This window comes from Leptonotus elevatus, chromosome 7 (assembly GCF_054856555.1).
Source record: "Leptonotus elevatus isolate MCC_2025b chromosome 7, RoL_Lele_1.0, whole genome shotgun sequence".
NCBI lineage: Eukaryota > Metazoa > Chordata > Actinopteri > Syngnathiformes > Syngnathidae > Leptonotus > Leptonotus elevatus.
The window spans coordinates 14,570,347-14,714,525 of record NC_141245.1 but is presented as its reverse complement, the minus strand read 5'-3'; the positions used below and the strand labels follow the sequence as shown (position 1 = coordinate 14,714,525).

The 144,179-nt window shown below is 38.4% G+C and overlaps 1 protein-coding gene across 2 annotated transcripts; it reads left to right on the top strand.

The window, feature by feature from the left end:
* The first annotated feature begins 56,582 nt into the window (after positions 1 to 56,582).
* LOC147171049 (galactosylgalactosylxylosylprotein 3-beta-glucuronosyltransferase 1) lies at positions 56,583 to 133,447 on the top strand. 2 transcript variants are annotated; one of them, XM_086081132.1, is made up of 9 exons: positions 56,583 to 57,082; positions 99,112 to 99,348; positions 116,080 to 116,229; positions 117,814 to 117,956; positions 121,092 to 121,160; positions 121,244 to 121,755; positions 127,080 to 127,376; positions 130,705 to 130,812; positions 131,624 to 133,447. In XM_086081132.1, the coding sequence occupies exons 4-8, from the start codon at positions 117,845 to 117,847 to the stop codon at positions 130,789 to 130,791; spliced, it is 1,077 nt and encodes a 358-aa protein (XP_085937258.1). In that variant the 5' UTR covers positions 56,583 to 57,082; positions 99,112 to 99,348; positions 116,080 to 116,229; positions 117,814 to 117,844; the 3' UTR covers positions 130,792 to 130,812; positions 131,624 to 133,447. The 2 variants fall into 2 exon arrangements, with proteins under 2 accessions (XP_085937258.1, XP_085937259.1); XM_086081133.1 differs by lacking the exon at positions 121,092 to 121,160 and having other exon boundaries at positions 56,584 to 57,082.
* The last annotated feature ends 10,732 nt before the right edge of the window (positions 133,448 to 144,179 follow it).

The window sequence follows — 144,179 nt, the reverse complement described above, 5'->3', positions numbered from 1 at the left end:
GCCGTGACTTCCCACTACAGCAGTAAGTCATGTCAGAGGTTGCTGACCAGGAGCTAGAGGGGGATGTGATGCAGCACATTCTATTTTCAGCCCCAGAACGCAAGCTGATGGTTGGCGTGGTGGGGACGAAATAATGTGGACTGAAGGAGGAACAGCCCAGAAAAACACTTGGGCACAATTCAGTGACAAGGTGTCGCATTATATCACCCCCGGAGTGTCACACTGTGACATCTGTCACACACTCTTTATGTCACAGACAGATTTACTGTACTTTGAGGTTCATGTCGACTCATTTGTGTCTCTGTGGAAACTCACTGGGCACACTCCATATCATGGGATCTTGTATGAGAGCTTTATCCAAAATGCAGACATTACAGTCTAAAAACAGTTGGGTTAAGAATAACCCAAATTTGGTCAAAAAAAAGACTGACCCAAAGTTTTGTAGAACATTACAAAGATATATAAAGTGTTGGCGTCATGTTCCTAATTATCTCAAGGTTTTAAGCTAATTAACTCTATAACGCCAAGCGCACCATATTAAATGCAAGACATTTGGAAACATCTATTTAATGAACATAATATGTCCCCCGCCCACCCCCCCATTTAAACCCTGACGTATAAGATCTGACACATGCATTGCACGGATAATCCATAAGAGGTCAGTATCACCCAGCTGTTGGCTTTTTCAGCAGAGAAAGGAGAGACACCTATACTTATTAACTCATTCACTGCCATTGACGGCTATAGACGTGAAAAAATCATTTGAACTATTTCTGTTAGTTTAAAAATTTTCCCCATTTTTGTTAACAAAAAAAACCTATAATTTTTTTATTGTACATTTAGAACAGATATAAAATTTGTTAACTAGTGAAGTAATGCGATTAATTATGATTACAAATTGTAATCCCCTGACGCCCCTAAGTTTTAATATTTTTTTCTTAAAAAAAAAAAAGATTATTACAAATAAAATAAAAATAATTACAACTACTTAAACAAAAAATACTTCAAAATTAGGGGAGTCAGGCGATACATATTTTTTTCGTAATTAATCGCATGACTTTACTAGTTAACTCACGATTAATCACAAATTTTGTATCTGTTCTAAATGTACAATATTTTTTCTAGGTTCTATACTCTTGTTAACAAAAGTGGAAAAAAATGTTAAACTAATAGAAATAGTTCAAATGAATTGTTGACGTCTATAGCCGTCAATGGCAGTGAATGAGTTAATAGTGGGAAATGTTCCTTCTAATTTTTGGAAATACTCATATGTTTGATTTGTTTGTTTATTATTATATTTCTATAAATGTACAAATTTAAAGCAATGTGACCGGATGTATCAAATATGACACATCAAAAATCATATGTGAAAGTTGATAATAAAAAAAGGATCAATAAATACTCTATTTATAAAGAATCTGAATTTTCTCTCATATATTTCATGGTTTAGGCTTCATAGGGTTAAAATTGAAGTGGTCAACGGTGTGTTTTACAGAACTAAAGAATGTGAAAGGGAGAGAAGAGAGAATTGGTTGAGAGAAGACGACCCGAAGTGACCGTGGACATGTCATGTGGAAGGAGACACACGGTGTGAAAAGCAAAGAAGGCGTGAGGGACACATCAGGAAGGATTGGACGGGATGTGTGGGACAGAAGAGGATGGACTGAGTCATCGTTATGGTAATGCGGAGGCGGCAGACTGCTGACTCACTCTAATGTACTTTCACAGAAACATGGAATGTCACGGCACACCACATGGCCGCCATGATCAGTGCAAGGTTAGAGGAAGCACGCAGTATCTTGCACTGGCTCACCTTCCTGCTGGTGGGGAGTTGGGAGTTGGTGCAAAGGGGACAGCCCCTTTTTCTTTTTTTTAACCAATGTGTAGTTCATATTTTATTTGGAGAAGTGATTTAATTGCATTAATGGTATTTATATTCGTTTTAATGGGGGAAAGTGGCTCTGAGATACTGTATGACTGTAAATAATAACAGGTATACCACTTTATATTCAGGGTTGGGTTTCTGTATCTGGGGGAAAAAAAGGAAGTTGCCATAAATGATATTATATTTTCACGTCAAACTGATTTCAGAAAGTGTCATAGTATGAAATATCCTCGGCTTTCTGGATAGACGGCAATAGCTGTGCTGCACTTTGTGGATCTGTCCAAGGCTTTAGCTACAGTTGATTGTCTTATCAAGATAAAGAAGTCTCCTGTGTTGTTGTTTTTTCTGAACACGCTGTGGGTTGTTGTGTGAACTACAATGTGTATCAGTTTGACAGTCTATTTGTAATGGAGTTCTTCACGGCTCCATCTTAGGCCCAGTACTATTTTATCTAATAATGTTTGTTAGATTTCGGGTTGAGCCAATTTTTCTTTTTTTTTATGCAGATGATACCCTAATTTATTATGCTGGTTCCTCCATCTCAGAAGCTCCCGCCAACTGGAAGGGTGCTTTTGACATTTTCCGGGACCAGCTTTCACAGCTGAAGTTGAATATAAATACAAAAAAAAAAAAAAAGAGATGCTTTTCTCTCACATTCAGAAGAAGCCTGTTTATCCCCCAGAGATTCTTACTGAACATGGTAGTAAATTAGAAAATTGGCATGCTGCAAACATCTCTGTGTCTAGCTTAATGATGCTGTTGTTGTCTGTCTATTACAGTTTAGGGAGTGAACTTGGAAAAAATATGCCCCTCACATTCATGTAAGTAAAACAAAAGATGATCTTCAGCATCAGTCAATTCTATTAATGACTACAGTAAAGAGTGTTTACTGGAGTAAGTGTTGCAAGATATAGAGCAGTCCTACTGGACAAAATAGTCGAGAGCACAGGAATTAGTGCCAGCTTGCACTCATGATGATCTTTTCATGATGTTGAACCATTACGACGCTCCTAACGACTTCTGAATGAGATGCCAGATGTTAAGACTTTTTAACTGAACAACTCTGAGTTCTTACGATATATTTATGCATCACATAAACCAATGTAAATTATCAAAACAATGCCTTAAGGCCTTTTCTGGTTCATTTAATTAATGTGCACGTCTTTGTTTAACAGCTGGATTCTCTTTGATGCATTCAATCCATTATTAGCTTTATTAACCAGAGACAGACAATTTCTGTGTGTCCTTTTACTCAGATCATATTTTTTATATGGGTTATAAATGAAAAAAAGCAAAGCTGGCCTTCTTGGAAACTGAAGATAATTGGTTAAATTACAGTAAATCCCCTCACCCCTGCTTCACTTTCAGTGAGTTGAACCATTTACTTTGACTTTTTACAATTTGAACCACGCTGGCCATATTCTTGTGTGACGTCTGACCGGAGTGTATGGCATTTAAAACTTTGTGCGCGAGTCATCTGGAGACATTCGGAAAGATTAACGGAAGTGCTGCTCTCATTTGCAAACGGAGCCGCGTTCGGTGGAAGCTTTAAGCTGTGAAAGATGTGCCATTGACACCAACATTTGGCTTGCAAGCGGACGTACGTGCAAATTCTGGGTTGCTATGGCGATGCTAACAGCAGCACGATGGCTGTGCTTTTTTTGTATGTTTCATTTACAGAAAGGAAGAAAGGCCTAACTAGACATTTGAACAGATCGCACATCCGCACGAGCGCTTGTGCGAAGTCCTGATAAGCTTTAAACAACCTTTATGCATGCGTGAGCACGAATGAAGGTTTTCTTTTGTTTGTCTGTTTTGTTTATTTGCCTATTCACTTTCATTGCATGCCGGTGACACAGAGGCGAGACGAGTGACACGAGGTTGGGACAACGTTCCAACGACCAACACGTGACTTTCTGATCTCTTATTAGTCTTAAAAGATTAACCCTGGATAATATTCAGGGAATTATTTCACACATCCAACAAGAAGAGTGGTTGCAGCAGTGCAGTGCTATTATAAAAAGGTCAAATGGATGTTTATAGGGTTATTGTGATGCCATTTGCCATGGCTGTGATTCAGATAATAATGGCTGTTTTGATGGTGAAGCAGCATGTGGTTCATCGTCAAAGGCATTTGTGGACTTTTAGGTTATCATACACTATGTGTAACTGCAATTCCAGCATTATATCCAATACAGAGTTGTGATTCATTTATGAAATCAGCACATGATCTTTATGTTGTCTGTTGGTTCCATTTGGAATACCTAGTGGAACGGCCTCTTTCACTGTTTTCATTGGCCCGTGGGGTGGTTTCGACTGAGTTCTAGAAATTCTGCCTGGTAACAAGCGGCCAAAAAATATGACTTGAAACCGGAAAGAAAAGCCAAGAAATTCCGTTGAACTACATCCCTACATCTGCTTGATTGCTTTTATTTCAGCTTGTAATGAATCATGACTAACTCATATAAGAGATATTTAAATTGTTTTCATATATATATCTATATATATATATAGATATATATATATTAAGGGTATCAGGTGAATTTTAAATCTGTTCTAATTGTACAATAAAATGTACAATATTTTTTTCCCTGAGTTTTCATACTCTTGTTAACATAAAAGTGGATTTTTTTAAACTAATATAAATATGGCTGCCTCTTTTAGTCATTGATACAGTAATTTCACAATAATTCATAAAATTGAGTTAAAATTAAAAGATGTACTGTACTGTTAAGTACAGTACATCAAGTAATGTGATATTGATTTCTCTGCCAGTAGATGGCATAATTGCATCTGTAAGACATTGGGGACAGCTCAGTGCCCTTTTCTTTTCATATTAGGAGCTAACTAATCTTTAATATTTTGTAACTTGTGAAATTCTGCAAATTTTTAAAATTGTAAAATACAACTTGACCCCAGTCTCCACAAATATAAGCATTATTATCAAATGTATTACTGCGAAATTTTTGACGTGGACGTGTCTGTCCCCAGTACAGGCTTTCCAAGTAATGGGCGGGCATTAGACGTGCATTAAAAAAAATGGTGGCATTAAAGGAACTTTAAGTTTTGACACCCCTAAATAATATAAGGATGGAATAAACCATTATATTTTGCATAACGTCTGAAAAGCGACCTTTGAGAGTAACGTCTCAATCAACATTGCGATTGCAGGCAATTAATTATGCACTAATCAAACCAATCCAGAGAAGACAAGCCTCCGCTCTTCAGAGTGGACGGCAGCATAGAGAGAAAGACGCAATCACCTTCAAGAAAGGTGGCCTTGACAGAAGACAATCAATACAAGACGAACGGTGTCGGGGCAGGGCCCGGGGATGCCTCTCACTATCTCGTTCGCTGTTGTTTTGGACAAATGAGCCCCGCTTTGTGAAACAAGACAATGAAAACAAATACTCCTCAGCCGGCGGTGAAGCAAGTTTGGAGGTAAGTGACAGCGTCCTGAATGAGCTGAGACAAAAAGTGATGAAGCAAAGATAAATGTGTTTGCGCCAAGTAAGGAGTGTGCACACAGCTATGGAAAATGTAGCCAAGGAAACGGTGAGCTGTTCTCAGATAACATCAGAAAAAGCAACATCAATGGATATTTAAAGCCCTTAATGTTCCATTCTTTCAAAATCCCCCCCCCCCCCCCCATCATTCTCTATGCCTTATTATTTATCCATCCATGGAGGCTTCTATAGAGTTTATATCAGCTAAACACAGAAATATTAAGATTTGTTGTACAGTCAACAGTGTTATCTACATAGCTTCAATAACATTCAGGGCTTGAAGTAAAAAAAAATAATCCTGAGCCTGAACTTTTTCGGGGTAGCGGTGGTGCAGTGTCCAACGTGCCAAATCGTTGTTCGACCAACATCAAGCCATTAATTACCATTCGATTCGTCGCCGTGGATGGACCGGGCATTTGGGAAACTCATGAAATTCCTGATGGCCAGTCCTCCCCAAGTGTAAGGTTATCTCTTTCATTATCCATTTATATTATCAATAGTACAGTATAGCACTGCGGGTTGCAGTCTTGTGCTGCAGCTATTGAATATTTTGGTATTCAAATATCCTATAGAAAATTCTATTGAATAATCAGTAGGGGTGGGAATCTTTGAATGGCTCACGATTCGATTCGATTCCGATTCAGAATCGATTTTCGATGCAGAGCGATTTTTTATTTAAAATAATTTGATTGACAATGGTTTTTGCTTCAATCTATAGATGTGCAAGGAATTGTAATGATCTACTCCAGTCTGACTCGCTAATGCTAATTAGCGTGCTACTCGCGGTACTTTTATCACTCAAAAGAACGTCTCCACACTGAAAAAAACCTACCTTTATAGGAATAACTTGATCGTGACTTTTTTCCTTCTACTCTCTAATGTGGCTACACAACAGTGTATTAGACCGCGTGGAACCACACTGTGGCCAAACCGGGTACAACATGAACAGCGCTCCAAATAAAGGCACACACAGACAAAGGCAAGACAGTATAAATAATTTTTATTTTTTTTATTTTGGGACATTTAAAATAGATTCTGAATCGTACTAAATGAGAATCGATTTTTTGGCACAAAATAATATTTTCGCAAGGTGAAAGAACAATTATGAATACAGAAGGCGTTAAAAATATATTTCCACTTACTAATGATCGGCCAACTTTCATTTCTGGGTAATCAATTTTTTTTTTTTTTTTTTTACTTAAATTGTGCTTAACAGCACATTAGTTTCCTCTCTAGAAATTTTAGACAAATCTCTGGATTTGTCATTGCTCTTACGCCGGAAATCCGGCACCGTGCCGGAGTACTTTAAGCCCTGAACATTATGTCAAACAGGAATTAAGAATACTGTAGTTTTCCTGGTGTGCAGTCCACCTATTGTAAATGTCACATCATTTTCTCCTACGAAAAAAGCAGGGAGATGCAGGAGAAGGCAGATACTGTCTTCCCTGGTTGTCAGCGGAATGACAGTGTCCTGTGCTTACTAATTTCCTCTGCTCCAATCACTTCTAAAACAGCTTATGTCACCCACCCACCATCTTGTCTTTATGTCTTTTTTCCTTGTCTATTGCGGCTCTTTGCACATTCCACATTCACGTTTCGACATGCATCTATAATTAAAGAACCCATAACACATCCAAACTAACAGAGTCAGACTATTAGATGGATCAATCACTTGCTAATTTGATTTACAGCAATAAAACAAGCGAACATGTAAAAGTGAGCCAATTGTTTGTCTCTTAAGCATCTGTGACTGATTCCCAGAGGACCAGTAAACATCTCCTACCGTCCAACAACATCATCTCATAATGGACTTTTAATGGGAGCATAATAGCCTTTATGGAGTCATGAATTCACTCTATTTGTTGCCTCGGGTGGCAAGAAAATGCAACACAAACCCATATTTGGACATTTGAACGGACACCACTGCATGCCTATACATTATGAATTGGACTGTTATTAATTTATGGCAACACAATACAGTCTTCTGAATTTCATTTCCGCTCGGCTATAGGCTACTTTGAGTTGTAGGCAATGACAGCTTTGTTCATACCTACCACATAATGTATTTTAGTGGCATGTGTTTTGCATTGCCTACTATATATCTCTCTTTTTTTTTTTTAATATATTCTCTTATATTCTATAAAAAAAAACAATAAAATAAACATGAGAGTATTTTACTATTTTGACACTTGCAAGACAAGGATGGACAGGACAGAAGAGACATGCAAGCAGTCCATTCATTAGTTATATTAATCAATTTGAATGAAATGCAATAAAAAATAAAAATATAATAATAATAAAATAATAAATACATTTTGGAATAAAATATGTTTTCTCAATATATGTGTGCAGGTTTTTTTTTCTCTTTTTCTTTTTCTTTTTAGTAAAGGACATTCCCATCAAAAATGTGTATTGCAGGTTTATCCGCCTTTTTGGTTGAAATTTTGGGCTTTACAAAGAATTTTAAAGAAAATTTCTCCCCAATGCTGTTGATTGGGCGTCAATTATATGCAGATTTTTGCTAGAATAGCGTTTCAGCTAGTTACAGTCGTTTGAAGTAATATCACCATTCACCACTAGATGGCAGAAATGGCTTGTTTGCGCTTGCACTCAATCTTATTCTGCCTTATAACACGAGTAGCCCTGTTTTTTTTTTTTTAATCAGTAAAGTATTTCAGTACATCAATTAAAAAACTAAATGATTGAGTAGATTTTTGTGGAGAAAAAATGGACAAAATGAAACTTATTGTTGGTTTCTTTGTGTTTTCTTCTTCTTCTTCCTCTTTTTTTTTTTTTTACATACTTGGCCAATTAAGATGATTCTGATTAATAGTTCCTGTCATTGAAACAGAAACTTCCACAAACTTCACTAGAAAGATGTAAATGAAAATATATATTTTTAAAATAGAGTAAGCAGAACTCACTAAAAATAACTTTTTAGCTTTAAAGTTTTGTCCAACAGTTTTCTCTCTGTATGACTTCCCTGATAGTTGATTCACACTTTTCTTGGCAGTACTTTTTCACACTTCCCTCAGTATTTCTCAACTTTTTTTTCCTCTCTTTTTGTGCGAAGGAGTACGTGCGTGTGAACCAGAAACTCTTTGTAATGACTAATTCATTATTTATTCATTATGTCAAACTATGATAAGTCCCATTTGTTTGTCTTGTTAGCTCATTCTCGTGAAAACATAGAAAGTAACAGACTGTAGTTTGTAGAAAAAAAACAATTTTTTTCAGTTTTGTGGTTTTACAGCCATTTTTTTCTTTCTATGTTTTTTTTTCAGCAACCCCGATTTAAAAAAATACAATAAAAAATTAGGCCACCCAGGAATTAGAGCTTGAAAGAAATGTCATCATCATTTACCACTGTTAATGTTGCCATTGTATGGTTCAAAACCAAACCCTAAGCCAAAATTGCCACTGCCCTATTTTAATGAGTATAAATAAATTTACTTTTAGCATGTCGGTTCCTTACCCATAATCAGCTGTAATAGGCTCCAGCTCACTTGTGACCCTAATGAGGATAAATGGGAAAGACAATGAATGGATACATTTTATAAACAGTAATATATATTTGTTAGAGTACTGGTGTGTTGTGTTAATTTATTTCATTAAAATAAATTGCCACATCCACACATGGTAGAAAATAGATTTTTTCCCCCCAAGGGATGAAAAGGTTTATTTGAGGTAAGATGTTTGGAGAGAAAAAGTGGAGACAAAACAATGCTCGCTCCGAGACCTGCTCGCTGGATCCCTAATGCATAGTCACCATTGATTAAAGAAAACCTTGAAAATTGTGCTTGTGTTGAAATCGGAGCTGATTTGCATTGCACAGACGAGCACGTTGCCTCCTATTGGCATCTCCGAGCAGGTTGGCCGGTCCTGATTAGAGTGCTGCTGATCTGTTAATCCACATGACGAGACTGATGCTGTGAGAGCTGATTAAGTATCTCCCCAGCGGCAACGTACTATGGTCTGTTTAGATTAAAAGGTGCTGAAGTGGTGGCCCGCTTTGCCTTTTTTTTCATTTCAAACCTTCGAGATGAGCTGTTTTTTTTTCTTTCTTTCTTTTTCGTCTGTGGAACACCATTTCAGTGGAGCGTCTAAAGTAGCCAATCAAGATGCTCTAATGCAGTGGTGTCCAAACTCGGTCCTCGAGGGCCCGAGTCCTGCTCCGACACACCTGTTCTGATGAACAGGATCATTATCATATCATATATATATATATATTATATAAAAATAAATAAATAAATAAATCACCTGAATAGCCACAATGGTAAAAAAAAAAATTGGGATTTGGGAATTGAAACTTTATCAGTGTGTAAGAAAGTTCTTGCTTTGCTGTGATGAAAACAGAATGCAGCACATAGATTGAACAGTGTAATTCACGGCTGTTTGAAAAAATAAATATATATACCGTCTATAAAAGATCAATGGCATAAAGGTGAGAAGTGTGTGTTAATTAAACACACAAGTGGAAGTGTAGCATTTATTCAAAGCTGTGAATGACCATCTGTGCAGCCATCTGGTTAATGGAGGAAAGGATTCTCTTTCTTAGCTGGCTGTTTTGTTTTCAAATAAATGTATAAATGCATGTTTGAACGTTTCCATCCTGAATAATACTCTTGTTACATACTGAACACAGTGTACTGTCTGCTCTGAAAGAGTGTTCACTATATTGTATATAACGTGCCAGAATACTTATGCAAAGTAAATGTCAAATAAATGTCATTCTTTATTTAGGGTATCCGGCAATAAATGTTAGTTATGCAGACGTTGGTTTTTATGCACTTTCATTCATATTATATTATACTGCTTTTCCCACGAAGGATTTCAAATCATACTTTCTTGTTAACTATCGATGGTTTGCAATGTCACACAGTACATTGTTTTAAAACACAGATTTAAAACACAGATTTGTGCATCACCAGTTTAATCTAATCGCATAATATTCTTTTCTATCTACCTTTTTTGTTTCACTTAGTATTCCAAAATTTTGAAAAAGAAAAATAATCACACTTTGCCTTGTTAAAATGGAAGGCAAGGCAAGGCAGCAAATTTCATACACAAGGTAATTTAATGTACGTCACATAGGTCAAAATAGAATACACATTCAAATTCAGTTTTGTTGGCAGACTATTCTATTTACCGGTAAATGCAGCATAACAGCCTAATGCCGATTCACCATGTTTGCTTTTCATTCTGGGTTCCACTAATTGTTGTCCTCAGAACCCTACTAGGTTGTAGTTTTGTTGTTGGCTTATAATGATTTGGTTACTGTACTATACTTACAGTACTTTTGAAAAAATACAAAACAATAAGTGACGTAATACACAACTGGCAAATATTCAAATGCATTCAATAACTGCCCTATAAACGTCGATGGGATTGGTGTACATAATAAACTTTGTAACTGGTGAATCCCTTCACTCGACATGCTGCACAGCGCATGGGAAATCGATATTGTCTTGCAGTTTGTATGCTAAACTCTAAGACTCCCGAGGAATACAGTATACATAACTTTGTAAACACCTTCCACTTAATCACTAGCGATGCGCAAATGTAAATGAGTGTGGCTGGAGTGTATGGATACGCATCCATGTGCATGATGCACAGCAGCACGCCTCCTCCCACAGGGAAACGTCGGAGGCCGGCGAGGTGGAACATCTGCCTTTTGCCTCACTCTTGTTTCCGAGGGCGTTCATGCATTCACCTCAGCTAGTTTAACTTCTCCAAATGCCATCTGCTCTTACATTATGCACTGCATCAGAAGGGCACTGTCAGCCTTTTTGTCGGAAAGGTCCTCTCCTCTAGAAACATTAGTCACACGGGTATTCAATACAGGGAAAAAAGAAATGCAGAATTCACAACTTTTTCTATCTTTACCGCAACAAAATTTCAAACACTGATATCATAATAATAATAATAATAATAATAAAAATAATAAAAAATAATAATAAAAAAAAATAAAATAATAATAATAATAATAATGATAATAATAATAATACTGCGATTGGCTGGCAACCAGTTCAGGGTGTACCCCGCCTACTGCCCGAAGCCAGCTGGGATAGGCTCCAGCGACCCCTGCGACCCTTGTGAGGACAAGCGGTTAAAAAAATGGATGGATGGTCTCCCTAATTTGTTGGAATTTAGATGTTTCTGGGGTTGGTGAAAGACTCTGGTTGGTAACCCGGCGGATAGTAGGTGATGTCTGGTCGGTGCTGGATTTCACTTTCCTTTCTTTTCTTTGATCCTTCCTCGGGTCTCCTGACAACCTCACGACTCGAGCTGGATTCTGAAGTATTCGGTTTAGGTGAACGGTATGGGATTTTTAATAGGTTTTAAGTGAATTCATGAGTACACACTCACACGCATGCACACATGCACACATGCACGCACGCATACAAAAAAAAAGAAGAGAGAGAGCAATGATGATGACATGCTGAATTGGTAAAATTACCGAATGAACAATACTGAGCTCTCTTAAAAGAAAAAAAAGAAAGAAAAAAAAGAAAATGGATGGATGGATAATAATAATAATAATATATATATTTTTTTGAAATAATGCACTTTACATCTAAAAGAGATCTCAAAGTGCTACAATAATAAAAACGTAAAAAAAAAGAAGAAAGATCAGGGAAAACTATTGTGAAAAATGTCAGATCAGGTGTAAACCTACAGTCAATGACGTATAATGAGATTTATCAACGTATAATAACACAGCACCCAAAAAGTGCAATTTAATATATCAAATTGGCGATAAGCACATCACCCTATCTCCAGATCAGAGCCTTATTTGTTTTCCTGCCAACACAAGCGTGACCAAAAATCTAATTGGTGTCATGTAAACATTTTAATTGGAGGCGCACTTTCAATGTGAAGCACATCTAATCGAAACCAATCTATTTGTTTCACTTGCGTGACTCCGAGCAGAAGCTTCCTACGCAAAGGTGACTTTAATGGAAAACTCATCTTATCCACTGAAGGCTTTGTCAACAAAATCTAACATTTAAGGACTCTGTAGCTACCTACTCCGCCCCACAGTCTCTCAAATATTATTCATAAAGATCGGCTTCAAGAAAAAGATGCTTTCTAAGAAATTGCTGCTTTCGGATAGAGCTTTTGTGATACTGATTAGATTGGATATCGAGCGGCTCACCAATTTCCTCTGGTGCTTCATATCAAAACTTAATTACTACACAGCCAATCGTCATCGGCCGCGATTGGATCACCTTCTGCCCCTGCGCCTCAGTTTTCAATCAGGCCAATTGATTTCTTTGTCGCTTTACATCCACGAAACCCCCCGTGCGCTTTGGGTCGGAAAGCAATGTATTAAGTGCTTGTTTGGATCAATCTAATGTGCAATGATAGCACATTCGCAAACTGCTGACTGGCCAGCAAAACTCATTAATTTAGCTTGTGCCCTTTTAGCTAAGAGTGCAACATCCACTAACTGGACAACTATTTCACAGCAGGAAGAACATTTTACTGTGGAACCCATTAAATCAGATGACTATAATCGAATGGCCAAATGGTGTAAAAGCCAACGCTAATAGCCTGAATTGCATGATTACCTCCGCCAAGCATGGAAGCATGTTTCGATTGTCACGTTTGAGCTTTTTTGCTAGCGGGATTACACAGTAACGTAAATAACCAATTTCTATTCAACTTTGTGGAGCAGTGATAGATGAGACAAACAAAAAAAATCACATTTGAGTGATAAACATGCATTTGAATCACAAAGGAACAAGCCCAGAATGCGCACAATTGCGTCCCACCTGTCGCCACGATCCGCAGTGTTGTACACTCTAAAAACAGTTGGGTCAAAAATAGACCGATCCTTTACTTGGGTCGATTTGACCCAACTTTAAGTCAAGAAATGGGTCTTTCAGCATAAAACAACTCGTAAATATTAGTCAGTTCCTTTACTTGGGTCAAAAAATTGGGTCATTTTGTATAAAACAACTCAGAAAGTTGGGTCAAATTGGCCTATAAAGTGGATCGGTCCATTTTTTAATCCACAATTGGGTTACTTTTTGACTCAACTGTTTTTAGAGTGTACATGTGCATGTCCATACTGCCATCGCAACACGCATCATCCTGCGCAATGCGTACCGCCGCCCTTTATTCGAGGTCTTAAACAACGCAAGCTTCCATTTGTGCCAAATAGTCAATGAGCTAAAAAGTCACGCAAATAACAAAGTGAGGTCGGCTCTGATCGGACTTTAAAAGCACGCATGCCCTCTTGGCTTGCGTTTTCCTTGACATTGGCACAACTACTTTGACTCTTTCCAAATCAATACCCATCCATCAAGGGGAATAAATTGGATTCCCAAAAAGTCGAGTTGGACAGACATGGGTGCAACTGTGGATCCATTGTTTGCTTTTCACAGATGACTGCGTGATGCAGGGAGCATCCAAAGGTGAGTTTGCTTGACAAGGTTAAAACGGGGAAAATGCACCCACTTCATCAACACTGACCAATCAATGCTGAGTCTTTTCCAACAGAACTACTATATATATATAAATATATATATACATATTAGGAGTGTCAGGTGATTACAATTTTGAATCGTAATTAATCGCATGACTTTAATAACTAACTCACAATTAATCGCAAATTTTATATCTGTTCTAAATGTACAATAAAAAGCTTTTTTCTAACTTTTCATACTCTTGTTAACATAAAAGTGGATTTTTTAAAAAATCGAATAGAAATGTGACTGCATCTGCATTCATAAAATTGAGTTAAAATGAAAAAGATGTACTGTACAGTATAAACAAGTGTAATATTGATTTGTGTTGGTCATTGTTCCGCCACTAGATGGCATAATTGCATTTGTAAGACGTTGGTGACAGCTCAATGCATTTTTCTTTTCATTTTAAGAGCTATCTAATCTTCAACATTTTGTAACTTGTGAAATTCTGCACATTTTTTAAATTGTAAAATACAACTTGACCCCAGTCTCCACAAATATATGCATTATTATTCATGTTTTTACTGCTAAATTTGGACATGGACATGTCTGCTGCATTGCGACTGGTAAGGGTTGGTCATTAAAATCATGTGTTAAAAAAAATTGTGGCATTAAAATAACTTAAATCAACTAACTAATAACACACTAATGTTGACACCCCTATTATATCGTTTAGCTCATACTGCTGGAGAAAAAAATCCTTGTTTTTACATACTTGGCTAATAAAGATGATTCTGATTCTGACATTGTTAACTGTGCAATATTATCCCTGCAAAGGCACAACATGCGATATAGCTCTTATAGATGCGATTAGCGTACCTAATGTAGTGTCTGGTAAGTGTTTGCGTCAAACAATTCAACAGATGGCTTCATCATAATTCCTCTCAGGTTATCACCAGCTGCGCAAACATCTGGCGTGAAAATATGACCACTGTTGCACAACGGAACGCCAATGGCTTTATTCTTCTTGAATCCTTAAATGAGACGTTAATTTGAACGCTTAAGCGGGCTTCTCGTGTCCTTTATTAAATGGCGCCACTGTCACTTCACATGGGCTGTTACTGATGTTTAAAGCCAGGGGAGCATTTGAAGAGACTGAAGATTGTGCATGTGGCACGGTAACAGCGCCAGTAACCTTTGCGCTCCTGTTTGAGCTGAAAGCCAGCACTTTTATGATAATTCATACACAAGCAATGTTGCTGCCCTTTGAGCCTCTGCCAGGTATTTAATAAAATGGTTCTGATGGACCCTTTATTACTTTTTAATGTTCTATTAAATACTTTGCCATGCTCCCGGTTTGGCATTTCCACCTCACACTTGTAGACGTGTAGGGTTCGAATCGAGGCTCCATACTTCCTGTGTGGGGTTTGCATGTTCTCTTTGATTGTTGTTGCTGTTGATTATTGTTGTTGCGGGAATTAATACATTTCATTGGGATTGGCAGCTATTTATAACAACAAAAATAATAATAATTTTTGAACAGTTTATTTCCCACCTGAAGATCTTGAATCAATTTTCAGTAGTTCATTTGTCAGTTTTCTGTTTTAACTCTTTGAAATCACGTTTTTTTGTGCGTGGATATTTGAATCAAGCTATCATTCTCAATTAGACTTTGGAAATTAAAGTATGCTCATTTCACTGAAAAGTGTTGTCAATGGGTAAGTATTGCAAAAGGTAGTATAATGAACATAACACAGTTCCTTCCTACGGAAGAGGATTAGGGCCAGTGAAGAAAGAATAAAAAAGTTTGGCAGGATTCTGACTTTATTCTCAGAATTCTGACTTTAATCTCAGAATTCTGACTTTAATCTCAGAATTCTGACTTTATAGTGAGAATTCTGAGAATAAAGTCAGAATTCTGACTTTTTTAGCGCTACTATTATTCTCACTTTAAAGTAAGAATTCTGAGAATAAAATGAGAATTCTCACTTTAAAGTCCGAATTCTCACTTTTTTTCCTGACTTTTTTCTCAGAATTCTCACTTTTTTTCTGACTTTTTTCTCAGAATTCTCACTTTATAGTGAAAATTCTGAGAATAAAATGAGAATTCTCACTTTAAAGTCAGAATTCTCACTTAAAAGTTTTTCTCAGAATTCTGACTTTGCTCAGAATTCTGACTTTATAGTGAGAATTCTGAGAATAAAGTCAGAATTATGACTTTTTTAGTGCTACTATTATTCTGACTTTAAAGTGAGAATTCTGAGAATAAAATTAGAATTGTCACTTTAAAGTCAGAATTCTCACTTTAAAGTCAGAATCCTGCCAAACTTATTTTTTTCTCTTCACTGGCCCTAATCCTCTTCCGTACCTTGCCATTTTGCCGTCTTTTGTAGGACACACTCAACGGGTGTTTTCCCTTTGTGATGAGAAGGTTCAAGATTTGTACTGATGACTAGGTGAGTCAAGCATGGGGCGTGCGGTGAAGAAACTTGGAATACAAAGGACAAGGTCGACTGGCGATTGTAAGTGTCTCATGAGTTAAGGTTGAACAATAGAATCGACATATTGACCTTGAGAAACTCTCACTCCAGAAGACAAACACAATGACTCATCTTGCACGTTTGTCACTGGGTCAATGGTAAATGTATTGAGCTCGGCAGACCAAACAGAACATCAGGCAAGTTCTTTTATTGCTGTTACATGCGCCTGCAGCGAAGCACAAAAAAAAAAAAACTATTTACTTTTTTTGATACTGACATTCTTTTAACTGCTCAATTTCACTGGAAGAGTTTGGAATATATTCCTTATGTTTTGGTTCACACATTGCGAAAGTCATCCATACCATCAAAGCTGTTTAATATTTCCCTCCCTAATTAGAACACAGGCACCAAGCTGATTTTGTAGAACTGCACTGACAGCAAGATCAGTCTTGGTCCGCTAAACAGCTTTCAACCTGATTTGTTCAAAAAAAAGAAAAGAAAAGAAAGAATAAAATCAAGAAGTCAACAGAGAAGCTCGTTTTTTTGTTTTTGTTCTCACTGATGAGCAAACACTTTGATGGGTAGGCTGAAATAATTAAGATGGACGTATTCAATCAAAACACAACTCTCTTCCATTTCCAATCTCCTGTTCACAAACTCATGTAATTTGGTTGGATTGTCACAAGGCGACTATTTTGCTCTCAGTGGAAAGTGTCTGAGGTCAGTCATTGTTATCTTGATTGAGATTAAGGGCATTATTTAAGTGATCCGGGAAAGCCATTACCTGGTTGCCTGTGAGATGTTACCAGCTGCACTTGATGAGGATGGTTGGAAGTCGGATATATCCGAGTTGTTTTTTTCCCAATTCCAACCTGAAAGCGTTTGAGGCGAAAGTAAACAACTAAAATGGCGGCTAGTGATAAATTGTTTTTTATTTTGGTCCTCAAAACTCATTTTGACCTCCAGCAAACTAGCCTTCTCGCAATTTTGCTTCATTTATTATTTATTTATTTCATGCAGGGAGCAGCATACTGTCACGTACGTTGTGTTACGTGAAGCTATAGTTGCATCACCTGCAACATTAAAAAGTACCCCTCTGGGGTTACGTGAAGGCACTCCAGGGAGTACGTGAGATTTTAAAAGAAATTTCAAAAGTAGTATCCATGGAAACATCTTTATAAATAATATTAAATAAATAATTATTAAATGATGTAAATATTTCAGAAAAATATAAGTTCATGAAATGAATGTTTTATTCAGAAGGCCATTCAATTTCATCGTCCTAAAAGACCTGATTTTCCCGATAGCAGAATGGTTCGACCCAACCTGTTATATACCACCTAGTATCACCTGTCAATCTTTTTTTTTATTTTTTATTAAAAATTAAGTTAGTGATTTCTTTTTGAGAACAGATCTTTTCTATGACTCCAAAGGAGGTCAGTTTGTGGTGATAATATTTATGTGCACAAATATTTATAAATCATTTATTCTTTTCTTTTTTTTTTTAGCTATATCTATTTATTTCCCCCAAAAGTTCAAGCGAGCCCACTATACAATTGAAGATCCAAAGTTTGATAAATCAGGCAATGATGGCAAAACACTCTATTTGAAGTCATTTATATTTTTCAACGAAAAATCATTTGCGCTGGTTAGGGGGTATTTGGCTGAAAAAATATTTCACAAGTCTACATCAATGGAAAAAAGATTGAGAGCACTATAGAAAATAGATGAGTGGATGATGTCTGGTCAGTTTATTTTCGATAAAGTGGTTCTCTGATTTGTGTGAAGGTAGCGTGGGTTAAATTCCCGCTGGCTGACGGTGTGAATGTGAATGTTTGTTATCTCTATATGTGCCTGGGGATTGACTAGCAACTCGTCTAATGTGTAGTCCACCCTTTTGCCCAAAATCGACTGGGATAGGCTCCAGTTCCCCGCTACCCTGAACTGAACAAGGGGTCCAAAAAAAACAACAAAAAAAACCGAATAATGGATGGATGAAAAAACATCAGGCATTTTCTGTTCATGTATTTTCTTCAGCGGCTGATTTTAGGTTGCATTGGGCTAATTTGAATCATCTTCAATAATTAACTTGCAGGATGAGCTATTAGCTTTTGATTACAGTCGTTTATGCCTCACCAAGGTGCTTTAAATGCACCAAACTCATTCTCCTAAATTAACCAAAGGCTGTTTTTGCCGTCTGTTGCTACACAGAGCCTGTTGAGCATTTCCATATTCACGTGAGTCCGTGCCCAGTTGTTCTGCAACATCCCTGTGCGGAACATTTGGTTTCAATGGTCCCTACTTTCCCTGCCATGTTGTCGAGCAAACAGCTTGTGTGGCCGTTTGGAAGATATCTATTTATTTATTTATTTATTTTTGTAAAGTATTAAGAAATTGGTGACCAACCCACTATGACTAACTCAATGTTTTATTATTATTATTATTATTATTTTTTTAATGTATTTATTATTTATTTATTTATTTTTGTAAAGTATTAAGAAATTGGTGACCAACCCACTATGACTAACTCAATGTTTTATTATTATTATTATTATTATTATTATTTTTAATGTATTTATTCTTTATTGATACACTGTGCTGGCTGGTTGGTGTGCAACAGGGCAGGGAATTGTCACTTTGCAGGTCAGGTTTATGCGAAGACCTCTGCTTAGTACTGTCCTCCCACCAGCATCAGTATGGATGTTAGTGTCCTGTGGACAGATTCAATCAGCTGTGGGTTTGTTTGATTTACATGACTTTGCGGTGGGAAAGGGGGTGAGGGAGGGTTCACGTTGTGGCAGTTTCATGACACCAAGTTAATGGAGTGAGTAAGCCAACTTGGTTTCCCATTGATTCTAATAAGACAAAGCAGTCAAGTGGGACGAGGAGCGCAGCAGGACTTCAACATGCTGAGGAAGGAGTTTCACTCGGCTGACCTGAGGGATGTTCACTGTTTACACAACACAGGGGGGGGGGGGGGGGGTTAAACACATCACATTGGAATAAGTTGGGGAACCGTCCTCGGTTATTATTCTAAAAACATTGCGGCTGTTGTATTTTCTTTCAGTTTCTTTGCAAAAGATACCACGTCCCAAAGAAGCCGATTCAGGTAAGTTATTATTACCAGGAGTACAAAACCATTGGAAAAAATGAAATTCACCCTTAATGAGTTTGATCAGGCAAATAATTAAAAGCCTCCATGTGTTCCCTGCAGGCACCTGCTGGGGTTTGGGGAATGAAAAAGTTGGTAATGAGGAGAATGTTTCGTCAAAGAGTTGCCGCCATCCGATTCTATTCTCAGCCCAGACGATGTTAGAACTTGTGAGGTTGAGCAGAGTTCATATGAAGATTTTTTTTGAAACCATTCAAATACATCGACTCTGCCCCTAAGAATGCCCTGCTGGTTATCCTGCTGACTCAGCTAGATTTCAAGTCAGCCTTTTATACAAGCGGGGAAGGAACCCATTGACGAAATATTGAACTAACACATTGTGAATTCAACAATGTGCATTGTTGCTTTTGAATTCTTATTTTTAATGAGCGTTTTAGGTCCTGCGCTAAGAGGAGCTTTTTTAATCACCTTTTTATTGATTGCTGCAGGGCCTTCATTTGTTAAAAGAAACACTATCCAAGGGCGTATATGTGTGTGTGTGTGTGTGTGTGTGTGTGTGTGTGTGTGTGTGTGAGAGAGAGAGAGTTGTTTGTTTCCATTTACAAGCTTCCGGGCACAATTACAATAACTCACCATTCACTCGAGATGCGTAGTATATTAAACATTACGATCACAAGAGAATAAGAATAAGAAAACATTGTTTTCTTTTTTCACGGTTACCTGAGAAAAGTTAGAATATTATGAAACTATGACGAATAAATGGGCTGTTTTAAAAAAAATATATAGTTTAATAGTTTATTATCCACTGAAAAGTGGCTACCTCGAATAGACTCCTTTATACCATATAAAAAAATAGTGTAACGATAGACGCGATAAGATGCTGTTTTTCACGCACAGACATTATAGAGATAACGGTGTACTAGCCCGTATGAACACTGTTGCTAACCAAAACAGCAGCAAATACTAATGCACATAATTGTATTTGAAAAGCTATTTGCGGCAATCTGTCCACTCAGGTTGAACAAAATTCCATTTGGAACATAATAATGTGCTGAACTTATTTATGTCGGGATCCAACAAGGTTTATAATAGTTTTGGATTTTTAATTATAATTACATTTTATGTCGTTTTGAGTTTTTATTTTTATTTTGAGAGTTTTTAAGTTTTTAGAGTAGGTTTGTTAGCTTTAGTTTTTTTTCCCGAACATGGGTTTAGTTTTTATTAGTTTTAGATTTATTTATTTATAAAAAAATTGTATTCAAAGTAAATTACAGTTCTTAAGCGACTGTTTGACCTTATTTCTTACTCTTTTTTTTAATGAACGTATAAATATTTCTGAAATGAACTTCAAAAGCTCATTTATGCTGTTAATTGTCTAAGACAATGAAGGACATTTTTGCTATAATCCTAGTTAGTTTTGTCTAGTTTTATATAACATAAAGATGTAGTTTCAGCTACTTTTTGTTTTTTCAAAAGCATTTTCGTTTATTTTTATTTTTATTTCGTTAACAGAAATCTTTCTTTTTTTTAACTGTAGTTTTCTTTGTTAATTTATGTTACTGTAACTATGGATTCAACAACCCATTAGGCTACATGCTACGAGCTGAACTCAGGCAGAAGAAGGAAACAGAAGACGCTGGTATTATGTAATCCTCCTTCTTACCTGACTAAATTGGGCTCATTTGAATTTAAACTTTTTTTTCAAACCAGGTTTTATTTACCGGTAGTTGGCAGCCAATGAAGATGGTGATGTGCTTTGCAATGCTTTGTTCTGAGCACTGCACCATTTCCTGAACAGGTTTTGTACTAACTTCTCATAGGAAAATGGATCAATGAATTGTAACATACAAAATATTCTGTTGCCATTCTACTCTCTATTCAACTCCCCTCACAATAATGCTAATAGAACAGCATACGATTTATTTCCACTATCGGGTTTGCAACGTCCTCTTGTCTGGATGATGCACTTTTCAACAACAGCACTCTGACTGTTTTATTAGAAGCATAAACAAGAGTGTATCGGGTCTGTTTTCACCTTATGCACAGTTGGGCTCAACATAAACCAAGTTGCTCCCTCTACCGCCAATCTTGTCATTCATGTATTCACATTGTTGATGTCTTCGGAAGAGTGAATTCATTTTTAATGCAGCTATTGGATTGTGGCATATGAAGCTTGACCCACGCATTCCTGTCTGGATTCAAATGAACATTTTCCTTTTAGCGCTGTTCATTGGTGCATAACGAAATACATTGTTACCACATGGAGCAAAGTTCAGTGGGCTGAATATACATTCTTGTCATGTGTAGTGTATGAAATATGAAGAGGACATATCTTACAACATTAAACCCTCACTGGTCCATTTGAGTGCTCATAAATATCTCAGGAGCTTGTATAGGCTCTTGCTTCCTGGACTTTGCCCACTTTTGTGTCTTAATAAATGAAAGGAGAAAGCTTGAGACATTCCAGCACATGGATTAAATTTTCATGTTGGTATGTAGCAGTAAATGAGGTAAGACTTCTCCTAAAATATACTTCAATTCCTGCATGTCCACTGAATAATAAAGAAGCGTCGTCCATCTTGATAAGCAAGTAGGTAAAGATAAAAGGCGAAATCGCAAACAGCATTAACACTTGTTTCAGAGAGGGAAGAGAAAAGATGGTTGACATTCGAAACTTAGCTGTGTTATTGTGTAATATTATTCCAAAAGCTGGTATGAGAATATATATTTTGATAGGCAAATACAATGCTCATAGTCTTAATAGCTACACTTAGTCATGGCTAGACAATTAACTCATTCACTGCCATTGACGGCTTTCAACGTCGAAAATCCGTTTGAACTATTTCTACTAGTTTAACATTTTTTCCACTTTTGTTAACAAGAGTATAAAAACCTAGAAAAAAGTTTTTATTGTACATTTAGAACAGATATTACATTTGTGATTAATCATGAGTTAACTCACTAAGTCATGTGATTAATTACAATTAAAACTTTCAATCGCCCGATGACCTAATTTTTAATAATCTTTTCTTTTTTTGAAAAAATATTATTTAATAAACGAAAATATTATTAAAAATTAGGGTGTCAGGCGCTAATTTTTTAAAATTGTAATTAATCACATGACTTCAATAGTTTAATATCTGGTCTAAATGTAACCTCCCCCCCCAGGTTTTGATACTATTGTTATCAAAAGTGGAAAAAAATGTTAAACTAATAGAAATAGTTAAAATTAATTTTTGACGTCCATAGCCGTCAATGGCAGTGAACGAGTTAAAAAAGAATGATACATTAAAGCCTATAAATACTTGTGACCGATCTTGCTTTGTGTGAGCCGGGAGAGCCTTGAAGACAGACGATCAGGTGAAGGGTCTTCCATTTGTCAACTTTACAGTCCATTCACAAAGTGACGGGCCCATAATTGTCCTCAGATTTGGGCTTGTCTCGGTTGCCTGTTTTGTGCCGAGGCGTTTGAACTTAACACTTTCGCTCCACGGTGACTCTCTACTCTCACTCTCTGCCTTGGTAGGTGCCGTCTGCACACTCCCAAAACGTCCGTCAAGTCTTTCGTGATTCCCCAGTGGTCACATGACATTCAGCGGCGTACTGACGGGACGGGCCACCCCTCGCCTGCCAGCACCGCGCTGCCATTATGTGTCACAAAGATTAAGATCATCCAAGATGATGTTGGCACAAAACCGTTTTCAGGCGGACTTAGCATATAAATGGAAAAGAGATTAAATCGCAAACAACTTAAGAGTTCATTGCGAGTGTGCGCACAGCAGGGAAAATTGCTTTTCTTCCAAGCGTTTACAGTAATTTCTTCTTGTGGTGGCGCTTTCAGTCAAAACAACAACAAATCAATTTGTTTGGTGACATTTCAAGGTAGTTTAGTCAAGAGGCGATCTACCATTGCTAATTTATCTGTCATGACTCATGTTCACACAAATAGCAATTTTATTGAATTCTAACAAAATAGCCTCAAGCAATTCATTTAGACTTGCTAATTGCACTCAGGTGTCTTGGCGACCAGTCAAACATGTACACAGCCTCTAATTCCAACTAAAGTTAGTTAGAATGTGCTCCAGCTCACTCGTGACCCTAACGAAGATAGAAAACCAGAGTGACCAAAACAAATATATGTTAATAATTCTTATCAGGGTCAATCTGTTACCACCATCATGCACAAACTCCAAGGTAGGCTATATATAATGCTGTATCACTGTAAAATGTAAAATATGCACAACAATGACCTGTCAACAGCTGCTAGTTTTTTTTGTGTGTGCTCCCCTTCCTGTAGTATGTTTTTTTTTCTTTTTTCTTTTTTTCTAAAAGAGCTCAGTATTGTTCATTTGGTAATGTCATCATCATTGCTCATTTTTTTTTTTGTATGTGTATGTGCGTGTGTGCGTGAGTGCGAGTGTGTGTGGATTCGTTAGTTCACCAAAAACCTATTAGAAAAAATCCCATACCGTTCACCTAAACCGAACACCGCCGTCAGGAGACCCGAGGGGACCAAAGAAAACAAAGGAAAGTGAAATCCAGCACCGGCCAGACACCACCCACCGGGCCACCAACCAGAATTCTTCACCAACCCCAGAAACATCTAAATTCCAACAAATCAAAAAAAACCAGGGAGACCTCAAGAGACCAAAGGAGAGACTGAGGAAAGGAAGGAAGGACAAACGAAGCAGAGTGAGATCCACAGACATCAGCCTCCACCGATTCAATGACCTGAGGAGAAAGCAGATTGTGTCTGAGTTTCGGTAGATGCTGGTGTGGTGGATCTGGCATGCATGGAAATCTCCACCAAAGAGGGGAGCCGTCGACCCCTGCCAGGACAGAGCAAGCACAACACCTCAGGGCCCCCCAGGCCGCGGCAGCGCCAAAGGACCACCCCCGGGCCCCGCCAGGGCCACCGGCCGGAGAGCAAACCCAGGAGCAGGAGCGCCCCCCACCCCAACACAGTCCGCGCCCCCAACCCAACGCAGCAGGACGGGGCACTGCAGGCCCGCCAGGCACCCCACCGGTCCACAGCCCCCGCCCCCCTCCCTAACTGCCTTTAAAATAAAGGACAGAACCACCACTCTGTCGTTAATCAACAGGGGAGGCAAATAAAAAGTTAGAGTTGAGAGACGAGTCTTCCAATGTTATTTTGCCTTGTTAATTGTCACCAGGCATTTTATCCTTGTTCATAAAACGTGTTATACCATATGTTGTTTTGATAACGGGAGTGAGTGGGAGTGAATTGTAAACTGGTGATTAAAACACACTATGGAGAAAATATCAGGAAGATTTAGAATGAAAATTTGAATTTAGTATTGGTAGATTCATTGCCACTGCCGTGCCATTAAGGCATTTGGTGGCGGGGCAGTTGCCACCCCATGCAAAACCACCTATGACAAAGGTGCTCATGGTTAGAAATGAATAATTGCGCATTTTCCTCAAATTTTAATCCAACTACATTGAAAAACACAATTTCCTTATTCAGGTAGAGGCGTGTCGTTTCAGGTTCCTTCTCTCAAGTATTGCCTCATTTTATTCCACATTTCTTTTTAGGGAGTTAATTTCACGGTGGCAAGGTTACAAGAGTGTGAGTTCACGCAACTGGAAGATTGCGTTGTCGCAAGTGATCTCGCGCTGATGTAAATCATGACATCGTGCTTTAAATGCCAAGTGAGACATCCGAGGAAGCTGTCACCTTTACATGGCATTTGGCGCCACCTTTTAAGAAGTCTCCACGCTCCTCCCCTAGCTGGACACAACGGGATTAAAGCAAACTGGTCTGTGGGGTGTGCATGTGTGAATGAGAGGCTGTCACCAAAGGTTGTGCCAGAGATGCAGTTGCCATGGCAACGTGTTCTCCAGTTTGATGACAGCCATGTTAAGAGATCTTATGTTTCTGTAAGGGCACACATTCACACATAAGCCAGTTTCACTACAGGCAGACATTCTGCGTGTGTGCTTGAAGATGTTGCTCACAACAATATAAATGTATGCATGTTTGTGCCGACAATACTTATTTTTTTTAAGTGGTCCTGTGTTTTGTTGGCTTTGTTTTGTTCAAATTTAGATTTGTTGTTTTTCGTGTTTTTCATCATCCCGCTCCCAATCAGCTCCTTTCAGGCACACTTGTCCAGGTTTGCTTGTATTGAACTTTGCTAATTTCTTTCTTTCTTTGGTTGGCGGATATGATATGATTTAATTGTTTTTTGTTTTTTTTTGTTAAAAAAAAATATATATATATATATATATATATATATATATATATATATACAGTATGATTTCATTGTTGTTTTCTTTTTTTCTTAAAAAAAAAAAATCTTTGTTTTTGTCACTGTCAATTGTCATGTACCCGAATCATGTCATGCTGAGTCTATTCCTAGTGCTTGTTTGTTACTTTGATTATTGTTAGTTTTTGTTTTTGTTAAATTGAGTGTTTTACATTTTTCGAAAGTAACCTAACCACACATGGTGACAGATTCTTACATACTTTGTGTAATATGTGGCAACAGGCTCGCAAATGATGCACTGAAACTTGCAAAATGGCCCCCAAAATATGATAAGTTCAAGTATGTTGCATACAAAGAAAGCCCATGCACACAAAGGGAGAATAATCATACAAATTGAGATTCCAAACATGGCACCGAATTGACATTTGAACCCATGATCCGACCTGTGCCAAATATTTAATGCAAGTTTCTCGCTGTGGCGACCTTTCACTGATTACAAAACAACTTCTATAGGTAATAATGGCACTTATTTTTCGACTTTCATGGTGAGCATCAGACAGGGCCCCCCCCTGAAGTCAGATCAATGCATCTTGAGCAATCATTGACTTTGATTAAGGCCGAGTCAATGCCCATTTGCATTTCACTTTGCCGTTGTGTAACTCATCACACAGCACTGATTACGTGCCCTGACTGTGACAGCTGAAAAGAGGAGAAAGGAGTTTGCACCTTCAACTGAATCAGTTGACATTTTAATACATTTTGTGGGAGAAAGTCACATTGGACCAAAAAAACAAAAAACGTAATAAAATGAGAAGTCAGCAATGACAGAATACACATATTGGCGGCAGCAACCTGAACAGAAGAACAGAAGAGCTCATTGTCTCCTCCGGTGTGACACCTGCCTGCTACGGCAATGGAGAATGAATATGCAAGTGCATGTTTCAATTTGGGATGGTAATTGGTTAGTCTTGAAGGCGTTGTTTGTATTTCTGAGGTTTAAAGCTCCGCTAAGGTCACAGCCACTTTCTTTTCCCATTCGTCACACTAATTAATAAACATTGGCACTCACTTGGACGTGCGTCACACCACTTGGCAACTGTCACAAACATGTGTAAAGGGTGAATTAGCATTCAGTATTCACAGTTTTGAAAAGCAGCCAAATGTACACATAAAAACCACGACGGAACGAAAAGTGACTTTTACCATTCTGAGGAAGACATCTGCTTGTGTCTCATGTTCACAAAGGTACTAGTGTCGTTTTATTTGAATGGAAAAGCCCAAGGTGGCTCATTTTATCGGGCTAATTGAACTTTAGGGGAACCAACAAACTATAGTCTATAAGGGGCAATTTACTGTTATAATTCACACAAAAATGATCATGTCAAAATGTCATCAGTTTATTTTTTGTAATTTTTTTCTTCTTTTCCCCCTATTATTTATTTATTTACATGTTCAGGAAAGCTTCATTAGAGAATACAGTAGAGTTTCATGCTATATGACATTTTAAGTCCAAAACGTACTTCGGTACTTTCATTGACAGTTTAAGTTCAAGCTGTACAGACATTTTCCAATATAAGCTTCCGTGAGCAAAACACAAAGCAGTTGTTCGCAAATCCTTCAGGGCTATGATGAAGAGCCGTGCATAGTCAAAGAAATGTGCCCCATAATTAGTTCCTAGTTGAGCCTGTTTATTGATCTTCTCCAGGGCTGAGCCAAGGCTCTTTGTTCATGACGCCTCATCAAATAGGTCACTGGCAAATGAGAATATCTGAAGAATGAGTGAGCACAACGGTTATCAGTCATTTGATGGTAAAATAAATAGTTGAGAAGGACAAAAAAACTGTGGATTTCATGTCAATTTTTCAGACTGTGGGTTAGATAAAAGCGGTCGTTTCCAGACATCCTCTCAAGCTTTGGCACAAGTCCCTCATCCCAACTTTGATCCTGCACATCACTATAATCATAATCCAGCACTATGAGGGCTATGCTATTTATATTTCACTGGCAAGATCATGCTATTAATCATGTTCTTCATGGACGTCACTGCTGGGAAGTGTTCTTATGCTTACCTCTGTAGGTATTCACAGCCAATAAAAGTGACTGTTTGCTGCTTTATTGGAGCATATTTACATTACAGGAGCCTTGCATGGTGTCTACTTGCAATACCATTAAATGTACATCAAAATAGGACGGTAAAAGTCGGGCAGATCATTGATAGATGACGCATTAGCTCTCTAAGTCACCATCAAGCCTTCATTTCCTAAAGACATTTCTGCGTATATACAGTGCTCATAAAGCTGTATAAATGAGGACACCCAAAGAGATTTGTTGGAAAACCTTGTCGTTCCTTTCAGAATCAATATTTTCTGCGGTGTGCTATCCATTCATCTTATAGGCCTATAGCCCTTGTCCATATTTGGGCCGCCGGTAAAGGGAGCCTATCCCAGCTGAACTGGGCTAGTTGCTAGTCAATTAAAGTGAATATAAAGAAAAACAACCCTTTACATACACGTTCACATGACCAAAGTGGGCCAAATAAGGGCCACTCCTTTCTTTCAATCTGCCACATACACGGAGCATTTACATCAGTGGTGCCTATACTGTTAAACTCACTATGAAATTGATCACAAGCCAAATGTTAAGTAAAATAATTTTCACGTCCTGCGCAAGTCGAGAGTGAGCCGTAATCTAAATCTATGCAGAGGCGGGTTAGATCTTGCTTTGGTATTTTCACAACACAGCGGTCTTCATTCGCCGCCAAATGAAGCAGGTCGTCTCATTTCCTTTAAATAAACTGATTTGCTCGAATCTTGCAGCAAGTCAAGGCAAGGCAAGTTTGTATGTATAGCACATTTCATACACAAGGCAACTAAATGTGCTTTACACAAGGAAAAACAACACCTATAAGCATCAACAAACACAGCAGTTAAATTTATTTATTTTTATTTACTAAAAGAACATACTGCAAACTTTAAAAACATTTATCGTAAAGAAAGAAAAAGCACTTCCCTTCTGTTGGCAGCTTATTTCATTTGTGTGCAGCATAACAGCCAAATGCAGCTGCACCATGTTCACTTCAAACTCTGGGTTCCACGAGTTTGCAGCATGTCAAGGCACACAAATTACATTTATAAGGAACCACAAGCACAACTCCATGGGCGGTGATGAGGGTCTTTTGCCCAGATTTAGTAATAACTGTTTTAATTTCCTTATTTCCTCAGTAGAGCTTTGTGAGTGCCGTCATGACTGGGACCTCCTCTATTTCCACAACAATGGGCCATTGTCTGTGGTTGAAGTCAATGTGTAATGAATGATGTCTTTAAAAGTCTTATCTTATGTCTGGTGAACTCTGAGTGGACTGTTTGCTGGTGGCTTGGTGGCTTTGTGGTACCGCCCTTCAAGATAGTATAAGAATGTTGTAAGTGTCTGAAATCTTCGCACTTGTGAGCGGCTACAGCCATTGTCTGGAACTCATTTGTGCCCGGAATATTCTGTAGAAATAAAAGCTTCGAAGCAACTGTTCATCGATCTCCAGCCTGTATTCGGATAACCAACATTCTCACTACCCGAAAGAAAATGAACACATGGAGGTAAAGATCTGCCTCCTAACAGCGGGTAATGTAAAGTTGGCTAGGAAGCCCACAGATCTGTTAAGTGAGTACTTCAAGACCGTGTGAGAACACCCAAAACCGCCCGTGACTCCATTGCTGGGACACGGACAGTCTCCTGTATTTACTGCTAGGCCTGAGGCAGAGACATTTTGTTCAAAGTATGGACTGTGGTGTACGATAATGCAGCATCTATAGCTAAAGCACCGCAACAGCGTACGCTTTGTGACCAATGTGCGAAATGTCTTTCCCCCTCACACCAAGCAGGATAAGTGGCATAGAAAATTGCATACCACATTGCTGCCTCCTGTCTGCAATTAAGGTCATGGCTGTTAGCTCATTGATTTGACAAAATACTTTCATCGTTTCATCTTAGGTAGAGCTCTGTTTTGTCTGAGTGTTTGACAGATTTACACCTTTTTGTTGAGTAGGTGAATGTAGTGATGATTGCAGTTCAACCAAAGAACCGTTGACATTTACAGAAATTTGTTTTGTCAAATTACCATAGTGGTTGTTGGGGAATGAAACAAAAAATCATTGCTGCAATTAGTGTAAATATCAACAGTTAATGAAATCTGACCGCAGGAGATGCTTCTTTTTTTTTTTTTTTTTGCATTTAATTGGATTCTTTTTTTTTACTTTAGCATTGCACGCATGACCTAATGTAGTTCTCTAGCCAGTGTGGCATCTAATTAAGTGTCAGGACTTTGCCAGAGAGAAATGATGGATAATGTGGAAAGGCTCCGTTAATAAAAACCAGCCAAGCACAGTCAAATGTAGATTTGGGAATAGGCTACGTCCGGCCTCGAGAGTATTACCGCATGCGGCGGGGGCTTCGCAGATGGAGGTGAGGGTGCTTGAAGTTTAACATGCACCCAATCCCATCGTGATGAGCAGTGATCGGGAGCAGTGTGCAGTCACTGTCATGCTGCACAGTCATCTGTGATTTACAGTGTAATTGCTGAATAATTTGCCAGCTGGTTCGTGTTTAATTTGATAAATTATGTTTTTCAACACAGGAAATGAGATTTGAACGCAATCGTCAAGACGCTTTCGTTTCCACTTTTATGAGAGTTTCTGGTCATATTTCTCAATAAAAAAGAGTCCGACGGATCCTGGTAGCAAACATTAACAATATAGTCTTTCTAGTGCATCTTTAGTGCAACGGGAGCAGGTCCGGCAGCCACTGATAAGAACAAAGTAATAAATTAGTTACATGGCAGAAAACAACGCTATAAGACCTGCATGAATGTGCACTGCGACTGTATCTTCACCTGCAGAGTCCTTTGCAAACTGGGATGTAAACACTGAAGGACAAATCCAATTGATGATACAGTGATAAAGCATTGCACAGCTTGAGTTGGATACAAAGTTCGCAGCCACGAATAGGAAAGCAGTCAACAAAATGTGACAGGTTTTTGGAGTGAAGCAGGCAGGAGGGACACGAGATGTGTGTGTGTGTGTGTGTGTGTGTGTGTGTGTGTGTGTGTGTGTGGGGGTGTGTGTGTGTGTGTGTGTTAGTTGCCTCTGAGCAGGAATGGTTCCAGCCGAGACGATGAGAGGGCAATCCAAAACCCAAAAGCTGCCATTTAGCATGCCCTTTGCAACATGAATCAGTGTGTCTCATGTCACCGCACTTCACACCCCACATCTTTTTCTTTTTTTTCCTCACACATTTCCTCCCCTCATGTCGGCCTTGACGTCTCCTCTGTGGCCCCTCTTCATCCCCCCTCGCCACTGCCACCATGTCTGATTCCCTGTCAGGTCCATCTGTTGCTTTCATGCCAACAGATGGGGATATTTTGCCCACAGCAACAGCACTGATACCATGAAACCAATGATACATCAGACTCAGCAATATTTTTCTATCTGGCTAACTTAATTTAAAGTTTGGGGGGGGGGGGGGGGGGGGTCAAATATAAATGCTCTACATCCAAGAAAGCTAGCTACTACAGTTGGCTAGATTCGAGATTCAAAGGTGACCAGACGTCCTGTTTTGAGCTTTGGGCTGTTCCACCAACATTGTTTTGTCCCAATATTACGCAGGTCCCGTCCCGGCGTCCCATTTTTTTTATTTTTTTTTATTTTTTTACATGTGTATGTCATTACACAGTTTTATAGCGATTAATCGATTAAATGAGAATCCAACTGTTAAATTCCTTCCTATTAACTTCCAAATTCACGTTTGCGTTCTCATTCTCACCTGCACCTAATTGGTCACCCCAGAACTAAAACTACTTCCTACTTTCATGTGTAAGAATCTTGGGAAATGTAGTCCTACTGTCTTAGTACTGCGTTCACTGGTACAGTGCAAGCTGATCTTTTGTAGTGGCATATTTCCAATGTTACAAATGTAAATGGAACAGCCAGCTTCCAATAGCAGCTAGGACGAGCCAAAAGGTTGAATAATGAGTGCATAGCATGTTTTGCACTGTTGAACTGTCACCCAAAATAGCATTTAGCATTAGCTATAGCACCACCAACAATCGATCCACACCACCCGCATCCATGTCGCCACCTCCCGAACTATATAGACTTCCAATTGAATTTGGTGTAAATTTGTTGTATATTAGATTTTTTGTGACATTTGTAACCTCTATATATATATAATATTTAGACATGGTTCCAACAGGCATGAAGTTACTTCTGACTTTCAGCCACCAAATTGTCAGGTGGCGCGCATGTCGAACGAAACATCCTCGGTACGCCAGAACACCCACCATGGCTTGAAATTCCCAAGAAGGCAAAACGAACATGACAGTACATATTTTTCTTCGTGGTCTTCCATTTTCCAAGCAGTTTCTATCAACTTATATATTATACTTAGCCAAGTGACCTTACACGATGTGTAGCATTCGCATGGAGGGACAACGATGCCGCAGTGGCCGACATCTTATTGCCCCTCAGTATTGAAAGGCAAGATGGATAGGACAAGTCATGCTGCAATGATTCAGCATTAAAAGTCATGTCGTTGCTCCTCGGGGTAATGAATAGTGAAATCCATTTCCAAGATAGAGCAATAAATGTATTTTGCCTTTGCAGCTTCGAAACCTCCTTGCAATATTTCATTGTTCATCAGTTGGTATGAAACACGCTCCCTTTACTGACATTTTGTCCACCAAGCTCACGCGTGCACTTTGTTGCGGGGCCAGTTTGGATTCATATGGACTTGGCCACCATCTTTAAAGGCTTGGGATGGTGATCCCCATCCTCACACAGTGACCTTCACTGGCTATCATTTCTTTTATTTCCAATGCAGAAGCTACATCAAGAAAAAGAGCAGACATTATTTCCTCATATTGCAGCACCGTAAACAAGTTTAGCTGTGAGAATGGTATATTTTCTGGCTATTTGAGTTCCAGTAGCCCCTGACGTCATTGCACCACAAAGCTAAAAAAAATATGGGTCATAGTGTTTAATACAATTTCATAAATGCAATGGAATTCACTCATTTGCTAAATACATAACGGCCCACAGTGGCTTTTTGTGCTGTTATGTACACAAACGTCCCTATTTTTTACATTGCAAATTGTCTTAAAAGGCAGCCTAAAATAACAGAACACAACCCAACAGCCATAATGTTTCAATGACGCCATGCACAAATAAAGGTTAGCCATTAATACGGTAACATTTTATCCACATGAGGCTTTTTATGTGAAAAAAAGCCTTTTGGCTTTTAGCAACACTAATACATACAGCTTTATGCTTGAGTATAAAACCAAGGACATACTGTAGTGCACAGCAACATGGTGCATTTTAATGTCAACAGGAAATGTATACCCATAACACTCGTTGCTTCTCCTGGTGAACTTGAGAGAGAGACAGTAGAGAGACAGAAAGTAACCCCATACGCACTGGCACTGACGACGTCGTTCATCTGTTTATGATGCTTCGCAAGTTATTCTTAATGGCACCAGACAAGGCCTTTGATTTAATATAATGGCATTTGATAATGGACACGTTTGCCACTTAAGAACTCCTTTGCTCCCTCTAATGAAAACCCATTAGAGTTATTGACAGGTTTTAAGTTGCTATGCTGTTATTAATTCCTTGCAAGTGTCCCCCCCCCCCCACACTTTTAGTTGGTGTGTTTGAGAGATAGGAGGTTTACGCTAAATCTACACAACCAATGTCCAGAAAGATTTGTGGGGGTTTGGCACATATGAAAAACAACCCACTGCAGCAAATCAAAAAGGACTGTACTGTATATCTGCATACTGTACAGTATACATAGGTAATAAATGTGGCTTGGTTTCAACTCTTTCTCACTTGTAGACAGACATCTACTGTATGGGAGACCAGCGCTAGTTTGATCACTTTTTATACGTTTGTATATCATACATAAACAAATATATGTATACCAGATGAAAGACCAAAGTCTAAGGTATGTTTTTTTTATTCATGTCATTTTCATATCTCGTGTCAGTGCAGAGTTATAAGCCATCAAATAGAGAGAGTGAACATGTGACATGTTGCCTCCATTGGGTAAGTTGTCACACCATATGGGGTAAGATGTCACACTGGATTTTGCAACTAATAAAACAAGGACAAAATTATCTTTATTCTGCTGTTTTGTTTTGTTTTACAGCCAAATGAATTGTTTATCATTTTTTGAATTTGTACCATAGTCATTGAGCAAACTTTAACATAAATAAAATATTATGAAATAGATTAAAGTCCTTAGGAACTGCTGGCATGTAGGTTATAGCTCTCAGCCCCAAATGCCTGTTGCCCTGTTTGCTTCCCTTAAACTAGAAATTTGAGATTAAATTTAATAATAAAAAAATTAAAAAGCATTTCGGTTAATGGATGGATGGTTCATCATGAAACTTAAACCAGTCCTGACGTGGGCATACTGTAGTTCCAACAACTGGAAAAGCATTTTTTAAACTATGCAACAAAACCTGGCAGACCAATTTCCTCACTCTTCAGACTCAACATTCTGAAGAACAATTCTGGCATACGTAAACCGAGTTGCCAGATGTGCATTTTTCATTGGCCCATTCTTTGCATATGTGACAACAAACCTCAAAATGACCATGTTGGCTACTACTTGTGACTGAGGCATGACAAGATGTCTGAATCTCTCCTCTAACGAGTGCACATGATTTGCTGCTAGAATTTGTCTATGTATGATGCCTGTTTCAAAATGTATGAGGTTGAACATTTTTACTTTGGGTTGTGCAAAACAGATAACTGCCCCTCATGTCAGCTCACAATGCGCTATTCTCTTCTCAGACAGTACACAACCCCTGACCATTTATGCAAAGAAAACTAGTATTCCACTTTTTTGTTGCGCCCTCTGGTGGAGAAGAAAAGTGCAATGTGACAACTTACCCGGCATACAACTAGCCCCGGTCTACCCTATCTATAAGGGAATAAAAGTGTCAAAATTATATAAATCAATTCATAATTCAGTCGTTACTTAACTGTATATCTCATTTTACACTGTAAGAGTAACCAGAAGTATAACAAGAAATTAATAAAAACATAATTAAATAAATGATATGTCAAGCTCACACAACACAATTAGTGGGCGGGATTTGTATTTATTTATTTATATTAGGAATGTTTGATAATACTTTTTTTTTTACGATTATTCACTCGGATTTTTCACGGAAACCGAGTAGCTACCGATACAGCGAGTACTTTTTGATATTTAACTTTTCATGTACATTTTTTTTTAAACAAACACATTTTTTTCTGACGCAGATGATGATTGGCCAATGTGTTAAGTGGCTGCGCTATAGTACCACATACTGACGATTAGGACTTACCCATGTCAGATTTATTTATTTATGTTTTTGCCTTAAGTATCGGTGGCTGGTATTGGCAGCCGCCAGGAGTAACCGATAACTTAAAATAAGGCTGGTATTGGCCTGATACCTATACCTGGTGTCGTTATTTGCCCATCCCTAATATTTTTTTTGTTCCAATTTTAATAAATTTATAACGCACATATTTATTTATTTATTTATTTATTCAATGTTGTTACTTTTAATTCTTTACGCAAGGTAAAATGAAATACACATTTGAGTAATTATTTCATTAGATATCTATTTAATTCTGGCACATTTTGGTTCTGAATAAACAACCACTTTGGCAGGCAAGTGTCTGCATTCAACTGTTTTGCTTGTCTGCTGTTATGATGGAAGTATGACTGCCAAACTTGTGTGACAAGTGGAAAAAGAATCTGCTTCTAAAATAGACCCGGTGGTGAGGATTTTCTCAAAATAGGAGCTAAATATTATAGTATTTTTTTTCTCGTCCTCATTAATACAAATTGCTGCAGTGGGAATGTTGAATTGTCACGTGGCGTCTGGCTAGCCGCTGTTCAGATGCCTGAACCATATGTGCAGTATGACCAGAGCATGGATAAAACCCCAGGATTTTGTAGTATTAAACTCTTTTTTTTATCTCAGCTTGGCTGGGAGATTATGCCTCACAGAAGAAAGCGACCATCTGTCCGCTGGGCCAGAAAATAGAAGACACTTCTCTACCTTTTTATGGAGCCAGGAATCTATGTTGCAGAACAACTGCAGATCAAACAGCAAAACACTCTGCATGGGTCAGTAAGTGCAGCATGGTTGGAAATAGCTACCCGGGGCTTTTATGTGCCGCGGCAATTCGCACTTACTCCGGGGACGCAAACTGCTCTAAGAAACTGAATTTTTGACTCTTAGTCCAACAGTCACCAAGCAGCCTGATAACAAAACGTAAATTATTGGGTGTACAAGTGTACAATTGACAACAAATATGACTGAAATAATGAAATTAGGTCATTTTTTTCATCTCTGCATCAGAAGTTATCAATATGTAGATTCAAACACCTTTCTACCTACAGATCAATATTAGCTTTGTATTCAAAATGTAAAGGTCATTTACCAGAACAGGCTGCAATTTGTAATCAGCTATTAATTTGTTTGCATTGTTAACTTGAAGATGTAGCATCCCTGCGTGATTTCTTCTTTGCAAGGATAAACCAAAAACACAACCAATGTTTATGATAGTAGTATAGAAAACATTGTCACAACCCAAATGTTATGACTGTGTTCGGGTTGAGTCATTGGGTCATTGTGTTATGATGTTGTCAGTTGCTATGCAGTCGCTATGTCCCTAATGATGATGATGTATTTGTCACTCTTCTTTTGTAGTTGCTATGTAGCTGCTATGCCACTTGAGATGATGAAGTTGTCAGCTGCTACGCAGTAGCCCTGTTCCTGTAATTGTCATTCTTTAGTGTTGTATTTTAGGTTCTGTATTTGTGACTCTTATTTTGTCATATAAGCCTTTATTTCGTCATATATAATTTTGCATTCCCCTAGTGAGAGTTACCGAATCGAGGTCATCTGAATCCAGCCCTGGTCGCTGTTACTTTGTATTTTTTGTACATAAAGGCTCTGTTTCCCAACTCCCATGTCCCAGATCCTAACTCTCTAACCTTTTTTCTGTAGGCTACTTTAATATTGCTTGTTTTTTTAATTAATTTGTTAATTTCAAAGTGCTTAAGAAAGAATTGTTCAAAAATTTTATTTCTTAGTATAAACTTTCCACCCTCCATTTTCTGTAGCTGCTAATGCTGCTCAGGGTCATGGGGAGCTGGAGGCTATCCCAGCTGACTTTGGGCGAAAGGCAGCTTATGCCCTGACCTGCATGCAATAGACACACACCATCACTGAATGGGAAGAGACCAACCAAAGTTAAGTTTGTATATGCTCCAGCTCACCTGCAACCCTAGAGAGGTACAGAACATGTATGGATGGAACACTCTTAGGAAGTCAACGTTAAACTAATATCCTTTCCTCTTTCAATGGAAGCTCCGGGAGTTGTGATGCTTGGCCCTCAGAAACATGCAAATGAGACTGCACTGCCTCGTGCGATTTGATAAGCATCCTCCCCTGAATACCACGGGCCTCAATGCAATTTCTGCAGGAAATGATTGCGCTGATGAGCAGGAGATACGATACGTCACCGGTGGAGGCATGAATGCCCCTCGAATATCCGCTGTCACGTTCTAATTCTTTTTGAAAAAGATCCACATTGTGTCTCTGTTGTGGAATGGCGGCGGACAATTTTTCGCATCTAATTAGCCAAATGTTGCGTCCCAGATACGATCAACTGGATCTGAGCATAGGAGACGATGTTCTTGCAGGCGGCATGTCTCCGAAGGGGGGGCTGTGTTATCTGTGAAAGCAGCGAGTCCCAGTAGAGGCGACCTACAATCAGCTCCCTCGCTCCCCTTATGGATCATAAAACCAAAGTGTGCTCAAATCCAAGCATCAACATCCTCGGAAGCACACGTGCAGGAATTAAAAATCTAAAATTAGATTTGAGCTAATCACTTGATGTAGGGGAAGTGGATGGAGGAAGTTGCATTGAATCTTAATCTGTGAGCTGCATCTTGACATGACGGGTGACAGATGACTTTTATCTACGGGTTTTGCCTGGAAACTGACGTGGTTGAAATGTTCTGGTTGTTTTAGAGGGATGCAAGTGTGACTTTTGGTTGTTCTGATGAAAGCGGGTCCTGCTTTGGACAGCCCGGCCATGGTGAAGATTTGGACAAAGTGGAAAAATATGAGGAGGACGGCAGGCTGGCTGTGTCAGCGCTATAACTGAGCCTGCAGCGAGAAATAATTCAGCTGTCTGAACACTTTCAAATGCTTTTGTCATTAATCATTCGTTGTCGTCTCTAAGATTTCACCTTATAGGAACTTTGTGATGATTTTGTTCGTATTGGATGAGAATAAAACAAGAGCATTGGGGAGTAGAGGAATTTATTAAATTGTTGGTAATTTTCAGTTATTCATTCATTAGAGTATAGTGATGACCAAATTACATTCCAAACATCCATTCATCCATTTTTTTCAACCGTTCAGTCCTCACAATTACTTAAATATGCTATGAACTTGTGCCTCCCGCAATTCACGCAACCCTGTTACCAAAACCTTTTTAGCCATAGATGATAAATTGAAAAAAATGGGAGCTACGTGACTCGGTAGAAAATTAAATCACCATGCCGATTGCGCTGACCTGTTGCTTACATTATATGTCTTATATAAAAAAAATGACATACCACCGAGAAAAAAAAGTCACAAAAATGATCTATATTGAGATAACGACGACCTCGTCTCAATTTACACCGCACTTATCTCGTCCGCATTCATCGCTGATAGATGGCCGAACAAGGATACATTATTTGTAGCAAATAGCTAATAATTCAGACAATTTATTAGTAAGTATATCATTCCCTTTCTGATGATCCCTCAAGACTCACTAATGTGCTGGAGCCCAGCGAGAGGGAATAACTGACCTAAATGACACTCAGAGCGACCAGCCACAACATTATAACCACTTGCATGATGTGATGATCTCCGAGCACTATTTCAAATATTCAGCCTTTATGAAGGTAATAATGTTCATGAGCGAGACCAAATATCATTAGATTGTGCAAGTGGTCATAATGTTGTGACTGGATGGAGTTTAGGCTGTGACACGCAAGTATGTGTATTGTATTCGATTGGTTGTTTTAGCAATGTTGTAATGATTACAAAAAATATGGAATTAAAATGTCAACCAACTACCGTCTATCTCAAAATGACTGCTGTAAAAATAGGAATAAAAACAACAGAACATGCAAACTCTACAAAAGGGGAACAGAACCAAGATTCTAACCCACAACTTCTCAATTGTGAGATTTGCTGGCCGCTCGATAACTGATTTTCTTTCAAAGTGTTTCCTTTTGTTTGTTGTAATGGGAAATTCACTTTTCACTTTGTATGTTTTATAATGCAATAATGACACCACGAAGATGTTTGAGTGGTTACGTTTGTTTCACGCTAATAGGCATTGTGACAGCTCTCACAAGGAATGCAAATTACATATGCACTTTTATTTTAAAATTATGGTTAGAGAAAATGCCTTCTTCCTTCATCTGTCACAAATTAATTCTGTTTACTGTGATAACTGTGCAATTAAAGTCAGAAAAGATTGTGTATCTTAAAATGCATTTTAACGTGAAGCAAGAGCAGTGGATGACAACAATAAGCCTTTGTGGATGGTCTGAAACACGATCACGCCCCAAACAAATAATGGAGAGACACTTAAAGTGCAATATTTGCAAATGTAATTGGACAAATGAACTGTATGTCAGTAATCAGGTAAACAATTCGAAGATCACAGCACTGGCATGCCAGGCAGACAGTGTCTCCTTCTTAAGCCAGTCGCAAAAAAGCTAAACATCCTTTCCATCAAAAAGCCTTTACTTTTGTGGCGGACGTGGCTCAGGGTGAAGAGACGTTCGGCCGGTAACCAGAAGGTCGGCTGTTTGATCCCCGCTCTCCCCAAGTCATGTGTGGTTATGTCCTTGGGCAAGACACATTGCCTCCAGTGCTACTCACACTGGTGTATGAATGGAGTGAATGTGTGGTGGCGGTGGTGGTCGGAGGTGCACACTGGCAGAGTGTGAGTGCATCTATGTATCTATGTATCTATGTATGTATCTGTCCATCTATCTATCTATCTATCTATCTATCTATCTATCTATCTATCTATCTATCTATCTATCTATCTATCTATCTATCTATCTATCTATCTATCTATCTATCTATCTATCTATCTATCTATCTATCTATCTATCATCCATCCAATAATTTTTTCCTGTTCTCATACAATTGCTGCTTGCAAGGTCCTCTCTCAGCTCAAACGCATCAACCTCATAAATGTTCTTTTGAACAAACGGTCAAAAATCCTGCTTGACAGTGTGAAGGGAAAAATAACCATGGTTTGATACGTCCTCATGTAACCTCTTATATAAGGATATGTTGTTGTCCTGAACTGTTGTACGAATCCAGGAGCCTAACAATTTGTAAATAAAGGGCGGGATCAGCCTGGGAACTCTTCCTTGTTTATACGACAGCCTTCCCTGCTTTGCAAATATGTTTTCGAGAGTGTCTGGGAGAAGGCTTGGACATCCCGGTTTCTCACGCTCACAACTTTTTGCTAACGAATAAAAGACGGAGCGGCACACGGTCCGGACGGAGTCCGCTGTGGAACACGTACGATTGCCCAGCCGTTGTTGCAGCTCGCTTCACCCGGACCGTAGGCTCCCCGGTCTAGTGTCAAGGTAAGCGCTGATGATGATCATATTATACTGCTTAACGTTGTAGTGTATTGATTGCTGTTTGCGGGGAATAAAAGGTACAATAATTCTAGCAAATCGAGTTGTGATTGTTGCTGTTTGCGGGAAATGAAAGGTATAATCATTCTAGCACAGCGCAGGTGTTGATTACTGTTTGCGGGGAATAAAAGGTACAATAATTCTAGCAAAGGAAGTTGTGATTATTGCTGTTTGCGGGGAATAAAAGGTACAATAATTCTAGCAAATCGAGTTGTGATTGTTGCTGTTAGCGGGGAATGAAAGGTATAATTATTCTAGCACAGCGCAGGTGTTGATTACTGTTTACGGGGAATAAAAGGTACAATAATTCTAGCAAAGCAAATTGTGATTATTGCTGTTTGCGGGGAATGAAAGGTATAATCATTCTAGCTATCCATAGATGGTACGGTTAAAGCAGTGTGACGCTTTCAAGAAAGGTTTGAGAAATAATTTTTGTCAGCTATAACACCCTCCTTACAGAGACCCAGTATGGTAATGACTTTGCATTTGGAGAAAATTACAGTGTTGGTGCAGACATTTCTGCTGATCAAAAAGCAACAGAAATCAAAGAAGTTAACATAGCATGGGTGAATACAGTGCATGTATTTAATTTAGCTTAGCTAGAAAATGACTAGTGTACAAATAATATCATTACAAATGAAGAGGGTGGGGGGTGTTGGGTGGAGAACTTCCATATTTAGGAAATCCATCCAGATTATCCAAATGTTGTGCACCTAACATTTGTGTTCAACACAATGTCAAACTCTGAACTTTTCAAATATCCAAATATTATTCTAAATGTAATGACAGACAATTCCTGGCAATCACAAGCAACATTATGCTTATTTAATAGACTGATGGCATCTATAAAGATCTAGCCGTCCAATTTTACAAACCATTCAAGTGTATTACATCACTTAGGCTAATTGGGCTAGCATTATCTTAATGCGGGGTTCCTCCACTACTTCCATTAAAAGTATTTGTTTCTGTTTTCGTGGGTGTGTCATTTGTACGAAATGATAATGGGTGCAGTTAAAAGCAATTAAATAGTTAAATAGTTTTAATGAAAGAAAGATAAACAAAAAACAGCCATATAAATAATAGATTCACAGCACACTAAAGACCATACCAGCCAAAACATTAGAGAGGCCTACACCTGCAATATCTGATGACCTAAAATAGTAATAATAATAATAATAATAATAATAATAATAATAATAATAATAATAATACTAATAATACTAATAATACTACTACTACTACTAATAATAATAATAATTTATATTAATTGAATATCTTGATTAATCACTGTAACAAATGCTGAGCCCATTTGAACTCTGTTGCTAATCAAAACAGCAGCAAAAAAATAATAAAAATACTGCCAATCATCCATCTTTCACAGAAATGAGATTCATAGTGTATCGCACAATCTTAAGTAAGAATTCCAGAGGGTGGAAAAAATATCCATGTAGTCCTTAGCACAAAAATTGTCAAAAGTCACACTTGATGCCATTTAAAAACAGTTCCAACATCTAACAAGGAGCAGATCCAGAACCACTTCAGGCATTTTACATCCCATCTGGTGGTAAGAGTATTGCAAGATCCCCCCCCTAGGAGGAGTTAAAGGGGGCGGAAGGACACCCGGGTTGCTTGCTTAGCCCGCTGCTATCACAGCCTGAAGGAATCTTATGCACGCAAGTATGAAGGATGAGGCCTTCCTAGTTGTCTGCGCTCGTTTTACGATCACAGGCATTCAATTTGTAGGAACACACATTAGTGGAAGCTATTCAACACCTGCTGCATGTCTGACAAAAAAGCTCGGGAGACATTGAAGATGTGACGAGATGGCTAATTTCTGTTTCCAATTTCCAGTGCAAAAGAACAGTTGCAAACAAGGGACAGGTCAGTATCTTGAAGACTCTCACAGTTTTTCAAAATCAACATGTCTGTCCCAAAAGTAGAAAATATGCAGTCTGAGGGCGTGGATAATGCTTGTACACAGAGATATGAGGTTGCCAAGTTTGATAGCAGGGGCAGACTGACCTTCGCAGTGATCCTGACAATTCTTAATGCAACACATCAGCTACAGCAGTGGTCTGCAACCTTTACTGTCAAAAGAGCCAATTTAGGCCAAATAAATACAAACAAATCTGCCTGGAGCCGCAAAACATTTGAACATTGTGATGAACGAAACTGTTAGTGTTAGTCTAATGTACTAAGGACCCAAGAGCTAATTAGAGCTGCACTATAACAGAAAAAAATAGAATCCGATACTTCAGAGATTCCTTTTCTTCAACCTTTTTTCAACCTTTTGAGATTTCTTTTATTTTATTTTCTCATACTTGGCTTTTGATACATTTTTTTACTTTTCTGCCCTTTTGTCAAATATCTGACAATTTTGATAATTTTATGGACATATGGTACCTTTCTGCCTCTCTTCTTCCTTTTTTTTGGGATATTTTATAACAATTTATTATTATTATTATTATTTGTAACTTTTTTCCACCTTTTCTTGCTATGAATTTTCTGAAATTTTTGGCAATTTTATAGACATTTTATAGTAATTTTGGGGATTTCTTCTTTTGTTTTGGACAATTTATGGCTCCTTTTTAAATGTTTTATTTTCTGAAAATTTTTTAACAAAAAATTTTGACTTAAAAAACAACATTTTTGTGTACGTTTAATGGTAATTTTCTGGATTTCTTCTTTTGTTTTTGGACATTTGATAGTTACTTTTTTAAAGTTTTCATTTCTACCTTTATTTAAGTAAATTTTCTGACTTATGTTTGGGCAATTCCAAAGACCTACCAAAGACTCACCTACCTTTCGTCTCTCTTTTACTGACAACTTAAAATTTTGAATTCTGAAATTTAAAAAAATATTTTATTATTAATCTATTGCCGAAACCTTTAATTCATTTGAATAATATTTTATCTAAAAAATTAAAATATATATATATTAAAGGTACCATAGTATGAAAATGCACTTTAGTGGGGTTTCCTATCAATAATATGCATCCCCGGCTTTCTCCTCTTTTCTAAAATGCGTGCTTCAAACGGGGGGATTAATAAATAACCATTGTCTAAACAATCAGAAACTAACGCTACAACATAGTCTCTGTCGTAACGTTTTGCTACTTTTTCTTATGGTAAAATGTTATGCCACTTTTCCACACATTAAAATAGTTCTCAAATGTGTAAAAGACATGTCTGTATTTTTCTTTTCTTCTGCTCCCATGGCCAGTCGTTTCCATTCACAACGACCGAAATCGCTGCCCCTTCGAGAGAGAAGGGTAAGGCCTAGGCGTGGCCTGGTGCAGCTATTTACATAAAAGTGACACACCCCTAAAACTGGCTGTTTTGAACAGGGCGTTTTTTGGCTGATTTTGGGACAGCAAAAATATTAGATCCAAAGTCAATTTTAAAGAATGCATGTCAGAGACATGTCTTTTACACATTTGAGAGCAATTTGAGTATGTTGAATAGTATATAAAATACGAGACCTTTATTTTTTTAAATATTTTTTTAAATATTTTTTTAGAGATCCACAGGTGAGGTACTAAAGAGCCACATGTGGCCCCAGAGCGAGTCAGCCAGGTCAGCGCTCATGTTGTCCTAACAAACATTGATACAACATGAATTATTCTATAACGAGAAGAGGGGAGAGAAAAACCTCCAAACATTAGGTCAGTGATCAAATCAATGTTAAGATAGCTTTTTCTTGACACAATTTATAAATGAGGCATCTCACCTTGTTTTCAAGTGAGAAAGAATGTCTTGCCCTTCAGCTGGATTCTTCAAATTGTGCGCAATGTTGTGCCCTCCACCTCAATAGTGTGATGAGTGTCAACCCTTCTAGCAGTCGGCACTCACGGAGGAGCAATATTTATTCATTTTAACGATCTTGCTGCCAGTGTGACAGTTTGAGCATGTCATCTATATTTTTTCCAAGCAGTGGAATAATGACTGCAATACACAGTTTGTGTTGTTTGTTGCATACTGTTTGTTCTCGCCTGCTCAATTCTCTTTCCCGTGTCCCCGACCTCTGGTGTATTATGGTGTAGACACAAAGCGATGTTACATACATCTGCGCTTTATGAATAAATAAAGGGTTGCGCTTGGCCGCATGCTGATTTGCTTTCCTGGACTGCATGCGGTGTTGACTTGGCACCGCTGAGGTTTGAATTCATGCAATCACAAACACCCGTTCGCATCCATAGCATCCTTCACTACTGTGTTAAGATTAACACTGACTTCAGTTTAGCATGTGATAATGTACGGGATTACGTGTTTTTTGTTTTGTTTTTAGCAATGCTCTATTACCATATACAGTAAACTGTAACTACATTGTTACTCAGCAGAGTGTAGACCCCCCTTTCAAAAAAGGAATGTGATTGTGGAATGCCATATTAGTATTTTTATGTCCATCTGCTTGTCAGTTAGCAGGCAACTTTCTGGTTTATTGAGGATGACAAACAGATGGACGCAGTCATTGTAATTCCAGGGGGTCTTTGTGCCTAAAACTGTCCAAATAAATTCCTGTAAATCATTATAGATCAGATGGGATTTTATTATAGATTATAGATCCTCAGCAAAATGGGTTTTACATGACATTCATATTGTGTTGCCATTATGAGGGTCGATTCCATATTTTCCCATATTTGTTTCGAAATTGCATTGTGGTCTGATGAAACCAAAATTTAACTTTTTGGTCATCATTTGATCATGATCACTTTTCATCACCAAAAGAAAACCAAGTGGTGGCAGCACAATGCTTTGGGGCTGTTTTTCTTGAGCTCAAACTGAATTCTTAGTTAGGGTGGAGGGAATTATGAACAGTTCAAAGTACAGTCAATCTTCAGTTTTTATTTTTATTTTTTTTTAGAAAGGGGGAACTCAGGAAAAGTATTGCGACTGAACCCTATTTAAAGACATCCCCCCCAATATAAGACAACATTTAGATTTTTTTTTTTTAGACATTATCGTGGAATTTTTTCTTTCACCAAACTCCTCACAATATCATGATAATTATCCTATCATGAGGTCCATATCGTGATAATTATCGTTTTGTGATCTAAGCTATCTAAGTCAATAAAATGAATAAGATCGATCTTGGAATCAATATCACATCACTAAAGTCTTTCTGATCGAGAAACACTTTGTATGGCATGAAACCATATTTGGTTACTGAAACTTGGTCAGCATATCACAATCTTCACTATGTGATTCCTCCCAGCTAGTCAGCAAAGAAGGCAATAATCTTAAAGAAAAATAATATATTCCGCTGTACATTATTTGAAATAAAATAAAAAATTTAGTTTCATTTATTTTGTACTATAATACTTTTCAGTTTGATATCCATGCATTCAGGCAAAGACATACGTCAACTAAGACAACATCAATCTAAAAACTCTCCAAATTACATTGAATATGTTGTTGGCTTCTGAGTGTGAACTTGATTTGCTCTATTTGATTTAGAGTCTGAATCATCATTTATTTGAGTGCTGAAACCAGAGCAGTGCAAAACTATTGATCTTTCCATCCATAATGTGGATAGGATTACCTATTTGACCTTGCCATCACAGTCATCAGTTACCCTTCAAAAGATGCTGAAGCACATAAACCCACTTTTCCACTGACACATTCACTTCTTTTGAACGTTATATTTATTCCTCCAGCTATGTTGCACCACCCACATGCCCACAAAATCTCGCTGCTGGATGACTGCATTGCGAGTTAGGCCGTGTTTCAGCTAAACTAGGCCTGACTCCGGAGATCGTTTATGCAATATTACTGAGCAAACCATTCGGGCTCATGGGGGGGATTTGTGGTGAGATTGTGACTATATTGAATCAACTTGTCATTATATATGCGTAATTCTTCATCTGTCTTCATCTCTGCTGCAAGTATTAGAACGCTCATCTGAGCTCTTTGTCTGCAAAGGGCAGAGGAGAAGGTTTTTACATTATTTTAGATTGCATTGAGTTTGAGTGTCTGTTTTAGAGTATTCCAGGAGTATGCAGCAGAAAAACTGAACGTGGTTTTGCTTGTTCAGTCTTAGTTGGGGAAACTTTGAGCATTAAAACAATCACTTGAACATCCTTTAATTAAGTGCTAATGCACAAGTGCATATCTCGTCATACAGGTAATGCGGCACATCCCACCTTCTCTTATCAAGTGCAGTTAATGTGAGAGTAGCCATCACCAGTAATACATGACGTGCAGAGTCCGGTGGTCTAAATGTGGAGTGAGAGGCAAGCGGATGGATAATTAGAAATACTTTGGATACAACATCTGTATTGGAATTTTTTTTTTATCATACACTAAATATACCCCCCCCCCCCAAAAAAATCTATTATTTAAATAATAATAATAATAATAATAATAATAATAATAATAATAATAATAATAATAATAATAATAATAATAATATTTCACAACATAATTTACAATCTTACAGTCTTTTGCCACATTTGTGTGTCATCTCTGGCTAAACGCCATCCACCGAATAAAACTTCACTTCAACTTAAAATTGGGCCATTTTGGCTTCAACCTTACAGTATACAAAACAACATTTTTACAATGCTATTAAAGAAGAGGGAACAAATAAAATGTCATTAACTTTTCAGCTACAATAGTTGCTTCCAAAGTGTTTGGAAGCATCTGTTTGATTGTAATTGTACATTCAGTATTTATTTCCTATATTCTCTTACTCTATATTTGTATGTGCAGATTCCTAAAAAAGAAAGAAAGTCTGTAACACATCAGAACACAGTTTGATTACAAAAGAGACCCTAATACATTCCAATTGAGTCCAAAAATAATAAATATATTAATATAATGAGTGCAGCAACATTCGAAGATTTAATTGGGTTAGTGTCAAAATCCTGGTATATAATTTCCCTAAAATCCTAATCACTTGAGTGCTAAATTATGCACTACAACTTGTAACTGTCACTATTTGTTATGGCGGATGAAGTAAATGATTCCAGCCCATCTGCTGTGCACATGTATAAACCTCAAAGCTCTCAAACGAGGACATATTTGTGACTAAACCTGAGCTTTGCTTTGCGGACACACAAAGTATTTAATTAAATTTGATTGATTTTATGAAAGAAACTAGTGGTAAAGCAGTTGCTGTTATTGACACTTAAAGAATAGATCCTGATCAAATGTAATGCCAAGAAAGATTCCTTACAATTATAAACTGTAATTTCACTTTGATCTGAATTTAGAAACAAGAGTCTTCCAGTTATTGATGTATTTGAGGCACGCACAGTATGCACCATACAGTAAATACAATTACAGTGCTACCTCGGAGTTTGAACATAATTCGTTCCTGCGAAGTGTTCAAAGTCCAAATTGTTCAACCTCCAAAACATTTTTTCCCATCGGAAATAATGAAAATGCAATTAATCCGTTCCCAAACTCCAAAAACAGAAAAATCCTATTTTAATTTCTATTTATGTTTTTTTACATTTACACCCTGTACAGTATTTAAACAATAAAAACATACCTTACCTTTTTTTTGTGGTGTGATGGCATCAGTGGATGATAAATGCTATGGTAATGATTGCTTTAGTTCAGTGCTGAGTTTGTGTATTTACATTGGGCATATTGTTAGACTACTAAGAAGTCCTTGCGTCCGTTGTTGAACAGCTAACGGGGGTCCTGCCAGTATTTACGGAAGTAGTCGTGGTAGTTAAAACGGTGCGATAATCTCCTGGCGAAGAAAATTGCTGTGGAAAAATCAAAATGCACTCGCAAATGTATGGAGCACCTCCGGGAGTATTCACGATCTGACTGGAAATGAGCAGCGCATCGTCTCAACTCTCGCAACGTGAGCATTCGGCTTCACTCGGCTACCCGTTTTCAAGGTACGTTCGCCTTAGCTTGTTTCGCTTTGGTGTTCGAACTCCGAGAATGAGTTCAAACTCCGAGGCATTTTTTACACATATTTTTTGGTTGTAGTCCGATTGGTGAGAGTTCCGAGACGTTCAAACTCCGAGGTTCCGCTGTACTCTTTAATGCCAGTGTTTTCATAGAAAAACACAAACAGTCCTCCATCCCCAGCAGACTATTATTTGCAAAGCGACGCATAATCCCACATAGTGTCATGTGCAGCTCCGAAATGAGATGTGCATGTTTCTGTCCTCATTAATAATGCAGTGTAAGAAAACAGCATTAGCGTCACGCCGTGTGATTAACCGCATTGTCTAGGGACAAAGGGGTAGATTATGCAAATTCACATAATTGTTGAAGAAACATTCTTGTCTTGATTGAGGGTTGATACCCATATCCAATACATTTCATACATACATGATTATTACTATTATTACAACATGTAAATCAAGGCAAGTCATGCACAGCTGCATTTGTTGGATGATTTTGCATGTATGATGATTTATTGTTTGCGACAACAACACTGCTTTTGCAAATAACTGTCCCTAATCCTAAATAGAGCACCATATGGGATTGGTTATGACAAATCCAGCAGAAGGACTCGGAGATGAAGTGAATAAGACAGTAATGTTTTTGTTTGGATGTGGATTTGAGATCAAATATAAAACAGTAATATATTTGTGAAATGAAATGTTTTAAATCGTGCTTCTGGAGTAACTGCTTTGTTTGTGTGTCTAAAGGACTAGATTGTGGCTTTTATGTGGAATGGAATCATTTCAACATATTCTGCCTCGCAACAAGTGAAAACTGAAAGCAGTGATATTAATTTGTGATTTTTTTTTCAAGTGTATATAAGAAACCATGCACTGGAGCCAGTGATTCGAATACTACTTAAACTTAGTAACGTATTTGACCCTTCAAGTGTCGCCATATTGACCAACATTAACTCATTCACTGCCATTGACGGTTATAGATTTGTTAACAAAAATGGAAAAAATGTTAAACTAATAAAAATTGTTCAAATGAATTTTTGACGTCTACAGCCGTCAATGGCAGTGAATGAGTTAAAAGACAGAAGTGTAGTAAATTCAAGGGCTCTAGTCTTATAGATTCTTATAGACAGGCGCCCGTGTGGTCGGCGTTAAAACGGGCACATCTTCATTTTCATTCAAGTCTAATTTAGTGCGTATGTGAATTTGGTACACACCGCTGGGCTGCCCCGCCCCCGGCGCATCCAGAAATTTGGTGACAAAAAGTACACTTGGTAACACCAGGTCTAACTTGTGGCGCAAATTTTTATATAATTTTACCAATTAAAGTTACCAATTTTTAATGTTTGAAAATAGTCATTTCTAAAAGATTAAATTGAAATGTCAAGAACTCAATGGTAAATATAACAGAACTATGCTTAAATATACTACACTGCGATAAAAAAGTAGAAGCCAGTTTATCAGTTTGACAGGTAATTCAGTGACCCCCCCCCCCCCCCCCCTCCACACTTACCATTAGAGGGAGCCAGTGTACCACTCTGGTAGTCGTACCACACACCGAGAAGTGTCGACAATTGTTGCTTGTAAGGTAAAATGTTCATACATTGCATCATCGTATTAAAAAAACAGCCATGAATGGCCTGACAACTCTTGACAAGAAAAAAAAAGAAAACTCAAGAGCAACAATAGAAAAATTATAGTCTGCTTGGTGATATAGGGTTTGGAGCAAAATGGGGAAAAGTTCAATAAAGTTGAATTGAATTGAATTTAATGTGTGGTTAAGTGAGAGTGTTTGTGTTTCCAGCATTTTACACTCTATACGTAGAACCATATGCTTGATAACATTTACTTGTTTGTTACATACCATCTTGTGTCCACCAATTGGCTGGGATTAGCTTCACTAGCTCACTCGTGAATTAGGACAAGCGGTATCGAAAAAGTGATGGATGGAAGAATGCCAAACCAACAAACTTGGCATTTTTAGTAATCATGAGCAGTTGTTGAATCACAGACAGTTGAGTGCGGCCTCAAGTGCGGCATTTCCATGTAGGAGGAGTGAGTCTGGGATGCTTATTAGTCTGTCTGAGACGCTCGCACGCCAGCGAGCTCGTCATCTGATGCAGTCATTCAACGTAAACACGGAGCCTCCTCAGCCAGCCTGCCTGCTGTTTAAAAATAATAATAATTATCGTCATTATGGTAACAAACTTTAGTTAATGACGATATGGTGTTTGTGGTGTTTGAGTTAAGCAGCAAAATCCACCAGGTTTTCTCCATCTCAGGGGCGGCCATTTTGTCATTTGCCGTCGACCAACCAATCACAGTTCATACTTCTTTTGTGAAGCTGAGCCAGGATTGGTTGTTACCTGAGCCCTGAGCAATTGTTATCTAATTTTCAGTTGGCAGCAAGTGACAAAATGGCCGCCCCCCTGAGATGGAAAAAACAGGTGGATTTTGCTACTTAGCCCATACTTTACAAACACAACGTTAATCAGAATGCAGAATTTTGACCCTAACACTGCTTCTCTTTCCTTTACTGCTGCAGCAGTTTTGCTCCATTTTACCAAATATACGCAGACATGACCAAACGAGTTCCGATCAGCTGTTGTTGATAGGAATGCCCGCAATGGAGAATTCAGCTTTAGATGACCTTCCTGGTCATCAGTTATTCTTACAGTTTAAGTGTCAGACGAGCCACGTTCGGACTTTGGGCTACTAATAAAAAAAAAAATCTAATTTCCTCAGATGCCGACCAATTGTGACCGGAGATCAACCATTCTTCTGTCACGGGGGAAATGGGGGCCAGTGAATCCACACTATCCATCAGTCCCAGCGACTGTCTATATAGGAGGTCACCAGGCAACAGACTCACCTCCAAGTAATGATATAGCCCAAGGCCGTGGACACAGTAGCGGGTCGTTAATGGAACGGCCATCTGCCCATGTATCAGTTTAATGTTCTTTATAGCCACCTCGAACAAGCTTGTGTTATCCATCCATGGCAGGCGGTGTTTTAGTGGAGGCGTCTGCTTCATGAGTCAGAAAAGTGAGGAGGCAAATGTGCGACAATGTCACAGCATTGAAGGCAAAACAGAATACTTTGTTTGCTATAAGCACAAAGTGAGATGGAAATGACGTTAAAATATGTTATTGCATTGTGTGAACGCGTGTGAATGGTTATTACACTGTGTACACAGTGTAAATACATTGTGTTATTACACTGTTATAACATTGTGTAATTACACTGTTATTACACAGTGTTGTTATACTGTTATTGTGAATATGAGCGTGAATGGTTATGGTCGGTTGTGTATATCCTGCAAATGACTGATGACCAGTCCAGGATGTGCACCGCCTCAATGTCAGCTGGAATAAAATGAGATGATGTCTCTTTTTCCGCTGCAGCCCGCTGATCTCGACTTCCTTCTTTTCCCTGTCTTGTAGATCCCTCGGGACGTCGGCTGCAACACCGTTTTTTGAGCTTTCCTTTTGCACATCTGTCTTGCACCTCCTCCTTCTCATTAGTTATCAGGCGACAGGTGAGAAAGTCGACTGCAGCGATACAAAGCCGAATGGGTCTTCACACACATACATACACAAACACGCTCATGCATTGTCTCTTGGGCATTGTACAGCCTCAAAATAATACCACACCACAATAATACTAGATACGTACTGTTAAATGAGTTAAGAAAGAGCGAAAACTATTTTTACAAATGCAGAATATTCATTTTTATTCATTATTTCATGTCATTTATTTATTATTTTTTCTAAGAGTAACTGAAGCTCTATTGTATGTTCAGGCTTTTTTTTTTTTTTACCCAACTTTGAGTCAAGAAACGTAACTCATAAATATTGGTCAGATCCTTTACTTGGGTCACAAAATTGGGTCATTTTGTATAAAACAACCCAGAAAGTTGGGTCAAATTGACCCATAAAGTGGATCGGTCCATTTTTTATCCGTAATTGGGTTACTTTTGACCCAACTGTTTTTAGAATGTAACAATTGTTACTGATATAAAATTGATAGTATGACTTACCCTTAATTTTATCATTCCTTTACGGCCTAAAGTAATGAGGTGCATTTTTTTATTATTTACATTTATTGTATTTACCGCGTTACAGAGTCCAAGGAACACTTGGCTGTTCTACCAATATTTTTAAGATGATTGAAGTAAGGTTCTAATCGTGTCAACAAACACAATCCTCTACGTTACAAAACTATTTTTAAAAAATTGAAGTTGTTTTAAGATATAATTCTGACATCATGGTGCTGATTTAAATGTGATCTATTTGTGTATTTGCTTCCACTTAATGTGCTACAATTATTTATAAATAGTAAAAGCTATTCATTTTTTGCCTCAAATATTGAAAAGAAAAACCTCCTGTTAAAAGCTTAAAAATGTAGCGTCAGCTTGAAGATATCAAATTGTGAATCATCCCCACCCAACACCATCTCACACGTCTTTTTTTCCCCCGCTATAGTGATGAAGCATCTGTGAAACAGACGCACATTTTTGTAGATCGTTCCATCAAACATTCGTGTCACACACTCACACTTTTTTGATTCAGCAGCTCGAGTAATGAGAGTCCAAGACGGCTGACTGACCAAAGCTCAAAATACTGCACGGCACTTTGCAGCGAAATATTGCGGGTAGGCGTTAAATCATCTGAGAGCTTTTCTTGTTGTCTAGCCTCGCATCATCGTATCGGTTAGCGGCTATCGTGGTATCCAGTGGTGATACATGATGGAACAAAACAGTCGTGATAGTCAAAGAAAAATGTCACCTTGTGGGAGGAATGAATAAAATACAAGATGAAAAGAAATATTAGCAATATATTTGTGTAAATAACTGCATTAAGATGAGGACTGAAATTGTCTCATCACTGAATACATTTTTGTAAACAATTTTTTTGTCACTACAATACTATTATTATATTCTCTATAGCGGGCTACTTTGTACACAATAGAAAGAATAAAAAGTTACTTTACTTGTTCTTACTTACTACTTGTACTGATTATCCGAGGCTTCAAATATTTGATTTGGAAAAGTGACCGGATTCGGAATCTTGACGCATGTCAAGATGCTAATTATCACCTAGCATTGATGCTAAACTGAAAAGTTAGCAAAATGAGTACAAAACAGATTTGGAAAGTTACTAATATAGTTACATAAAAATGTGGCTTCACGTTTATTATTATATCCGCAAAGTAGCCCAGTTTTTGGGTTGCGTGAATCATTCATGGTAAACGTTACAATATTAAAGCGTTGTTGTTACCCTTTTTGTGGTGTTTGTGCTGCTAGTACAGGTAAGGCACATCATATTGTACAAACATATTATTTATATTTATTCATAGCATTTTATTAATCAGCACACCCCCATAAAAAAAAAGCAGCCAAGGTAGTTTACCATTCAAAAGAGCCGAGTAATTTGAAACGAGTCAAATTATTCACTGATAAAATGCCATTTTTGCTGACAGGCAAAATAAAGAGATACATTTGAGAGAGAAAAAGAAAAAAAGTTGCCCTATTTATAGACAAAATACGTGCTCAAAATGTACCAATCTGCCTGCCAAAAACCAAGGTACAAACCGCACCTTGAAACTCAAGAGGTCTGTGTGTGAGTCTTTTTTTTCTTTTTATGCATGTGCTGCACATTTTGACCGCTTCAGTCTTATTTTCCCCTGTGTGGCGTCCAGGGCTGGTAATGTCCCGCCACCTTTATGTTCCGATCCCCGAGCGGCGAGCAGAGCCAAGTCTGCTCTGTTAGCTCACAGGAGGTGCGCCGGCCAAGAGGATGCCTCTGACCCTCCGACCAGACGCTGTCTCACCTCCGCCACGGACAGGCTCTTTATTCAGTGACGCCTGAAATGAGATGCTTTATGGGATGGAAGTGTGCTGGAATTGGCATTTGGGCCACTCTCTGTCAATCACTGAAGCCACAGAAGTATATAAGGCGTTCACTGGTTTGGCACAGGGACTTGCATCTTTTAAAATTATTTACGGTTGTTTATAAAGTTGAAAAGGGCGGTATCTTTTTTGGATTATAGGTAAATGAACCATTTAACTTAAGAGGGTGCTCACAATGGACCCACAGATCTTAAAACGAGGCAGTAAAACCACATGATTTCTCAACAAAGAATTATTCGATCATTATCCTTAAACACATTGAGATCTTGGACGATTTGAAATGAAAGTAAATGGGCTATTAATTAACTCTATATTCAGTCATCTTCTTGCTAAAGTATTTTAATACAAAGTTGTGCCTTGCATTGTGCTCTCTAGCTTTAAATATCCACTTTTTACGTGTGCATATAGGGATGTTCGATACCCCTTTTTTGCAGACCAATACCAGTACGAGTACTCTTGAGTAGTCAACAATACCGATACCAAGTACAGATACCACTAGTGCTTTTGATACATCCCTCCAAAAAAACAAGATGGATCATTTTAAAGTACGACCTCTAGATCACAATATAGCATTTCTCCTTCAAATTGCATGAAATTAATGTCAATTTTCTATTCATGTAATTTCTCATTTCTAGTTCCTTTTTGTAAAATGGCCACAAGAGGGCTGCTGATTGATATATTGAAATAGGCTGGGTATCAACACGATACCAATATATCATATAGGCACTCGCCCGTTGCAAGCTAAAATATGTATAAGATGGACAAACAGGGACTATAGATAATTTTATTTACCGTTTTAGTTGCTTGACGCCAAATTCTAATACTATATTACTCATAGCACTTTGGTGTATCATCTCAGAGTAAAATTCCCTATTGAAATTAACACCAAAGAACTTCACAAATCAAGCTGCTGGAGCGTGGCGCCCGCGGACAGAACTAAATTTGAGCATTGTCTCTATGAGAAGAGTATAAGAAAGATGCATGTACAGCTTAGTCAGTTTTAATTGTTTTGTTCAACAGTTGTATTTCACAGGAGAATAGAAATGAAAGTAGAAAAAAATTATTAATTGCGATTCATTATGGAAAATTTAGATTAATTACTTAAAACATGTTAATCACACATATATATATACACAGACAGACACACACATACATGACTTCAATAGTTAACGATTAATCAAAATTTTTATCTGTTCTACATATACAATACAATGTACAATGAAATATTTTTTATTATATTTTATGTATTTTATATTTATTTCATACTCTTGTTAACATCAAAGTGGAAAAAAAGGTAATTTAATAGAAATATGACTGCAACTTTTAGTCATTGATACAGTAATTTCTTAATAATTCATCAAATTGAGTTAAAATAAAAAATATGTACTGTACTGTAAAAAAAACGAGTGCGATATTGATTTGTGATTAGGTCATTTTTCTGACACTAGATGGCATAATTGCATTTGCAAGAAGTTGGTGACATCTCAGTGCATTTTTCTTTTCATATTAAGAGCTATCTAATCTTTTACATAGTAAAGTAACTTTTTAACATTTTTAAAATGGTAAAATACACCTTGACCCCAATCTCCACAAATATATGCGTTATTATTACATTTATTAATGCTAAATTTTGACATGGACATGTCTGCTGTGTTGTGACTGGAATTTCCCCAGTAGCCTATAGGCTTTCCAAGTAAGGGTCAGACATTAAACATGCGTTAAAAAAAATGTGTGCCCATAAAGGAACTTTAAATCAACTCACCCTAATATATATATATAGTATAAATATATATGTATGTGTGTGTGTACAAAACTAACCCATTTGAAGGCTTTTTGTTTTATTTTAATTTTTACAACTTTTAATGTTCCACATTAAATTGTGCAGGTGCAGCAACTATTTTGGCACCAAACGCGAACTGTCACTCATCCCACCCTATCCCTGATGCGCGCAAGTGTGCAGATGTGCAGCCGTTGGAGCACGAGAGAATGCTTTATGTATGACACAACCGTCCCCCGTCCAGCATTAACACACCCCGCTGCCAAGACAACATATTCCCTGCTATTATGCAATTATTGTGAACATGCCACTCTTAACACAACTTCAATTAGGGATTGGAGGATGTGGGACGCTCCTACAGAATGTCATGCTGTCATCATAACACCAGTGACAGACATTTTAATCCAGAGGAAGTAGGAGGGATGATTTCCAACACATTCTAAACAGACTGTCTTTATGCGTTCCCGTCTTCTCTCTCTCTCTCTCTCTCTCTCTCTCTCTCTCTCTCTCTCTCTCTCTCTCTCTCTCTCTCTCTCTCTCTCTCTCTCTCTCTCCCCCTCAAAGCGGCAAGCCACCCTATTCTGAGGTTTTAATGGTACATGCCATTAGAAAGCCCATCTCTAGAAGGGAGGAGGAGGAAGAGGGGTGGTCTCAGTCTCAGCTAAGAGGCTACTTTAGTCTCCCCCCGCCACCCTCCCCTTTAGCATAAGCACATTCACATATGCCTTCGCACGCGTAGAGAGCCACCTCATCCGCTTCACAGTGGACCAGCCAGCAGAGCGGCAGAGAGGGACAAAAGCAGAAGGGAGGACGGAATAGAAAGCCACTGAATAAAACACACCACAGAAGAGGAAAAAAGAAAAGAAAAAGGAAGCTAACACATCCTGGGAGTAAAAAGGACAAAAACATCTCCATCACGTGGATGAGAGAATAAAAAGAAAAGGATGCTTTGAATGCCGGAAGAAGAAGGAGGAGAGGGACACAAAACACAGCGGGGACAAAACCAGGAATTCTGGAATGAATGGGAGTCCTGCTTGCCTGCCGCACGCACGCACGCACGCACGCACGTACTCGGAATAGCAGTCACACGTTGAAGTCGCTCAAAAGGTAAAGAAAAAAACGCTCCATTTATCTTCCTGTTTCCTCTGTCTGATCCGGTCCCACTTGAAAGGATGCAAAGCAGCTTTGACAGACATGAGGCAATTTCCATGCTGATCAGGGAACGAGGAGGAGATTGCCATCTTTGTCCCGCGGTTGCGGTTGTGCACGACACCGAGCGAGGGAGAGGGAGGCTGCGTTTGCATGCAAGCCCGCTGCAGGGAGGGCTTTGGGAAGTGCTTCCGAGAAGAAGAAGACGAAGAGTCTTGATGAAAAAAAAGGATGCGGCGATAATCCTCGGGATGAGCATGCTGAGATAGCAATTGTGGCCATTTGCTCTTAACCGAGCAGCTGAGAGGCGATTGTGTCAGTTGGCGTGATGAATTCAATGTCTGATATCTAAACAGTTTAATCCGGTGAGAGGGCTGCACACGTTTCCGGGAGTTTTCTCAAGCTCCAAACCTGACAGACCCACTTTCGCTTGTGACCCGAGGGAGCGCCGCGCTGCCTTTTCCTCGCTTAACAACTTGTCTGGCGAAGCAAACAAAAAAGAGGCGCAGGAAAAGGGAAGCTTGTGTGGGCTGTACGATTGCTTTTTTTCTGATAGGCTACCTGACAAGGAACAACCTTGACTCTCGGTGATAAGATGCACTTTTAGTCTCGGGAGACGTCAATGTCTTATTGTCAAACCTTTTAGATCACCCGGCTGCATTCACGCTGTCAGGAAAAAGTACAGCAGGATGGTAAAAGTCAAATATAGTATATTGCGTGAGCTTAGTCTTTCCATTCCATTTGGATGGTCAAACTGTCAACAACTTCAACACTAAGGAAGGAAGGGTGTCCCCTTGCTATAACTGTAGTTCACCTTGCGTGGCATTGCTATTTTTTTGGGTACGATTTGGCATACTTTTTTAAACAGTCGTGTACACAGTAAATTCTGTAGAGCAAATTTGACTCTAGTTACAGTAAAATTTGACTCTATTTAGAGTGGCACCAAATTAACTCCGTTTTAGAGTAGGCTAATATATACACCTGGAAGAGAGTAAAATAAGGAATTGAAAAAATAAATAAAATGAAATAGAAGTCACTCAAGGGTTGAGGAATGGACTTACAACCTTGAGCTTGGGAGACTGCCGCACTACCACCTGAGCTATGCCCCTCCTACTGTTTGCTTATCTGCAAGCGGTGCAAAGTCACCAGCCAACGAATACGAATAACTGACATCATTTGAAATACATGCAAGAAAAAACATCTCAGAAAAATGCTGATAAACATTAAGTATATCATGTAATGCTTTTTTGCAGAGCAAATCAATGACGTAATTGATCGATCGGGCAAATGAAGACATTACAGCCGATCACCGATTTATAAAATGCTAAATATCGTCCGATTCCGAGCCAGCAAATCAAATTGGTGTAAAGTCTAATAATCAAGAGAAAAAAATTAAGTTGACTACTTTGCAGATTTCGCTGTGGCTATTTTTGGGAACGTAACCCAGCAATAAATGAGGGAATACTGCACTCAATGATTTTAAATGTGATTTTAAGTAGCTTTATTTTGGTGTTAACGGGAATACGGACATTTTGAAAGTGTGTCACACAAAAGTGATGTCATCTAGCAGCAGCCAATAGAAAAGCACCTTCAGATGACGTTGCTCCCATGGTGTTGCGCACAAGTAATACACACTTTAAAAAAAAACTGAAACTAATATTGAAACTAACTAGTAAAAACTAACAGAACCACATTGAAAACGAATTAAAACTAAACAATTTTAAAAACCGAAACTCAAAACGAATCAAAAACTATAATAACCCTGCTGCACAGTCAGCCCAGATGGGCTCCAACGGTATAGAAATTGGATGCATGGATGGATAAATTCTTATCTGTGTAAATCTAGTAGAAAACGATCTTTTTTTCCTTAATGAATTTCTTGCCATAGGAAAAGCTTGCGCAGTGCGACTACGATCCCAAAGGTCTGAACTCCACTTTTAAATCCTTAGTCATGTGTCAGTACGCATCAGTCCAACCGGCCGGAACTTTTGACTGGTCCAGTTGCAGGCAGCTGACACCCAGCATGACATCAGGCACGCTGGGCAAAATATGCTGTGATTTTTTTTCTCCCCGTCTTCCCATTAAATGTGCCACAGAGACCAGTACTCACTTGATTCCTTATTAATGCAACTCAATACATTCACTCAACATAATCATGTTCGGTTAATCTCATTTTAGAAATAATTATACATGTCCGCGTGCAATGCGGGAGCTATTTCAATCCAATGCTGTCACTTAAACGCTGTGTGGTGGAATTCATCCTATGAAATACACATCTATGAATTCCGTGCATGAACAACTATATTTACATATCCAACTAATCCAACTGTCACCGTTTTAATCTGTTTCTCATTTGTCTGCCACAGCGAGTGCATACAAATGTCTCGGCCGTTCTTCGGCTTCTATCGCTTCCATGCTTTGAAGGGAGTGTGTGTGTGTGTACTGTATACTGTATGCTGTACAGTATGTGTGTGTGTGTGCGTGTGTTGCCCCCAGCTGTTTGCAACACTGGTGTCAGCGTGCTCTTGTAGCACTGCACTTTTTCACCGCGCGTATATTTAGTTTGTGCTCAGTGTGCCAACGTCAGCAAATAGCATGCACATCTCACTTATGGAAGCGGACACCTTGTCATGTCATCTGCGCTCGTGGCCGAAGGGTTCGCAAATACATAACATGAGGCTGCAGTTATTTTACATGCGAGAGAAGAGAATTCACTTGAAGCACAAAGACACATTTTTGTAAAATTGTAGGGCTGTCACTATCAAATATTTTTGGTCGAATTTGAATATTTCTGGAACGGATTATTTTATTCTATTTCTATAGATTATTTAATCAATTTATCAAATAATTGGATAGGATAACATTTTTATTTTGCATTTAATTATATTGCAAATTTACGGAAGAGGATTAGGGCCAGTGAAGAGAGAGAGAAAAAAAGTTTGGCAGGATTCTCACTTAATTCTCACTTTAAAGTCATAATTCTGAGAATAAAGTCAGAATTCTGACATTAAAGTGCAATCTCAGAATGTTGACTGTGAGAATTTTCACTTTATTCTCAGAATTCTGACTTTAAAGTGAGAATTGTCACGATTCTCACTACTTAAGTGAGAATTCTGACTTTATTCTCAGAATTCTCACTTTAAAAGTGAGAATAATAGTAGCACCAATAAAGTCATAATTTTAACTTTATTCTCAGAATTATGACTTTAAAGTGACAATTCTGAGATCAAAGTCACAATTCTGAGATTAAAGTGAGAGTTCTGATAATTAAGTGTAAATCCTGCCATCCTATTTTTTCTCTTCACAGGCCCTAATCCTCTTCCGTGCAAATTAACCAATCAATTAATGAACCAAAACTAAACAACAAACAAGCAATACGAAAGGGATATTGATGTTGTACTCACCAACCTTTTTGAAACTCACTCAGTTTGGACATTGTTTTCCAAAATAAAATATGTTTTAAAATGTCATATTTTGATTAAACGCAAAAGATAATCAATCTTCTTTCATGAATGACTACAGAAATTTGAGAATAGTTCATGATGAGAGGCTGAAATCATAGGATTTGGACCATTTTAAATTAAACATTGCCCCTAAATACTTAATTGATTATTAAAATATGTGCCAATTAATTTGATAATCGATTTGTAGTAGGGATAGACCAATTATCGGCCTGGCCGATTATCGACACCAATATTCAGCATTTTGACGAATATCGACATCATACGGCCGATAATAGATCAATTAAAAACTGTGTTTACTTCGAGGAACTATTTATTTACATTTTTAGTTAACTTTATAAGATGTTCTGCTGAACCTGGGAACTCTCAGCACCTTCTGTTATTATCTTTTTAATTAAAGCTAAAACGAGTAAAAAGAAAAAACACACACAAAAAATGTCAGATATTTTGAAATTCTGGGAAACTTTATTTCTTGTAGAAAACAGTAGAGAGCTATTTTAAGCTTTCTTCTAACTTTTTAAGACATGCTAATAATTCTGCGAGGTCCCTGAACTTTTTGTTAGAATTAAAAAAAAAACAGTTTATTGACTAATGGTTGTAATCGATAATGAGTTAAATTGCTGCATGCAGCATCTGATAGAATAATTGCAGCATTTGACAGCATCCTGCGCACTGTGTTTGTAAAACAACATCACTATATTTAGCTGAAGTCTATTTGTACAACAAAATGACATCAATTATACACGGCATCGCATGGCGCAGTGCAGGTGCTACGCAGTAAGTTGTCATGCGTGTAGAACACACACACACACAAGTAAATGCACACTCATACACACACAGCTCATCAGTGATAACTCGGCGGCATTTCACACGTCATTGCACATTGTAATAACATGTATGAATCCTGACAAGAAGGTGAGATTAGAGATTGTACAAATGTTTGGGAAGCTAATGACAAGACTGCGGAAGTTTGAAACAGAGGCCAACCTAATTTGATCTCACCTGTACAGAGGGAAAAAGACGGCAGCAGTGGGTGCTGCGGAAGCTAAAAATGCAAGCGGTGGACGCTCAAAAACTCTAAACATAAAACAGATCCTCCTCTGCAAAGGAGGTGTTAGTTGCTTTTGTTTCACTGGAAAGAAGAACAATTGCTTGTAACAATGAAGACACTGTTTTCTAGTGACATGCCAAGTTAACTCATTTACTTCCAGCCATTTTCACTGAAGCAATCCCCTTCACTCCCGGCTGTTTTACTAGATTTTGACTGATTTTGCAAGGCCCACAGAATATTGTGTTCTATTACGACAAAAACATGGAACCTACCAAAAGTATATTTCTATCAATTAGCATTAGCATATAGCTAAGTTTCAACATTGTTCACAAATCTGTTTAGAACTGTGGGTAAATGAGCTTTTTTTCAACATGGCCCTGGTTGATCTCTTTTGCTCTGCTGCCACCTGCTGGCCGTTTTTTTGTAATAACTACCATTTCCTCAACCGTTCTCTGCAGTTGAGAGGCTGCATCAAAGCCTTCCGTATGCTCTAGCATAAAAAACACGCAAAACGTATAAACACGTCTTTGGGACAAACCAAATGTATAAGTTTTTGGGAGCAAATGAGTTCATAACCCAGGTTAAGAACCACTGCATTAAGCTTTGATTGAACAAAGAGTAGATTGTTGTCTTGATAAAAGAGAATGTGGCTCATTGTTCAAGGTTGCTTTTATACTCCCTGTTCCAAGTAACTGGCAACAATTTCATGTTATGGTCAGGATGTAGCTCATGTTTTGTATTACAGTGACAACAGCTGCCATTTTAGTCCGAAAACAGACACACAACAGTCGCACAAAAACTCAATAAGAATGGCAGATTCCAGCAGCACAAATTCCTAGAAAAGCAGTTCCTTTACTGTATCTGAAAAAGGTCCAGGACTGGTGTCACCCTTTTCAAACCCGAACTATGGGTTTGCCTTGGACTACACAACGATAAAAGTTTCCCACATGCTTTTCTTAAAGATGTCTTGTCATCAAGTAATGAACAGAGTGAGTAATAAAGAGACCAATGAGGCCAGTCATCACCGCGATGATTTGTGGATCTTCCACTGTGACCACGAAGACCAAAAGCCAGAGCCTTCAGTGAAAGAGTCTGACATGGCCGAGATGGAACAAAGAAAGACAGTCAAAAGTCCAAAATCAAAGTCATGTTGCTCAAATTGTTCAATGTGAGGGACTTTCCCTGCAGAGGATTCTTGCCACAGCGCCAGAAAATTAACATGCAAGTCTACAAAGAGATCCTACAGTCATTAAAGGGACACTTGACTCATTGAGCCATTTTCAGCAGTAAAGATTTAATATTTTGTCCAGAATGAATTTAAAAACTTGATTATTATTCTTGTACAATTAATACCTTCATAAACAAACTTTTTCACTCGCTGTTGACTGAAGATGACATCACCTGTGCTGAGGAAGTAGGTAACGACCAATCATGGCTCACCTGTTTTCCGGGTTTTGGTCAGCAAACTCAGGCCTCGTTCCTCAAACAAATCTCTTACACATCTCTTACAATCATTTTAAGAATAATAAAATAAAAATAAATCATTTTAAGACTTGCGTGTGTCCAAAAGAAGACGCTGAAGACGTTTAACGGCTGTAATGTATATGCCAAGTCTGGAGTGGCGCTGTAGCGCAGCCACAGGGAGTTAACGGGAAGCGTAGAAAAATAATTTGCGAAGAAGACGAACACTTTTTTTTTTCCTAACTTTATTGCAATCTACAGAACCAACATGGCTTTGCATGTATCAAGACAAGATGAAAAAGACGAACACAGGAGAAGTGACAATGGCGGGTGATTCAAGTACAACACCGCTTGTTGAACGTGGGAAAAAAGAAGCAAAATATTTTGCTGCAAAAGCATAAGCAAGCTAAGAAGGGTGCGCAAAACAACGCAGTCATGCGAGAATTGGAGCATACGTCATCAATCTACGCGTTTTGAAATCTTTCCACTCTGGAACCCGGTTTCAAAAGTGATCGGTTTCAAGCTCCGAAATCGCGCCGTCATGCGAACGAACGGCTTAAACGGTAAGCAACTTGTGAGGATACATTGAAACTGGTTTTCGTGTGGACGGGGCCTGAGCCATGATTGGTCGTTACCTACTTCCTCAGCACAGGTGATTTCATTTTTAGTTGACAGCAAGTGGAAAAAAAATAGTATTTAAAGGTATTATACATGAAAAATACTGAAGTTACCAAATTAATTTCTTCTAATTCAAGTATCCCTTTAATAGAAGTGGCAAGTAGCAATGTAGTCAAATGTTAAAAAGGTGACATCATTTCCTTCCTTCCTTTCCTCAGTCTTTCCCTTTGTCTCTTTAGGCCTCCCTACTTGTTGGTGTTTCTGGGGTTGGTGAAAGATTCTGGTTGGTAACCCGGTGGGTAGTAGGTGATGTCTGGTCGGTGCTGGATTTCACTTTCCTTTCCTTTCTTTTCTTTGATCCTTCCTCGGGTCTCCTGACAACCTGAGGACTCTAGCTGGATTCGGAAATATTCGGTTTAGGTGAACGGTATGGGATTTTTTAATAGGTTTTAGGTGAATTAATGAGTACACACTCACACGCACGCATACATGCACACACACACACACACACACCCGCACATGCACATACTCACGCACATACAAAAAAAGAAAAAGAGAAAAAAAAAGGTTTTCATTGATTGAAAAAAATTTGCTTATCATCACATTCACAAGTTCCAACTAGTCATCCATAAGTTGGATGTCATGTAGTAAGTAAGTGCATTGATATCCAATGTTGGCGAATTGATACTCTACAGTGAGAAAATTATACAATAATGGAATATCAATTTATTATCCTGCTCTTGCACTGCGATTAGAATAACGTGTCCGAGTGCTTGGCAGAGGTTACCTTCCTTCTGGCAGCAACCCCCCCCCCCCCCCACCCCCCCTTGTGGGAAGTGCAGCTGGTTGTTTGCCTGAGGTGCATACTTGACCAGCAACACTGAATAAGAAGACGCAGGTTTTTCCAAACTCTTGCGACAGATGAATTCATCAGCATTTCTTTCGGCCAGCTGACACAGGCTGCCATCAAAATTTGGAGGACATGACAGGGAGGGTGAAGACGAGGAAGAGGAGTCGCACTCGACAACATCACAATCACAAGAGTGAGGTGACGCGAGTCAGATGCAAGTTAGATTTGCGTCCTCGCTCGACTGTTTCCAGCGGGCTGATAAATAATGCAAGGCAAAATGTGAATACATTTTCACCTCGACCAAGTGTGAAAAGCATGTGGCTGAAAGTTGGGCTTTGATTTATTGTCAGTTGTACAAGCAATTCAGATGATGGATGTTTTTTTGTTTTTTGTTTTTTTAATGCAAGAGCATACAGAAGTCTTTGATGCAGCTTCTGACATGAAAAGGTGGCTTAAAGCAATGGACGTTATTGCAAAATATGGCCAGCAGGTGGCAGCAGAGTATAAGATATCAGCCAGGGCAACAAGCACTTTTTGACAGTGTTTAATATTGATGAAACTTAGCTATATTCTAATGCCAATTGCTGTAAAACGGAAACAGATACATCTCCCCCATGTTTTTATAGCAAAATATAGTAAAACAGCCAGGAGCAAAGAGGGTTCCTTCAATGTAAAAGGCTGGGGGTGAATAAGTTTGGATGACCGATTACTGTGACATTTTGTGAAATGGTGGTATTGGGCCATTGGTATTAATCATCACATTGCAGCTCGACTATGTAAGCCCGCTTGCATTTGGGACAAATAGGACAGTGACCCAGCAGACCCAATAGAGTGAGATCCGGTGAAGAAAAGCTTACTGTGCGTGGCAGTTGGCAGCTTGTGTACTGTATGTGTAAAGCGCATTATAACTATGGTAACAGTACTGCCAAGCATGTTAGGATTTTTCTCAGACTTGCATAGCAAATTTCAAGAACGTATTGTTATTAAGAAGTTGCAGCTGTGATAAAAAAAAAAAAGCCTACTTATCTTATCAAGCAAAAACATCATTTTATACTGTATACCAGCGGTGTCAAACATGCGGCCCGCAAAGGGGTTTAATACGAGACGATTTTGTAAAGTAAAAAAAAAAAAGAGTAATGTCAGACCAATTAATCAGCAGGCCACTCAAAGCATATAAATTCTTAGTTTCACAAGCTATCCTCAGACGAGCAATGTTAGCAATGTGAATTGCTCTGGATGCCATTATTTTACACACAACTTTTACAGTTTGTTTAAAAAAATAAATAAAAACATAGACCAACACAAATCAAACATAAACGTGCTGAATGCGACACACATTCAACTACACATATGACAAGGATTAACGTCCTTATAACTTCATTAACGGCACCACAATGCATTCTGTGAACAATATGCAAGTATATGCAAATTAGGTAGACATAACATACATGAAAATCTGCGTATAATTGCCAGTAATTGTTTTTTAAATTATATACCATGATTTTACCGATCTGGCCCACTTGATAATATATTTTCCTCCATGTGGCCCCCTAAGCTAATATGAGTTTGGCACCCCTGCTATATACTATATATATCTCAAATATTTGCCACTGTATAACTGTTTACAAATCCAACTACCAATGCCAAACAATTCATATAAGCCCCCTCTCTCTGTATTCTTAATGATTTGTTTTCCCAGCATAATCTTATTATGTGTATTTGTGCTTGGCCACGCAGCCTCGGGCAAGTGCTGCTGTCTGGGAAATAGGAGGTAGTATTAGGGACAGCTGGCGGTGCAGTGTCACTTGTGTTCACATTCATCAGGCCTGCGAGAGATTAGGAGACAGTGGTTGGATGCTACTGGAGGCGCAGTCACATGGTGTATTAATAAAAAGACGTCCGCCCCCACAAACACCCCCACAAAGACACACATTCTACTATATCTTCGGGCAAAAAAAAGAAAACAATAAGCAAAGCTCCTCCAGCTCTCTCTCTCTCTCTCTCTCTCTCTCTCTCTCTCTCTCTCTCTCTCTCTCTCTCTCTCTCTCTCTCTCTCTCTCTCTCTCTCTCTCACACACACACATAGTAAAAGAAAGCAGAAGAGATGACAACAACACCCCCCACCCCACCCCATCACCTCTCCCCAGATTGATTCAATTACATCAAATAAGAAGGCAAAGGAGCTTAGCCTGCAGTCATTGTGGTCTGGTGGAAGTGTCACATGCACACCGTACAGTAGCCACGACATATTCGAGCTAACAGCGGGCAGCTGAGGTCACCCGGCGGTGAGATAATCATTTGACATAATGACAGGTCAACTCGAGTCAACATTCTGTCCTCATCTTTCAAATGCCACCTAATATACACTGTTAAACACTGTTTAAACAAGGCACACGGGCAATTCCTCAAGGTTTTATGGCACACAATTTATTTAATAAAATGACTGCGCATTAGCATAATATACTTTATAGAACTAGGACTGTAAAATGCCTGAAAAATGTGGTTTTTCATGTTAATACAGAAACAAGATGTAGCTACTATCTGTCCAATAATATCCTATCAGTGAAGTTTGTGGTGGGAGTTTTTTTTTCTTTTTTCTTATTGTAATAACTTGTTTTCGCTGTTCCAAGTTTTTACTTCTGTATCAGCAATAATTTTACCTTGAAATCAGTGGAACAGAAACGTTAATTAATTACATGTAGGACGTTTATTACTTTACTGTATGAAGGAAAATGACACAAAAATGTGTACAAATAAAGAAATGTCATGTGCATTCAGATTTAATCAATGAAAACAATGAATGAAAACTAAATTAACATTAGAAATGATTCCTCTTTAAAGGGTCAAATCAAAAATGTTCTTTTTCAACAAGATGGTCAATGCGGGCCCACTAGTCTAAACACGGCATTCTGATTAATATTGTGTTTTTGTGGAGCCTATTTTTATCCATCTGGGGGGGGGGGGGGGGCATTTTGCCACTTGCTGTCAACTGAAAATGACATCACAGTTCACGTAACAACCAATCACGGCACAACGTGCCAATGTCACACAAATTCAGAAAATAACCTATAGTCACCTGAGCATCTGTGATGTCATTTTCTGTCAACTAGTGGCAAAATGGGTAAATGGGTGGATTTTCTTTACTTCATTTATATTCCGCAAAGGCAATGTTTTTTTTTTAATTATTATATTTATTATTTTACTTAATTTATATTCCGCAAAGGCAATGTTGATCAGAGTGCCGTGTTTTGACCAGTGGGGCCGCATAGAACATATTATTGTCACTTGAGTAAAAAAAAAAAAAAAGCACGTAAAAATATACCTTTAAATAATTATTTCAAATGTTTTTTAATGGCACACACGCTGGTAATCATCATTAAGTGTACCAAGAAAACTGCACCACCGTGACTAAAAAAATCCAAATAAATGTTTTGGCAGTTCATACTGTTTATTCACTGGCCACCTAACCATAGGAAAAAAAAACTCATTAAAAGCAGTTAAGCATAATCATAATAAAATAATGATTATTATGTGTTTTATAGAGTCATTTCATTCCTTGCTTTGTTTTCTTGGTAAATCTTCGTTTTCAATGTTGCCGTCACACACAGCATGATTGCTTTTAGTTGTCTGCGTGATAAGCATCTGTCCTTCCAGGGACGGCTTCAGTAATGACTTGGAGATTAGGTAAACGCAAGGGCAGACACCACATCACAACAAAAACAATCCTGGTTTTGCAACACAGGCAGCCTCTTATAATTATCCTCTTAAATGGGTTTGAGCTTTGTTGTAAATCCCCCGTTTCAAATGAAAAGTAAGTGTCTATCAATCCCGATGAGATGAAGGAGTCATCTAACGAGGATGCTTAAACCACATTAGACCACATTCACTTGTTATGAAGTTAAATTCTTTAAGTAATTGGGTGTAATATCAAAAGTGTTTTCGGTAGGACAACACCACATAAGCGAGTATGTACCTAGCAGCCTGGATAATACGACCACGGAAGCATATTGTGATTTAACCGTACGAGCCTGACTGATCTCGTCGCCTGCCGGGATAATTAAGGGTGATAAATAATTAATGTGGTTAAGCTGCTGTGTTGCATGCATTTAATTGTGCTTGGAGTCTCTCAACTAACTTTGAGTCTCTTGTATTGTTTCAGCTTAGCAAGATGATTGTAGAGGATTCTTCTCAGAGTTCAATTCTCAACGGATATTTTGCAAACTAACAGACAATTGATAAATATTTACCTTTCAAGGCTAGAGGCATGTTGATTTTAAGTCATATGTGACAAGATGGCCGACGGTTAATGATCCAATGGGTACATACAGTGCTGCGTCCTTTGATACTATGTCGAGCAAAAAAATAAAGCGGTCGGATGAATATGTGCAAATAAATTAACGGAACATGTGGTGTTCCACACGGTTCAATTCTGGGGCCTCTGCTGTTTTCATTGTATCTGCTGCCCCTGGGTTTCATCTTAAAGATGCATGTTAAAATATTGACACAAATTGGAGTGTTAAAATAACCATATTTTTCACCCACACATGTTGTAAGAATTGTATAATGGACAGGAGGCGCTACTGTGGCGCAATAGCTGTTGCCCCTATTTTCCTGTAGAGTGAAATAATCATCGGCGGTTCAGGACCGAAACTTTAAGCTTTCTCCCTGTCAGGCGCGTCACGTGCGCGCTCTCACTCTCGCTCCGTGGTAGCGCTGGGAAGGCAGAAGTGTTTGGGAGTGTTTCTATGAGTCCGTTGGAAAAGACAACAGCGCATATAAAAGCGTGTCAAAAATAATAATAAACCAATGCTGCAGTGCGACCCTCCGTCTCCCAGTGGCTCCTTTTGTTTGACCATCGGGCCGAAAATTTGGCCACATGCAACGGGAGTTGTCCATGGAGGTGACTCTGACCAAGGAAAAAATCCACCCTGCGTCCCCCGACCACGGTCAGAATACCGAGCAGGAAAGGATAATGCTGTCTAGTGTGACAAAAAGGGCAAAACTGAAGTCGCATAAGCGTCGCAGGATCAATTGTCCAATTTTTGATTTATTAGAAATAATTTAACATTTGAGACAGCTAAGCTATACTTTGATTCAATGATTGTATCACATATGCTATACTGTATATCAAGCTGGACAACATCCTGTGTAAACATTTTTAAATCTGTAGAAACTGTCTATAAACAAGCCCTAAAAGTACTCGACAGAACTCGGTAACTTGTGTTCGGCACCTTTAAGAAAACAGCTGTGGTTGTTTTAAATTGTTCTATAAATATAGAGTTGAATTGAATTCAAGGTGAAGAGAGCCATGCAGATTTGATGAAAAGGCTACTCCCTCTGTTCATTTTGTTCTCCAACCTATGTCTTGAATTTGAGAAAAATAAAAAAATTCAATAAAGAAGGCTTCGGTGAATGCGCATAGGAAACTGACGGTGCCACTTTACAATGAAAACTTGCTATAATGTCCAAATATGATCTGAACCCACCACCAACCACACTCATTTTCTTTGGATTTCAAACATAAAATAGGAACACACGCTTTGGACACAGACCACATGCACCCCCTCCCACAATGGGATAATCACACATCACTATAGAGTTTTAATGTAGCATAATCTTTTTTTTCGGATTTACAAGATGTTAGATCAGTCGGCGTTCCTAATCTACGCTGTGAAAACACTATTAAAACCATGACAGGTTTTTATTCATCGAAGCAGAATGAGCCGCACTCATATTTTGCCATGGTGCAATCATCACTGCTAAACAGTGTGAAATAGGATTGGGCATAAAAGGTTTGTCTGATGCTGCTCTAAGAGTCAAATTAATAAAGGTAGTGTCGGCTTGCAGAATTATCTGACTGAATGAGCTGGACATGCATTCAATCACAGTATGGTTAAGTACACAGTACATTTTATAGAGTACATTTGACTCTAAACAGTGTCTATTTGGTACCACTCTAAACGGAGTACACTTGGAAGAGAGTAAAATATTCAATTTTACTGTGTATGAGAGAATTGGTCTAACCCATGACAAAAACCTAGTATCGTTTTTTTTAACTCTGATTTTTTTAGTACATTTTACTAATTTATTTATAAAAAATTACACAAGGGTTGAGGACCTTTAGCTTGACTGCCACTCTAACACTTGAGTTATGCCGCTCCTACTGTTTGCTAATATCCAAAAGGAGGTACAAAGATTCCATCTGACACGAGCAATACACTACCATACAGTAGGAGCGGCATCTCCAGTTGTGTGACTTTTTTAAAAATAAACTAATAAAATTGAGTCCAAAAATCTCCTTGCAAAATTAACTTTCTAAGCGAAAACATTTTTGTTCATGGGATAGGCAAATTCTATCGTAAATAGTCAAAATACTTTGAGTAAAATTGAAACTGAATAATTTATCCTTTTCCAAGTGTAAAATTTACTCTGTTTAGACTGGGACCAAGTAGACTCTGCTTAGAGTAAAATATACTCTACAAAATGGTATTAAGAAGGAGAGTAAACCTCTGGCAATGCCAAACTGGTAACATTAGTGAAAAAAATGGCACACCTCATTTGGATGATTTAATTTAACAGACTATTTACTGATTCATGGCAGTACTCAACAGGCAATATACGTGGCTCATTCAGTGCCAGTGACGGCTATAGACGTCAAAAATCCAAATTTAACTGGGCTGGCATTGAATGAGTTAAACTGGTGCTCAGACAAATTCAGTGTGTCATGGATGCTGGAAGAAGTGAATGTGAGGTTGGGACTGCACCATTTTGATTCCTGGGTGAGGGCAAAATCATAAAAATAGTAGTAACATAGCAACCTCTCTGCTGACTATGGCCGTGACAGTGAAAAAAAAGGTTGAATTGAATGTAGAAAAAATTATGTCTGCATCGCTGGAACTGCCAGTGTCAGTGTCAGCGTGATTGCTTTTGATATTGCTTGCATTTCATGTGTGCTAGGCGACAATTACCTCACACGCTCAAGTGTCACATCTGTGAGTCACACAAATACATACGTGTCACCTGTTCCCTCGGTGAACGCCAACAAGCTCTGCGAATACATCATTAAAATGTGGACAGAAACCTGCCTTGTCTGTTTTTTCCTCCCTGGATTTTGTGTTCATGTGGAAAATTGTATTCGACAAACTCCCACTGCAATCCAGAGGGGAGAGTTTTTGTTGTTGTTGTTGGATCAGGTCATGTGCGTCTTTTTTTTTTAAAATAAAATCCAACACGGACAAGGTGACACGGTTGACGCAGGCTGCACAACACATTTGTCTCAGTTTGTTTCAAGCGTCAACTTGGTTGCTCCCCCCAAAAAACAAAGCGAAACTAACCCATCCGTCTGTGTCCATTTGCTTCACTGTGAAAAATAACATGAAAAGGAAAAATCCAATTAAAAAGGGCTGCAACTTCCTCAGATTCATTTCGTATGAAGGAGTAATATGCTAGGGAGCTTTGACTGTGTCCTCCTTTTAATTATATTGTCACATGAAGCTAGACTATGCAATAATTTGACAATATAATATAAAAAAAAGATGAATTAATGCTTGTAATGGCATCTTTGACATTTGCATAGTGACCAAAGATCACCTGTCATTAGGGATGGGAGAGTATTGAAACCAGGTATCGTTGCACGGCCTGATTTCAAGGTATTGGTACTCGCAATGGAGGTAAAAGTTGACTACTGGCATGTCGTGGCTGTCCTATGATTAGAAACTAAAGGTGCACGCGTCTGACAATATACAACCACATATTTTGATTGGGATTTTTTGTGGCCATTAGTTTCATTTTATTTATTTGTTTGTTTGTTTATTTATTTTAATGTATTTTTCCCCGTGTTCTATACAATATATCTATTTTGTGATGATAGTAAATTGTCATTTATTTCAACTTTAAGGAAAATGCTATATTGGGATATCTAGGTATTTCTTTAAAATGATCTGTGCTTCTTTTTTTATTTTATTTTATGTATCAAAAGTATTAGCGATATCGGTGATTGGTAAGAATTGAGTACTCGTACTGGCATCGTTCTGAAAAAAGAACATTTGTATTGAAAATCCTGTTGTAGTGGTCCATAACACTGATGGACCAGCCAGGACACCTCTCATGTTATGCTAGCATTAGCATCCAGGGTTAGCATGAATACATTTAGTCATATACCATGCACGCTTTTATGATTGGACAAAGTTTCAAGACGGATAATCTAAGGCGAGCCCATTAGCAAAATCAAAAAGTAAAATAAAGTTGGAAAACTGTTCCTTATAGCCACGACAATTTGAATAAGTAAGACCGTCTTATTGATGCCCTTTAGCGTATAACTATTAAACATATTTTTCTGACTGTAGATATGAAGGCTGACATTATGATCATTTGGTGACTCTGAGACAATTATTAGACGAGAAGCTTAGTAGCCTAAGGAAATGCAGGCTGAAAAAAATGTATCACTGGACTTCAGTGTCTCCAACTCACAATGGGGTAAGAATACAATTCAGTGCACAACATTAGCTCTTTCTTGGTCACCGGTTACAATATTTGATACACCTGCAGAATATAATTAAATATGGTGGTATTGAGTGACACCACGATAAGTATAAATTCAATATTAGTGTAATGTTTTCATTTGTGTATTCATTATGGCATTGGTTACAACTGTTCTGATGTTATGGGTTGAAATCTCGGCTCTATACAGTTCTCTATACAGTATCTGTGTTTTTTCTTAGAGCCTGACAGATTCTTGTAAAGCACATGTTTTCGAGAAATACTTCTTTAAAAAGAAAAAATATGTAAATGTTGTTAGCAGCTAAAATTCCAATCCATGCAATGCACCGTGGGTATTTATTTATTTTTTTAGCACTGGTGATCATCATTTGTGCTGTCTGGTGACGTCTCTCTGTGATGTGGTGGTGCGTGTGAAGCGCTGCACATGGATCAAAGTGGCTCTGTGAATTTGGCAACTGCAATATTTGCTGCTTGGCCTGAGGCACGCTCATGTGTGTGCGTGTGTGTCTCTTTGTGTGTTTGGGCCTTAACATTTGCGATCCGTGGTCCTGATGTGACTCGCTGGAGCGCTTATCTAGTAGCAATCAAGTGCGATTGTGATCAAATGTATTGTTTATTCCATTGCATAGGCTTGGGGAATGGATAACAGTTTGGGAAGACATTAGGAAGTGGCACTTACAAACATTGAACATCCGATTATTTACTCCTGCTCGAGCTGGAGTTCATTGATTTTAGAAGTTATTTGCTACTATGAAGTGTGCCTGGCTGCATTGCGTACTCACGAGTGTTGCACTTGCGCACGGCAAACGTCTCACGGACGTTGCGACGGGACCGTCTGAACCGACGCCAAGAGGCTCGGTTCATTGACATTCAGCCGAGCGTACGGCCTCACTGCCGAAGATAACTGTAGACCGCGCGATGTTCCAACTGCAAGTTGCACGCTAATGCGCGCCGCGTTGCAGGCACGGAACAAATGCCCTTGTGTCATTGATTACACACTACAAACTAATGAGATAAACAGAGGCTGAATCGATTCACGAGGGGAGGAATCATGCCAGAGGGGCACATGTAGACGTGCGTCTGCGTGGACACGCTTGCGTTTCGAGAGAAGAGTCAACAAGCTGGACTTTTGCCCAAGAATAGCCGCGTCTCCTTTTCACCCACTCCAATTCTCGCTATGGAATATGAACTGCTTTCGCAATTACTATGTAAGCCACATCGTCAATCAAGTCAAGCTTCGTTGAAGGCAGCCTCTTGGAATAATGTGCTCAGAGAAGTGATCTTGATGAAAGCACTTGCATTAATGACACTGGTCAATTATGGAGTCCTTGGATCATTGCCTCAAGTCTTATTGTCTGTATTGTTAGAAAAAATAAGACGTTTTATTACTTTTACTGTTCCAGCAGCGCTATCGATCAAATAACCTAAAATTATGCAGAACCGCTGGAGCTTCCATTCGATATCCATCTGGAGGCCTTTGTACTAGTATACTCTTTGTCCTTAACTAGGGTGCACTAGTAAGACGACTGTCGTACGGTCACATTTTTTTTCCATGACTGCGTCCAACTACTGTAATGTATGACATTTCTTTGCAATAGTACAACAAATTTGGCATCCCAGACATATTTACTGTATGTTACTGGTCAGGCAAAAAGTCAACATTTGCATGTTACAGTAGAGTTGCCACAGTCATCATGAAAAAGTAATGGAATTACCTCACTGATTACTTAATTACTTATTGGTTTTAAAAGTAACTAAGTTAGATGACAAGTTGCTTTATTAGTCTCGGCGACAATTCCGCTTAACATAAACATGACAACTGGTTTTGTCAATATTTTATTAGAAGTGCATTTTAACAGTAAATACAATTTTTATTATAAATAAAATAAAGACAGCCTTTTTGACTTACCATAAATAGTTGCCTTTATATAAAAGAGCCTTTCTGGATTTAACTGAACATAAATGACTTGCTTGTTTTGTTTTTTTAATGGTCTTTCCAGACTTCACTTACCATAAATACATTTTATACAATACAAAATAAAACCACTTTGACATATTTCACTGTTAGCGCTCTAATGGCAAAACTTAACATTTAAAATGTATATCGTTTTGAAATATGACTACAAAATTCAGGCAGCTCCTGCATTGGTTGCAACTCTGCCTCACCAACTTTGTAAGCTAAATGCTTTGTTGAATTTGTTGTAGTTTTGTTGGTGTTGTTGTTTTCTACAGCAAAAAATACTTTGTCTACAGTAAAGCGTGAACAATTTATAGGGACTGTATTTCCAATTTTTTCTTTCTTTGGTGTGTACACATGAGATGTCAAAGTGCTGAAGACATGACTTGGGTGCATGAGTGACGTCACTCTCCCCAGATGTTTCACAGATGTAAATCTTTTCCCTTTATTTCCTTATGTTCCAAAATGTAGAGTAGTTTGTTGTGTGACTCTTGGTTAACAAAAGGGTGCGTTTTCCCTTTCATTTTATTATATATTTATATTAAAACAAAAGGTGCTTCAGTAAAGTTAGTTTTATCATGTGCACACTAATGCAACCGTCTTATTTCACTTCATTAAATTAAATTAATGACATTTTAACTTTATCATTGAATTCCTAATTTAAAAAATTGTTTAGGCTCTCTCTCGTACAACCAGGAATTTGCATTCAAAGATGGGTATTTAATGACTGATTTAATTTATTTTTTACCTGGGAGATCGGTGTACATGTGGTTAACATAATTGCTTCGCAGTGCTGAGGTTAAGGTTTGAATCTAGACTTTCCTCCTACATTTGAAAAAAACATGCCTAATGGGTTCATTTTAAACTGTACACAGGTTTAAAACAAGAAAACAATTTAAAAACAATTCCCTTTACACAGAGGAATCAAAATTGGTTTAGTCTGAGTTTTGAGTCCAATTTTGAGGGTCTGAGCCAAGACTCAAACCCAGAACCTCTTGACTGTGAGGCAGACGTACCCACCACTTTACCGGGGTTGCACGTGTGACACAGTTAATAATGAAAAACATTTCCCATCCTAAAGACCTATATGACGGATCTCATGGAAATAAAATCAATCAGAGGTTGACAAACATCAGGGATCGTGTTCTACTTTAAGTTTTTGATTTTTAGTGACAAAATAAATCACAACAAGACATATATTGGCAGCATTTTAATGTGATGGGATGGCCCACAGCGATAGATAATGGCTTTTTTTTAAACATGCAGAAGTCAAAGGCAAAATGGCGAAAAGGTTTATTACAGCATGTCAAAAAGGGAAGGTGGGGGGTTGGTAATGGGATAAAAATCAATACAGATCTAACCACGCCGCAGTGCAAATGAAAAACATGCATGCCTTGATAATGAATATGGATTTGAGGCTGTGTGGCTCATGATCAATTGCCATGTAGAACTTCAACTTTGATGTATTTTGCCGCAAAATATATCTGATGGTAGCATTTGTGACTTCATCGGAAACACGAATGAGGTCTTCTCACTATCGGGAACTCACAAACGCTTGTTAAACTGTGAGAAAAGACAGGGAAAGTGTGTGTAAAAAGAATAGAAGAAGACAAGAGATACGAGACAATAGCGACAAAGCGTGTCTCCGTTTTTGTGTTAGCCGCTCTGCAGGTGGCGTTCGGCTGCTCTTTTTGTGTTTCGCGGTGATGATGTGTGAGCGGCGCGTTCACTGATGCGTTCTGCACAAAATTCACATAGGTAATCATTACTACGGTGCTTTATGTGCCTGTCACATACTCGCACAGCGAGTTTAGATTCCCACTTGTATTCATTTCATTGTTCAAAGTCACATTGAAGTATTGAATACATCCGACTTCCTTGCTTGAGGATTTACAGGTTTAGAAGAGACGATTTTTTTTTCTTTTTTGGCAGCAATAATTGCACTACCAACTTTATTGAATCTTTTCTCAGGTTATTTGTTTTTGTTTCCTGCCGACAATAAGAAAATATTGTCCGTAACGCCAAGTGGAAATAAAAGATGAACTTAAGGCCCTGCAGACAATCCTTTACTTTCTTTGTTCATGCCTCCCCCATTAACAATACAACGAACTGGGTATCGATCTATTTATCTCACTATCTTCAAAGAAGAGATCAAGCAAAAAAGTTCAAATCACTTTGAATCGTATTTATAAAAGAACATCATATCAATCCTCCTAAAGAACAAGCAGAAAACATTTAATTCCGTCACAGTCACACACAGAAATAGGTCAAATAGCTCATCTTCTCAAGCAAGGATTGCAAGACAGCGAAGATCGTATCAGCTACTGTAAAGATGTCACAAAGCCAGAGAAACAAACATAAACAGTTCATATCAGTCCAATATCATTCCAAATGACAGTAACTAGTGTTCTTGCCTAATGGCAGATGGTGCCAGATGTCGTTCTATTGCAATCTAAAATTATACTAAAGCAAGCGGTGAGCTAAGGTGATACTTGAAACTCAATCTTACAATTGTTCATGCTGCTGTGACTTACAAGCCAACTGTGACACCGAAATACAGGAGAAATGTTCCTTTTATAAAAAAAATAAAAATAAAAATAAAAATAAATTCCTGATGGGGAGACCAAATATTTGACTATGGTGGAGATTAGCACACACAGCATGTAGCCTTAGCGAGTTGTTTAATCAAATATGTAAATGTTGTCTACAGTGGAATCTCTAGCATTGAACAGATTCTTTTGAAGGATGCTGGGTATGATAATTTGTTAAAAAAAAAAAAATCACATTTGGAAATAATAGCAACACAGGTTCAGTTTCAGTCAGTTTCAAAGCAAGATAAAATCATAAATACACAAATGAATGAATGAATGAACACAGGTATACTGTGATGCAAAGGTGCTCTACACATCGACAGTATTTTTAACTTATTTCCTAACTTGTTAATCGACTGTAAGAGAAGTTAACTACTGCATATTTTTAAAGGAATAATATTACATTTGTAGGTTTTTTTTCTTCTTCCCATTATTGTAGAGCCCAAATAAAGTTGTCCTACTGTGATCAAACGAGAACAAGTCATGGTGGTAGCATTTCGTATGTCCTGCAATCATTCCATGCATTGAAATGCAGACACGTTCTTGCAGACCTTAAGATGGTTTGCTATTCTGACTCCATCTGCACATGTGTCACTTCCGCCTGAAGGCGTTGTGCTTGGATTCGGGACACAGCTGTTACAGAGCATCCCCTGCATCACCGTGCCACCAGTTGGAAGCCATTTGTTAACATGCAGGTGGTTTCTCACCTTGTCAGAGGCAAAGCTGATACCAAACAGTCGGAGAGGTCACACTATTGCTGTTAATTGAAGTGGAGGGGAAATAAAGGGGTTGGGGTGGGGGGGGATATGCAAAAAGACAGAGCGATAGGATCCAGAACCTCCTGTGATAGCAAAGCTAATCTGGAGATGAACCTACGCCTGTAGGTGAATTCAATGTCACACAACCTAGACGGATAGTGTCGATTCCTCTGCCTCATTGGGGAGATCGAGGACAAGATGCTATCGAATGCCATTGGAGGTGGAATACACAGCTAATAAAATGCATGAAATCCCAAATAAAGCATGCCGAGTTTGGAATTGAGTGGCATTCATGCAAATCCCCTGCACAAAAATGTATGAATAACAAGTTGAGAAAATGATACAATTTTCACAAGAGTTTTTAATAGGTGGATGAAATGCATTCCATTTGTTTTATAATAATCCAACTCACACTCAAGCCTCGACCTGTGTCGTTGGACTTCTTTGCTAAGCAAGACTGCAAATGGCATTGATGAAAGCGAAGAGAACACACTGGAACCAACTAAAATCGAATGTAAGCAGATGTATTCGTATATAAAGCATAAAGAGCCCTTTCAATCTTTTTTTTATTTAGTATGCACGTTGTATTGTATGCAACTCATGTCGTCTTGATTTTTTTTTATGTACTCACAAGCACACTCCGATAAAGTCGTTACTGTAAAAAAAATAAAAATAATTGGTGCATTAGTGTAGCACATTACTTTTTAACACGTTACCGGCATTATTGTATAAACCACATGCAGATTTAATTATTTAATGCTGTCACCTTCGACATGTCAAAAGATCAAACCAATCCAAGTTCAAAGTGAAACACATGCAGAGTTAATCCTTTGATTCTGTCGGAAGAATGCTGATGTCACACAATACAGTTAACAAGAGGCACATTTTCTCAGAATATCGAGGCCGTTTTCAAAGCTGTGTCCTTGACGATAGCAGCTTAAAAAAAAACAAAAAAAAAACGTCAAACTAAAAAAGAAACTGTTCATTTGTTCTTCTGAACATACAGATCAGTTCAATATTTGAGTTTTCAGTGTTAAAATAAAATAGTCTGAAGAGGTTAGGTATCGATACAGTATGAGAGGACTTGTTGAATGTGTATGTATGAAGTCAGGGGTGTCACTAGGTTTCATGGAACGGATGTGTGTGTGTGTGTGTGTGGGGGGGGGGGGGGGGGGTCTGTAGCTCCCTGAGAAAATCGATAACTGTCATTATCATGGCTTCCAGAGGACAAACAATGCTCTTATTAACAAGGAGTCTTGACGTAAACGTGGGGAACGATTGAGCCTCTGGAGATTTTTTTTTTATACACCTCACTTGTCATTCACTGCAGCAAATAAAACATCACGCTGTGTCTTAGCTGACAGGCTAGCGCGCACACATAGATGCCTCGCTTAGCAGCCTTTTGTCTGAGGGCTCTCAAGAAATGCACTAAAAATGTTAGTCAACTGTAAATATCTACTACAGTTTAGTTCATTATATGTGAAACATACGTTTGAGCTTAGCCAATAGCACCAAGGCTGTAAATGTATGAATGGCAGCCTTCCCAACAATATACACTACAAATAAGAAGTTTCGTAGCTTCAGGGTGAAATTTCAGGACAAATACGAAATATCACTCAAAGCTTTTGAGGTGAACTTACTAACTCTTGAATGTGTATGTCCAATTGTTGAACTCATTCACTGCCATTGACGGTTGCACTATTTCTATTAGTTTAACATATTTTTTCCCACTTTTGTTAACAAGAGCATGAAAACCTAAAAAAAAAAATATTGTCATGAAATTAATTACAATTAAATTTTTTAAATCTTTTAACATTAATTAATCGCATGACTTCCATAGTTACCTCACGATTAATCATACATTTTATTTATGTTCTAAATGTACAATAAATGTTTTCCCTAGGTTTTCATACTCTTAACAAAAGTGGATTTTTTTTTAAACTAATAGAAATAGTTCAAATGAATTTTTGACATCAATAGCCGTCAATGGCAGTGAATGAGTTAATATTTCAGTATTTTTTCACAACTTTTTGTTCTCTAACAAGGAGCTGAGCAGCTAAATAGTTTGCCAAGGTTTTCTTTCTTCTTTTGACCCAAGATCTACTTTTCAAGTAGCCAATCTCCGGAGATCGAATAGTTCAGTGTCAACATCGCAAACCCACGCAACTTTCCCAGGCTGCAGTAACGACCCTCGCAACACTTTTGCTTGTTATCATGTGTTATCACATCGAACCTCTCTGCTCGTCTTTTAGAAGCGCATACGCATGCCAATCTGCATGTAAGTGGCCCCAACATGAACGAAACAGAAAAATAAACCCAGTGTGAGTTTGAAAAAAGTAAATGACTGCCTACCTTTGTGGGAGACCTGACACGATGGGAGGCAGAGGCAACGACACACTTTCGTCGCACATAAAACCATTTTTGCAGGAACATCCTGAGAGTAGCTCCCGTGTCCCATTTTGAATTGCCAATCTAGATTCCCTTTCTTTGTCAATGGCATTGTTACATGACAGAACAAACAAGCAAGCTTTGAATAAGGAGGCACATGCAGTGCACCGCCACTCCTGCGCTCATGAAAATGTCTATTTCCTGTTTTAAGCCTCACGGCGGCATGGTGATGTTAATCAATTGTTAGACATCTTCTTTGTCTAAACCAAATGATGAAGAGGACTGTTTAAATATTCAGTGTAATTGAACCGAGGGATGTATTGGTCGATTCATTGTCTCTCGTTAGAGAACATCAAGTTATACAAAAACTGCCGAAACATTTAACTGTCAAATGATATACAGTATACTGCAGTTTGACTAGATGCTAAAATTTCACAATGAAGCAAAAATATCTCTAACTTTATATGAATACACTACTCATGGGGGATCCGTAATGAACCCTGCTGCCACAAATAGTGAAAATCCACCAGTAGTTGATGCCCCGCCAAAAGGGTTTGTAATTGCTGCTAGATGCGAAAAGATGGACTACCTTTGTCTAAATGACGCCCTTCAAATCACTTCAAATTGTTTCCTTGGCACAAAGTTGATATCAAATGGCACCAAAGGTGAAATCGGTAATGTAGAAATGCAAACTTGCGGGGGTTCACTGTACTGTATTTGTTGACGTTCTAAAAATGTAATTAGCTACTAGCGCAACTAGGGGATGATATTTTTTGACGGCCCGGTATCTACATTTGTTTGAAACCTATCCACATAGAAGTCACTGATGGTTTAGTGATCCACTTTCCTGACTTTGGTACAGGCAGCGTGGGTTCAATTCCCACTTAGTGTCTGTGTGATTATGTTAACGGTCGTCTCTTTATACTGCCCATATGGAGTTAAGGCACCGTGCTAATAGTAGCATTAGCACCAATGCTAATGTTGCAATATTCCTGGATCGTCCACGTCTCCAGAGTGGCCACAGTTGCCACGGCAACAAGAGCACCACTCTTCACCTTGGTACAATCAGGTGTGACATAAAATGATTTCTTAGCTCTTACTGTAAGCTTTACATAGTATTGCTTCAAATTGTCATTTTTGAAAAGAATCAGACACGACACGTTCCGGCCATATTAGGAACCTGCTCTCAAATCTACGGTCCATCCAGCAACAGTTGTGGGACTTTAGTGGTGTACATGTACAGAAGCTGATGGATGGCCGTGTAAGAAGCAAGGCACCACGCTCCATTCGTCAGAAGCAGACAAGCTCTTCAGGCCTGGTGGCCTCACTGACAAATGAGCCTCCGAAGCACCCGGCTGAGGGCTGAAAAATGTCTGCAAGAAGTTCCAGCTTGCCCGTAAAAGGACACAGACCTCTTGAACGTGACCATAGGTGCCCAAATGGACACTTATTATACCCAAAGTCCATAAAACACCTCTGAACTTCTCCAGCAACGGATTGCATGACAAATGGATCTTTGTGCTTTCAAGCGGGTTCAATAACCACCTAAAATTGGCACTTAAAGGTGTGCGCTGAAACTTGGATGGATGCGGCACAGGGAGCCCGCGGCCACGTAAATCACTTCTTCTTTTTTTTTTTTTGCATTTGGAACGATGAGGAGAAGGGGCGGCTGACTGGAAAGAGAAGGCTTTGTTAGAAGTGGGAAGAAACGGGAGGAGAAGGAATATAGAAGTGAGGCGCTAAACGAAATGGAACAATAAAGCAAAGAAATAATGCAGATGCCTTACAAAAGTCTGCACAAGCACCATGAATGATGATTACCTTTCCAAATGTGCTATCGTGTGGGGAGCAGTAGCACAGAGCTTATTTTAAAGCCTTGCTCCAAAATCATCTCTTTATATAGTCCATATTGATGTAGTCTCGAATGAATTAACCTTAAAAACACTCCATCCTAGCCTCTTTGAGCTCATACTAAACAGCATTTCTTATTTTACTGCCAAGCAGTAATGGCCATGCCTTCAACAGTGATTTGGGTCAGAAATTAAGATCTCATTCTTCATATATAAAGTTTCCTCGAACCTTATTAAAGGACTGTGGACTGTTTAAAGGACAAGCAAGACTGGTGACTGGTAATAATATGTTGTGCTGGTCAGTCAGTAGATGTATGATGCACTGAGAAGCACTATTAATAATACGTCGACTTCATAGCAGAGTGAGGAAAACACTTTATCATTTTTGACTTTGTTTTCCTTATTTTATTTAAGGGCACCTTGTCGGTGATTGATGAAGGGAGCAATGTGTTTATTTGTCACCGTTACTGCTCGAGCCACTGTGATGACTCTCATCATTCATACTTTGAATCCAATCACATTTGACATTTCAAAAATATGTATATTCAAAATGTGTAGTTAAATGAAACACTAGGGTGTCAGAGCATTTACATGTGCTTATGATGTGTGTTGCTGAGAGGTTCGTTGTTCTCAACCTATCCCAGCTGACTTCAGGGCAGGACTAAACTCGGCCAAGTCAAAATTTAGCAGTCATATATACATACATATATTATACATATATATATATATATATATATATATATATATATATATTTATATATTTATATATATATATATATATATATATATATATATATATATATATATATATATATATATATATATATATATATATATATATATATATATATATATATATATTTCACAAGTCACTTCATGTTAAAGATTAGATATCTCTTAATAAGAAAAGAAAAATGCACTGAGCTGTCTTCAAATGCAATTCTGCCATCTAGAGGCAGAAAAATGACCTCAACACAAATCAACATTACACTTGTTTTTTACAGTACATCTTTGTAATTTTAACTAAATTTTATGAATTATTATGGAATTATTGTATCTAAGACTAAAAGATGCAGGCATATTTCTATTTAACATTTTTTCCCCACTTTTATGTTAACAAGAACAGATGAAAAAAATTGCGATAAATCGTGCGTTAACTATTGAAGTCCTGTGATTAATTACAATAAAAAAAAATAATAATCGCCTGACACCCCTGATATTTATAACAGGGAGTCCTCAAGTTATGATGTACACCACCTATGACGTTTCGACTTTATGGTGCCCGTGCCTCGTCCGCACCTTCTTTTTGTTTATTTCCCACAGTAATCATGCGATTTTAAAGTTATTGAAAGTTGTGTTGTTGTTACCTCCAGCAACGGGCGTCAATCGAGCAGGTCGACTCGCTATCAGGCACGTCACATTTCCGTGTCTGAGTTTCCATTACCGTCACTTTGCCATTCGTCAGCAATGAATGTCCGTGCGGAAACACAAAATATTGTTTCCGGCATCTTCCGGGTGGCGCAAATACGTTTTTTAAAATGACTGTAAAAAGTATTTTGATGTAATTACAGATTTTAACGGTGAATTCCATAAAGCATTCGCCGAATATGCGGGATCATTCGCCAAAAAGTGGGCTCGCCATCGACGGGAATCGGCGATTAACGGAAGGGCCCAGCTCTGCTTACGTGATAGTCTGTCTTTCTGCGCTGGCCGTTATTCAGAGCTGTCAAACGTGCATCTTTAAGCAGATCCGCCTCCATTAACAAGCCGAGCAGACAAGACACACACTAAGATGCACTCAAGGACATACATGCACATTGCACACCCATCCACACGCTCACACAGTGTGTTTTTAATTGCAAACTGACTTTGACTGTGACTTTCATTTGCGGCTTAAACCAAGCGTGGCCCAAATGTCGAGAAATCCATAAAAGTCTTCCCAGGAGAATTCGTATCTCCAGTAGCTCGCTGGCATGTCTCATATCTTGTTTGGTTGTGATGTTTGCTCATGTTATGGATTTTTACTGTCTGCTCAGGGTGGTAAATAATCACTGAGGATCTTTGTTGCAACTTTAGCTTTGTTTACTGTGGCAGACACTTTAATTGCACTGTGTGTGCAATGCAGTGCGTCCTCCTATGGAAAAGCATGCGTGGTTTGATTTAATTGGATTCTTGGCTCGACTTTCTTTCAGCTATATTGTTTACAGTATTTACAGCTCTTTCAATAGCGTACAATTGTCTTGCTGTGCTCAAATGATGTATTTTTTCAAATAAGTAAATACAGTGAGAATGCGAATTTTGCCTTTTACACACACGTGCACACCTACACGTACACACACGTGCCCTACTGTTGTCATCTTCACGTCTGTGATTCCCAATTATCTTGCTTATTTGCCTGCAAGACTCTTAGTTTCACTTGCATTGTCACGCGCCCTCACAGTAATTGTGTGTCAAATAATTGTTATGCCCCTCCTGGACAGTAGTTGGAGCTATTTACCACAAAATGTTGAAATCCACCTCACTAAGAGTCTGGAGAAAAAGAACGTCATGTTGGTTTCCCCGTGAAACGTGAGTGACTGTTTAAAATAACATTTACTGTATGTTCAGATAGATTGTTTTGGACAGACGTCAATAAGTTAACGTTGTTTTGCACAAACTAAATGATATATAAATACATGAGCTTAATGACGAACAGCGACGTGAAACAGGAAACAGAACTACAGAGCGGCTTTCCAAATTAAAAGCATCGATTTCAAAATAAGATTTAAATATCACACACAAAACAGCTTAAAGAATACTTAACACTTAGTATATATATATGCCCTGATGTTTTTAGTCTAGAATTGGGGGATTTCATAACATTGATAACATTGTGTGGCTGTAAATAAGTAGTAGTATGAGAAAAAAAAAAATTCCATAGGGTGTGTGGAAAACGAAATAAGGGGACAAAATGTGAATTGTTCCTTAAACGAATTAAACTAAACAAGTGTATCCGTTAACATTTCATTCATGTTAAACACTGATTTCATAGACTTTGATTGTTTTTGTACATTGTTTATTTGTATTTATTTATTTTTTCCTTCTTTTTTTTTGTACATTGTTAATAAACAGCACATTATGTAAAAAAAAAAATCTCCTGCATGCTTAATATGTACTTAAATATATTTCAACATTTAGAGACTCAGATTGAAATTAATTTACTATGAAATTATTATTTAGCATAATCTTTGGACACCCTGAATCTTGAAAAACCACAAATAATTAACACTCTATCTTGAAGTGATGGCTACATTAACAGTTAATTTAGCAAAAGGGCCACATGAGAAACTGCAACATTTGCCAACATGCTAACCTCAATTTTGTCAATATTTAGTTTTTTATGTATTTAAGGAAATTTTTGGATATTTTACAAAATAAATGTAAACCCTAATCCCCTTCTTTTTTTTTTTTTTTAATGAATAGTGACAGCTACATAGAAGATTGTAGACACATCATCAAAACTGAATCAACTGCCATTGTGATTAATTTCAGCAAAATTTGCAAATAGAATGATTAATCTTTCATTGTATCAACTACTCCTCAAATACGCACAATAAATGGCTTTCGAGTGATGCTGGTTATTACCTCTTTTCTCTGAGCATTTGTCTCATAAAATACTTGCAATTATCATGAATGGAAGCTCTTAATGGCAGGGTGAGACGGTGCTATATGAGACAGAAGTGATTTCGTCGTGGGCTGACGTGGAGTATTGCTCTGCGGCAATTATTTGCCACGTAAAAAAAAGAAAATGTTTTATCACGTGGCAATTATTTGCCACGTAAAAAAAAGAAAATGTTTTATCACGTGGCAATTATTTGCCACGTAAAAAAAAGAAAATGTTTTATCACGTTTGAGCAAGGTTTTTTGTGAGTTGTAAGTGTGGGCAGAAGAAATATCATGCAATCATGCAATGTAACTGATCTAACATTCATATCAGCAATTTGAAGTTTTAAATACTTAAACAACCAGATGTTGTGATTCATCACATCAGTATGTCAATCCATTAACATTGCATCGTCAAAGAGAGCGAGTGACCAGATTGGTCAGTAATTTGTAGAAGTAACACTTACACAAACTGACTAGAATAGATGTGTTAAATTAAAAAAAAGAAACTCACCAAATTGTGACATAGAAGATGCCAGCGATATACTAAAACATTGCTTTTTCCACATTAACAATGTACAGACTGTGCCTCATGTACATGTACCGCCGTTACGTAATCAGAATACCCCCAAATTTTTTAACTGTATTCGATTACAGTTACAGGAAAAAACATCTAGTCAGATTACAGGTACATTTATTAAAAATGGGGATTACTTCGAGGGATTACAATTTGTACGATGAGAGAGAGAGTGCGAAAGAGGGCGAGAGCTTCACGGACGGGAGGAGGAAATAGCAAGGAAATAGCGACCGGTATTCACTGGAACTTACTCGGAGCGAAAGTTTGAGCTAAGAGTCCAGCGACATGCTATGCGCTGTAGCTTCTTGCTAGCTAGCCTGCTAGCCTACAACCATAATGTGAGTTACACCTTCCAAACAAATCTTCCTCCCACCAATTCACTATTTAAACATCAGGCACAACGTATACAGGGTTAAACTTGTGACTGGGATAAAAGTTCATTTTGCAGTTGATGTCATGCATCGTCATCTTCATTGGATCTATCTATCTATCTATCTATCTATCTATCTATCTATCTATCTATCTATCTATCTATCTATCTATCTATCTATCTATCTATCTATCTATCTATCTATCTATCTATCTATCTATCTATCTATCTTTCTATCTATCTATCTATCTATCTATCTATCTATCTATCTATCTATCTATCCATCTATCTATCTATCAAACTGTGAGGTGTGGTTGCTTTCAGTGACAGTTCGAAAACCGCATATGGCCTTCAATCAATCAATCAATCAATCAATCAATCAATCAATCAATCAATCAATCAATCAATCAATCAAGCAATCAGTCAATAGCCTACATGCCTTTTAATTACACAAGGATTTTTACTATTTGTAGGCTGCCCGGGTCCTTATCACCCGCAAATAAAAGGGGCACATTGTATAGAATATATATTGTGGTGATATTTATTTGTATTTTGTTTTCATGAGCATACTCAATATTGGAGTAATCCAAAAGTAATCCAGTTACATGGCTTTAATTTTATGGTACTTGGATTACTAACTTGTAACTGTAACGGCTTACATTCTAAAAGTAACCCTCCCAACCCTGGAACGCGACCTCTCGGTTGACATCCTCAAACGCGCCGGCATGCACTTCCAGTCGCAGGTGTCCGCGCTTGAGTCGAGCGCAGGAAGGCATTCACCCGCTCTTGCACCTGTGTGTTGTTGTAGCTGAGCAAACGCGGTGTTGGAATTGAAGGAGAAGAGAGGCCAACACGCTGGTTGCACAGCTGTGTGTCACAAAACGCCGCGAGGGAACAGTTAACGACGACTTTATCTAAAACGCTGTAACACCGATCCGACAAGAACATCCATGTTCTTCCTAATGCCTCCCTTCACTCTATAAGATTACTTAAGCCCCCTTTTTTTTATGGGCAGCAGAGCCTGTCAATTCCCCCAAGCCTATGTAATTACGTAGTCTCGGAGTGTGGCTTATATGATTGGGCTCTAAGGCAGGGGTGTATCACCCTTTTTCAGGGTGTCAAGGAGGAAACCCCAGGGCGTGTCATTCCAATTGCAACATCCACACAATTTATTTGGTGCATTTGGAAGGGCTACTTCTTCATGCGCTTGATTTCACCAGTGGCTTCACAAGCATGTTAGCACAATTATAGCTCGTGTGATCTAACTGTCTGATATTGGATCCTAAGAATTGATAAATTATCTATAAATAAAAACACCATGAACTGGAGTGACCAGTTGTTAAAATAGTAGCTCATAAAACATTGAATGGCTTCAACATGTCATTACCTCCCATGCTACTCTCAGCTTCCTGTGACGCTTGTTGACACATTTAGCATTCCCCTTGTGTCATGTCCTCCGCTTAACATGATGGACAAAGTGCAAACGCGAGTATTACCTGGCTCGCAAGCCCTGGATCTCTATTCCAGCTCATCCCAAAGATGTTTTTTTGCATCGAGGTCAGGGTTCTGAAGTTGTTCCACTTCAAAGCCACGGAGTTTGCCTTCACAGAAACTAAAATTGGCGTGCTGATTCCAAAATTGCAGTCATTTTATTTTCTGGCACATCGTGTTTTTTAAGCAAAATTCCACGCATTTCTGTATTGGTAGTAAACCTGTACTAAGAAGTTTAAAACCCCTTCAGACCCGTAGCTGGTTCCAGTGGACATGACGTGTCTAAACCAATAAAAGGCATCATTTGGATCTTAACTAACCAATCACAATCTCAAGTTGATTTGCATGATGTCCATGTTAAAAATGTTGCATATAAGCTTGGTAAGTTTTCGTTACAGCCGTATTATCCTGGCATCCACTATAACTACTAAAAACATGAGATACCCCCCCCCCTAAAAAAAACCAAAAAAAAAACCAACAACATGTTGTTTTTAGGTTGGAAAAGAGTCAAAATCAGCAACAACAAAAAAATTATAAAATAAAATTTGCCCTGCAGAAAAAATGAGGGTCTGAAGAGGCTACAAAATTCTTGGTTGTTAAAATGTACTCTAATTTCTATTCAATGACTATATTTCACCTTCCTTTTTCTCAAATTATTTATTTCCATTATTAGTTGAAAACAGTACACATTGATGCATTATTTCCAAAATTATTTTAAGAGCCTTTCTCCTTTCTTTTTTTTTCTTCTTTTTTTAAGTTTGTGTGAATGTTAGATGATTGTTGTGTATGGACGTGTATGGGGAATATATGTTTTGTTTTGTTTTTGTTGTGAACTTGTGGGATCCATGGAACACATTTAAAAAAAAGGGGGGGGGAGAAGAAGTGCTGATTATGATTGGACTCATCTGCAGCTACGTGGCAACTTGTTTATGCAATCAATATCTGAAAACAGAATGCTAGCATAGTAGGTAATAAGAGGAATTGGTGCTGCCATTTCTTTTAACGTTGTAACTTGAGCATACTGTTGCAAATCCCATTTAATTTTATGCAGTTTTTTTTAAGCTTGTAACTATTTTTTACATACATACATACATATTTCCATTGCATTTGATACTTTCTTTTTTTTCTTTTTTTTTTTAAAGAAAACATGGATTCTATAGTTCATAAACTTGACGTGATAGAGAAAAACAGCAAACAAAAATTGTGTTCCCCAGTGTTATTCATCACATCAGGCTTCATGGACATTGTTATAAGCAACACATCAGCCTCCTTAACTCATTCACTGCCATTGACGGCTATAGACGTCAAAAATTCATTTGAACTATTTCTATTAGTTTAACATTTTTTCCCCACTTTTGTTAACAATAGTATGAAAACCTAGATTTTTTTTATTGTATTAGAACAGATATAAAATTTAACAATTAATAATAAACGATTAATTACGATTGAAAATTTTAATTGCCTGACGCCCCTAATATTTAATAATCTTTTCTTCCAAAAAAAAAAAAGATTATTAAAAATTCGGGGCATCAGGCGATTAAAATTTATAATCGTAATTAATCGCATGACTTCACTAGTTAACTCACAATTAATCACAAATTTTATATCTGTTCTAAATGTACAAAAAAATTATATTTTCTAGGTTTTCATACTCTTGTTAACAAAAATGGAAAACAAATTTTTAACTAATAGAAATAGTTCCGATGAATTTTTGACATCTATAGCTGTCAATGGTATGAATGAGTTCATGCTTGTTATTCAAGCTTATGCAATACAGTGGCTTTAGAAAGTTTGTAGAAAAGGTTTCCCTCCGTATTACCATCCTAGCAAATAGCACAGACATGCATGTCACATGCAGGACAGAACCAGTAAACGCAATACATTCCTACAGCTCCTTACATTTCTTCTATGCACTTCATCAGATTTTGGCTTCAGATATGGTAATAACAGCACACATTTTCTCTACTTGACAATGACTCCACTACTTGACTTCACATTGTCCCAAGACCTGTACATTTCAGTTGCAAAGGAAATAAATGAATTTGGCGGCACACTATAAAAAATGTATTAGGTGTGTGCACTTAAAGTCTTGTAATGAAAGTTCCTTTCATGAGAATTACCTTCAACCTTTATGTTTCATCAACTAGAGAGGAAAAATAATGGCCTCTTTAAGTAAAATCAATAGTTCTGTCATTAACACATCAACTCCGAGGAGTAGGTCTATTTAGAAAGTGATGGCGGAGTTTCAAACACGAGTGCAAGTTATGATCTATTAATGTCCCAGCAACCAACGCATGCACCGCAGTGTTATTCTTCTGCAGCTCTGCGGAAATTCTGTACCAGGATTCATGTGTTGCAGAAATGGTGTGTGTGTGTGTGTGTGTGTGGGGGGGGGGGGGGGGGGGTGTCAGGGGTGAGGGGATTGCCTGGAAAGCCGCAACCTTCCCCTGTCCTCTGTCATATGTTGCTTCTGAGAGACAGATCATCAGCACACTATTCAAGACTATTCAAGACTATTAGCTTAGCACCTTGAAGATGAGAGTACACTAAAAATATAGTAAGACCCCCCCAAAATTGACCACACCCTCATTTACGGTGAAGAAGACTTTCAAATGTATCGACATTTCAATAGCGACGCCTAGTTGTTGTTGTTTGAGCGGCATCTCTCAATGGTAGAGGGCTCGTCTCGCCACCCTGAGGTTGTGGGTTCAATCCCAGGCCACTGTGACTATGTGAAAGTATCCTTGAGCAAGATTTTGAACCGGTTGCTTCTGCATGTTGTGATATACTGGATTCCTAGAAGCAACATTTTGTTGTGACAATGGGCAAATTCTGGGATGTGGTGACTTTTGGCAGTCACAGCGAGTGAAATGAATCATTGCAGCTCCACTATAACACTCACAAAAGCAGCACCACTGACAAAAGAACCCATACTGATTCAGCAATAACGGCCAGCTGAAACAATTTGTCAGTATGATGTGCATTTATGTGTACTCAACTGTTGTAATGGACTTTTGAAAAATGCTTGTGCAAGGAAAAGTCTTTTGGTTTCAGGACTGATACAATGCAATTGATTGTATTTTCTTCTCCACCGATCAAAACAACAATATCTAGTATATATGTTAAGTATATTGGTATATAATATTAATTGCAACATGATACTAATATTTGTTATTGTCGTGTCTGTCATTCACGATAAGTGGTTTATTATTATGGTAGACATGCCAGCAAACCTCCATTTTGTTTAACTGCACACAGATGACTTTTGAAATTTGACCAACCATTTTCATGAAAAATGCACAAGAGCTCAACACTCGAGGTACCATTTACGTAGACAGCGCATTTACGTTGTAGTGAATCCTGAATTCGTATTAGTGCAAGGTTCGTGTTTGCCACTATGCTCAGCTGGCACAACAGAAGGAGTGTCATGGCAGAAGGAGTGCGTCTGGCGGAGTGATCATTTGGTGGCTGAAAATCAATCTAAATCTCACGCCTGCTCAGACCACGTTTAACACTAGTGCAGCGTAGACAGCTGGTCTAATGTCTTTCATTCATAAATATGTGACGAGCGTATTATTATTTTTTTTTTAAATCATCCCACTTGGCGGAACAGCTAGCAATATACTTCTGCCATATCAAGACTCTACTGCAAGTCTAGCATGCCGCATTTAAAGGAAACGAAAGGAGCTGCTTTGATTGGCCATGATTGACCACTCCCACAACGGTGCAGCCCTCACTCTTGCACATCTGCTTGCATTCGCTCGCTTAGATTTATGCAAGTCACGAAAACAGACGTCTTCGTGTTTGCAACTTTCTAACATGAATAATAAGTAGTAACATAGGGCTGCTTGATTATGAAGAAAATATTCATCACAATTAATTTGGTAATAATTGCAATCATGATAATAATAATAATAATAATAATAATAATCATCATCATCAGCATTTATTTGTAACACACTTTACATTTATAAAATAAATCTCAAAGTGTACAGTACAGGCATCAATAAAAGCAATACAAGCACAGTAAATAAAAAACGTCAAAAAGTCAATTAAAAATCGGAGTGAAAAAGACTAAAAATTTAAATTAAAATCAACCAGAAATCAACCAGGAAAAGCTTCTTTTTTTTTAAGTCTTGTTTTTTTTTATTTTTATATTAAGACAAATACATTTCTTTGAAACACTATAATTATGCAAGTTCCATTCGGACCAAACAAGATTTATTAAATTAGTCATTTTAAAATTTAAAAAAGGTGCAAATATATAAATTTAAGCAACTCAAAATTAGTGTTAATAATATTTTATTTTAGTTTACGATTATGCAGATTTTGTAATTGTGGACTGTAATAATTGAAATTGTAACTGAATTTCAATTCATTGCACAGCCCTATATTAGCATAGCAGTTGTGGCTAACGTCAGTGCATGAGGCTATGTTCTAATCTTGCTAGCAGCTTGAAAACAGCAAACTATCAGAATACAACTGTCTGGGAACTAATTGACATTCAAATAAGAATTGAAGACAACGTTTCTTTTTAGTCTGTATTTGTATTGATTTGTCATGTATAACAACAAAGTAACAGTAATTGGTGCTGCAGTTGCTTTCCGAGAAGTTCCCCATCGTACATTTTAGGGACAACAGGGCAGGGTAAATAAAAGCAGCTCAGGATTTAACCTGGGCCAAGATGTTCTTCCACGCCGCCAGGCACAGTTGCTCCACGTCACCATGAAGACCGAAACTTAAAACACCACGAGGGTGGAAAAAAAAGACCTTTTTCTCCCTGAGCTGGGATGAGCAAATGCAGCAGGCTGCATATCGGCTAAATTATCATCAGTGTCATGCTATTTCATTGTTTCCGTGAACGGCATGAGCGATTTACACTGTGTACTTTGCCGACGCACGGAAGTACACCAGCAAGATTATTGCAGGGAAATGTTTCCAATCAATCACCTTGCTGATAATTACCCCTCTGACATTTCCTTTATTGTTTAATGTGAGCGTAATGAAAGGTTAATGCTAAATCTAACGCGCTTCCATCAAGCTGACAATCAGCAAAATGGCTAATTATGATTCTCGGGGTAAGACGTCGACCTGCGTGCGTGATGATCGTTCTTGGAGCAAGAACAAAAACACACACAAAAGGACATTCTGTGCTGTGCTTTCATTAAGCCATTTGCGAGCTTCGGAGGGAGGCCGTCCACCTCCGGCGTCCCGCGGATCGATCACGTCGCAACCTCCATCCCTCCCTCCTCGGGAGCCGACCGCGGCGGCTTCTCCAATTACAGCTGACGGGCCACATCTTTCTATCCCAAGGTGTCAGAGCCATATGGTGCTTTTTAGAGGTGCAAAGAGGATGGAGAGTGAGACTTGCCGGGGAGGAATACGAGGACCAAACGTGTCTATTGAACTTTTCCAAGACAGATGCTGAACTAAGACCCACTTGTGAATTATTCATATGAACACTTACACAAGAATAAAGCCTTTACTCGCCCACTGACAATCTTGAATTAATCATGGAGTCATACTCAAAGGCGCATGGCGATTAGCCCCACCCCAAATGACACAAACAATGAATGTCAACAGAGGCAATGCTATGGCTGTAACGTGTACTGTAGTAATAGCCACATTTGAATGCTTCGATACATACACTGACTGATCACAACAGGTACATCTGCACAATGCTATTCCATGTGTCACCAGCATGGTACCCACGGGCCCAAAGTTTCCCCCTAAGGGCCACCTGAGTACCCTGCGGGCCTGTTCTAAAAGTAGACTTCCTTTGAATGTTGCGTAAGCTATCATTTGAAAGGGTCGACACTTACAGAAATTATTTAGAGTTATAGTGTGTTGCATATTGATATATGTCCATTTCCTGCCGTGTTAAACCATTGCTTATATCGCACCATGATCAGTGTCTTTACATAGATTAATACTATTAAGTATTAAAAATCACATATCATTAAAGGTAAATTGAGTAAAGTGTGTCTCATATTGGTAGCCCTTCATATTAATCAGTACCCAACAAGTATTATTGAGGTAAGCCTGTCCTGCATATTCCAAATCTGCAAAAAAAAAAAACGATGTCTGCCATCTAGCGGTGAATGGTGATATTACAACTTCAAACTAATGGTAACCTATGCATACTCACAGTTTGAACACCGCAGATTTGCAGATTTTTTTTCTTTCTTTCGTATTAAAAAATATATATATTTTCAATATTATAATCTTTTTTTAATATTTGTAAAAGTTGTTTAAATATTTATATATCGCATTTCCTACAGGTTTTTCATTTGAAAGCATGAATGTTTATCAGTGATTTCTGAATAATTATTTCAGTTTGTAAAATAAATAAATAAATAATAAATTAGTACTTATTTTAATTGATCAAAACAGAAAAATAATTTGAGCGATCACATTTACGTTATCTATAATTAATTCAACACATTAATTTTACCGTGTATGTATTTCTCCACAAACTTTACCTTGACAAACAAGCTCTTTCGATTGTGCAGCTGTCCCGTGCAGTGGAAGTACATGCAGTTACTATTCAGTTTTTTTTCCCTCAGGCACATGAACATATGTATGTACTGTATATTGTTTTGCTCCATTAAGGAAACGTGTTGTGCCTTCAAGGCTCTTCATACGCGCACATGATAAACAACAGACACCTTTAAAATCATTTTTTTTCTTCTTATTTCTTTCTCCAGATGATGGATGCATCGATGTGTGCAGCACATGTGAAAGTGCAAGTCCATTTTCTTCATTTTCGCCTTCACCGTCAATGAATACATCATCCTCCGAGCATCACTCTCTCTCCGCTCTCACAATCCAGTCGCCCGCCCCCCTGCTTTGTCCTACATCCGTCACTGTCAGGTGCCCACATCGACGTGGTCAGCCCACATTAAAGCCACCGCAGAGCGTCACGCGGCGTCTTAAAACGGCACGCTACTTACACTTGTGTACCATAGTGGTAAAATGCCTGGTCAATGCGCAGAAAATGACACTATAGTTGTTTTTTTTTGTTTCCGATGGAATGTGACATGAATGGGACATGTACCCGTACACTTTATAAGTTATTTTCTGTAACACAGGCTCATGAATAATGATACTGTACCTATAAAGAAACCATTAACAATTTTAACATACAGTGCTTTTGGCAGATTTCGTGCTCTTAAAAATATATTAAATATGAATGTATCCTCATGCATAAAACAGTCATGACTTTTCCAAGCCGCCCTCGTTTAAAAGCAGTCTATCTTGAAAACAAGTGATGGCCTTTGCTATTATTACATCACACGTCCAATCAGAGGGTCATTTCAATTCAGTGTGGTAACCCAAGCGACGCGAGGCACAAAAGACACATTTTGGATAAATGCCGAGGCTTATCTCTGAGCTTTTAACCCCCGGTGAGCTCCAGCACGGCTTGAGATCTGAAGCATCCTTTGGTCCTTCTGAAGTCTGAACTTTTTTTTAAAATTACGGCTATGATCTGATGAGTGAGCGGCCCGTTTACAATGTGGTTGATGAAAATACTTTAAAAATGTGGAAGTTGTGTCGTGATGTTGCTTGTTTTGCCCTTTTGAGATACATGGCGGCAACTGCCTACTAGATTGATGGTATGCTAATCAGAGTGATGATGAGATAAGATAATATAGTATTTCCAAAGATAATTATGTTGAGTTTTGTGTTCCTGTCCACCACAGTCTAGCTTTTTGTTTAGTTTTTGGGTGTTTTAATTTAATCTGCGTAGTGGTTCTTTCTCTGGCCTTAAGTCATCCTTAGCACCATTATTTTGACTCCCAGTTGTGATGCAGTCCAGTTCTATAACACAAGTTATATCAATAATACATGTATTGTTAAATATTGAATGACTGCCAGTCAAAACTGTATATTATGTATTAGACTTTGTTATACAAGCTGCACCTAAGGATTTGGCCTTAGAGTAGATACAATTTCCTCAATTGTGGCATACATCCTAGATGTGTTGTCCACTTGAAATAAACAAGCGCCTCACCCTAAGGGTAAAAACAAAACAAAACAAAAACCAGCAGCACCTTCGGATTAGACCTGGTCATTCCTTTGCATTTCCTCTGTTTTCAGGCCTTCTCAAATAAATAGCGAGGTGGGCCTGGAATAAATTGTAATTGCACATCCACTACAGTAGGTGGAAGTGCTGTTTTCATTGTGAGGGTGTAAGGGGTATTAGCTCCTCGGCAGAAGTATACTTTGAATAATTTTAGAGACAAATAATACAATTTATAGTCACGGCGGAGAGTTGGGACGGCGGCATCAACTATTTTCTTCTTACTCTGGTAACAAAAAATAATTGGGAAGCACTGGCTTGAACTAATGTGCGTTGGTTAAATAAGTCCTTTTAAATAACACAATGAGGAAGCTGTGGCTTGTTTCACAGCAACAAAGTGGACAGAAGCAGCACACAAGGATATTAAAGACTCAAAAACCCCTAAGGCAACAACAGGAGAAGTAAAATAAAAAAAAATTGTGGATAACAAGTTAATCATTTAAACAAATCAATGCATCTAAGACAAGAAAGACAAGAAAGTGACTATAATTTGTTGAATGTTGACACAAAAAAAAGATATAATTTCACAAGTACAAACACACTTTAAATCAAAAGTTACCTTGGTATCAATAATTTGATATGTAATATTTGGTCGTATTATAGAACTGCCCATGGATGTATTAGTACCACATATACATCTATAGCCAGTTAAATTTTATTTCGGAAAGGAAAAAAAAATACACATTTCTTAAATTGTTTTTTACATCTTGCAATATCCTTTCGCTGATGCAATTTTCACAGCAGGAGTGATCAAACACAAAGAGTATCCCACATGGTTTCTGTGGTAACGGTTATTGATTAGATTCCGGCCAATAATAACACACTGTTTACCTGCCCTCTGTGGCAGGCTATGTGGTGTTAGCCCGTTTTCCCCTCCAACTGCCGTGGCTAGCCCGGTGGTGAGCACAACCGACACTGTGGGCAACACAGTAAGTCTCATCAATAATAGAGAGTGGCGGTGGCAGTGTGTGGGTTGAGGGAGGCGTGCCGTATCTAGCGCAATTTCTGAAATGACGCTCCCAAGAGGAGTATTTCCTAAGCTTTATTGAGCCAAGGCACATAACATATGAATTTTACTTCAGAAAAAATTCACGCCACACCACCAAACTAAAATACCCCAAAACATGGACACTGCCGTTGCTATGTAATTATTTACCAGCTGCTCTCTAGTGGAAGACCCTCAAAAAAAGTATTGGAAGTTTGACACAACACAGAGAAGGGTATTTTCAAAAAGCCTACCAAATTTGAATAATAATAAAAAAAAATTGCCAAGTAATAACGCAAAAAAAATAAGAGTCCTAACAAATGTAAAAATAAGTCCTAACAGCTTTAGGACTGTGTAGGCGTGTCTGTTAAAGCCGTACTTCACCTGTCAATCAAATACAATCATTCATAAAGCATGTGCTGAAGTGTCGCCAGCTGCAGGCTAAAAAAAAAACATTATGTGGCTGTGTTTAATAAACAACTTAATTTCTTTATTATGTGGGGACCCACACACAACAAATACAGCCAGTGAGGCGCTCTTAACGTATTTGAATGACCTGCCGCGGTCAAGCAAGCTCGCTAGGTTGTTAGCTTGCTAGTTAATGGGCTAACGAATGTAATAAACAGTTAGCTTTTCCAAGTGTTCTGTTGTGTGGATCATGGAGCGAGGCTGTTGAGTACTGGATGGAGCCGACACAGGTCCATGACCTGCTAGCGGCTAATAAGCTACTAGCCACTAATTAGTAGCATTAGTAGAAGTCGCAGTGGAGCTGTCCAACTCACCATTGGCTTGCCTTAAGTTGTTGTCAGTCTTTAGTCTTTCAGTTTTCAGCACTTATTTGATGTATTTAGGGAAAAAAATCACAAAATGACTCGACAAGATCTTTAATGGTTGTGTTTGTCACAATACATTTCTAGATGAGCAAAGATTATTTGCCGGGGATAAAGAATTTCAGACCAATTAAGTGAAACTAGATAATTTCCAGACAAACACCCCAGATAGCAAAATATGTTGAATCAATGTTGAAAAGGTAGATTTAACATTGATTCAACATTGATCCAACATCCTTTGCTATCTGGGACTGGTTGGGATGATTAGTCATAGGCTGCAATGTAGATAATAAAAACTGTGTGCCCAGACACTTTAATAATGTATGCTTTTTTTTCTTTTCTTTTTTATTGTTGTTGAGTCGTTGCAAAGGTCTACTTAGATAAAGAGGTCTGTTTCCCTCCTGACACAAATTCCAATTCCAAGCGTTCTGAGCATGACCCAGTGGCTTCATTCCCATCCGTCAATGCTCCTCATTGTGTCAGAAAGAGGAAGCCCATTCTTACCCACGTCTCTCCTTTCTACAGCACGCCAAACTCCTCCCGGGATTTCGGATGTCACCTTTGGTACGGCTTACACGCCGTTTGAGCACCCTCGACCGAGCTCGTCCCCGCTCTCCAGGCGGCACCAATTAAGGCAGGCTTGAGCCAGGCAAGTTGTGACAGAATCGGACGACACACCAAGACGAGGAGGAAAAAGGACGGCGACGGCGGAGGGAGGAGGAGGGGCCTGAGGGTGCAGCAGAGACTAGCAGAGGAAGACCTGTGAGTATCTTATTGTTGGCAATGTGCTGGAAATGTGCACACATTGTCACGCTGACCAACTTTATCTATACCTTTGCCTGAAATGTGTTTGTTTTGTTGCTTGATGAATACAAGGTAGTGATAGTAGTAGCCAGTAGGTATAGTGACAAGTTTGTGATCAAATTCAGGGTCTGGAAACCTTCCTTAAGAAGCTAAACAGATCACTTTGGAAATATTTGGTTGGACACTAAACATCAGAATTAAAAGGACTATAGCGTATAGACCATTTCATAATATTTGTTACTAATTCGCAGGTGACAATTTGACGTGAAATAAAAACAATGACAAAATGGTGTGTTTAGAGTTGCTCTGACAGATAGCGGTATACTCAAAATGGTTTAGGTGCATTTTTTGATTTCCTGTGGGTGAAGACGACTCAATTGTTGTAAATGGTTCTAAGACAAGATCGCGAGACTGCCATTTCCTTTTACCGTCACAAATTAACGGGTAGTCTCTGTATTACTTCAGTCATATAATCGTTCACACAAGAGTAAACGTGTTAACTGCTGAGCCCATTTGAAATCTGTTGTTAACCAAAACAACAGCACTGCAACAGCAAGCCAGGTGCAGTCTCTCGGGTGAAAGAGTGGATACTTACAGTATGCCATAAACAAGTCCCCTTTGTAGTATGAAAGACGATATATTACGTTATGTGATGATACACAGCAAAAAGTCGAGTGTCAAAATGACTCCCACAGAGTCAATTTCATCACATTTACCGGGTCTATATAGCTCCACACTCTACTGAGCTGTATTAAAACTTTCTAAATAGTTACAGAGCTGCTTAACAACACTATGGGAGTAATGAGGTAACATTGCTGAGCGATATTTAACAACTGGGTTAACCCAGTTAACAATAACACTAATTAGTGTTAGTTTCACTTTGAGATGTGAATTTAATTGATTGTATTTGTTTTTGTTTTGTTTTATTAATTGCAAGAGCACTCACTACACAAAATGAGCTTTAGTTACCTTTTTATTAGCTTTGTTGATTTAAAGTTGATTTTACACTAAATGAATCGCCTCTGTCAAATAACTCCAACACTGCCCTCCATTTATATGAGAATGAAATGGTTGAAATCAACTCTGGAACGTTTAACACCAAAATGTTAACAACAATTTTTGCTGTTGTCTGCCGTATTGGTGTTCCATGACATTCGTGAGATCCCCAGGATGTTTTTTGTAAGCTACACAGTACACAATTTACAGTATTAATGATGCCCACTGTTCTACAGAAGAGCATAATATTTTGTTTGAAACTCTACTTTTCACTCAATATTATTCCAAATGAGTGTGTGGACAAATAAAGTCTTCACTCGACAAACCCCAACTCATCTGCATCTGAGTAAATGAGTGCCCCTACTGCCCAAATATGGTCTTTGTTGTTTTTTGTGCTGATTGACTAGGATATATCACAGTGGTTCAATTGTGCCCAATTGAGTCCACCATTTTAAACATCCTTTGGCAATCGTCCTTCCTAACCTTGTAAAGGATGAGAAAGTAGGATTTATGTATTCTTTCTTTTCACGGCCCTCACTATTTTCACTCTAGCAGCACATCTAATAAAGGTTCCATTTTCACTCAGACACCCAGTCGATGAATTAGGAGGACAGGGTCAAAATGATCTGACAGATCCACTTAACTCGCCCATCTCCGATGCCTCTGATTTCATCTCAGGCTGGGATGTAGTGACTTTACTGTATATGCTGGAATAGGAGAAACCAGCTCAGATGAGTCGATGCTGCGGATTAGAAAAGCAAAGAAATAATCTCAAGGTGTGAAGGCAGCAAATGATGAAAGAGTGGGTGGCTTTTCAACCGCTTATTGACTGTCGTGCTCTCACAACCTGAGAAAATATTAGAAATACTGTAGACTTTATTTAAAATGAAAACAATAATAAAGGTCTTATGAAATGCATTTAATCTAATGTTATCTATTTCAAGAGTTCTGCCAATAATTATGCCTAAAAAAAAAAGAATTACGCAATGCAGATCATGTACACCACTGCACATTACATACAGTATTGTTCAATTAACTCATTTACTGCCATAAATTCATAAAATTTGTTTTTATAATTTTAATTAGGGGCAAGAGGTGATTAATTTTTGTTATTGTAATTAATCGCATGACTTCACTAGTTAACTCACAATTAATCACAAATTTTACATATTTTCTAAATGTACAATAAAAAAATTCTAGGTTTTCATAGTCTTGTTAATAAAAGTGGGGGGGGGGGGAATGTTAAACTAATAGAAATACTTCAAATTAATTTTTGGCAGTCAAAAAAAAATATTTTTTTAAGAAGAAAAGATTATTACAAAATTCGGGGCGTCAGGCGATTAAAGTTTTTAATCGTAATTATTTGCATGACTTCACAATTTCATATCTGTTCTAAATGTACAATAAAAAAAATCTAAGTTTTCATACTATTTTTTAACAAAAAGTGGAAAAGATGTTTAACTAATAGAAATATTAACATTTGTTTTTGACGTTTATAGCCGTCAATGGCAGTGAATGAGTTAATACCTTATCAAAAGTCTCATGTTTGTAAAGCTGGAGTTTTTGTACTGGAGCTCATTTGATTGTGAAAGTGCACTGCATTTTGTCAGTGACTTTACATTTGACCAGGATTCCGTTTGATGAGTGCACTGCAAACATGACATGAAATAAATCAGGTTTCAACACACACACACACACACACACGCACACACACGGAAATTACGTAAGCCATGGTGGCCTGCAGGGATCAAACTCGTGTGAGATAACAGAACTCAGCACTGCACCTGAAATTCAATTTCCATGCCTGGTATGCAAATTGAGAGATATCCACTTATTGGAGTAAGGAGAAGGTGAGATTGCTCCCCTCATAAAAGAGTACTATTAAATTGAGTTGTATAAGATGAGGTTGATCAAACATTAGTGACACATAAACACATTCCAGTATATACATGGGTGGGTAGACTAGCCAAAAATTGTACTCAAGTAAGAGTACTTAACCAGGATATATTCATTAAAAATTATTTGAATATTATTTGTGGTGTCACCCAATGTTGGGCCCTAAATTGTTGATTTTATAGGTATAGATAAAAATTCAAGTAGAGAACAGAATACAGCTCAATGTAATAGTAGTAAAAATAGTTTCACATACAAACTCAAGTAAAAGTAAAAAATTATGTTACATCAAAACTACTCTGTTAAGTGCAATTATAATTGAGGAAATGTAACTGCACCCTAAAAACGGATTGGTCAAATGTACCCCCAAAAAATGTTACATTTGACCAAACTAGCTGGTAGTTATGTGTCCGTCAGATCCCTTGGTTAAAACAAACACTTTAGAATGGTAGGTGTTTTCTACCAATATACTGTATATTGGTGATTGGGCCAACCGATACAAATTGGTCATTCTGACCAAGAGATTTTTTCGAGAATCCCGTGACCAGTGGGATTCCTAAAAAAAAAAAAAAAAAGTACCACTGATTGTCACACCCACCTAAGTGGGGAGAAATTCGTTCTACGCATTTGACCCGTCCGTCCCTTAGGGAGCGGTGAGCAACAGCAGGGGCCGCACTTTTGAATCATTTGGTGATCTAACACCCCAATTCCAACCCATAATGCCGAGTTTCAAGCAGGGAGGCAAATGGGTCACATCTTTTTAATAGTCTTAGTTATGACCCGGCCAGGGACTGAACCCGCAACCTCCCAGTCTCAGGGTAGACACTCTACCAATGAGCTGGTCATGCCTGGTGATCTATCTAGGCATACATTTCCATTTTTAAACACTATATTATTTATATTGTAATTATAATAATAAATAAATACATTTAGAATACAATAAATTGATGCAATAAATATTTTTCCAAGTGATCTATGTAGATTTACTTGTTACGTATTGTAACCACCACAATCTATTGGTTAATCAAGCCAATATGAGCTTAACCTACTAGATTGCTAATTTTTTTTTAACCAATCCATTTTTAGAGTTTGAGTAAATGTTACTACCCTCGACTCTTTATAGTTTATACATATAAATTAGTAAACGAAAACCGATATGAATCAGAAAATTTAAAATAGCTCACGTTAACTAATGTACCCCCTCAAGCTAATTGTTCTAGTAGACTTGTGTTGACATTTAATTTTGCTTCTTTTTTTTTCATACGTATGTGACAAAAATCAGTCAACAGCACACAGGGTGTGTTGACATTTTGCATCATCGTTTCTGTTGGTTCTACTAGGCTGCACTGTATTGTGCTAATTGTCATACTATCTCATGCGCAATACTCCTGCCAGGCATATTTCAGCTTCACTGAGTGATGCCAGCCAACTATTGTCATCATTGGTTGCATTTCCACTCTCTTACCATAGCAAACAGCACATGTTATATAATCACTCTAATCCGCCTGCCTGCCCCTGAATTAGCACTCACTCACTAATCAGCAAATTAGAATCACATAATAGATTTATAGACAGCAATCATCGCCGCCTGTCATGGGAAGTATTAACTCTTCCAGTTTACACGGATGTGAGGGCTCAAAATCACGCCGCCCCTCTTAAACAGCTCACGTAACCGTATGCAAATTAGACAGGTATGTTCCTTCTGGTTGTCTCTACAAAGTTGTCACTCAAGTTGACTACGATGTGATTTTGGAGGAGGGACACGTGGAGGGCCAGATAGGGGGGAGCTCGGTAATGGGGAAGAGACTCCGAGAGTTGATAGAAGAGATGCAGAGAGAGTTATCGATGTGACAGGAGATGAGAAGATGACAAGACTACTTCATATCCAGATCATTACATTCGTCTGAGCCATCAATGGCATATCATGCAGGATAAACACATCCATCAGTTACTATGCCAATTATCCTGCTCGGGGTCACATGGGAGTTGGTGACAGCTGACTTGGGGCAAGAAGTGTTGACATTGTGGATTTGATTGATCAGCTGTCAAACGCAGTGCTGACACACAAGACAACCACTCGCACTAAAGGACAGTATGGAGTCTTCAAATACACTAAAACAGAACAACCTGAAACAAGATTCATCAATCAAGCTATGGATGATTATGATAACACGATTGGGTGGGAGGGAGTATTGGCTGATTATTAAAATGCTACAACAACACACACAAATCCGCAGTGTATATTTATGTAGCGGCATTTGCAGCACAAACACTAACAAGCTTAACAAGGCTTTAATATGGTCACTAAGGTAACGCTTGTCAGGAATGATACCGTACGACGGGTATTTTCAGCAGAACAATAAACTTGAAGCCACATTTTTATGTGACTATATTAGCAGCGTCCTCCGAACCGCATATTATGATGAGCAGGCCTCGTGTGTGGGAATCAACTGTCGCCGTAAATTCGTATTTCAAGTAGGTCTCCTACAAATGCGCTTTTCTTTCTCTTCTTGTTCATAGGCTAAATGTTTTAAGTCGAAGATAAACCGGAAGTACTGTATTTGTTTTTATTTTCTATTATTCTTTCAACTGTTTAGCCTGCCACAGCGGTGGCTGGGGACCACTTTGGTAGATGTCATTTTATTTCGTTCATAAATATGACAACATTGCGGGCAATCCCTCTTCATCATTGGAGAAATCAATTACATCATCCCCAACGGGAGATATGACAGTTTATCTGTATAAACACACTTTCCGTGCTCTAATCTCATGCACGGACCCGAGCAAGTCAATTTCTGAGTGCACCCTGATTTTAATGGGAATGAGGGGAACCACTTCAAGTGGCCAGCACTTCGGCTGTGTTCCATCTCATAAAAGTGCATTATATCACAAAGAAGAAAAAAATCCCACCCATGCTCACAGGTAGACTGCTCTTCTTGCTAGACTTGTGCTGGACGTGAAAATCGAGCCCTGCATGTCGGCGTCACAAGTTAGGGCTTATGGTGACTCTTTGGTATTCACTTGAGAGTATTTTATATATATATATATTACATATTAGTGTTGTGCATTGTGGACAACAAACTACCTAAAGTATGAGCAGACAGTTTAGTCGTGGTTAAATCCACAAGCATGCTGATGACAATTCATTTCGAAGCAAAAAAAAAAAAAAACACAAAAAATGGAGGCTATAGCCTTTTCTGCTTCCGTGTTTTTCACCTTTACTGCAATAATCTCCTAAATAGAGAGCAATGCAAATCGTTTTGAAATAGATTGTATTTGTATATCCTGACTTCAGGCTGCACATCATATAAAGAATAGACCATCATTTTCTACATCCCACCTCTGGGCATTATTATTCGCAGTAAGTGCATTTTCCCCTTCTGTTCCAGCGTCTCTCGCTCGCTCGCGCGGCCTGGCTGATAAACATGCCCGGACCGAAGTTTTTGTACAAGAAGAATAAATTATATAGCGGGATTGCACCTTCAACAACAAAAAGCACCCATTGTATTTTCTACTTACGCCTGCAAACTAGGACAATCGCGCATTGATGCAGGCTTTGAATGCATAAAACACATTGCTTTCTTCTTTCCTCTGCTCCTGTTCTTGCACAAGCTCTTTGTTCATTAATAACACAAACCTGCTGTGCCGCTCCATTGTGTTATTTGAATTTCACAGCATTAGTTGCTGAATCACATATATTAGTGATGGAATTACATTCAAAAAACACTATTATTATATATGATGCTAGCGCAGAATGAGGCAAACTTCCACATTAATTAAACATAAGAGCTGTATTTAATACAGCGGAACCTCTGAAGTCAAACTTCAAACTCTTATCATGCACAGTGTCAACAAATGTTGTTAGACTTCAGCTCAGTATCTAAACTTAATCTTTGCTGACATCCAAAAATATCTCAAAATAAAATAAGTATGACTTAAGAATGTTAACACTCTATCGCCTAAAATAGACGAGAGAAGAACATCTAAACTAACTCTCGAATGTAAGACAGCCAATCGACTGGCGGAACAGAAGTAGTTCACTCTACATTATTTGCTATTGGACGGTTAATAACTTACATAGGTATTCATTTGTCAGTATGCTAATAACAGTTATGGCTGCTGTGTGGTAGAACTGCACTTTATAAAGGTCTGGCATTTAAACCGTGCAGACACGACAGATGTGTTTCATTTGTTATAGTATTTGCTCAGGAAAAGAATTCAGTAGAGAGCACATGTTCACAGACAGACAGGCTAATGTGCAGAGTAAAAAGTGGTGCGCTGTGATGCAACTGTTTGCAATTGTATTGTTTTGAGAGAGAAAAAAAAGCTCTCCATATTTCCCCTCTTGAACACTGAATTATTCAGGGAACAACATCCATTTTTTTTTCTGCAAAACCAAGTGGCTGAGATATCGCGTGGCACAGTTACTATAATAAACGCAGCTCATAAGATGCAAGCAGAGCCCAAATCATGCTGAAAAAGGAGCATTCTTAGCAAAATGAGCACAGCAAATGTGCGAAACTTGAGCGTTTGAATTATTTTTATCTCGCCAAAAACAACATGACCTACATAACTAGTTAAGGGAATTAATCACACATTAATATTAAACAGCACTTTTGTGACTCACAAACACAAGGGCCCACAAGTACTGTAATACTATTTGAAAATAACTACAAAGCTCATGATACAGTAAAAGTTTGTTATGATTGCAGGGTTAGTGGTAGATGAATGCTTGTGACCTTTCCAAATGCATGTTGTGTGTTGTCCTCCATCCATCTAGAAATCATGGTGCTGCATTTAAAGGTTAAAGGGCCAGAGGGCCGAGTGCAACTTCAGTTACAAATTTGTCAAAGTCATGATGACATACAGTGTGTCGAATTATAGGGCTTGTACTGGCCACCCTGGATTGTAAAAATTCCCAGAGGAAATAATGGCCATTCGTTCCCAGGTTAAAGTTTGCCATCATAAAACCTTTATTTTCACAAGTGTAAAAATAAATAAAGTTAACCGCTGCTAATATTAAAACTTAAAACCGATCAAAATGTGTGATGCAAAGGTGATTCACGTCGCTGTGGTGCTTGGTGCAAGGGAAAATAAATTGATACATTTTTCTTAGTTGACTATGGTGACAATAAATGATCAAGTAATTATTTCAGCAAAACTGTGAAAGTGTTACTTATTTAAAATATTTCAGCTAGGGCTTTTTTATATGTAATTAATTACATGATTTCCATAGTTAACTCATTATAAATGGCAACTTAATTAATCCTCTTGTTAAATAACATGAAGGTGGATAAATATGTTTATCTAATACAAATATGGCTGTATCTTTTAGTTCATTGATACAGTAATTTTCTAGTAATTAAAACAAATAAATAATAATAATAATAATAATAATAAAATTAAATAAAAAATATATAGTATTCAAGTTCAAATGAGTGTAAAACACTGAGCTATAGATTTATGTTGAGGTAATTTTTTCTGCCACTAGGTGGCATTAGTGTTTCATGTTGGTTATTGGTCACAGGAACAATACATTTTTCATTTGAAATTAACAGCTGAATTAATTAAAACATGAAGCAACTCATTGACCATTTTGTTCATTGTCAACTACACCCCAGTCCCCACAAATATATGCATCATTATTATTATATCTATTGCTACTAAATTGTCTTTTAGTGACTCCTTTGCACAACATTAAATGCCTTTATTTTGTTAAGCTTTACACGGATGCACATTGTCAATATGGTAATTCTACTTGAATCCACTATCTTAGCTAAAACACAGCAATGTAACCATTGTGGTGACTTTTGGCTTTTAGTAATGAAAGACAGCACATGTGATTGTTTCGGCCCATCCCTCTTGCTTTTGTCACAGTTCAAGTCTCCCTTCCTGCACTTTACAGCAAGATAGCCTAATTGCAGCATTTTCTCATGTAATGCAGCATACACAAGGGGGCTTGTTATAGATGCTGGCTGGACTACTCGCCACCCTTTCACAAGGGTCCTGTGGTGCAGAGGAGTGATGGATACGGGAGGTTTCCTTCAGCCTGCGGGCTATTGATCACACTTACAGTATAGGAGGGAAGGAAATCACCCACTGGTGTGTCTGTGTCCCCACAGGAAGAGGACTTGCCGTTATTACACACTATACGATGGAATAAAATGGGACAATGTGAGCTGGTTGCAAAGTTGGCACAACAAATGAAAGATTGTTCCAGTTTGATGAGAACTTGACTAAGTACCTAAGCATCATTTTATTTTTAGCCACTATCCCATTTTTTAAGTCGTGCTTGTTGCCTGGCAACGCCGTGACAACCACCCCCCCCCCCCCCCTTCCCCCATCAGAGTGCAATTTATTTAGTTTTATTATCAGTGTAGATAAATGGATAATCCCGCCTGGACACTGTGATCTAATTCATTCAAGACTGATGAAAAATTGAAATATCACACATCAAAGTATTCCAAAAACATGACTATTTGTTTTCTCTTGAAGCAAACTCTGTGTTTGCATTTGTTAGCATGACTTATTTTGATTTTGCCAAATAACTAACAGCAGAGATGTTGTAGCGATATCGCTACTCACCAATTTCCAGGCCAAACTTTTGCCGTGTACAGTAATTTGAACATATAGACCCTTCTCGCTGACATGACTTTACCCAGAAGGCTTAGCTACCGCTTATCCTCCTGGAGGGCAAACAATCAAAAGAAATACACGGAGAAAGCATTGTTTTCGGTTAGCGTTTCATTTAAATGGTGGGCAAATATGACCAATGTAGCAAAAAACGTCCCCTGTTGGAAAGTAGGTTACTGCGACTCATTGGAACCAACCATTCTGAGCCGCTATCTCCAAAAGCCCGAGTTGGTTGGAGGGCAAGATCCCTATGTATGGACTTTCACCATCGGCCTGGTCAAAGGAAGCCACTACGTTCCCCCAAGTGAGCTACCACAACATTTAAAATGATTTCATTGTAAAGAAGAGCTCCTACACTTGGGAGGACTTTGATGCTATAAAGAGCCTGGAGGGTGAAGGATATCGGCTACGTTCAACACGGCAATGTTACAAGTATAGGCCTACTGTAAATATCTTCAAGACATTCAAACGACTTTTCAGTATGTTGGAATGACACAACACAGTCAAAACTGTTTAATTACAACAGTTCCATGCTTCGATAGTCTACCATTGTTTGAAAAAAAAAAATCACAGACACTCCTCCAAAAAGCCTCTTATAAGCAAAATAAATTCTGACTTGTTCATACTTTTTTAGATTTTCTCTTTCGTTCAGAGTGCCTTCTCTCAGGAAACCAATTTAAGTTAAATAAGCCCCTTCAAGCTACATGACAGCTGTGACAGACTGTCACAGTGTGTCACACTGTACACTCTTGTTTGATAAGCGCGTGTTAGGATAAGAATGTGGTGTTCATAACTTTGTACACAGTCTCCTTAGAGCTGCCTGTACATCCTGTGGCATGCTGCCAGTCAAAGTCACCTCCAGAATGCCGACGTTTGCTGTGTCAACACTGAACTGTGGGTGTGCTTGGCCGCATACATGCGACGCAAGGGGACAAACAGTAATAGTCGGTGATGAGCAATTATTTCACAGGCAGGCAAAGGGCAAATTACGGAAGGCTTACTTTGAAATGTCAAAATTGTCTCGTTGGTACGCCGGGCTGGCACCTTTGCTGACTTACTGTTTCTCTTTCAACACTGTCGCTCCTTTGACATTTTTAACAGGCATCTCCAAATGTCAGCACTTTATGCTTGTAAAAAAAAAGAAGAAGAAAAATCACCATGGTTGTGTATACTGCATGTGAAGGAAAATTCAATTTTCAGAGAGAAATTGTAATAGAATGTTGAGGAAAAGACATGTGATCCAAGGAAAGCAATGAAAGTAATGATGTATCCACTAATTAGCCAAGCCAATAACTGTGTCACAGCCCCACACGAGCTGACAACTTCCAAGCTAATGACAGCATGTCAAAAGAGGGAAAATCACACACTGGCAGTAATTATGTCATTAAGTAAACACCAGAGAAGGACATGAACTCACTGCCAGCTGTGTTGAGCTCCCTAATTGTCATGTGCAAAGTTCACGTGCATGTGACTTAGACATAGCTCAGATACCTGGAGATATTCAGTAGAAAGAGGTGCTGAAAACACACACATGCTGGCGTCTCAATCTGTTTGTTGATGCGGCTAAACACACTTGACAATTTTGAGACTCAAAGGTTTAGGATTTTGCCGCTAGTATCCACATCCCTAAGCTGCTAATTGTATTGAAAAATATTCCATTTATGACTTTTCAGTTTTTCCTTTAGTTTTGCTATTTGCAATTTTGTTTTCATGCACCACTAGAAAGGATTTGAAATTAAGCAATCAATGTGTTATTTAAGTGCAGCTTTTATTTAAATGGATTCACCAAAATATGCCGTTTACTATTTGGATATTAGGGTTACTTGATTATGTGTTGAGAAAATATATTTTTGGTGAGGTGGGGGATTTCCCCTTATTTTGCTTTGTATATTCCAACATAATAAACCTAGATAGTATTATTATTATTATTATTATTGTATTTATTGTATTTAATTTATTTTACATGTTTAATCATTTTTGTTTTTTTATTTATTAAATAGTATTTAACATTCATTATTTTACTAATAAAGTAACAGCTCCTTAATTTATAAGAATTCAATTGGTAGATATAGGAAATGTAATCTAATGTAATGGCCCCCAAACTTTTTTCTACCATGGACCGGTTAATACAAGTCCATAACTTTCGCGAACTGGCAACCCAGTGGGTTGGGGGGGGGGGGGGGGGGGTGCTTGGCTGTTCGGCGGCTGATTAATAAAAGGGTACAGCAAACGTAAATCCATTATGTGCCAAGTTGGAGCATCTTACTCATTTTGCTAACTTGTATTAGCATCAGCAACAGAGAGAATCCGGTCACTTTTCAAAATAAAATATTTTTACGCCTCGGCTAATCAATTAACCGGAAGTATAGTAAGTTTTTTATTCTTTCAACTGTGCATCCCGCCGTCATGGTGGTTGGGGACAACTGATCTAATGCTCTCACTGAAATTCAACTGGAAGTTATTTTATGATATCCAGTTTGGAAAAGTTCGGGCAATTAAGAAGAAAAAAAGTAATTTACAACCATTATCTAAATGATTTGTTGATAAAACTGCTGGCAAAATCCATGCTAATCTTTTAAGAGACTTGTACTGTACAAGCTCACAAACGTCACCTTTATTAACGCTGATGTGATTTTAATCGTTGGTCAGATTATAAACTGCATGCCTGTAAATGTAGCTGTTTCATGAGTTAAAAAGAAAGGGTAAATACTAGCACTGGTTTTTGTTATTCTCCTGACGACAGTTGCCCAAAAGCCTTGACTTCTCAAACACAAAACACAAAATCCCCACGGTTTAATTAACAATAATCAACTTCATAATTACATATATTTTCCTTTTACAAGGGCATATAATTGGAATACTTTGACACTGGGGAGGCTCTCTTTGGAGAGCCCCAAACCCTGACCCTCGTTACAGTGCTCCCAACTCGGTGGAGATAGAAGAAGGTGTAATGAAGAGAAGATGAATACCTCAAAACTTGCACTCAAAAGGCGGCCTTTAATTAGCTAATGAATCCAAAAGCTCCCACTGCCAACCTCTGACCTCGCACCAAAGCCTAATAAGCCTTCGCACAGTGAAACATGTCACAAGCGGTTGCGATCAATCCCCAGTAGACTCCGAGCCCATTGTTTAATGAGATAAATGCTGTCCTGCTCTGGAAGCATTTGTGTCCGCATTCATGAATCACTCCCAGAGACTCGCTAGAGGTTTTAATGTATCGATTCACTGCATTTTCAACGAAAGGGACTGCTTCATGATTGATATTGTTTGTTATGCACGCCTGGGATGTCATTTTCTAATTTATATCAAAATACTAAGGAGAGAGACCATGAATGCAAAAGCGTCATTTATTTAAAGAAGGCTTTGAGTAATAGTTGCAGAAATTTGCCAGGTAATGGTTGCTTATATTTTTAAATATAAGATCTAAATACAGTCCTTACAATCCTTAATCCTTAAATGTTTTGGTGTTTCATTCAGAGAATGTCAAAAGCATTTCAGAACCTTTTCATGAGTACGACCTATAAATACCCAGAGGTAGGCGCGTCAATGAATTTTGAGCGTCCGTCTTTCGGCAATCTTCAACAGCCAGGACACCCTTCCGTCATCGTCAATCTGTCAATATTTTCAAGCCGAACCTGCAATCCGTCATTTGTTGACTTCTGTCATAGACGGATTGGAAAATGTATTCAATCGTAAACAAAATGGACGTCCGTCATTGGCGGATTAACGGACCTTCCGTCCATATTGACGGAACGCCCACCTCTGATAATACCAATAGTGTAGGATGAGTGGTTTTACTTCGCTTTAATTTATTGAGTTTTATTTTACAGTTGACAATTGCAAATGTTACATAAAAAAATGAAGTGATTCTTTCCAATAGTAAACAACTCAAATTGTGAATAGCTTGATTCCCAACCCCTGGCCTATGCAGCAGCAATTGCTGTTAGATGTCTTCATGTGTGCCAAAATAAATTGTCCAAATAAACCTATTTTGTCTGAAAAATATAATTAATTTACTAAAACTTTGTTGATCTATCTATTCCAGTAACAGAAAGTGACAGGCAGAACAATTTAATTTCCTTCCACTTGATAAAAGAAGCTACGGGTAGCCTTTGTAACCTGTTCCATTTATTCAACAATAAATAATAAATACAGTACATAATTTATAGCCTTGTGTTCAACAACGTCACAACATCTTAGCTATAATGTCCAATTAAAAAAAGTATTAAACATACTCTGGTGTAACGAACAAGCCAAGCGGGGTTTGCGGCCAAGATTGCTTTGAGAAACTCCCACCCGGTCCCGCATTGAAAATGTGGCCTGGCTTGAGCGAGGAGCCCAATAAATTAATCAGAATAAGTTGAGGGCAGACTGCACTCTCCCCCGCGGTTATCGGCAGAAAACAAGCTGCCTTAGGCTTGGTGCTCCTAAATCTTTTATCATTGCTGAGGCAGGCTGATCCTGGCATGGACTCGGGCCATCAATCAGAGCCAATCCTCACAGCTAATGGCTTATTCAAGATTTCTTGGGTAACCTAAATCAAGCTTGAAAGTAGCATTTGCAGTAATTGGGACAAGTGGTGCAGAAAAAGTCAGATTTCTCTTAATAATTTTGCATAATCCATACAGTATATAGTTTTAATTACCCAATTCATCTAGTAAGGAAAACAATAGAATCGTCTTGATTTTAAGAGTCTATTGCACCTTGCAGGGTATTCATACAGAGTTGCTTTTACTGCTTTGCTATTTTTAGCAATATAAGTCCACTTCATGAGTATCACATTTCCAAGAGCCTCCAGGTGCAAATTGGATTGATGGGGCATATAACTCAAAACTAGCATGAGGGCGACCTTTCGGTGAACTCAAGTTGAAGATATGCATGCCGCATAATATGAGACTATCACTACCAAGACACACGGCATAATAATAATAATAGTACAGATAATAATAATAAAAAAATATATATTATTATTATTATTATTATTATTAAAAAGTATTCCAATAATAATAATAATTATTATTATTTTAAATAATAATAATAATAATAATAATAACAATAATAATAATAATAATAATAATAATAATAATAATAATAATAATAATAATAATAATAATATACAGCACCTACTGACCCAGAGCGTCAAGCTCGATGCCCTTTCCAGAATGTACAGTCCTTCATCTAATGTTCCCGCCCATGACACAATCGTCCCAGTGCTGCTGGGAGCTCTTTAGTAGGAAGTGGAAACAAGGAGGTGACGCCATAAGAGACATGCAAGTGCCAGTAGAGTGTAGGAAAGACAAGTTATTCATATCCAGGGACTTGAGGATGGAGCTTATGTAGTGGGGACACAGATCCAAGGTGGCTTGTCATCCTGGAGTTAGCTGTGCGCAGTTGTTCATCACTCAAAGATTCTGGTGGCCGGGTCTTAATAAGGACATCCGGGAATTATTTTTGCCTGCTCGGTCTGCACCAGGATTATTTTTTTTCCGTCAATCACCCTCTGATGTTCACATAGCACACACCTTCATTCTTCTGTCGTCACAGGGCAACTCAGTCGTCATTATAGTAGTGGATTGTTTTTCTAAAATGGCACATTTTATTCCCCTGTTTGTGTTTTACAACCATTGCATTCCTTCCACTTTGTCCTTTTGTCATTGTTGTTTTTGGTTACTTTTTTTTCTCGTGTGCTCTTTTGAACAATAAAGTGAGAGTTCTATTGAGTTAAATGTGACAGTTTCTAGCGGCAATTGCATTTGTTGCTTCTCTTAAGTCACCTTTTTATCACTACTTTATTCTCCTGTCATTTGGTTGTGTTTGTTGTTTTTGTAGCCGCATGCATGAAGCTCCTGTTCTTTGACAAGCTCCACTGTAAGAAGTATGCACAGCTCAGTAAACTCCCTCTTTCAAAGTAGTTCTGCATTTGCCATCCATATAATTTCAAAAACAATGAAACTTTGAAGGTTAATTGATCCCATAGCTAATAATAGCAAACTTAATCCATCTGTTCCACAGTTAATGTCATAAAATGTTGAATAATAATGGTGCACTCTTGGGTAATCCTCTCCAGTGATCTCACATTTTTTAGGGTTCTCAAGGATAAACTAGTTCTTTCTGAGACTTTGCAAAAAGGAGCTTCAGGACACAAAGCAGGGAGACATAAATTAATTTCTTTCTTTTTTATTATTATTATTATTATTAAAAAATTTTAAAGAGCTCAGTATTGTTCATTCATAATGTCATCATCATTGTTCTTCTTTTTTTTTTGTATGTGGGTGGGGGTGTGTATGTGCGTGTGTGCGTGTGTGTGTGTATTTGTTAGTTCACCAAAAACCTATTAAAAAAATCCCATACCGTTCACCTAAACCGAACACCGCCGTCAGGAGACCCGAGGAAGGACCAAAGAAAACAAAGGAAAGTGAAATCCAGCACTGACCAGACACCACCCACCGGGCCACCAACCAGAGTTCTTCACCAACCCCAGAAACATCTAAATTCCAACAAATCAGGGAGACCTCAAGAGACCAACATTAAATTCTTAATCGCAAACTACATCATATTCAGAAGAAAAGGACGAAACAGCCATCTTGGTAACTTCTCGGAGACTTGGAAACTCGCAATGATGGTTGATGATGATGTACTGTAAATGAGTTGTCCAAAGAGGGAGAGCAGACGGGAAGAGAACTACAACTAGCACACTTTTTGGCTTGCTTTTTTTTCCCCCTCTTCTGTAAAAACAATTATCGTGAACTGAAAATATTGAACTAAGTAACCAGGTCAGAGATGTCAAATGTTTGTTTCTCCCTTTCCACAAAGAAAAAAAAGAGAAGAGAAAATAAGTTGCAAGAACACAATGAGATGGGTAAATACAACACATGATCATAAACACACAAAAGAAAAGTGGCAGTAAAACACCAGATCTTGCTACTGTCCAATGATTTACAACATTTGCTGAAATGTTAGGTAGTAATTATACACATCAAGAAAAGTCCCGTTTAAAGTTCAAGCCAACTTCGAAAGTCAAAAATGACTTGGACTGAAACCACCACAGATGATCACAAAAGTGTACCAGTGATGATGACAAGATTGTAACCACAGCGCTGGAAATGTATCTATTGATGTACACTATGCATATTGCATCATCACTGATTAAATGTCTCCGCCCTGCAGACGTGATCAACGAGTTGCCTGTCTGATTCGACGTGGAAGCGGAGGAGGAAGAGCATGCATGATGTTGCTGCTACGTAGCTCACCTAGCAAGCTCTGTGGGCTTCCCAGCTGTGCATCACCTGTGATGCCATGATCCAGTTCTGACTGTGGGTGAGTATCAGTTTTTGGATAGTTTGACGTGTCCCGTATAATGTACACCGTAAAGCACACAAAGGTTCGTACAAATAGTTTTTTTTACAGTTTTTTGAGAACAGGCAGTTGACAGAGCACCGGGCCTGATCTCTCAAGAGGAGCTTTGCCAAGTTAGAGAAAATGTCCCTGATGGCTCAAAGTGAGGACATCAAGGTTATCTTAGCTTTCCATTAGGGAATGACTTGCTTGAAAAGTAAAGGGGTTGGCCTTTACTCATCAAGAATGGTCGAGCAGAGGGCACAGATGAGAGCAAAGGAGGGCGCGTTCGTCCGCACGATTATTTTGTCTTTCTGCCTGCTGACGATGTCATTTTCAATCAACCTTGTTGAAGCTGAGAACTACTTCTTAGGAACTGATTGATGCGAAGGGCTACCACTTTGATACACACTACTGAAATAAATGTGTTCAAATGACCTTTAATAATGATATTATTAGGGTGTGACCTTTTTAATCGTCCGATATTAAAAATAGTCCAATAACAGGAAAAAAAAGGCTTGTTTATTTATTTATTTATTTGCCTTATCTTATACACAGTATAATGACATTCAAACCCCCCCCCCCCCAATACGCAGGAAATCTGTTATTTTTTTGCCAATTATTCTCTCTGTTGCAAAGTTAAACTGTCATAATGTGTCTTCCCTTGATTTGGTTCTTGCTGGACTTTAGCGTTGTCATGTTGTCCTTGTGCTTTTTCTGTCTTGGCCGTCCCATCCCTGGTGAGCAAATCTTAGAACATGCCCGCAAGCTACTCTTGTGGCTCTTGGAGGCACCATGTTGATGACCCTTACGATAGAGGATGAAGGAGCCGCCTGTGAGTTGTTATAACACCTCTGCTATACGTCCTGTAAAGGGTTAAACTTGAGTCCAAGCTAACGCTTGCATGAATTAGAAGCTCGCTCAAGGTTGGACTGAGACAAAGAATTAGGACAAAGAGCCCACAAAAAACCTACGGTATCATCCATCACTCCTGCAAGATCCTATATGGAACGTACTATATAACGTTCTGAGTGACTGGCTGTGGGCCAAAGCCCCTTTTGGCGACGTTCTTTCCTGTCATTTGTCTGGAGACTATCTTTAGCAGGAAAGGGGCTTGACCCATCCTCAATGATGCCGCCTGGCACCAGTTCCTCCTGCAGGGCTTCCTCCTGCGGTGTTGACCTTCTTTTAGTTGGCAGTCACACGTTACGAGACACTCTATTTATTTTTTATCAACTTCTGCTGCTCCACAATCTCATTCCCCATGTGTCCTAGCTTCTGCCAAGCCAACAGAAGTCTATTAATCACCCCCCCCCCCCCCAGTTGTTCTATTGTCTTCAAACTCCGTCCCGTATGAATGTGGGCGAGCTCAAGTGCTTAATATGCTGCTCCTGAGTCGTTAAATGCTAATTAAAGCACATAAATGCGCTACTCATTTCCTAGCTATTAAAATTGTGCAACATGTTTAACGACTGTAGTGTGAAGTTTATTTTCCATGTGTCCAAGTTAGTTTAATCTTAGAGGCTCAGGCAAAGCTGATGATGTGTGCGGTTTGCTTCTCCGCAGGTAATGCAGACCCGAATAACCAATCCTGGAGATGCCGAAGAGAAGAGATATTCTTGCCATCGTGTTGATCGTGTTACCCTGGACTCTGCTCATCACAGTTTGGCACCAAAGCGCTATCGCTCCCCTCCTCGCCATCCACAAGGGTACGTATTGCAGGCCATATCGAAGCTGAAGTGGGTCCTCGACCCTCACACCGCACTTCAAGTTTACACATGGAGCCCGCTCATTTAGAGGTTCTCTCTTGCCGTGACCATCGGCTTCATTGCGGCTCAACAACACTTATCCAGTCGTGGATTTGTCATGGAGTGCATAATGAGGCTCCCAGGCCTCGATATCATCTACACACAATTATCTACACACAAAAAAAAAAACATGAGAAGATGATATTGCAAGAATTAAGTAGTACGTTGAATAAAAAGTGCATCAGATTTGTTTCCGCTGAAACACAAAACAAAAATGTGGTGGACATGCAGAGAAAGGCAATGAGAAAGAAAATAAACCAGTATCCATATTTTCATTTGGAATCGGCAAGTATGAAAAACATGGATAGGTGCTTGCGTCGGCGGCCGATACCAGTTCCAGCCACTCTCTTGTAGCCATTTTATGATCCCACATCTGACAGATGCCCATTAAGAATTTATTGCAATTATTTTTCATCCTTTTGGAGGACGCCCACCAGTTTCCTATACGCATTATTGAAAAATTAAAATGTTTTTTGTTTTGTTTTATTCAAGACATAGGTTTAGGCTTTACTGGTTAACAACATGAACAGGGACAGTCGCTTTTTCATCTAATCTGGCTCTCTTTAAAACTTTAAAACAACCACCGTTGTTTTCTTAAGATAAAACCAAGGGGCAGCAGATACAATGAAAACAGCAGAGGCCCCAGAATAGAACCCTGTGGAACACCTTACGTTTTGTTATAAATGTGAATTCATATTGCACATAGGCCTATATGTCCGGCCAACGAACCCATTTAAAGAAACCACTGTTTTAGACCAATCTAATGTAATGCTAATTTATGTGTCAGCAATCCAATATTAAGATCTTTAGAGTGACAAATACTTTGACAACTCACTGAAATCCATATGAAGTAGAAGTATGATGAAAGGTGATGATGGTTTGCCACAGTACATAATACTCCAATTAATCCATGTATTTTATCCTTTTGGGTTAAATCATTTCCCAATTTCACCCACTGACATTCACCACTAATAAATTACAAGGTTCATTTAAGCTGCATTTTGATGTCATAAATGCGTTCATCAATTAGCTTAATGGAGCCCAAACAACATGCAGTTCATTAGTACATTATACTCATGAGCCTCACAATCTTTCTCCCACAAGACCACATATCAACAGTGTGAAATGTCAAGTAAGCTCCTGGGTAAGCAAAGACAAAATAGACGGACAGCAAATCAATATGTCTCTTTGTCCTTGACTTATGATGTGAAAAAAGCATACAAAAGGGTTAATACACTAGAACCAATGCAAATACAGTGACACAAAATGTCACGTCAATGTCTTGTGCGGCAGGGAGGAAGCCGTGGAGTGTGAAACGAAAGAGAAAAAAAAATCCTCACTGTTATTTAACTGCAAATGCTCACAGGCTTGCTTTTGTGAGAGCTTATAAAGAGGAGCTGGAGGTTTTGGCAGCATTCTCGCTGGCAGGCTGTTGTGAACATCTGGCCATCAGCAGATTGTGTTAATCTATGGGCTGCACAAAAAATCCTCTTTTATGTCTCAAGTGTGAATGGCTCCGGGGATGAACTCTTGACGAAGATTGTTTTTAGCCACGGCAAAATGAAAAAGCATAAATATCCTTCACGATTATATTTCTATAAGATACTATTCTATAATCGTATTATCACCGTCATTTCATATCATTTTTTAATGCTCCAATGTTTACATTCTTGCCTTGATAACAGGAAGTGGTCAACATCTGTCAAAATATGGAAGACAGCAACCTTTACACTAACTTACTTTGTACATGAATGTGTGATATGATTTAATCTGTTGGCCGCTCTCATTCTCAAAGGAACTCCTGAGGTTGAGCCAGTCCGTTTAGTCATGCTGGTCAACATTTGTCATATCTGAAAAAAAAAAACTTCTGAAAAATAAGGACATTTATTGGTGGATTCCAGGGTCAAACACCTGTTGTGAATTTTGACGATAAGCTTCTCGTTAGAGAACGAACATCAACAAGTACTGAAACATTTAACAGTTGGACAAGTGCATTCAAAAGCTTAGAGTAGGTCACATTAAGTTCACCTGTAAAGGTTTGAATGCATTTTAGGCTTGTCCTGAAATTTCACCCAAAAGCCAAATATCCCAAACTTTTTGTGAGTAGTGTATGTCGAACAGCTTTTTCAGCTACTAATATGAACTCGCGTTTGCAGTTCTTTTGTGGGATATAAACAGACAAAATTTAAATATTGCCATTTTTGTAATATATTCTGTGAATAAACAATACCGGGAGCCTCAGTAATGTGTAGAAGAATCATATACTTATTGGTCAGTGATCCAGCCAAGTCAAACACTAATTAGCTTAATGTTTATATTAGTAATGATAAAGGCCTGTCACAGTTTCCTGCTGAAAAGCCGGACGTTCAAATATGAATAGCATCAAGCAAAGACAAATTCATTGCGCTGCGGTGAAATGTGATTTCTAGTGAAGGGGTTCCTCAGATCGACAAAATAAGAACAAGAAGGTCAAAGTAGCTCAAGTCTCCTCGAGGGTCCCTCGCTGTTGCAGAATGGCAACGCCTGTCAGGATCACAGAGCGTGACGGTTCCGGCAGGGGTCGGTCTGGTCGCTTGAGCTCTGAGCTTTTAAAATGTTCAAGCTTTCTTTCTTTCAAGTTTACTGAAGATACTTTTTCTTTAACTTTACTTCTTTAGTATTGATTTTGCATTTCCAATTTTGAAAACTTAATAAAGAGTAGCTCTTGAAGTGAACAGGCAGAAGTACATTTGTGCTTGACGGTCAATTAGGCGCCATAAATTAAATGCATCGCATCTTAAAAACGTGTTTTCGTGGCCCCTTTGACGTTGCATAGCGTTCACAACAATCATGCGAACACAAGCATTTGTAACAGCAGCACAGCAGGCGACTCAGTAGATAAGAGTGGATGTGTTGACACTTCAACATGAGAGGAGCGCACCCGCCATATTTTCCTTCCTGATAAGTCGATGTTTGAGGATTAAAAGGCTTCTCGCGCCGTCTCTCCATCCGTCAGCTGTGTTGTCCTCTCACAGTGCCTGCTTTCACTTTTTGCAGCATGTCACCACCTAGTAAAAGAGATCTTTATCATTCCAGAGAGGCTTGCGGTCCGCCACCGACTCTCAGGTACACTTTAGTCACCTGAGGCAAGCGTACAAAGGGCGGCGCCGGGTTGCACTAATGCCTGCCGTGTCTTCTTCGACCTGCAGATGATGGCGTGGAGGGCAAGAGGGAGGCGGGCGGCCAGGCAGGAGACTCCAAGGAATACTGCGCCTCAGATAAGGACATCGTGGAGGTGGTGAGGACTGAGTACGTGTACACGCGGCCGCCGCCTTGGTCCGACGTGCTGCCCACCATCCACATCATCACGCCCACGTACAGTCGGCCGGTGCAAAAGGCCGAGCTGACGCGGCTGGCTAACACCTTCCTCCACATTCCCAACCTGCACTGGATCCTGGTGGAGGACTCCCAAAGGAGGACGCCTCTTGTCACGCGCCTCCTCCGAGAAACGGGCCTCAACTACACCCACCTAAATGTGGAGACGCCCAGGAACTATAAACTGCGGGGGGACACCAGGGACCCTAGAATCCCCCGGGGGACCATGCAGAGGAATCTGGCGCTCCGGTGGCTGAGGGAGACCTTCAACGCAAATAGCACTCAAGCTGGAATAGTCTACTTTGCTGATGACGACAACACTTACAGTCTGGAGCTGTTTGAGGAGGTTAGTGCTCATTTTACACATTTTTCTTCTTCTCATCTTCTCAAGACTGGTAAATAGTCAGGAAAGAACAACAAAAAAACGTTAATATTTTGATGCTTGCATGACTGGGGTATAATGAAGTTTTGCTGATTTTTGTAGTTTTTAATAGAAGAATAGCACTCTATAGTCAATTTCGATTTATAAACATTCAGTAATGACAAAATGAAATAGAATGTAAAAACATAAACAGTGTTTGCCACATTTTTGCTTCAATTCATTGGACATTGCTCAGGGCTCAGGTAACGAACATTTACAGCTCATCTGACTCGTCGCCTGAGCCTTGAGCAACTGTGATGTCATTTTCAGTTGACAGCACGTGACAAAATGGCCGCCCAGAGATGGATAAAACCATCTGGATTTTGCTGCTTAACTCATATTCCACAAATGCAATATTAATCAGAATAGCAGCAAAATCCAGACGAATATTTTGTTTTGTTATTTATTTATTATTATATATATATATATATAAAAATCTTATTTTTTATAAAAAAAATTTGCCACGTTAGACTAGTCTAACAGTCTAATTTTTGGGGTTGACTTCCCTTTTCAAGATGGTGGTTCAGACGAAACTCTGTTTTTGAGACTTTTTGTGAAACAATTTTGATTACATACCAAATTGCAACCTCAAGGGCGTTTGATTTGAGATGTTATGCTAGTTTGGAATACCCAATAAAGGGTTAAAATCCCTACGAGCTCAGCATCCACTCTGCTAAGAAGTGCGGAAGATCGTTGCATTGATTAGGAAGCCAAAAATCAGCAGCTCCACAGTGTCCTTTACTGACCCTATTGTGCCGCTGAATGTTCATTGTTACACTTGTACTTTATGGGAAACCGATGGCAGTGTAGAACACTGCTCAGTCAGCCTGCTTCCTAGGAAACTGTGATACATAATGAACACAGGATTCTCTCTGAGACCACTCATTATTTTGCTCCTAACAAGCACCAACAAGTTTGCTTCCATAATCAGCACACCGACCAGCAATCCATCTTGACATCAGCTGAATTCCCCGAACAGACGTGAGCCGCATCCTTCGGGTATTGGTCCAGTGGCGAGCAAAGTGTCAAGTATCGACGCAGCCTGTCATTACCTTTCGCTGGAAATCAGCCAAAGTGCTCAGTCTCCTTCCGAAGCGCTCCATCACCTCCAACAGGCCCATTTATGTGGCGGCGTAACAGCCCTGAAAGGACAAAGACGACAGAAAGAAAGAGTGCACAATAAAAGCAAAGACAGACACAAATCCGACCGCGGTGGCTGTTGCTGACACCAGAGAAATATGACCGTCGTCTGCAACCTGACAAGTGCGCAAACAAGGTCGAAAGGAGTCTGTGTGCTGTATGTCCTTTAAAACGAGGTCATCGTCTTCTAATGCCGCAACCAAAAGAAGCTTTTGCTGTTTGGTTTAGAATATAAAACCTACCTACATCTATCCCTGGATATTATTCAATAAAGTGTAATCATAAAATAGAACCTCTCTTCTATCTCAAACGCTTTAGAAATGCTGAGTTATTGCCTTATATTCTATATATATATATATATATATATATATATATATACATCCCTCTTATTGCCTTGAGCGCCATTGATCTCTTTCTAAATGCATACTTCTTAGGTCATGTCTTTAATTAAGAGCAAACAAAGAAACTCTTTAAATGTTAATTTTCTTTGCAAGTTATTGAGGTGCCGTAAAAGTGTTTGTTTTCATCTCAAATTACTTATTTACATTGTCATTTATATTTACTCTGTGGTAAGAACTATGCAATTATAGAGCTGCCTCTTTGACACTGTTCTCATCCCTTAAGAATGCAAATCAAAATTAATCACGAGAATATTGCACAACATTAAGATGCATTTTGAAGATACTCTGTGATGTGTTTGCAGTATAAAAATACATCTGCAATTTGCAAAATCTGTTGTTTATTGAAGATTATTTAAATTGCAAAAAGGCACAAAAGAACTAAAACAATTTCTTTGTTTTATAATCTTTGCATCCCCAAGGATTACGCGTTGAATACTTGAGTATTCGCTTCTTTTCTTTTCTTTTGGACTGACACATCAGTGCCAGACTACATATTACCAATACTATATGTTACTGTACCCCCCCCCCCCCCCAATAAAACTCCGGGGCGAGCAACTCTCATTTTCACCTTTTCATTCTAGATGGAAAAGTGACAAGTGTCTTGATATCGCCTGTACCACACTTCATTATGTGCTATATCGCAGGGGAATTTTTAAAACCTTTTTAGACGCTTAAATGAATGTTAGTTTTATGTTTAGATTAGTAATTAATCATTAGAATTCCTTTCAATACGATATATGCATCGGACAAAAAAAAAAGGAGTAATATTTACTTGGAAAAAAAAACCAGTAATGTTTTTTCACTCAGAAATTCTATGTACATTTTACAAAGAGTACAATTTACCAGTTCATTAAGAAAATTAAAAAAAAATTAAAAAAATAATTACTCAAGCGTTGAGAAATTAACTCATGACCTTCAGCTTGGGAAACAGCCACTCTGCCACGTGAGCCATGCCACACTTGCTGTTTGCCATTATACGCCATTACTGGTGTCCAAAAACTGGAGGTACACGGATTTCACCTGACCATCAACTACCACACACTAGCATGGCTCGGGGACCAAAGTGGCTGAAGGTTGCAGGTTCGTTTCTCAACCATAGAGTAGCTTTTTTTTTTTTTTAATAAATAAAATGGTAAAATGTCCTCAAAACTCGCCTTGTAAAACTTTACTTAGAATTTCTGAGTGAAACAACAAGTACATATTACTCTTATTTTTTTTACAGTGCTCATGTTTTATGTCTACAGTAAACTGGCCGCTGTATGTGCACTGCTGCTACTACAAGCCCCAGAATGCACTGCAATAGCTGGTGTGTGCCATGTAGTTGTCCCCTCTGTTATTTATTTATTTATTTATTTGACTCAGTGGTAGTTTTATTCCCCAATTCGGTGGTTCAGAAAGCACAGCTAAACACCAGTATATGTACTTACTGCAAGCTGCTGTACGATTCATATTCTGATTGGTTAGCGATAAGATGCAGATGAGCCGAGCACCGAAAGATGCACAGCTGGGTGTTAATATGGAAAAGACTGGGAGTGCAAAGCTGTTCAATCGCAGCATATGATGAAAGATCCACCGGCAAGCCTTTATATAAAATGATATCAGCCACCATCACATGGATGCGCAAATGAAAACACTCCCTCTCGCATCTGCCTTTAAAGCCCAGAGCTCATTAAGATGGAGCATCCTGCCAATTTGCATCTTGGTGCCTGGCACATTGAGCTCCCATCTCTAAAGTCCCACAAGCATCCAGTCTGCTTCATGCCGTTCAAGCTCCGCCGCTCTGTGATCTGGTGAGCTTGACCACAGAGCGCCACATCAGATCACACAGCCGTCTAGCGCAAGGGCTGGAATTGGGGAAAAGGAAAAAGGAAAAAAGAAGAAGGTTGATTTGCATTGGGGGTTTCAAAAGCGCATGAGGCGTAAATTATTACCACATGTTTGGCATACAGATTATTTTTGTCTTCTCACCGTCTATTCTCATTGCACCTTGATTTTTATGCACAAGAGAGGCACTGGCATCATTATTTCAGCAGCAGAGACCTTGATTAAATGACTGCTATTTCAGAAACGTTATCCTCTATTAAAAAAAACTTTTAAGGCCGCAGCAGCTTTTTGCCTTTGTGGTCAGTTTGAATGTGAATGAAAATAAAAGAAAAACATGGCTGGCAACAACTGCTGATCCTAGTTGTGATTATTCTTAGGCCAATTAAGATGCCTTCTTGAGGCTTTCCTTATACACAAGTTTCCAAAATTTTAAGTCGCGTTCATCCTGGTGACATTGAACATCTTGTTTCTGGCGTGACACCCTAAAAATTACCTCCATTTGTTTTAAAAGGGCCCAACCAATAGAGACATTGTGAGGCAGACACCAATTTTTGTAAAAAAAAAAAAAAAAAAAAATGATTACAGATTAATTGGCTGATTAAATTTCAAAAAACTATATATATAATGCGCATAAACCATTTTTTTCCTCAATGCATTTAATTGGGTGTCAATTATAAGCGTATTTTCATTTACAGTATCCACAGACCGGCCTGGTCCCTATTCCACGTGAATTGTTGTCAACTGTAAACATATTGATTAAAAAAAATAACTTTCCTTTTCGAGTTTGTGTTACCAGTTATTGAATGCGTCATTAGATTTGATTCATGTTGCACTATATTTTGTCTTTTTTTTTTTTTAAACAAAACATGGCTTTAAACAAACAGTGACATCCAGGTCAATTTCAAAAACAACATTTGAAGGGTCATCGGTCGAACCCCGGTTTTTAAATTCAGCACCCAATTTTTTCTTTCCAAGTTTTTCTTAGGAACATGAAACTTGCTCGGCCAGTTGATCATGTGCGCAAAAAAAACAAAGGAAGCCTTCCATTTCTCCATTTCCACCTACCAAATTTGAACCACATTCTGTCTACGAGATGGATTGGCAATGCTAATTTACACACACTTTGAGTTTCCCTCATAAAGTCAGCGCAGCGCATTGCACCAACGTTTAATGACCTGCCATAAAGCACCAAACAATCACGTTGTGTAATATGCATGTCGAGCCCTAGGCACCCCCTGCTGGCAGAAATTTATAGATGCAATACCATTTCCTTCAAACTCCGGCCAGCATACCTGACAACTTCCTTGTGCCTCCAACAGAAATAAAAAGGTGTTTAAGTTTTCTTTCTAAGAAGAATTTTGAATAGTACAAAAAAAAAATCAACATTTGGCAATAAATGGGGCGCTAGTAACCCAAATTTGTCTTTCCATGATTTAAACAAAGTTCTATGAATGAATGGCAATGAGCTTGCACTGAAAATGACATTGATCTTTTCATTGAAACTGAAAGCGGTTGGTGCTCCTCCATTTCTTCACCATATGAAACGCCACTGCACTTGATTAAATGACAAAGTAAGACGAATGACTCAAAGAATCCCCTCGGCCAGTCGCAGACCACATCCAACGGCGTAGCCGCAACACCTCGTTCATATATTCTCTTTAAATATGACCTCTGCTTATTGTCTCCATTGCGGACCAGCTGTTGAGCAACGCGTGTGAAGGCCTTCATCTAACAATGTGTCAGCCGTACACGGCACGATGGCCGGGTCGATAGTAACCGTCTTTCACCATGAATAATAGCAGGCTTCCGTCAACGTACTTAGTCTCGCCGTCATGTCGACTTTTTCACATGACTAATCCCTCCCTTCACTCTCCTCCTCGCCAGATGAGATCAACTCAGAAAGTTTCCGTGTGGCCCGTGGCCTTTGTGGGCGGCCTGCGCTACGAGTCCCCCAAGGTCAACGCGGCCGGGAAAGTGTACGGCTGGAAGACAGTGTTCGACCCCCACCGGCCCTTTGCCATCGACATGGCCGGCTTCGCCATCAACATGAGGCTCATCCTATTCAAGCCGCAGGCGTACTTCAAGCTTCGCGGGGTGAAGGGAGGCTACCAGGAGAGTAGTTTGCTGCGGGAACTTGTCACACTCAACGACCTGGAACCCAAAGCAGCCAATTGCACTAAGGTAATTCAATGCTTTTTTATGGTTCCTACGATACTTTTACTGGCGCTGAGCAGCGAGTGGTTAGGGAAGCCCCACAAGTTTGTATCAGGATTGTAAAATAGAAATGATGTGTCAAAATGAACACAAGCTGCTCAAATAATACATTTATTTTCACTTTAGAATCCACAATTAGATATCCGTCCGCCTACATGTTTGCACATTACCTTTTTTTCACTCACTAAAATTACTGTACTATTGAACTCAAATACACTGTCTTTTATTATTGTCTTTTTATTGTTCTTTATTTACATTGCCTAGCCCCCATTTATTTTATTTATAATTTAATTTGATTTGTTTCTCTCTTTTTTATTAAGCAAGTTTGAAGGGGTGTGCCAAAAAATCGATTCGCATAAGAATTGCGATTCTCATTTAGTACGATTCAGAATCGATTTTAAATGTCACAAAATCGATTTTATTTAAATTATTTTATACTGTCTTCCCTTTGCTTTTGTGTGCCTTTATTAGGAGCGCTGTTCATGTTGTACCCGATTTGACCACTTAGGAGCAGTGTGGTTGCACGCGGTCTGATACACTGTTAAGTTGTAGCCACATTAGAGAGTAGAAGGAAAAAGTCACAATCAAGTTATTCCAATAAAAGTTGTTTTTTGCAGCGTGGTTCTTTTGAGAGATAAAAGTGCTGCGAGTAGAGCACTAATTAGCATTAGCAAGTCAGACTGGAGCAGATCATTACGATTCCTTGAACATCTATAAATTGAAGCAAAAATCATTGTCAATCAAATCATTTTGAATCGAAAATCGTTCTTAATCGAATCGCACACCCAAAAATTGGAATCTAATCGAATTGTGAGACATTCAAAGATTCCAACCCCTACAAGTTCCATACCACTTTTTTTCAGACCGACACAGCACAAGTATACTCAAGTCTTCAGTAGTCACCAATACCGATATCAAGTACCGATACCACTACTACTTTTGATACACAAACACCCCCCCCCCAAAATTAATAAATAAAACAGTTACAGATCATTTAAAATTTTAAAGATCAATATATCACAATATAGCATTTTTCCTAAAAAAATTGCATGATTGTAATGGCAATTTGTATTAAAAAGTCTACATTTACAAAGTATATAATAATAATAATAATAATAATAATAATAATATATAAATAAATAAATAAGAAGAAAAAGAGAATTATATGACTGTTCTATTTACATTATTTTTTGATCGACAGAGATATTAACAAAACGACTGGCTATACATTTTTAACTTATTGTATTGTTTTAGTTACATTGAATAACTTCTACTGAAAATATTAGAAACTGCTCTTGTTAAGATTGATATTCTACACTTGTGCGAACATCACATTTTGTAAATTGTATGCATTCTGTTTTTAAATGTTATCATGATTTTATTTCAATTCATTATTACATTATGTATTTGTATTAAATTTTTCATTAATTTTACTTTCTTTTCAAAAAGTAAAAAACAATTGTAGAAAAGAAGAAGAAAAAGAAATTAGTAGAAAAGAAAATTGCCGTTTATATCATGCAATTTTAAGTAGAATTTGTATTATGGGATACACATGCCTTTCTTTAACATTAACTGTCATTGTCTTTTGGGGAAATTGTATGTATCAAACGCACTAGTGGTTGGTATCAGTATTGGTGATTACTCAAGATTGAGTACTCGTACTAGTATGCGGTCTGAAAAAATGTGGTATTGAACATCCCTAATATTTTTCAATGGCATATAAACGGGATGGATATGACACAATATGAAGAGTTTTTTCTTCCAAATGCAACACAGATCAGGAGTTGAAAATATACACACGAATGCATGCATACATCAAAGGAAATAATGTTTTAAAAACACAGTAGATAACAAGAAACATTTGTTCAATACTGCCATTGCATTTTTTCATGAATGTATAATGGTCCTTGGAGAAAAAAAACGCATCCTTGCACTAAGTGTGTGAGGGTGGTCTATCACTGAAAGTGTCACGTGGACGTATAAAAGCAATTAAAATGTATAATGCAGTGTCCATGCACCATCCTGCTCAAGGCCCGTGGGCAGTTTGCACTCCGGAAAAACTCTCTCCAGTCAGCCAGAGGGCTTCAGCGCGCCAGAGTCCATACGCCAAGCGCACACAGACAGAAAAAGATTCTGTCAGCCAGCCCGTGCTTGACCTCCCTCAGCCATCCACAGGGGTAAATGAAAGGCAGGCAAATCGGGGGAACCGCTGAGAGAGCGGAACAGGAGCGCGGGGGTGGGGGGGTTTAGTAGCGAGGTCAGGACACCGCGCTGATTGCAGATGAGGCGGACCGAGCGTAGGGGCGGATTTAGACGTGGGAGACAAAAATGAAGTTGCACATTGGGCTTCTTTACAAGTGTGACGGTTAACCTCGTTTATACCTATACAAAGTGGGAGTGAGCTCACGGTAGCCAATACATAATTCAGTAGAGTCGCAGCAAGATGACAGGAAGGAAGTTACTCTATCTCTTTATAAAAAGCGTCCTTGGATCCGTTGAAAGAAGAAAATAATGTTTTGGAATCACCTCACTCGCCTAAATATAGTTAACTCATTCACTGCCATTGACGGCGATAGACGTCAAAAAAATCAGTTTAACTATTTCTATTAGTTTAACATTTTTTTTCTACTTTTGTTAACAAGAGTATGAAAAGCTAGGGGAAAAAAATCATTGTACATTTAGATGAGTTAACTAGTGAAGTCATGCAATTAATTACAATTAAAAATTGTAATCGCCTGATGCCCCCAATTTTTAATATTTTCTTTTCTTTTTTTAATCGCGTCAGGTGATTAAATTTTTTAATTGTAATTAATCGCATTACTTCAATAGTTAAGTCATGATTAATTAAAAAATGTATATCTGTTCAAAATGTACAATAATTTTTTTCTAGGTTTTTATATCTTTGTTAGCAAAAGTGGGAAACATTTTAAACTAATAGAAATAGTTCAAATGAATTTTTGACGTCTATAGCCGTCAATGGCAGTGAATGAGTTAAAAATCAACGGAGTGTCACATTTGGAAGTGATTTTGAAAGGAAGAAATGGCAAACGCTAATTAACATTTATTTCTTATATTGTGTCGCTTTTGTACATTTCTTTTGGAGAAAAAGTGAAATATATCCATCTGTCTGTCTTCCTCTCTCTTCAAAAAAACACTCTCCCTCTTCACTCCCATCTACAGTACTGTCTGTTTCCCTTTCAAGAAGCTTTTACTCAGCGGCAGTATGGCGCAGAGTGTAGTTGAAAGACAGCGCTAACTGAATAAGCGTATGTTCTGTTTTTCTTTTCATCACCAGATACTTGTTTGGCACACGAGAACAGAGAAGCCCGTCCTCGTAAATGAAGGGAAAAAAGGATTCACAGACCCAAATGTGGAGATATAGCCATTTCTCACATATCTCCCGGTAAGTAAGATTGCATAATGGACCTGAAAAGTGTTAACATACGAGCAAAGATGATAGTTGAAAGAAAAATATATACCTGACCAGCCTTGGATTTGTTATGTTTGAAAACCTACGAAATTGTATTCTAACATAAGTTTTGTAGATGTGCACTTGCCTCACAGCTGTCCGACCATGCATTTTAATTTTACAGTGAATGAATGACATTTTACACTAAGAGTCAAATTATGCTTCATTTTCAAGATAAATACTACATTGTAACTTTAAACAACAGTTTAGATATGTTTTCGTTGAGGATATTACATTGTAGCATATAACCTAAAAAGAAAGTTTAATTAGCAAAAAACAAAAACAAAAAAACCATGTTATTTAATAGGAAAAATAATTTTAAAAACCATAAAAAAATGTTAACCTGAAAGTATGTGATATCCATAACGGCAATACTGTCACCAATATTTACTTGGTATCGATTGATACCAAAATCTCAAGTATCGCACAGCTCTACCGTGCGCTGATTAGCTAGCTAACAATAACAGCTAATCAGAGCTGTTAGCTAGCTAACGATAACAGCTAATCAAAGTGATCGAATATCACAAGGTCCACAATATGTTGAATCCGCCAAATAAGCAGGCACTGCAACAACGGCCACGACGTTATGACAGTGATTTTATACATTAATCAGACGTCGTCACGTCGCATACCGGCCGCTTCCCAACGCACAATTATTCAATTATGTGTCCCCTTACGTCATTGATTCCCAACTGCTTTCTCTTCTTTTTCTGCCACTTTCTTATCATTTCCTTTTCTGTTGCAGGCGTTTGTCTTTGTGAACACGCATTGATGAAGATGTCCTTTGAGGTCCAACGTATGTGGCATTCTCCAAGAAATGGACAAGGGCATACCAGTGTATTATATCAAAGCACAGATTGGCGAAGGGGCAGCTTTTATTTATGAAGTCTGCGAAAGAGACATCGTGGGTGTCTCACAGATGGCAACCTGACAAAAAGACAGCACAATTTCAACCAAGTCAGGATCTAGCAAAAAAAATAAACTTCAGCGAAAGAAATGAAAAATGTGAGAAATTCATCCAAGAAGGAAGGACAATGACATTACATGGACTAGCTGTCTTTTGGATTTTCTCCAAACAAAACACTGGAAGGGTAGGAATGTTCTTTTGATAACAATGTAATGTTTGCTTTAATTTAATTGAATTTGTTTAGGTGTTGACAAAACTACTGACCCACACATTTACATTTACTCCTGGGTTACCATAAGTCATGCATTTTAGTCACATTGAACACTTGAAGATGCCGCAGTTGGAAAATGTACATTAAAAAAAAAAAATGCACCTTTGACTTAGCACTTAAAAATACACTGATGGTATTTCTTTGTTATAACGTGTGTAAATAGAAATTCTTCATGGGAGCAATCAGGAAATGTTCAAAATGTATTGTAACTACTGTATTTATGTTGGTCCATTATGAAAAATAATAGCACAGTCAAGTTTTTGGTCAGAGGTGTTGAAAAATCAATGCTGAAAAGCCCATTTGTGTCATTTTTATTGCCGTAAAGCTTTCCACTTCTCGATGTGCAGCAAATACACACACAATCTTACCATAAGAAGCAAATTAGGGAAGGGCACGCTAATTGATTAATCCATCATGGATCATTTTTTGTGTAATTGTTTCTCAATATGAAGCAACTGAGCCAAAATGGAGTTTGCTGTGCAAACTCCAAAAGAAGAACAGATTTCATACACGGCCTTGATTATTTGAATTTCCAGTATATACCCTTATACAGTCAAAGCAAAATAATTTGGCTTAACACAGCAGCTGTATTAAGCCTCTGCGGGCAGTGACATTAATATCCGCATACATTTTCAACTTGATAAATCAGAGCTTATCTCAACGGCGCCGGGCAGAGAAGCAATTGCAGATGATTCGAACGCTGAGCCTCTGTACCGCTGCCAAGTTCTATCTAAACACACGCATCACCCACAGCACCACGCAGCAGGAGGAGAATGCATAAAGATTGTTCCAGTCTAAAGATTACATTGGAGTAGATCAAGATACTGTCTCCGAAAAGGACAAAACTTACCTTTCAGGCTGTTTTTATTTACTGCATGATTGTGCACTGTCATCTTACAATTTGATCTGCTGGGTTTTTTTTTTTAAGTTTCTATTTATTTATGTATTTATTTGAGGTACGGGTGTGCAATAAAATCAGAGCACTGTCTGCCCACTATAAAACAGCATGCACACATACTGTAATCCATCTAAGGATTATCATATCAAAAACGGAATCAGCAATAGTATATTTAAATGATTTAAAAACTTTAGAATTGTTTGAAATCCGATTGTGCAGCCAATCAGCAGCTAACAGAGGACCCACCGGCGCATAAGCAGTAGCGCTTTTTCCATATTTAATGTCACTTGATAAGCATTAACAGCTCTCCGAAGGGCTTCTAAGGCACAATACACTCCACATAAACCCTCCCTTGTTCCCTCATCTTCAGTCATCCTCATGTGAATCTCACTTTATGCATGGGACTCTTTAAGGTTGTCCATTTGCCTCTGCGAATTTGATCTCAGAGGAAGATGGTAGTTCAAGAATCAAGAAAAATAAACAAGAACATCAACTTGACTGTCTTGACTATTTTTTTCATTGATTTATTTTCATTTCACATTGTGGCTTAACATGTCAGTAGTTGGGTTTCCATCCACCCATTTTTATTGGAATTTTCAAGAAATGCGAAAATAAAACTGAATGGGCCCAAAATTCGCAAAAAGGTTTTTACGCTTAAAGGGGGTGGATTTTGAAGCGTATAAAAGAAAAAAAGAAAAACGAAAATGCGAATTTTGGGCTACGGAAACAGGTTTTGCGAATAACCGCTGGCAAGACCGAATACACGTTGCACGTTTTGACTGGATATTACGTCACAGGTACGTTTGTAGTCCCAAAGCAATGTCGGACAATAAAGTAAAATATGTTTGGGGGGGACGACAAAACAGAAATATTTTTTAATGAATATTAACGCAATTTTAGATCAAAAACAGCAAAGACACGCTACAGTTTATCAAGAATTACACAAGAAAACTCATACGACGTCATCGCACGGCGCAGTCGCTTCCTGGTCTTCTTCTTCTTTTAAACTACTGGTGGATCACATCTCTATGGTGTATATAGTCCCCTCTCAATAGTCACAAAAGAAGAACAGAAACGGACATAAATTGCATGTCCATTATGACACATTTTCAGTAAATTTGCTTTAACATTTTGAAACAATTGGATGGAAACCTGATTAGTGATATGCTATCAATCAATCAATCAGTCAATCATTCTTATTCAGCAGTCTCATGGTCCATAAAAACACCATTATATTGTGGCTAGGTGGCATTAGTGTTTCATGTTAGACATTGGTGTGCGTAATATAACATTTTACTCAAGTTGAGAGTAAAATAATAGAAAATAAATCACTCCATCTATACTGGTGGATTGGTTTTAGCATGATAAAACAATAAAAGAATATCAAAGTCGCCCTCACATCTTTCGATTTTTGAGTTTGTGGCCCTTGTAAGAAAAAGTTTAGCCAGATATATTTAGATAGTGTACAAAGTAACCACGACTCACACTTTCCTTGCTGTCTTTTTAGACATCGGCATTAGCAAGTCAAAGTAGCCCCTGCCCTGTCTGTCAGTGTGTTCTCGAGGGAACCATCACATCGGGGGGGAGCAGACATGGACTTGACTGTCTCTTTCTGACCACATGCAAAGGCTGAAGGTGTGTGTTTGAAAACATACTTGACGCCTGAGAAAATCTCATCGTGCATCACTCGTTCTCCCTTCAAACCTGTCTCCCGGCCCCCGCGTCCTCAGAGGTCAAAGCGCAATAGATTGCAGGGTTGCTGCTGAACCACAATCTTGCCAACTGCTTGCTGCTGCTGGAAGACTGACGCGATTCTGTCGTGAAGTGACAGCTACCAGCTCTGCCGGGGTTAAGACGGGGCCAGATGGAGTGGGCGGCCGAGCTGCCTCGCCGAATGTTAGAACACTGAGAAAAGTTGGAGAGGACACGGAGATTGAGAAGAGTGGATGCAGCTTCTTTTTTTTCTTTTACAACACTCTGGAGCAATTTCAATGTTGACCTGTGACATGCATCAGGGTAAAAGGGTCATGACCAGAGGATGCAATGTAAGTACAAATGGGGGAAATAACGATTTGTCGAATTCGAAAGTTTGCTCACTTATTTAATGGGAAAGTCAACCTAAACATTTCTTAACAATAATATATGTGACCTCGCTATTCTAAACATAACATTTTGATTAATATTACATTTGTGGAATATAAGTTATGCAGTAAAATCCAGCCATTTGTATCCATCTCAGGTGGCGGCCATTTTGCTTCTTTCTGTCGAATGAAGATGACGTCACAGTTGCTCAGGGATCAGGCAATAACCAATCACAGCTCACCTGTTTTCTGAAAGTGAGCTGTGATTGGATGTTACTGAACAACTGGGATGTCATTTTCACGTGACAGCAATTGGCAAAATGGTCGCCTTCTGATATAGATAATAACTGCTTAACTCATATTTCAGTACCACTAATGCACCAACCAGAATACCGTATTTAGACTAGTGTGACTGCATGTAATTTACTATTATTGTCAATAATTTTTTGAGGGGTTGACTTCCCCTTTAAGTTCTAGTATTGCACATTGTATTAAAAAAAATATATATATACAAAAATATAATAAAGTAAAATAAACAGTAGGTATGGAATCCTTTGATTTGAATAAAAACTTTGTAAAAATGCTGTAAGCTGCTTGAGAACACAGTTTGAAAAAATATGTAGATAAAGACATGATCATCAGAAAAACAGCACGGCGTTTGTCAAATCTGTGATTTGTATTCCACAGTGACTTGTGCAAAATAACAGGAAGCCTAGCCAATAAAATGAGATCAATTTATGCAGCAGTGTATTTAACAAGCAGGGGAACCAGACAGCCTCTTGTGAGCTTGATGAATGTGTATTTAGAAAAGCTGTCCATGTAGAGTCTGGTTTGCAAAAAAGAAAATAAGTCTGAAGACCAAAGAGTGCACTCTTCACTTCTTCACTGATAACATATTCACTATACAAAAAAAATACTTCCTGTTGCACCTGTTTTATTTGCCTGTGCTATATCAAACTATTCACATTTATAGCCACAGTCCAATAAAGGTCAAGCAAAAGGCTGCGTCTAGATGACAGGCTATATACACCAAATCCTTTGTCTGCTAGATTTATCCTTCTCTGGAAAGGGGTGCATTGTAATCAACCAGTGAGACACTGCCCTGGAAGGACCGACTGAGTATTGTGGGATTGCTGAAGGTGTCACTTTATGCAACATTTTGTATCGCAAACAGTCTTTCTTTCTAATTAATTAATTATTTTTTAATATATATATATATAATTAAAAATGTATTAATTAATTTTATCAATTAAAATAAAAAATGTTTGCATAGAAAAAAAATCTGTCTCACCAGGAGTTTCTTTGTAAAGATGAAATGGCACATTTTCTTCTAAGCAAAATCCCAGGTGTTTGTAGACAAACGTGTTTAATCACTTTCTTGCTGAGTCTAACAATCTGACAAACATCATCTTCCTTGATTTTCCTTGATTTTGGAAAGCGCATTATTTTGGTCTCGTCAGAATTGAGTACAAGATACAGCTTCTGGGTTTTATTCATGACAGCATGATCTCTTTTGTTCTCCATCTTCCGCCCTCATTCCATGCATGCTTTAACTCAAAACTCTGAATTGTCCATACTTGTGAAGTTGTGAATGTGTGATCGGTTGTTTGACTATCCAGTATGTGCCCTCTGATTGGCTAGTGAATTGGCTAGTTTATTTTATGACAAGTAGTACTACTGCTGATAGAACCAAAAAGAAAATAATTATATCTTCTGAAGCATGTTTGTTCCCTTTTTCTATAGTTTACCACAGAGCCCCGTTATCTTACACAAAGGTCTAATTCGTGTAATCGATCAAGGCTGAATTTCAGGGTTATTACTGTAGCCGAACACTGGGATCTTGCCGTTTCACACGAATGTCTTATCTTCTGTAAGAAGATAAGAGCACATCGGCTGTGAGTCATTGTCTCTCCACCAAGCCATGCAACGCACCGTGCACTCTCCCAACAGGAACAGCAGGTCCTTGCATCTTATCATCTTAAAACACCAGCAGTATGTCTGTTCAACAACAAAAATATGGGTGGAGAACAGAAAATGAAACCCAAAAGCATACTTTGAAAAAAAAAATATATATATATATATATATACACATTATTAAAGAGTAGCCAACTTCTTCAAAAACATCTTGTTTTTTGGGTGCAAACTTTAGGATATGTCGGGTCTGTTTTATAACTGTGGGACAATAATACCGGAGCACACACTGAGACTGTTAATTGCGCTCCACACGTACTCACACCAGTGGTGTGATTCATAAGGAACAGTGATGACTTTGTGCTATCTCACTGAGACAAGTGAAAAAGTTCACAAGGAAATGTGAAAACGTGTGATTATGTTAGTGTCAGTCTTCAGCAACCTTTTAGTGTTGATCATAGACTCTTGAGTGAGGTCTAAATTTACACAAGGGCGGGCTCGACTGGGTTTTGGTATTTTTGCAGATGGTCGTTTTGCGCCATTGTGTCATTTTTTGACTTGGCTTGATTAACGAGCACAGCCACATCCCAGTCATAAAAGGGTATGCACACTTACGCAACTCCACTACAGTTGCTAATTTTTACTTTTAAAAAAAATTCAGTTGAGTTGTACAGGTTCTAGGTCACATGAATGGTGGCAAAAGTTTGGAAATTATTTGTCTTTTATTATTATTATTATTATTATTATTATTATTAATCCATCCATTTTCTTAACCGCCTATTCCTCACAAGGGCCTCGGGGGCGCCAGAGCCCATCCCAGCCGGCCTCAGGCAGCAGGCGGGGCACACCCTGAACCGGTTGCCAGCCAATTCAGGGCACACAGAGAGGAACAATCACTCACAATCACATTTAGGGGCAATTTAGAGTGTTCACTTAACCTGCTGTGCATGTCTTTGGAATGTGAGAGGAACCTGGAGAAAACCCACGCAGGCACGGGGAGAACATGCAAACTCCACCCAAGAAGGCCGAAGCCCGGACTCGATCTCACGTCCTTTGCACTGGGAGGCGGACGTGCTAACCAGTCAACCACTGTGCCGCCTATTATTATTATTATTATTATTATTATTATTATTATTATTATTATTATTATTATTATTATTATTATTATTATTATTATTATTATTATTATTATTATTATTATTATTATTTGCTAAAAAACCTTGGCAGTCGAACTGGGGTGTGTTGACTTTTTATATCCACTGTAGGTACACAGATATTTAGTTGAAAAGGAAGATATAAGGGTAGGTCAGTATGAAGGTAGCTATTTTGTAGGTAGGTAGGCAGGCAAGTAGGACGTAGGTTGAAAGGAAGGGAAGTTTCTTGTACAGTGATATTCACAGGTCTCGCCATGCCAGCTTTCTATGAGCCCTTAAAGTCCACGTCTTCCCATCTTTTGTCTGCCTCTTGCTCCCTGCTGCGTTACCTTGTGGAATGAGCTTTGCAAGGTCGTCTGTTCTTGTGATGCAGTTTGTCTTTCTTGTAACGGCTTTAGAAAAAGGCTTCCCGGCAAGCCATATTTCATCAAACAAAAATTAGCTTTCCTGATGGAGGCTCTGAAGTCTTTCTTTATACTTTCATTATTGAGCGCTATTCTTTCACACACTCCTCCGAAGACGCATTGTGCATTCCCGCAAGACAATAAACTGTTATGGCACGATTAACCACCTACCTCCGAACACACAAACACAATTTGAGACCTCTACTTCCCACTCGCTCGCTCTGAAGGCGCCGGACATAGAGGGTCAGGAAAAAAGCAATTGTGTGCAAATTATTCGGTCGGGAGTGTGAATAATTAAAGATGCCGAGCGCTTTTTTCAGACGTGCTGCATCTGTTCTCAAAGCAAAGAACGCTTCACACAGACCAACTGCGTTTTCAATGTGTTTTTCAGTTGTTGTTGTTTTTCCAGGCAGGTACTTCTCCTACTTTACTTCCAAAACAACCAAAAAAAGCTGCGCAGTTTATTACTGATGTTCCTCAGGCAGGCCAGTGGGGAAGTTGGGAAAGGGCAGTTGTGCTCGGGGCCACTTCAGTAGCATTGATTCACTGGGAGAAGCAGCTTACTTTAGTAACTATTTTACCTTCCCCGCTTGCCTTCCAATTCCCTTTGTTTGTGAAAGGAGTAATAGAAAAGATGCAAACAAGTTTTTTACTGGCAAAGTTTGAAATACTAAGGCTAAAAAATTAAAATAAAAATTATTTTTCACAGATTTTAAAATAATTTTCAAGCCTTAAAGATTATAGTACATTTTCTATTTTCATGACCAGCACAAGTCTGGCATGAGGCGCAATCTAATTATATGTAGGGGCAGGCTCGACTTTGTTTTGGTATTTTCGCAGATGCACGCAGCTTGGTTCAGTTCAAAACAAATGTTTCGCTCTGTTGTGGACGTGATTCGCCACTAATAGAATGGATTTTCTCATTCCCTTTTAAATCGTTCACGTTGAAGCAAGCAAAGTATGTTTATAAGCAACTGGCAGCAAACCTCCACAGGTGGGACAAGTTGCCTAGGAATATCATGGCACTTGGAGACTGTCTTCTACCCCGATCGTACATTGTATGTGTGCGCTGTCCAACACTGCATTAGAACATATTTTCAAGTATAAATCTATTCATGGTGATATTCATAAGGCTCGAAAAAAAAAACGCACATTTATAGGCTTGAAGCAGCTTCAGAGAAAACATTTCTCCACAGAGAGAGAGAGAGAGAGAGAGAGAGAGAGAGAGAGAGAGAGAGAGAGAGAGAGAGAGAGAGAGAGAGAGAGAGAGAGAGAGAGAGAGAGAGAGAGAGTAAGCAAATACAATTCAGAGTGCATTTCATTCACTCAGACCAGTGATTGCCAACCACTGTGCTGTAAAATTATCCAATTAAATTTAATTGGTCCAAAAATGATTTCTTATTTCCTACCAATAATGTCATCTATATCTATGCTGCTGAACCAGGCAACACAATTAAATGTACTTCCACTAGATGGCCGAAGAACCGGATGTATGCATTTGATCATTTTAATTTTTAATTATTTGCCTTTGCTAATAAAACGGAACATTGACGTAACTTTATTTTTTAATTTTACATAAGAATCATGCAAATCATAATTACAGAACGCGGAACGTATCACCAGCAAAAAGTGAGAGAACACCGTAACTGATATGTAAATGAATGTGACTTTCAGTGCGGAAAATTTCAGAAAAGAATATGTACAGAAAAAATATTCTACGACTTTACTTTCCAGGCAAACGTCTTTGCGTCTGTTGTAGTTCTGTATGGTTGATGCTTGTTATCCCGTTCTAGCGCTCCAGTCAGTCAAATGCACACTGTCCCCCACAGGCAGGTGTTGCCTGATGACAACATTCTGCTATGTTTCGTGTAGGAGGACGCAGTGAACTATCATGTCATTATTTCATAAACAGAAATGATAAATTTCTGATGTAGTCGAAGAGGGAAAAGAAGCCATCTGACCTCATCTAAAACCAACATTTGAGTGTGTTTTGCCCTTGACTTGCTTTATATACTTGTAAAAGCTTTATTTAAGGCAGATTTGAATGTTTATAATGATGTAAAAACATTAAAAAATAAACAAATAAATAAATAAATAATAAACCCAACTCCATTGGGGTCAACCCATTTCTACTCCCACGACAGCATCCTCGAGAATAAACAGAGGATGTTCATACCTTTTTACTGGTTTTATAGGTGTGGAAGCACATCGAGACAACAATAGTCTCTGCGGAGAAAGTTGTGACAGCACTTGTGTATCGCCAAGTGGAAACAGCTGCTTGTCTTGAAGAAAGCCTGTAGAATAATGACAGACAATTCTCTCCTAAAAGGTTCTCGAAGCCAGCCTGTGTCTTTAATGGTGTGTATAGTGCGTCAACGAGGAGAGTGTTTGTAGAAATACTTTTGGATCACAAAGAAAGATCCATTTCATCCAAAATATTGATGTCGACATGATGTGTGACAGAAAAATAACACTGTAACGGTCATACTCATGACTGATATAGCTGATATGTTACGGCTCGCCAGTGTAACGCTATGTTTGTTTTAGGTGAGGGATGGTTCAAGGTCGCAGTTCAAGGTTGCAGAGTTTCCTAAACGTTCGATAAACAGTTTAAAGCATGTATCCCACTGAGGGATGAATGTTTGCAATGCTAGCAATGGTTGATACGATGTCTGGGTTCGTTCGAGGTTGCAGCGTTCTCTAAACGTTCCATAAATAGTCTTAATGGTTCTTTAAACAGCCTTAAGGAGCTTTTACATTTTTGGAATATGAGTTATGAAGCAAAATCCAGCAAAATCCATGTCAGGGGGCGGCCATTTTGCCACTTGCTGTTGACTGAAGATGACATCAAAGTTGCTTAAGGCTCAGGCAACAACCAATCAGAGCTCACCTGTTTTCTGATGCTGCGCTGTGATTGGTTGTTACCTGAGACCTGAGCAACCGTGATGTCATCTTCAGTCGACAGCAAGGGGCAAAAGGGCCGCCCCCTGAGATGGATAAACATGGCTTGATTTTGCTTCATAACTCATGTTCCACAAATGTAATATTAATCAGAATGTCATGTTTAGACTAGTGAGGTCACATATAACATATTATTGTCAAGAAATGTTCAAAGTTGACTTCCACTTTAATGCATATTAGAACAAAGCTGTACAGTGTTTAGAGTAATTTTTCTGTCAAATTTCAACACCTCACCTGACTCCATGCCAAGTGCCGTCGAAACAACAACACAACAGGGCACAGAATTCCTACCACCACGTGCACAGCCCTGTTGCCAAATTGTGACAATAAATCAAGCCGAAATGATTAAAGAACTAGGCCGTATGTTTGCAGTTGCCGTGCAGGCCTCTCCGATCCAGGCCACTGCTCATTGTGCAACAGACTACAAAGTGTGAGGATGAATCATGCAAACGCAGGCTGACGTTCAAAGCGTCTTCAATCACTGCAACGCTGCGCAAATGATGACTTTGTTGTGCTTGAATCAGACCCAGATTGCCCAAAGCTACATTTAAGCGCCTGGCCAGAAAACACTTGAGACTTCTGCCCGCAACCACACAGCCAAGTGGTTTACAAACACGCAATAGATAAGGCTGCATGGTCTGCAATTTTACCAATCGGTAGTAATGGAGGGTCTCTGACTTGAACTGAAGTCGCTCAATATACACACGCACACACACACACACACACCTACACGCATGCAAGCAGACACACAAAAGTATCCATATCGAATCCGTGCTTGTAATCATATGCAAAGTTATCCTGCAGAGAACAGGTTGTACAAGACGAATTAACTTTAAGTGGTGAGATGAAAGGAGAAGCCAGGGAAAGCGAGACAGAAGATGAGAAGGCCCCTCTCCCTGCAACAACACTCCACACTCACAGTGAGGTAGTGCTGGAATATATTCCTCACAAGATGCTCCTCGCTGTTGTAATCCCCAACCTCGGATAATGGAGCGTCGTAATCTGGAAGATAAAGCGCTATCAGAACAGCGGGTTGCGGAGAAAGCGGGAGGTGGGGTGATGCTTCTTACCGTGCCGCACGCTTGCCCCTATCAAACATCTCGAGACGGCAAAACCGACCAAAGGAGTCTTTTGTGTCATCTTGATGGAAAATTTAGTGTTTTTGTGGCCCAAAAAAAAAAAATGCTAAAGATATTCAGTAAATACAAATGCGAAGATTGCTGAAGGTTGGAGATGCTTGTCCGGAAAGCTGAGCAATACATATCTGCCACAGTATAGTATTAGGAGGACCTATTTTTCTCTCTCACTGTAATAAAAGCAGGAAAACATCATCTGCCTTTTATATTCCAGCAAGAAGAGACAGAGCAAGAACATAAAGTGCAGATCTTCTGTATAATAAGCATGACTATAAACATCTGATTGTTGACAGTTAATTGGAATAAAGAGTACAAAAATAACCTTGGGTAATGAACCACGGGATTATCTGATCACGTGTAACAGTCTGCTCAGGTAAATTTCCACCACACTGCATGATTATAAACATTTACCTTTTAAATACATAAACATAAATTTATTGAGCAACAATATAAATGCAAAACTGTATTATTGTTTTTGCTCCAATTTTTTTATGAGACGAACTCAAAGATCTAAAACTTCTTCCATATATACATTATCCCCATTTCTCTCAAATATTGTTCACAAACCAATCTGTGATAGTGAGCACTTCTCCTTTGCCGAGATAATCAGACCGCCCACCATAAAAGACCACTCTGAATGGTCCTCCCAAATAAAACAGCCTGTGTACTAATCATGGTGTCTAATCAGCATCTTGATATGGCACACCTGTGAGGTGGGATGGATTATCTCGGCAAAGGAGAAGTGCTCATTATCACAGATTTTGAAATGGGGATATTGTGGGAGCAAAAACAAAAAGTGTTGCGTTAATATTTTTGTTGACTAAATAACGCAACACTTTTGATTTTGCTACTATTTTTTCTGAGCTTGGAGGCAAAGATAAATAAAAAAATCGACATTAAAAAAGGCTATTTCACTCAAATATTGCTCACAAATTGGTTGGCGTACCCCGCCTCTCACCCAAACTTCGCTGGGTTAGGCTCCAGTTCATCTGCGGCCTTAATTAGGATAAGCCGTGTATAAAATGAATGGATGAATGGCATAATAACCGCAAACATCTACCAAAATGTCAATGTGAATGTGGATGGCAAACGCAAAATCTTAGAATGCATTCACTCCGGGTGACAAAAATCTATTGTGACATTTGCTTAAATACAGCTGAGCCGTAGTTTCAATGATGAGATTGTCATTCCAAATGAAACATGGATAGACCACAGCCACACACCATTTTATGGCCTATTATAATTTACTAGGCCCGATGGGGCAATACAGCCATAAAATGCACCTACATCCCTGCATAAATTAGCTATCCAGATTCTTTAACGTGAAGCAATTAAGAATTCAATTTAGACTTTAGTGGCAGAATTGGACTGACTTTAATGGTTTGAATCAAGGGCACGAGCCTGGGTGAATAATAACCGTGCAGGGTGCTGAGTGACAAGAGCTGGGCTCAGCTGCTTTGACAACGGCGCCACTGGCCGTGACCGACTGCTGGATATGTTTGTGACTACAGAGCAGTCAAGCGTCAAGGACGCGAATCCCCATCATGGCGTGCATAGCTGGACGCATGCTCTGATTTG

What these genes read in the sequence shown, in the direction of transcription:
- LOC147171049 (XM_086081132.1), top strand. Translation starts at nt 117,845, where the DNA reads ATGCCGAAGAGAAGAGATATTCTTGCCATCGTGTTGATCGTGTTACCC. An exon ending in GTCTGGAGCTGTTTGAGGAG is followed by an intron (nt 121,756 to 127,079) that starts GTTAGTGCTCAT and finishes CCTCCTCGCCAG; the next exon opens with ATGAGATCAACTCAGAAAGT. An exon ending in AAGCAGCCAATTGCACTAAG is followed by an intron (nt 127,377 to 130,704) that starts GTAATTCAATGC and finishes TTTCATCACCAG; the next exon opens with ATACTTGTTTGGCACACGAG.